Genomic DNA, 144,179 nt, shown 5'->3' with positions numbered 1-144,179 from the left:
ACTCATCAATGTCCACTGCCTGAAGGGAGGAGGCAGGGGGTGAGGATATTGAGTGAAAAGGGTGAGACTAAAGGGACCTTCTTGACCAGTATCTGACTAGGGCAACATCTAAAACTAACCCTAGCCTTAACCAAACCCTTAACCCTAACCGTAACCCCATGTTATTGTATGGAGGGCGAGTATGGGAGAGAGAGACAACGAGGGACCTAGACTAGGTCTGGGGAACTCCTCCCACTCCGCACCATGACCAGGCTAGGATGAGATAAATGTCCTGGCTGGGATAATAATCTCTCTCGACGTCAGCAAAACCAAGGAGCTGATCGTGGACTTCAGGAAGAAAGTAATTGACTGCTTATTGAATCTGAATATTCACATACCTCGAACTCTCTTCTGTCCATGTTTCATCAATGGTCCCATCAGGTTGGAAGTAAAGGTTAAATCTCTATGAAATATAGAGCTCATGTATTTCCGTCAACGACCAAAACGCAACTGAATCCAAACCTGTCTTTCTGAACATGTTTACAATGTCAACTATGATGTGATAGAAGTGCATAGACCACTACTTCACTGACCGGGCCGCGACAGCAGGTGGTGCCAGAGTCCCAGACGGGCAGTCTCCCAGTCAGTCTGATAATAAATCACCCTTGTTTTTGAACCACAGTCATCACATGCAGACTTCATCCAAATACATATGTACTCAACTCAACTGTCTCATCCATATACACAAGTGTCTAGGTGTGTTAGATTGTGCCTAACAAACTGAGGAAAGTCTACTACTGTGCCAAACAAACTGCAAAGGCAGAGTCATAGCAGCCTAAAGTAACTGGACCAGCTAGGCCCACAATAGTAACCACATTTGGTTGTTGTCTATTTCTAAAGCAACAAGAATATAAGGAGGTTTAAAGCAGCAGCCTTAATAGTACATGATATTTTTAGATTCTAACTGCCAAATAGTTTCCAATCCAAACGTAAATGGATGTTTTTATACATTTGGGATTGAGTGAGTGGAGACGCCTGTTCTCCAATCTAAGTAAATTAGTTTAATCTTGTTTAAAGTCAGTGTGCTGTTGGTAGCTTGTGCATTTTGCTGTGGCTATCCTGCCTTAAGCTCAGGAACCTAGTTTCTATTGGAAGTCATCTGTTTGAAGCCAATTGCTGTGAATTGCTGTCAATCTCCAGTGGGAAGGCCTGACACTATCCTGCAAGGCATTTAACCCCTGCTCACCTTGGACCAGGACTAATACATTTGGGATTGAGTGAGTGGTGAAACCTGTCTGGTCGTTAACTGATCATCAGGTGGGAGGGGCTGCTACCCTGCTAGTCGTCAGCAATCACAGAATCTGCATTTCTATCGTGATCATAGAGTGACAGCCTCCTGACACGAAGACGAAGGAGTCAATCTGTAGAGTCCAAGGTCGAGGAAGGCCTGAGAGGAAGATCAAACTACTAAGTATTTTTATTCTATTCATTTATTTTTTCACTCCTGAGTGTACTGAGTACTACTTACATCTTGTATTTCCCACAAACCCTCTATCTATACTGGCAAATATCACAATGTGCTTCCTACACTGCAAATTATTTGAATCTTATCAAGATAAAAAAACTTAGATTTAGAAGTGTTAGATAATTTATCTTGTTTTAAGAGTGAATTTCTTATTTTAAGTGTTCAACTTTACACTATAATCTTAAATCAAGCACAACCTTATCCTTTTTGTCTCAAATAGGCATGAAATCTTAAAATGAGGTAAATAACTGTTAAAATAAGATCTTTTACATCTCTCCCCCAAATTCTCATCAAAATAAAGCTTGTTTTAAGATTCAGTAACAAACTCAAGTTGCTTGATTCAAGAGTCACACAAAAAGCATCTGAAAGAAACAGAGTTTATTATTGCTCTACCTTCAAGTATGTTCAGACAATGTCAGGATAAATTATACAGCCTTCACCACAACTCACCATACAGTCAATGGAATTGTTTAATGATCAATGTTTGTTTAACAAAACAGGCCCAGGAAACACAAAACAGGAAACAGGCAAACTTGATCACCCAATGCATTGTTGCTCCAAATTAATGTCTGTGGGCAATAAGATCACAAAGACACAATTCTGGACTAAAATTCAGTGTTTCATAACACTGGTACTCAAAAGCAACATAAGAGGAATCGATCACAGAGAAATCTTATCTTTTTTGATGACCAATGTTTGTTAACAAAACAGGCACAGGAAACACAAAACAGGAAACAGGCAAACTTGATCACCCAATACATCAATGCATCCCTTATCATTCCTCCATTTTAATGTCTACTTCTGTGGGCAATAATATCACAAAGACTATTTTATTGGCACAAACATATGTTCCTTGAAACTAACTGAAAAATAGGAAATACAGTCAATGAGTTCATGTACAAATTCTGTAGCCTGGGCAACATTGGGAACTGCCACCTCATATGCCAGCAATTCTGGACTCAAATTCAGTGTCTCATAACGCTGGTACTCAAAAGCAACATAAGAGGAATCAATCACAAAAATATCTTTTATCAGTCCGAACACTGGGAAAGCACCATCTACATTTACAATAATCATAGATTTCCCACTAATGTACTTATTGCCATTGAGGATGTACCATTTCACTGAGACAACAGATTGCATGACCTCTACGCCTAGAAAATCTTTGACTTTTCTCTTAACATAATCAATATTTTTGACAGCTGAGACAGGCCCCGATTCTCTTTCACTAGCAAAAATTGGATGCTCAATGCCTATTTCATTTTGACAACATTCAAGGAACTGATTATGGTTTGCAAGCGATTTACAGACATTTTTGAAATTTAACTTAGAAGCCCACTGCTTAAAATAACTGTGCTTAGCTTCAAATCGCATACACATACTTCTAATTAATGGACCAAGAGATATGATTTGGCTTGGTAGATGTAACATGTAATGTTGCTTGGGTATTACATTGGCTTCAGAAAAAAGTTCTTTGAAATGATGCAGATGTTGCTCAATCATGCGTCTGAGCCGTAATACAGTTTCTAAAGAAATAACAGGAGCAAGGACAATTTGAACAATCTCAATTAACTTGAGAATAAATTTGACATACTCGTTGTCCATATCATTCAAAAGAAAAGGTAGGATTTTTAAAAGTATCAACATTTGTCCACATGACTGCTTTAATTTATTGTCATTAGCAGCTAAAGTACTGACACTAATAGGACATGGCTTATCTCGTATGTCTAGAGGTGAGTAAGGAAAATTTAGAATAGCTGAGTTAATCTCATCTAATTCTATCTGTCCTGACAGAATCAGGTTTTTTAATACAAGCTTTATTTCCATTGGTGCAACACCTTCAAAAATGACATGTATTATATCCTGTGGTGTTTGTTTGATCAGATCAAATGCTGGAACATCAACTAGTCTGCTTCTTCTGTTAATCCCATAAGTGGTTTTGAGGGATGCTTTCAATGTTTCTGTGCTTGCCTTATCTATTTCAACACACTGCCTAATGTGCTTTTCCAAAGTTCTTTCAGCAAACCTATTCTCCTCAAAAACACTTTGCATATCCTCAAAGGAGCATTCACAATGTCTACATTTGCTATAAGCAAAACCAACACCTTGTTTAAATCCAGCAATATCATGTTGGGCAAGTGTGTCTCCACATATGGCTATCACAGCACCAAACAACTCAATTTCACCATTTGGGGTGTCAATCCTAACACCATTGTACAGAAGTGTCAGATCTTTTAGGATTCTTTTTAGTATAACATCAACACCCCACTGAGAAATATCGTTTGCCTTGGCAATAGCAAGGAGTCTTATTGCAGCCAACTTCGACCTAAATTTTGGATCTATATTCCCTAAACTATAATAAAACATCAGTAATTTATTTGCAGAGGCATGGGGACCTAAAGGGTTACATATTTCAATTTCATCGGTGTACAATAGTATTTGCAATGCATTTGGCCTTTGAGAATATAATGGATGGGATGTAAAAAGGGTTCCATCAGTAAAATCATACAAGAATCCCTCACTTCTTTGTGGTACAGTGGTTAACATGGTGAAGATTCTGGGATTGGTCAGTAACTGCTTAAGACTTTGAATGAGTGGTACATAGTAAAAACTTTTGCCTCTTAAGGCCATGACCCTTGAAAGACCACGCTTTACCCAACAAATCTTCTGGGACACCACAACTTCCTCTGGGTTGACTGGATTGAATAGTTCCCGGATGGTTTTATTCTGTCCATATGCTGTGGTTGAGAAAGGATCCATGAACGCATCAAACGTAGCCAAAGCCTCACCTTGGAGCTGAGCAGTTGGGTCTGGATTCTCTTCAAACACCCTTCTGATTCTCTCCCTTAGCGTGTCAATGAGAGCAGCTTGGTACTGTTGCACCCCTGAGATGACACTGTTGACAGTTCTCTGGGAAAATATTTAAAATGTAAATTATTTTTTCACCCATATAATTATTGATCACAGGCCCATATTTTACATTAAAATATTGAAATAAATCATTATTTATATATTGTTTATAAATATTGTCTCAAGTAATTATTCACAAATATGATATTAATAGTACCATTAAAGCATTTGCCCATGAAGATAAATTTACCTGTGACAAGTGGCACTGTTCCCGGACACTGATGGCGAATGCCGCTGCAGATCTAGCAATATCAGGTCTGGTTCTGGATGTCACAGCAACAGCTTCTTCCTTTATAAAATGAGTTGTAATTTTTTATTAAAGAGTGAGTAGATGGACACAGTCAAAGTTGCAATTGATTTGAAATGGATTTTTTGAGAGGACGCACGAGAGGGGAAAAACTTAATTTTAATCCCACATTCGCTTCACTGGTCTGGGACCTGAGCAGCTCTATCATCTAAGGTAAGAGGAATACAATGTTTTTTTTTAATGTTTATTCTTGTGTGCAAAGAGCACATAATTAATTTCTCGAATTGTATTGCAAGTATTGTTGCCTGTGTTACCTTGTATAACGTCGTATTATGACGATATCTAATTTAGCATTCAATGGAGACAATAATAGGCAGGCCTATGAAAGTAAAAAGTGTGCATAGGCTACTCAAATCATGCATGATTAACGCGCACACTCGCAGTGTGGAGGCCACCATTTAAATATATCGTTATATGTAGGACAACAATATTAAATTACTTAACACAGCCAGCATCAGCACAAGTCAGCATCACACAGAGAGCAACCTAATTGGCACGATAAGCCCTCAAAGGTCAAAATAAATTGAATTGTGGAAACTTACGGACTCAAGGCGGCCGTCAGCGTCAGGCTGCAGTGACGGTTCAGGTAGAGAGGCATCAGGTGGGACAGCCACAGTGCTGGCCGCTGCAGGAGTGCTACAGCTGGCAAACACCGAAACACCAAATGTTTCCTGTCCCAAAGACCGAGAAGAAGGCGTCGTACTCCATCCGCTTGGTGGGCATCCAGTCCTCAAATACTGAAGGTGCGTCCGTTTAATGTGGCGAAAGAAAGAGTTAAAAACTCTAAAATCCTGTTCACATCCATCAATACCACAGTAAACCCAAAAATCCGGGCTGCGACTGTGACTTTTATTAATGTGGCTAAGGAGTACTTTAAGACTTAAAGCAACAAAGACGAAACATATCATACACCTCCACGCTGCCATGATGCACCGTCGTTGTCGCGGGCTAATGACCCTGAGGTGGATGGGGAGGAGGGCACTCATGAAATCATTTGTTATTATTTTAACAATACATTTCTCTAATTATAAATGTGACTTAATTAATGTTATGATGGTAAATGTTTTGTTTTACTAATATTTTGCTAACAAGTTCATGTTTACATCCGATCATTTCTGCGCATCCTCAGTTCATATCCTCCAATGGTCCCACCTCAATGACGTGGATTGAGATCAAGATCGCGGTTCTCCACTTGAGTAACTGAAAGAGTTGCGTGCGTTACATTTGAAGAAGTGCAAGAACAGCGGCTCAAGGTCAGTAAACTTTATAGAATTGGTAAATATTACTTGCCAAAATCATATTGGTTGTTGTGGTGGTATTACAAAATCTGCCAAGAAGCAGAAGAAGAACATGCTTTGTCCGTATGTCGGTATATGCTTAGCAAGCTAGTTAATTGTTAGCTAATGTGCACTTTTACACGCTACCCGCTAGCTAACGAGCTCTGTTTGCCTATGGGTTTTCCCAGGTAGTTCTACGGTACCGCCTGTTAATGCTTCAGGGAGCTGATGAATCTCGGATGGATACTTTTGACGATGCCACTCTATCGGTGTTGGAGGGTAAGTCATGAATGAAGTTTATATCTGATGTATTGATGCTATTTATAGAGTGTACTTTAGTTTATTAATAACTGAATACCTTATTTGAAATCCAAAATTGTTCTGCTTGCTGGGTTTTTCCTCAACCTTCATTTGCTTAACGAATTTAAAATATGCTTAGGATGAAACATTTTAAGTAAGAGTCAGAATTCTAAAGCAAAATATATGATTGTGAAATAGAAATCCCACATTTTAAAAACACGCGGTCTGCAGTGTCCCGCCGGCGGGAACGTTACCCTTCCCCCAACCCCCCCAACATCGTAAATCATCCGCCATTCATCAGATTGTTATGTAGCATAGTCATTATACCTCATTTGAAAGCTTGGACTCTTGGGAACCAATACATGACAATGTAAAATATGTGGAGTGTTTTTACAATTTCAGGTTAATCTAACTATGTCTCTGGTGCTTCACTACCTTCTAGCTGCAGTGTATAGCCTTACTAAATAAATTGATTGGTTCTGTAGCTTGCTACTGCTTTATCTAAAGATAGATATTTGTCATATATTTCACAGCTGCCAGTGTTGATGAGGCGGCTTTGAAAGGCCTTAGCCGGGATGACCTGAGGGATCTTTTTCCTGGCCCAGAGAATTTCCTCAAAAGAAAGAAACTTTGGAATTTCATCAGTGAAAATGTAAACACAAATTGGAATGAGTAAAAATTAGTAAAGTATGAATTTTAATGGTTCTAATGCATTTTGTTTTCATTCTACACAATCCTAATAGTGTGAAAATACCACGGACCAAGATGCCAACAATTGTGCCATGCCACCATGCCAGCCTCAAACCTCAACCCCCATATCTGCTGAGAAAAAAATGAAAATGCCAGACCCTCCAGAGTATGTGGTGTACACAGATTCAGAGATAGACATGGTGCGTAGTCAATACTTTGCACTGCTCTGCAATGGAAAGGAAAAAAATTACAAAATGTCCAAGGAGCTATGTTGCAGACTTGTAAGGAACACAATAACCAGTATGGTTGCTATCCTGCGTGCTAGTCCCATGGGGAAAGAAGTCAGATACCCGTCAAAATTGGAAATGAGAGCCATGTCACAGAAGATTATAGACTATTACCCAATGTTACGGGATGATGATCCAAACATGCCATATGTAAGTATTATTTTTTATCTAAACCAAAACTGTGGGCAGGTCAGCAACAAGACAAACAACGTATCTAACATTCTTTTACCACAGCTGACCATCTACACCAAAATGTACAAGCGACTCCAAAATATGAGATCCCCACGGAAGAGGCAAGGCTCTGTACCACAAAGAGGAGTGGCAAAGACAGCTCTCTTCAGTGCAGACAACCAAGACATGGAGACGGATTGGACAGACACAAGCAACTCGAGTGATAATACCGTACTTCTTGAGAGCAATGATGACCTCAGCGAGGACAACTCCAGTGCAGGTGTGCAAATTGTGGGCAAAAAATGAAGAGGTGCTGTCATACAACTTGTTTTTTGTCTAAAAAATGTCTAATCATGTAATGATACTAATCATGTAATGATACTAATCATGTAATGAAACTATAGTTGTCCGTATTTGTTGAGCCAGAGTTCATGGCTAGGCATGCACTGTGTTTATCTGCCTGTTTTGCTTGTTATCATGCTTTTAATTGTGTTGAGATTTTTTTCATTATTTCCCAAAAAAGCATCCCCAGCACAACGACCCCCCTCTGTGCCAAGGAAGCCAAAGACCAAAACCTCGTTGCTGCCATCCGCATCAGCCTCAGGCTCCTCACTCAGGACTGTGATCGCTTCACCAACCACGCCTGCAAAGGATGATGTTGGTAAGCCCACCTCAGCACACCTCTCAGCCTGTTATCCATGATAATGACTTTCAGAGTGGCAAATCAGAGTCTAAACTGTTGGAGATTCAATTTAAATTTCCTTAGATTGTGGATGTTAATGGAAACACTTTTTTCAGACAACTCTCATTGTTCATATAAACAACATAAAATGATTGTATTTACCTTATTTCAATTAAGTTCATTGATTTGGGTGTTACAAGGGAAGTAGACCGACCTGCATAATAATGCAATAAAGTTTTTTACATTGAAATGTCTGCTCTGTTTTTTGCCATTTCAGTCGGCCAGGACAGTCTGAAGATGCAGGCTAGGCACTACAAAACCTTGAGCAACATGTACAATAAGCCAAATGCAAAACCCAATCAAAGCGATGTTGCTCAAGTTTTAGACCTTGAGTTTAAGGCCAGACGGGCTTTCATTGATGCAGATCTTACAAGGGAAGAAGACCGACCTGCAAAAATCTTTGAGGCATATCCATGCTTTAGAGATGTTCGAAATGTATGTTTTTTGTTTTTTTCACTACTTGCACTTGAATTACTGTCTATCCATCTGTGTTCTAAATGTCCAATGGTTGAATAACTGTGCACAATGCTGTCTTAGGCAATAGATGAGCTGCGGCGCATAGTAGGTGGCACCAACAGCAGATACATCGAGGAAGTGAAAGGAAGATGGGCAGACTTTTGTGCCAAGGTGCAGTTCTATGGTGTGTGGAAGAAAGCCCTGAAACCCCCTTTTCCATTGGATGTCCGTGGAGGTAAGTTGCTGTTCCATATGCAAATGTATTGTGATTTATACCATATTCAGACCATTCAGACCAATCTTTCTATTCTTTAGTGGAGTTCACGCTTGCCCTCTTCAATGCACTCCCATCCCTTTTCCCCTCACCAACTTCACCACCAAAGAAGCTTGGGAATAGCTGTGAGGCACTTCTTCATGTCCTGAAGGTAAGAACATTTTTGTCTTGATTCCTTGCTGTCCTCTTATTTTCTCACATTGTTGTGCATGTTCACATAACAATACACCCTAAGTTCACAATCACAGATATGACCCTACTTTTTGCAAAAAGGGGAAGACATAAGTGCCTCTAGTGTCCCTCAAATGGTGTTCACATAAAGGAATACCAAGAAATGTTTCAAAACCTTTGATTAATTAATCCATTCATTCATCCGAGAAATATTAAAAATATACCACCTTGCATCAGCTTGTATCAATTTTTAATCCGTCCTAAATTCCTACACCTTGATCTGTCAAACAAATGTTTTTTTAACACATGTCCCCCCCTGTCCCATTTTGAAGTAATTCATGATTATTTCTTCCAGTGTGATAATAAATCAATATTTTTCATCAGTGTTTTTAATAATGACTATTTTAAGAGTGCTTGTCATTGGTTGCAACCTGATCATTTAATCTAAAAATGATTTTTATATTGAACATACACCTGACTTTCAATACATGTTTATGTCTTCTCACTCTACACATTGTTCTTTTTATTCTGTTCCAGTCAGGCGAAGACCCTACCCTGTACCTGGAGAAGCGTCCTCTCTCCTCCCCAGTTCTGCTTTCTGATGGATCAACCACCATCGTGGCTGTGGGTAATGCACCTGTGACCACCCTCCCTCAGGAAGATTTCTCAGACGGGATGTTGGTGTTAATGGCATACTACTACACTTTGCACTTAAGATATCCGAAATGTGTTGCAACGCTCCTGTCCGTTATTCAAACAGAGGTAATTGGTGACACAATCCACGATCAAGATGCCACTAGTGCTTACAAAAAAGCAATGGCTGATTGGAAATCTTTCATTGAGAAGTAGCTGAGTATTTTGTCATGTCAGTTCTTATTGTTAGCTGTTGCTGATGTTAAATAAATGTTGTCTTATAAGCAATTCTGGTTGTTATTTCTGCACCATTATTCTAAAAATAAGGACAGGCTTTAGATTTTAAGGTTTAAAGATGCAGTAAGCCTTGTTTCAAGATAAACCAGCTTGCATTAAGACAGCGCTTAGTCATTCTTCACTAATACCGAGTATTTTTTTCTAAATTTAATACATTTATTTTACTAACCTTAAGCTTAATTTGCTAAAAGTAAGAAACCAAAATATGTAATTGCTTATATTTAGTATATTTCACTTATTTTGAGGCTGTAAAAAGTTAAATTTTAAGTAATCTAGTCTTAAAAACAGCATTTAATGCTTATATTTAGTATATTTAACTTATTCTGAGGCTGTAAAAAGTTTAATTTTAAGTAATCTAGACTTAAAACCGGCATTCTATGCTTATATTTAGTATAATTCACTTATTTTGAGGCTTTAAAAAGTCTTAAAACCAGCATTTTCAGCGTATGTTAAGCCTTCCAAATACCTCTTTAGACATGCTTGTTTCTAGATTTAATTATCTTAATTCAAGAAATCTTGTCAAGTGAAATTATCTTGCTGCATGGACAGATAATTTCACTTGTTTTGAGTACATTTTACCTCAAATTTAGTGTTTTTATCTAGTTTTCAGACACCCCTTTTTTGCAGTGTACTCATTCCTGTTCCTCTCAGTAATTTCCTCACATGGTTTCTCCTACCACAGCTACGCAGATGACACTCAACTCTTTCTCTCTTTCCCCACTTCTGACTCACAAGTGGCAACACGTGTCTCTGTGTGTCTTGCAGACATTTCTGCTTGGATGTCAGCCCACCTCCTCAAGCTCAACCTTAACAAGACTGAGCTGCTCTTCCTTCCAGGGAAAGCCTGCCCTCTCCAAGACCTCCTCCCATACAGCCAAGAACCTTGGGGTCATCCTTGACAACCACTTAGACAACCACTTCGCCATTGTGTGTGGCGAACATCACAGCGACAGCACGCTCCTGTAGATTCTTCCTCTACAACATCAGAAGGATACGTCCATTCCTCACCAGAGAAGCAGCACAACTTTTGGTCCAAACACTTGTGATCTCTCGCCTTGACTACTGCAACGCACTCATGGCTGGTCTCCTCGCCTCCACTATCAGGCCTCTGCAGCTCATCCAGAACGCTGCCGCCCGCCTGGTGTTCAATCTCCCCAAATTCTCCCATGTCACTCCCCTCTTCCACACCCTTCACTGGCTCCCGGTAGCAGCTTGCATCAGATTCAAGACCCTGGTGGTCACCTTCCAGGCGGCAAAGGGAACAGCCCCTCTCTACTTGCAAGCAATGGTCAGCCCCCAAAACCCTGCCCGATCACTCCGCTCTTCCATCTCGGCTGGCCGTCTGGCACCGCCGCCTCTACGTGGATGCAGCAGCCACACTACTCGGTCACAGCTTTTCACTGTCCTGGCACCCCACTGGTGGAATGAGCTTCCCACTGCTGTCATGCCTGCAGTCACTACCAATCTTCCGCCGTAGATTGAAGACCCATTTCTTCAGGCTACATCTTAACTGTCCCTCCTAAAGACCTCTCCATCCCCACTACCCTGCTGTACAAGTTTCTCTCCTGTTAAAAATAAATAAATAATAATAATAATTTTTCCTTCTTCTAGCATTGTGACTACCAATGGCCCCTGGTCCGAGCATTGATTACTTTTTCTTATGATGACTGATGGATAGTGATGGTTCACTTACTTAAACAAATGTATTTGTTGTAAGTCGCTTTGGATAAAGGTGTCTGCTAAATGCCGTAAATGTTTATTGTTTTACCTTAAAGTAGTTGGGATATGAGAGAAGTATCGGAGTCTGTAGTTGTACTATACATCATAAATCATAACTGGATATAAATATTTTTTTTAAGGTAACAGACGTAAAGTATTTGGTTTTTGAGCCCAGGGTCAGGAGCATTAGATGGGTTTTTGTTCCTAAAGTAATTGGAATACAGTTACAAGGGGTTGCTAACGTTGTTGGTTTGGTTTCCTATTCCTATTGGTTTCCTATTGGGAACACTTTTGTTGTTTTGTTTTGTTTTTTTGAAAAAGGGACACAGTTTGAGTTTTTCATAGTGTTTTTCATTAGATTTGAGTGTGCCATTGGTTTCACAATGTTATTGGGGCAGTATATTGATAAGCATGGGCTACATGATATACTACAGCGGTTAGACAGCCAAGATGAGCCCTATGAGTGGGCTATGTCCGTGCTCAACAGTAGTAAGATGTTAATGAATAAGAAAGAAAAAGTGGCTACAGCATTACAAGCACTCCTTGTTTCTCACAAAAACTTCCACAGCAAGAATATCTACACTAGAAAATCAGAATAGTGTACTCCAGGATCAGGTTGAACAGCAAGCTTCTGCAATCAAAACACAATAAATCTCAGACTAACCTGAGTGCAGACGTTCAGTTACAGCTAATGAAGTACGTTTCTGGGCAAAAAGAAATCATTGCTGCCACACAAACAGCCTTAGAGGACAAATCTGCAGCTTTTGCGAAAGTGTAGACAGTTTATGATTACTTGTTGGAAACATGCAATAAGACGTCTGAAGACACTTTTTTGGATAGACCCACACAGCCAGACACACAAAGGCAGGGGATAGATTATCTGTTGATACAGTAAGGTTCCCAGTAGCCCTAGAGAAGTTAATCACTTATACAACAGCTCATGGTGATACACCAAGGCACTCAGTCGTCACTACAACAGTGAAACCAATGTCTCCCGGAGACATAGATTCAATACTTAGGAATATTGGGAAATATTGGGACCCTTTGGAATTTGTAGCTGCTCTAGAATGCCACGGTGATTTAGACGTGGGAACAGTGACACAGTAGGACATTTGGTCAAGGGGGGGTGGTCTGGAGGTATAGAGTGGGTTATTGAAAATGTAGCTCAGGGTACTCACAGGGGCTCAATAAGGTGTGATAGCAACACCTTGGGGAATAGACAGGGATAACATGATTTGATGTGGACTTCACATCAAATTGCCTACTACTGCAGTCAATGATCATTCCATAATCCAGGAAATGTTTCAAGAAAGTCATGGATTGATGGAATCACCCTAAGACTTGTCAAGACAAGTCAGACAACCAAGGAACATCTAGCCTCATCAAAATCAATGGACATATAAAGACATTGGACAATGCATGGATATACAGTGGGGGAAATAATTATTTGATCCCCTGCTGATTTTGTTAGTTTGCCCGATAACAAAGAAATGAGCGGTCTATCATTTTTATGGTACTTTTATTTTAACAAATAGAGACAGAATATCAACAAAGAAGTCCAGAAAAAACACATTATATAAAGTTATAAATTCATTTGCATTTGATCGAAGGAAATAAGTATTTGATCCCCTACAAACCAGCAAGAATTCTGGCTCATACAGACCGGTTATATGCCCATGAGGCACACAGATTAGTCCTGTCACTTTAGGAAAAGTACTCCTAATCTCTGCTTGTTATGGGTATAAAAGACACCTGTCAATAGAATCAATCTCTTCCATTCCAACCTCTCCACCACCATGGGCAAGACCAAAGAACATTCAAAGGATATCAGGGTAAGAGTTGTAGACCTGCACAAGGCTGGAATGGGCTACAAGACCATCAGCAAGAAGCTTGGTGAGAAGGAGACAACTGTTGGTGCAATTATTAAAAAATGGAAGAAATACAAAATAACCATCAATCGCCCTCGGCCTGGAGCTCCATGCAAGATCTTGCCTCGTGGGGTAAGGATGATCATGAGAAGGGTGAGGGATCAGCCCAGAACTACACGGGAGGAGCTTGGTAATGATCTCAAGGCAGCTGGGACCACAGTCACCAAGAAAACCATTGGTAACACACTACACCGTCACGGATTGAAATCCTGCAGTGCCCGCAAGGTCCCCCTGCTCAAGAAGGCACATGTACAGGCCCATCTGAAGTTTGCCAATGAACACCTAAATGATTCAGAGAAGGCTTGGGAGAAGGTGATGTGGTCAGATGAGACCAAAATTTAACTCTTTGGCATAAATTCGACTCTTCGTGTTTGGAGAGAGAGAAATGCTGAATGCTACAATCCCAAGAACACCATCCCCACCGTCAAACACGGAGGTGGAAACATTATGCTTTGGGGTTGTTTCTCTGCTAAGGGTACAGGACGACTTCACCGCATTGAGGGGCCAATGGATGGGGCCATGTACCATAAGATCTTGGACGAGAACCCTCTTCCCTCAGCCAGAGCACTGAGGATGGGTCGTGGATGGGTCTTCCAGCATGACAATGACCCAAAACATACAGCCAAGGCAACAAAGGAGTGGCTCAAGAAGAAGCACACTAAGGTCATGGAGTGGCCTAGCTAGTCTCCAGACCTTAATCCTATAGAAAATTTGTGGAGGGAGCTGAAGCTTCGAGTTGCCAAGCAAAAGCCTTGAAACCTTCAGGATTTGGAGAGGATCTGTAAAGAGGAGTGGACCAAAATCCCTCCTGAGATGTGTGCAAACCTGGTGACCAACTATAAGAAATGTCTGACTTCTGTGCTTGCCAGCAAGGTTTTCTCCACCAAGGACTAAGTCATGTTTTGCTTGGGGATCAAATACTTATTTCCTTTGATCAAATGCAAATGAATTTATAACTTTATATAATGTGTTTTTTCTGGACTTCTTTGTTGATATTCTGTCTCTATTTGTTAAAATAAAAGTACCATAAAAATGATAGACCGCTCATTTCTTTGTAATTGGGCAAACTAACAAAATCAGCAGGGGATCAAATAATTATTTCCCCCACTGTATCAGATTTAATATTTTCTCAGATGGTGTTTTGAAGCCGGATTTAACATCTAAGACGATATCGCATGAACACTGTTGCACAAATGGAACCTCTGAAGGAGAATCCACAGCCTTAAACTTTAAGGACTAGTATACATATTTTCTCAGATTGTGTTCTGAAACTAGAGGTTGAAGAACTCAGACTACTGTTTGGAGACTATAAACACTGTTCTGTTGCACAACATGGATGCTCAGGAGGGAGCAGCTGGAGCGTTACACTTGAAGGACTCCTAGATGACCAGAACAAACATGGATTACTACATGGATTAGCGGGAAGAGACAATACAAGGTTTTGGATTTGGACAGAACCAGCAAGCAAACCTTGTCGCAGTTTAAACTGAATTCATATCACATTTCCTTGTATCAAATTATTATCAGTGATCACTATCTTTGTCACTACTTTGTAAATGTTTTGTTTTTGTATTTTTGCCCAATTCTGATTTATTTACTTGTGTCTGAGGCAGACATATTTCTGTTAATTTGGTTTAAAAACAAGTGTTTGATATTTCCTGTCAAAAAAATATATAGTATAACCATATTTTAAATGTGCAGGATCTTGGAGCACTCCAGGGTAAAGAAATAATACTAATTCAGAGACAGGTAACATTTTCCTAGCAAGAGGGAGACAACCTTAAAGACTAAAACTGAAGAACTTTCAATTGTTGTGATGGTATTTCAATGAAGTGAAAACAGCATCAAAGGGTGGAATGTAAGTTGTAGACTGTTAAGAGACATGCTAATCAGGTCATTTGGAACTGGTTTTCACCACCCCATGATGAACTCTGACTCTACCCCCCTCCCAAGAGACTATTGTCCTGGCAAAGGTCCGCCAGGACTCTTGTCATTCGCCTGGGAAGGGAACGTCCACAAATATTGAAACATGTATCAATGAGGCGGCTCTGAGAATATTGAAACATTGTTTGTAGTCTGTATCAATGAGCAGCTCGCTAAAACTTTCTTGTGCAAGTGTGATATGAATGTGTTGCCGACGCAGCCTTCGTAGACTAAATGTAACACAACTGTGATTTAGGTGGGCATAAATGTGGCCCTGGCCATCATTGGTTTTGTGAGTCACAGTGGCAGTGTTATAACCATGCTAACTACTACAGTTACAGTGTTATAACCATGCTAACTCCTACAGTTGCAGTGTTATAACTATGCTAACTCCTACAGTTAGTGTTATAACTATGCTAACTCCTACAGTTACAGTGTTATAGCCATACTAACTACTGGAAAAGATAATGTGAGAGAGACGTTACACACATGAAGTAGAGATCGGACTCCAGTGTGTCATATTTGAAGGATGAATTTATCCTGAAAGAATAACGAAAATGAAAAAGGGTGAGCTGGCTGTCCTCAGTGACTACCGAGTCTCGGGGGTAACTGCCAACTTAGCTATAACAATATATACAATAATCATCAATTCACAATAAACATATTCATTCTTATTACAAAATATTCCAGAACATCTTATTCTAATGTATCCTAATCTAATTCTCCAATATACAAAGTTACTTTCCATGAGGGGTGGATTTATGGCACGTGGATCATGCCACAATAAAGAGGAGCTAGTGACTGATATGGATCACCAAGCGACCAAACGCCTGCCTAAGTATGTACCTAAGCGTCTCGGTACGTACCTAAATGTCACAGTCATGTCACGTAGGCGACGTTTACGTGTAATTACTTTAGTCACAGCCTGGTGGCGACGGTTGTCAGTTATTAATATTGGTATATCAACGCCTGACTATCGCCGTGCCTCTAGCGTCTGATAATATCGTCTGACTTACGCCATGACTTGATCACCTAATTCCAACGTCTGACCTTGCGTTGCCGTGAGTGACCACTGTGTGAAGCAACTCCTCATTCTGACACTGATCTATGAATAGTTGTAGCCAACTGGGGAATTTCATCAAGCAATTATTTACTTATGTACAAATAGCCTAGTTAATAAATATCATGGCATACCGTAGAATTTCAAATGAACACAACAGTAGGCTACCAATGGTACGAATAGTACATACCATATTGTGAATATTAAATACTTACACATTTGGCAAAAAACATATAGTTTAAAAACGATAGTAATTAAAACAGTAGCAGTAGAAGCGACTAATACATTGTAATATGTTTACAACAGCATCCATGTTAATACCATTTTAGAACTGGGGGGTGAGTTGCAATTCAACAGTTTGGCCACGAGGTGGTATCAGATGTCAGACAATATGCACACTATTTCACCAATACTACAGTACTTGTATTTATGTGTTAATGTTCGTGTCAGTTTGCTAGAGTTGCATTGTCCAGGGTCAGCATGCCGCCAATCATTATGGAGAACCGTAATAATTTTTTAAAAAGGACCAATATGACCAGGTGTTATGTATCTATTGTAGTAATTTAGCCTATAGACAACATTAACATTTAATTTTCACATTAACTTAACATAGTCACACCACACCCACACAGTGATCAAGATGACGCATCAGCGGCTGTTTTTCCTCAGGCAACTGAGGAAATTCGGCATGAACCCCCCGGATCCTCACAAACCTCTATAGGTGCCATAGAGCGTATCCTGTCCGGTTGTATAACCACCTGGTAGAGCAGCTGCACCGCCCTCAACCGTAAGGCTCTACAGAGGGTGGTGAAAGCGGCCCAGTTCATCATGGCCGTGAGCCCCCCCCCCCCCCCCAGTTCCCCATCAGCACTACCCGTGCACACCTGCAACAGTGACATTCTCCAATGACATTGCACATTTGCACTCTCTCTCTCTCACACACACACACACATACATTCACACACATACACTCACCGAGCACTTTATTAGGAGCACTTGTACACCTTCTTATGGTGGAGGTGGTGTAATGGTGTGGGGAATGTTTTCTTGGCACACTTTGCACCCGTTAATACCAATCAATCATCGCTTGAATGCCACAGCCTATTTGAGTATTGTTGCTGACCATGTGCATCCCTTTATGGCCACAATTTACCCATCTTCTAATGGCTACTTCCAGCATGATAATGCACCATGTCACAAAGCAAAAGTCATCTCAAACTGGTTTCATGAACATGACAATGAGTTCAGTGTTCTTCAGTGGCCTTCCCAGTCACCGGATCTGAATCCAATAGATGTGGTAGAACGGGAGATTCACAGCTTGAAAGTGCACCTGAAAAATCAGCAGGAATTGCGTGATGCAATCATGTCATCATGGACCAGAATCTCAAAGGAATGTTTCCAACATCTTGTGGAATCAATGCCACGAAGAATTTAGGCTGTTTTGAGAGCAAAGGGAGGCCCTACCCTGCATTAGTATAGTGTTCCTAATAAAGTGTTCGGTGAGTGTACATGCATACTATTACTTACTACTATTGCTGCTACCCACCCCACTATTGTTGTTGTGTTTCTGCGGCTACTACTATTGCTCCTTATGTTCTTGTTGTTCTTATTATTATTATTATTATCGTTGCACTGTTGTGGAGCTAGCTTGCCTTAAGCATTTCATTGCACCATCTACGGCTGTATTCTATATATATGACAAATAAACTTTGATTTGATTTGATTTTGATTTGTTTATTTGTTCTGCAGCTATTGTAGCAACTTAGGCTATAGAAAACATGAAGATGATTAAATATGTCATGAAACACTATAATGGTTTTGTTTTATATCCATCTTTTCTATTTGTTTGAATGACAAACACCACAAAACAAACATAATTTTATCAAAATTAGACTGACTGTAAGCTGTCAAAATGCTATAGCCTACATATCTGCACAGAAATACAGACTAACAATGTGTCTATCCATATTTCTTTGTCAGTTATTTTCTAAGAGCTAAAACCGATCAGAAATGTCCTCTTTCAGCTTTGTTTCTTGTATTTGGAAGGAACTGTCAGCCCATGACTACATCTCTTATCATCAGCAACCATGTTTACATTCATCATTGTGACGGAGACCCTTCCTTCAGTTCATGTGTGACCCCTGACCTTTCCTCAGTCAGTGGGAATAAGGCAACCTCACTGAGAGAGAACTTTATTGCCACACATAGAGCAACAAAGACTTCGGCCCTAGAGTCAAGCAGAATAACCAATATTCATCCTGTTGTTGCACCCTGAATGACTATTTGTGAATAGTTTGATAATTGTGGTTGTCCAGAGGGATATCCAGAGGGTTTGGTGGATATCTAGCATTATAACCCAACAAAATGTAATATAATATAACTTCATTTTTGGAGTCTATTTTTACTTTCCCCGAAGGGAAAATGTGAAGCAAACAAAAGGATACATTAACACCACAGTGTACAAAAGACAATACAAAAAGAATGACAGAGTATGGCTTATCTGTCAGACAGATATAGTCCTTTAACTGATGAAGATTTGAATGATGGTATCAGACTTACATTTTCCCAACACAGGGTACACAGCTATCAAAAGACTGCTCAATAGGTATATCAAGCATGGCACAAATGATTGTTTAGTCAATATTTAGCAGTCCACCAAATATGCCTGTTTTGGTGTCATTCGCTTATATCAAGTCTAAGAGATTCATATCTGAGAATAGTGACATTCTCCACAGTTATGGAAAGGTCTGACTCAGGAGAATGAAGCCTTGTAGTCAAAATATAGGTGCATTGCATTGGTTCAATCCATAATTTGCTGAACTTGTCGACATTAGACTCGTTCTGACACTTTCACCATGCGCTGTGTGCAGTAGCCTGGGAACGAGGTTAGGTCAACATTGATGAAAGGGACAAGACAACCCAAACTCCAGTGCTGTAGATGTACTTTTCCCATCCCATGTTAAGGCGCATCTAGTGTCTCAATTCAACACTCAGAGCAACCACTCTCACTTTTGCTAGCAGTCTGATAATTTAGCGTTTATGCCACCAGTTACTCCTTAAAATCAACCAACCAAGTCACCATATTATACACAGATTGAGCATCGCGTCTGGGATTGGTACATCGATTTTGGGACTTTTAAATTATTAATTTATAGCCATTGATTCTTGAAGAATATAACTTATAAATGCCTCACCTACAATATAAGAATTTGAGAGTGGCTATATTTCTTCAGCCCCATCTTTTAGCTGTTTTAAAAAAAATGGTTGCCCCTTTAACTTTCCTATAAACAATAGATAGGAGGATGTTAGTTCTCAAAGTTGTAGAACACCTAACCTGAACTGAACCTCTACGGTGGCCAAACTAAACCCGAGTATGTTTCCTTTTGTAAAAGTCAGAAACAAACGGCTTTTGGCTGTGGCCATGGTTGCATTTCTCTTCGTACACAATCTAATTGGGGTGAATATAGGCCTACAAGTTGTTTCCTTTCTTCATTGCCAGGGAGTATGACAGTAATATGAAGGCTAATTGTTTCCACGTGTGTGTGAGAGAGAGAGGGAGGGTTAGGTAGCGGTTGCTGAGTAAAGTGAATCAGACTCTAAAAGGAGGGTGAGAGTAGTGGGATTGTTTATTGCCATGCACAGGCATGTCAGTGGGATTATAATTTATGGTACCCTTACTAAGAAACAATGTGGTTTACCTCAAACGCATTACTTTGGCCCGGAAGCTTTTTTTCTCCTATTGTGTCTAAAGCAAAACAAATAAAGTGGTAAATTAGGGACCACTCTCATTGAAAGTAAATCTGTGGTCCAAAAGCTTGCCAACAAAATTATGACACACTTACTGGAGAATTCCAAGACAAGCAAAAAACAAATGACAATGTATATGCCAGTGACACCACTATGACATCATACCACTCTGCCACAAGATTATTTTTTCAGCAGCACCGCCAGTGCCCGTTATGGCTTTGTCTTCTCCTTCCTATTCACCTCCCCCAGCATAGCTTCCACTTTTGGTAATCCCAACAGACCCAAATCAAACTATTGGCCTTGGGACATGCTTTCCTTTTATTTACATTCTGTGGACACAACGTGGCCACTTCAGATAATTATTTACTGGGTCTGTTACTGGAGTTATTTCTGGATAGATCACAGTGTGGAGATATGAATAGCTTGGTTCAAAGAAGTTCATGAAAGCACTGACTGCTGCCACTGCTTGCTCTTTGGGAGTTTATAATCGGTTGCTGTGACGCACATTATGAGAAACGTATTTCTAAAAAGCATTACGCAAATGAAATTTGATTTGACATACAGCAAAGCAAGGCCTGTGGTTTGTTAGACTAGCCTTTGGTAGCTAGCTGCCAGTGTTGAATTTCCCTAAGAAATTGCTCAGAGGAGACTTCTGAAAGCATTTGACATTTTCCCAACATAATGGAAGAAATCTAAGCTTGGATTGTACTTTGTCCTGTGATTTAACAATACAGTAAAATTGAAACATTCAGTGTTGTAGTTACTGCAGGCTAATAATGGCACAGAAAGAAAATAGTTGCTCACTGTGAGATTGTGAAGTATTGTGAATTCATTTTAACTAGACCAAACCATGATTACACAGACCTGCAAAGCTCCTTCCCTTTGAATGAAATAAACTCTGTGTCCATGTATGCGAGTATGGGTTTGTGTGCATACTAGACACACTGTGTACACTATGTTAATGAAAACCACAACATTTCAGATGTACATCTGACATTTCGCATTAGAAGGTCATTTTATACACACAGGGAGAGTACTGTACCAGTTTACAGCGTTAACACCGGAGATAGTTTGACCCTTTCGAAAGCTGCCAAATTCACAGCATACCTACTACGCCCAGCTTTCCTTTCAATACGTGGAATTCTCTCGCTCTGTCACTGTCACTGTTGTTTCGACAAGTCCGATCCGATCTCATACATCTGCTCCACAGATGGGACTTGTGTGTAATGTAATGTATCTTTTTAAATAGACATGCTGGTGAAGACTTATCACTGTGCAGCAAGTAGCACATTTGGCCTCACAGCTGACTGCTGTACTTACAGTTAATGTGTACCAGTCATGAACAATGAGATTGATGGTGCTATAGGCTCAATGGCATGTAGAGCTTTTCCTAAACACATGACCTGACAACAATCGAAAACAGTCTTACCTAGCTAGGTCACTTGGTTAGGAAAAACTCCTAGTCCCGTTCACTACACAGGATCCACTGGATTCTGTTACACTGGAACATCTGAGGAACCAAGTGACGGCACACTGAGAGGGTAGTAGTATTTAGCCCGAAGGCGTATTTATTATTATTAATAATAATAAATAAAAATAATAATAATAATAATAGGGATAAGGGAAGGGGAAGAGTAGGGTAATCCAGAGAGAGTTGTCGGGGTCCGGTCCGGGGTCGATAGCAGGAGGTCCAGTAGCTGAGAGGGGTAGGGGTCCGAAGTTTAGTTATGGGCTGGGTCCGTGGAATGGGTTGACGAGAGGGTCCGAGGAAGACGAGGGTTCTGAAGGGGCACAGGAGAACTGGGTAGGTCACAAAGAGGAAAACAAGACACAAGGAATTCATCAGGGTTCTCTGGAAGGCTGAAGCATCTGCAGGTCACAAGTAAAGCTACCATTAGTCACAGTACGTTCTGGCACTGTAGTGATGACCGGGCAGGGTTCTTATAGGGTGCTGATTGGGGATGGGTCGCAGGTGTGCTGATTGGCGATAGGGTGCAGGTGCATTGCCAACTGGGAGCTGGACGCTCCAGCGATGATCGCCGGGGCCTCAAGGTGGTGCCAGAGGGTTGGTTAGGAGGGGGGAACCATAACAGATTCTATGTTATGATGGATGCCACAGCCATTTTCTTGCTTCATTATGTGCACTACTTGTTTGTTGTATTGAGACTGGTCTTGAGAAAGGCTCTTTCATACTACCCTTGTACAGTATTTGCCTTTTGCTTTACTGAGAGGGAGGGGGGAGAGAATGATAGAGAAAATTATCACTCAAAAACATGTTATGACTAGCTGGACAAGTGAAAGTAGGATTTACTTGCACCACAGCGGTTCAGCGAGGGTGCAAACAACGCTTAACCTACTACAAAACCATTACACTGACTGGATAGGGTATGTAAAGAATTCCTACATCTCTTTCCCCAGAGCAAAGATGTCCTTATTTGACAAGAATGCAATGAATGACATTTGATTGTAAATGTCAAATTCTTTCAGACAGAGTCGTTGTGCTGTGTTTGTCTGTGTGTGTAGACTATAGGCTGAAGCGAACTTGCTCTCGCATACATACAATCCCTTCGAGCAAGGGCCCACCATGAGCTGGTATTGTACATGACATCAGGAGGAAGTTGGTTTTGGACATCTGTTTCAACATGGCTGGAATAGCAGCTTTAGTACAAAGGAGCAGCTATTTGTGCTGACATTGTTTAGGGTCAGCCTTGTGTTAGAAGGCTTGGAAACTTGACTGTATGAATTTGATATCAACAAACTGTAGAAGTTGGACATTTGATATACTGCAATTAATCTAATTATTAGTTAGTGATGATGACTAATGAATAATATTGAGTAAAAAGGCCCAGTGCTGGAAATAGAATGAAAGAGGTACTCATTTTAATTTAGTGTATTTTGGCTTTGGTTTTCATATTTTAGAGTGAATCTGCTATAGAGGAGGTAGGCTATAGGCCTACCAGTGTGTACCAGCCCAACTCAAACTAAAAAAAAACACTCTTGCTTTTAAAAACATAACAATGGAATGATTTATACAAAGAAAGCTGGAATTCTCATTTTGAAGAAAATGGTCTGTTCATTTTCTATGGTTAAGGATTTACTAATGTTCTGCTGCAATGTGCACAATGTGATGATTCTATAATGAGCCATTCTCAATTCTTCTCAGAATTCTCAGTTCTGTTGTCTGAAATGTATCAAAGAGTGTTTTAGTATCACATTACAAACCCCTGAAGAGTATCAAACACAATAGTGGTTGTATTTCAGTCTGTCTTAGGCTGACTTTGCACAGGCTTGATGTAACTCAGTCTATCAGATCTTTCAGGTAAGTTTTCCCTATAGCTTAGCAGATCTATAACATGTGACACAACCCACAGTTCTCTCAACTAAGAAAACAACATTGTCCACCAACTTAATTCAACTTCCTTTGAAATAATAAATGACCTAAATGCATATAAACTCACCTAATCTAAGCCACATGGAATAGAATAGGGCTATGTGTCTCATCATGGCGCACACACAGAAACACAAACACACACACACACTTACACACACACACACACACACACACACACACACACACACATACACTGTGTCCCTCACTCTCTCTTACTAACATCTTAAATCTTGTGCTTTCTCTGCCAAGGAGTGCAGTCACAGTGGTAAAAGACTAAGGAAAGGCCAAACTGCAGTCCAAAGGAATTAGCACTGTCTCTGACAAGGTGGTCCTTGGGAATTGACAAGCAAATAACAAATGTGCGTCCTTGTTGTTGAACATTTGTCCTTGTTGTAAGTCATTCTGTATTAGAGTGTGTAGAAATCTGCCGAATGACACCAACTCATGGAGGATCAGCCGTCTAACATTGTGGTACATGGAATTTCTCAAGCTAAAATAATTGTGACATGAAGTGTGACATGAAAGCTGGCCATTGCTCTGCAGTTCAATTTGCTTTGCTAGTATGACATGTCACTATGCTGTTGTGCCCTATGGGTCATTGGGTTTAACAGGAGTTGACTGTCCATACAATAGCATATATTGTATTTTACATAAAGTATTTTATAAACAAGTGAAAACACCATTCAACACAGCACAGACATTACAAAAGAGAAGTGAATACCTTTTTGATTACTAATCGATTTTAGCATTCACCATATATGAGGGATTTCTCTAGGCTCATCCAATGGTTTAACACACACACACACACACACACAATGCTTTTTAAACGTATGCAATTTAAGTCATATTTCACTGTTTAACACATATTACCAATTATATCCCAAATATCTTCCTAAATGAGGACTCTACGTTGTCACAACAGATCTGACCGCTCGGGATCTCATTGGATTGTATGACCAGTGCCGTCTCATTATTTTGTCTAGGTCTACACGATTGGACAAATAACTTGTAAATCAATGGCACTGACTCCACCCCATGTTGCCTCTACTGAGAAGATCTGTGTTGTCTGAGCTCCAATAAGCTCCATATCACTCCTTTAAAACTTCCGGTTTCGCTTTTCGCCGTTTTCGCGGCTTCACAATAAAAGCGCGAGTTAAAACATGAATGGAAAGTGATGGGATTTTGTCTTATTTTTGCTGAAATAAGCACAAATTACCCAATTTGAAAAAAAGTCTTTAACATCTACATATTCGTGTAATTACATATAATTTTACCCATGCCTATTATATTTGTATAAACCGGACTGGAATTTCAATTAATATCTCGTACCACTCTACTCAGGAACACTTCTAGAATGCATATCAGGTGAGTTTGAATCTAAAGCGATGTCTTAGCAAATATTGATGGCTATTTACTAGCACCATACATCTCAAAGTGCCATATCTGGACTGTGTAGGACACACATAATGGGCTGTACAGAACTATTTTACAAAGATTCCCATTAATCTCTGGTACCATATTACTGGCACACAGTGCAGATTTTGAGCTGTATTGCGCCAGTAAATAGCCAACAAAATTTGCTAAGACATCACTTTAGATTCAAACTCACCTGATATGCATTCTAGAAGTGTTGCTGAGTAGTGTGGTACCAGAGATTAATTGAAATCTTTGAAAAATATTTCTGTACAACCCATTATTCTGGGGCAATAATATTTAATTAGGGTAATTGGGATATAATAACAATTACAAACCCTTCTGGGGCAATACTATACCAAATATGATATGGTTATGATTGATATATATTTGTTAAGATGATTAGCATATTATTTGTGGTTACTTGATCCCTATTTACCATGTTTAAATGCTAAATAAAGTTGAACTTGGGCGCTCTTATTTTGAAGAAATCCTTATTTGGATATTTACATTGACCGGAAGTAGGTGGGCGGAGTTCCACTATTGGAGCTCAGAGAACACAGATACTGAGAAGACAGATCCACAAGCGATGCTCCAAGTGATGAAACCATAACAGTTTTCTTTACCACGTGCAATGATTAGCTTTGATTCAATTAAACGGAATATGAACTCACATTTGGATACACTTTGACGGACTTGTCCCGGACATTTATTTGACGTTTTTTCATCATGATTTCACTACCGTTTGGCAGTTTTCTCGGGGGAGTTACGTTTGGATTACTGGATGTATAAAGTTCTTGTAATTCGAATTCAAGAAAACCATCTGGTTTGTTTAGACATTTTACTAAGACTAACGGAAAAACGAGATGATATCACAATCAGTGTTCAAGTTTGAGCGTTTGCATATGTATTGTATGCATAGGTTTTTCACTTAAAGGCGGTGTTTCACCTATATTAGGCCTATAGGTAAATGCATAGAACCTAAACTTCTAAAGCGATGAATGGACGACCAATCTTTCTTTTTAACTCCAAAAGTTACAACTCTTTCTGATTCAAATTTCCAATCATTGGAAGTGTAAAAGTGTAGAACTCCTTCACTCGACTGGATTGCAAAATGGTGATGGACCGAAAGGAAACTTTCTAAGAGAATGGATTTACGATGGTTGATGTTAACCCCCATCAGAACTACCGCTACATTTGCCTGGCAGAGGTAACATTTCGTTCTCAACGTCATAGATGTAACAGTCGGACAGTGGACTGTAGCCTATACAGAGGGGGAAGGTTTCATTGATTTGGGATGCACAGTTCCGTCTCTTAGACTTTACTTATATCATTCTCATGATAAGGTATCTGTGATCCCTCCTTTGTTTTTATTGTATGTTCTACTTGAGAGAGCCTGGTACATGGACGTCATGTGTAAACCCATGGCTCCAACTAAGGTTTTCATGTTCAATTGAACAAAGTTGCCCAAATCAATGGTCTGGACACACTCTGCACTTCACAAATGGAAAAATATTGAATCATAAGAGAACAAATTATATTAATTTGACTAAGGAGGCAGTTACAGATTGGAATAACCATTGGTAATTCACAAAGGTTTTTGGTACCATGTAAGGACTGCAATGCAAGATCCAAAATGTGTGAGAGAGAGAGACAGACACAGACAGACAGACAGACATGCTTCATTTTATAGAGGCTATGGACTTTGATGTCTCATCTCATGATGGCTCTTTCGAACCAGATCCACCACTTTTAGGCTTAATGTGCCATAATGTAGGTTTAATCTAATAGTGTGTGTGTGTGTGTGTGTATATATATATATATAAAATCTATGGTTTCATTTAGTGATATGGTGTGACGTACTTTTAAAAACACTCACTCAGACAATCACTAGACCCCCCCCCCCCCCCCCCAAAGTGTTTTGAGTATACACAAAACAATCCATAAACAACACTTTCCATGTCGTCATCTTTTGATTGAGTTCGTGGAACAATTTGTATTGAATACACTTCTACACATGTCTGGAAAAGATAATATGTGCTTCTAGTCAAGTGACCCAAATCAGCCCCTGTAAATTATATGCAGGCCTTCTCTCAAATCAAATCAAATTTTATTTGTCAAATACACAATATACAAGATACAGCGTAATGAAATGCTATAGGGCAAGCAACTCCTCAACAATGCAACAATTAACAGTGCAATGCAATAATAATAATAATCATAGAAAAAAACCAATAACAATAATATAAGGTGGCGTAGTACTAGCAGCAGAACCTCAACAACAATATTGGAAGTGTGAGTAGTATGTGAGTGCATGTGTATGTGCGTGTGAGAGTGCAAATGTCTTAGGAGAATGACTCTGAAAGCAGGGTGGGGGGGTATTATGAGCAGTCTTATGGCCTGCGGATAGAAACTGTTCTGGAACCTGTTGGTATGGGTCTGGATGCACCGATACCATTTGTCAGAAGGGCGTGGCTGCGGTCCCTAATGACCTTCTCTGCCTTCCTCTTGCACCTCTCGGAGTAGATGTGCTGTACGGCTAGGAGCCCACGGCCCGTGATGAACTGGGTTGTTTTCACCACTCTCTGTAGAGCCTTATGGTCAAGGGCGGTGATACAGCCAGTCAGGATACTCTCTATGGTGCACCTGTAGAAGTTTTTGAGGATCTGGGGATCCATGCCGAGGAAAAACAGGCGCTGACATGCCGTCTTGATCACTGCATCATGGTGTGTCTTGATCACTGTATGGGTGTGGTGAGACCATGTTAGGTCCTTAGTGATGTGGACACCAAGGAACTTGAAGCTGTTGATTCTCTCCACTGCAGCCCCTCCAATGTAGATAGATCTCTTAACCTTAAATGTGTAGGTGAAAGTAATCAAATTTTAACAACACTGAAAAATAGCTTTTCAAACACAAAAATGCAGAGACAACATAAGCCAAAACAAATCCAAGTACTTGTTTTGGCTTACTCAACTCAACAAAAGCTTGCTTGCTTTGACATTTACAGGTGAATAATTTAAGAACAATTGTTAACCACTTTGGAATGCCTTCCTCATAAATGTGTAATGGTAATATTTCTAAAAACATTGAGTGATAGAATTATATTTCATCCAATTTATAACAAATAAAACCTTGATGCAATGGTCAGATTCATATCCAAATAACTTTTTTGGGTTGAAGATATTTTAAAAAGCAATGTTCTTAGATTATCAGTCACGTGTTCCTTATCTTGTGCTTATTGTTTCTAAAATGTTTTCCATCAGTGATGTCATTGCTTATGTGACATTCATTGTGATGTATCACCATATTAGGTATCTCTAAAGCCTACATTTCTCTGTTCTTGTATATACTATATCGTGTTTCCCCAAAGGTGCTCTTGCTATTGGCCTACCTATAACACAATTTACACAAACATTCTGAGTTGAAATGCCCAAAAGCCAACTTCTCTGATATGTCCCGGAAAAAGTGAAATACACACGTACACCAAAACAAGCGCTAGAAAAACACATGGCAGCCGTGGGTGGAGGGAGGGATGGTGGGGTTCTCGTTCCAGTGTGGGTTTTAGCTTGGGCTGGGTTGAGAGCAGAGCAGAGCAGAACAGAGAACACTGGTTTAGCCAATGGGCTGTGCTTCAGTAGCTGTTTCGGGCCGGTGTCTTGCCTCTGGCACGTTGCCTGCTAGTGATTCTCCTCCCACAGGGTGAACCACAATCCAAAACATTCCTCCCTCCTTACTTTGCTATTGACCCTCATAAGAGCGAGTAGCCTAGAGAGACTGGTTGCTGGTTGGCATGCTGTGAACTGTTTTTAGGATACTTGCCTGGACAGTAGGGAGGCAGTCATATTGCAGATGGCCTAGGCTCTGCAAAGGTGTGAACCAGACGGCAGATTCGTTTGGTAAGTCCTAAATGAAGGGAGTTGTATGGGGAATGCAGTGGTTATTAGATGCTTCACCGCAGACCTAAATTAAATCGTTATTATTTAATGGGACTTGTCTCAGGGAAAGTTCTGTAGTACTTCGGCCATGTAGTATTTCATGTTCTGTTTTGTGTCATACAATGAGCGATCAACAGGTCAACAGGATCTGAATGTATAACATGTTTAGATGCCTGGCTTGTATGACGGATGTGGCCTAGACTCTGCAGCTTCAAATTGAGAGTGAACACAGTCCGATGTGCTCTCACCTCATTCAGTTTATTGGAATGACTGCCAGATCAAAGCTATGAAATGAATGAGGGCTGGCTCTCAATTTGAGCTGTTAAGATTCTTGTCTGCTTTAACTGTCAAGTATTTCTTTGAGAGTTCATTCCACAAAAGGGGAAATGAGCTCAGTAGAGAAGATTAAAAAAAAATCAGTAATTTGCAACTGAATAGCCTACTCATTTATATCAAATTAATGCTCAATTAGAAATTTTTCTCAGCTTCTCTGTGCACTTTTGAATTGCCCAGAAGAAGCTATGAAGGCCTCGTTAAGCAATTGTTTTTAGTAACATATTTCAGGGAAGTAGGTTCTTCACATATAAAAGTCGTGGTACAATGGCACACTCTTAGTGTCCTTTTTTCTCTCGTGGAAGCAATTGAGTCATAAGTAGATATGTCAAAACCAGATGCCAAACTTGTTTCCTCCTATCACAGCTCCCAAAGTCCCAAAAACCTCCTTATTATAAGTGCCACATTGTCTAGGCCATTTCCGATGTTTAGCCTTTAAATAAAACACAATAGATCTTGCATCCTGAGTCTTTTGTCCCCTTGTATATTATGTGGTGCGATATTTTGGTTAAATGAGGACAGTTGTGTTGTGATATGTGAGACAATGGGTGCGGGTTCACCTGTATGTCACTGATTTGGGAGATGGGAATTTTCATTCTCTTGCATGAAGTGCAGAACAAGGAACTTGTTCCTTAGTTTACCCATATGGAGGGAACAACTGATCATCCATGCTCCCTGGATAAAGTCATCCATGTCATATTTAAAGCTCTCATTAGAGATCTAATGTTATGCACATGGGATCTGGTCAGAGCAAATGGATAATTCTCCCACGTCCATACTGTCCATTGCACTCCTCACTGGCCAGTCCACAATGCATGATGCAGTGTGCTAATTGCTTCTCTCAAAGACTCCAATATGGTCATTACCCCAAAGAGCAGTGAGTGTTGAATGACCACTCAGCAGAAGTATTTTGTAAATGGATAAGGTTGCACTTTAAGTCTTCATTAGGGAATAGGGGGTCTTAAGTCTGGATTGGCTTTTGGGTGCAGAACCTAAACACAAACATGCATCCTCAGTAGTTAATCATCTAAGTGACTTGTAATTGAGAATTGTGCGGTGGGTGGGCTCCCCATGGTGCATATATATCAAGAGAAGTTTTGTCTGGGCTTTGTGCTATCCTTGGGTCACGGCATGGTACTGTCTCGTTGAAATAAAAATCACTATTAGGCTGTGATTTCCTGATAAAGTCCTTTAAATATCTATTTGATGCCAGATCATTTAAAAGGGAAATTGTTATGAAAGCTGTTCATGGAAAAGTTGTAAAGGGCAGCTCAAAGGCCAGCATTCTGACCTTCCCTTTAATTACATTTCAATGGTTTTTCATTTTTTCTCAGTGGGTGACAGGAAACCAGGAAAACAAACTCACTTGCTTCCTAGTTGGATTGTTTAGTAGAGAATAAAAGAATGATGTCGGATGTGAAAAACTTTATCTGAGTGTGGCAGTGTGAAACTTTCAACTCAAATCGAATTGACAGGAAAACAAAACATATCCAACCGAGAGAATATAGTGAAATATGATTAGAAAATGATTCTCCTGTTCTTTAATCTGAAACTGGTGTAGGGCTTGCCAAGCTTTGAAAGTTCCAGAGTGCACTTTTTAGAAGGTCTTTTACAAAATGGACTGGAATTAGCTGAAATTGGGCCCGAGTCAGATGAAGGTCAGTCCAGCCAGCCCTAGATGCATGGTGCAGAATTAAGCAGTCATACCTAACTCCCCAGATAACGCAAGAGAGCACTTTTATGCACCTACTGGTACCTGGCAGACGATGATTCAGACTTCTGGAATGTTCTGAGCTGGACCAGACCACCACTGCTAAGTGAGACGAGAGATGTTTGCAAGGATTCCTTGCATACTGTACTGTGCTTTTGTTATGTATACCTACAGACCTGCCAAATTCCAGCTAGACACGTCAGATACATGGCAATGCTCGCACACCCTTAGTTTCCACTGACGTCCAGATAAAAGTTTGCTCTCCAGTGGTGAAATGCATTTGGGAGAAAAGCTGTTAGATGGTAGATAGATTTAAGTACAAGTGAGGTGCAATCATATTTGTGCAATACAATGTATTTACCCTCTTCTGCTGAAGGCCCTACTTGACTATTTTCCGCCTAAAAACCAGACCCAAACTAAACTGCTTATAACATTAGAAATATGATGATCAGATGCAAAAGCAGGATACCATTTGCTAAGTAACACCTTGACGTTTTGCATGGATATGCTCAGATCATAGTTCAGTAACATACGACATTAATACTCAAATTAAAGCAGAATTTGCCCAGCTTAAGAGGTTAAGCAAATTCAAGAGGCTGCCAGCAATATGAGCAAAAGTCTCATAAAAAAAACAACAACAACAACAGGGTTGTATTTACCATCCCACTGTACACATAGTTACATATGTGTCCACAAGTATGTTGACATGCTATTCCAACTGGTAATGTGGTATTGGCCACAGACTTAAGACTAAATGGACATGTTGTACAAGAGCAGAACACAAAACAGGAGAATGTTCTTGTTGACAGCAAAAAAATGCCTTTTCTCTTCATTATTTGGGAGTGTCAGTGGGGTTAATGAAAGTCATGCTCTGTATGAGTGCTTTATCTCAATGACTGTGGGTCTGGGTTCTATCACTGCTCCCAACATTGAAAAGCCCAAGCTTAGACTGGGATAGTCCAGTGTTTTTATTCATGAATATTTCAATACTATACATTTCAAGTTTTGCCAACATGTACAGTGTACCTGCTCTTGTGTTGCCATACCTCAAAATCGCCTCCTTTGGAGGTCTGACTTGGATTGAACTAGACAGAGCGATGCGAGAATGTGCTCGCAGTTTCATTGGATGTTACAGGAGAATGATTGCTTGTTGTTTGTGTGTCGTCTTTTGTGACCGGGTAGGACTATTTTGCAGGAAGTTGTGAGAGCTAGCCTATGCTAGCTTGCAACAATGAAGAAAACCTGAAGGGAAATTCGTTTTTTTGGAACTCACGTATTTGATTGGTTTGACATATCGCTAGCTCTACTCATTTCAAACAGGTTTCCACCCCTTGTAGCTACTTTCTGTAAAGGATTTCCCCAGGCTTTCCAAACTAGGAACCTGGTCTCAACAAGGTAACAGTGCACCTAATCCATGGCAGAGCTTGAATTTTCTAGGCTTCTTTAAGAGATGATGCAAAGCATATGCAGCATTTTCATGGCAATGGATGTAATCTCTTGAGTTATTTATGAGGAGGGATCGAGGAAAAAGCTGGCACTGCAACAGAATTTGAACTGGGGAGTTGACCGAAGTGACTGTACATATAAGCAACAACTGCAATATTTCCGGAGAAAAGCAGAACATTTTGGGCAAAAGTACAAGGACTTGCATCAGCTTGGAAAGGTAATACCCATGATCATGATGGTTAAAATAATAATAGTCTCAAATTGGGATGCCAGTATGTTTGACAAAGATTCAAAAGATGTATTGTGTCTCTTATATTTCCTTGACAGTAGCATCTGCTGCAAATGAACGTTCTTGGAATTTATACAGTAGGCCTATCTTGGTTCACCCAACCTGCCTCAGATGAAGTATTTTTCTGCCCATTTCTCAACACACCATAGCAAATGTCTCCTGAACAGTAAAGCTCCCCATAACTAAATTATAGAGATGTAAAAATGGCAAATCATATTGGAGAGCAAACATGTTAAACTGATATGACAGTTTATTATTAATCATTATTGGAGAATATATCTGAAGTTAAAAGTGGCCATGTTTGGGCAAAATAACTCCTTATGTATCCAGTAGCGGGGACTGATACACTATAACCATGTGATATGACCACTATGACCATATGTTATCTATGACCATTATCCAAAGAAACCACTTGTCCTTCTCTGGCATGGCCAAGGATAAGAATAAAGACTGCTTTTGAATTAGGGTCCAGAGACTGTAGTAGTTCTCTATAACTAAAGACACTCCTACAGACCAAACTCTTCAAAGATGGTACAGTTGTAAAGGATTTGCCCACTCTGTTGCAACAGAACTACAAACCCCTGTTCCTTTGCGAACTGGTATATGCTACACTGCTCACTTTTTGGCACAGCTTTGAACAGTTTTATCCTTGTGAAGTAGTGTTCCCAAATGACAAGTCAGTGCTCCCAAATGACCTGGTTTGTTTTGTCGAAGACTTAAAAAGAGTATTCTGTCCAGTGGATGTGAATGAACAGCTGGCTGCTCACTTGGGCCTTCCACCTCCCAGGACCCTATGATGTCACTAGGGTGGCCCAGTGTCGGGGAAGAAGTCAGTGCGGCATTGTGCCCTGACTGAGAGCGGCATTTGCATATGAAGGCCCCTCTGTTAGTGTAACGCACCGTCCTCCGCATCGCCACAGAATCATGAATGGGAAGCTGTTTGTGGTGCTTAGCTCTGACAACAGTGTGTCCCCTCAGTGTGTCCCCCGTATCTGTCGTGCCAGATACCCCCCACAGATCTACTGCATCCAGTGGGATGTGACCCCCTTCTCAAGCCTTTGGTACCCCAGACATGAGTGAGCTAGCTGCTCCTGCAGATGCCTGCTAGCCATTGGCACATCCAGGCATATCATCATGACCATCTTAAATAATGTCTTGTGTCCTTCGGGCTATTATCTAGCTAGTATTTGGCTCCTCAGTATTGAATGGCAGAGTGGCAGGCTGTGCTGTGCTCCCATTGTCATTTTTAATGCACAACTCTTTGTTGAAGTGAAACCGATGTTGCCAATTGTTTAAAGGGGTGTTCAAATGAAAATGAGAGGAAGTGTTAAAGGAATGACCAATGTGTAGGAGATGCTGCATCTTCAATGGGAAAGTTAATGAGCAGCAATATGCCCATTATATTTCTGGAGAACTGCACAATAATGATGGCCAACAATCTAATGTGTAATCTGCAGGTGTACCACTCAAGAATTCTCTAAAATGTTGAAAACTGTTAACCACATGTCCAATCAGCTATGCAGAATCCCCCTGCTCATACTGGCGGTGCGTTGACTGAGATAGTTATTTATGGACCTGCTGGTAGTTGTTCGCCAGTCATCTGTTGGGGATCGGGCTGGTTTCCAGCCACTTTCCTGCTGGGTAGCACAGAAACAGCCTGTCTCTCCACCCTCTTCACTTGTCCATCAGCAAGACTTCATTAATGGGCAGGTGTTGAGCAGGTGTGGGCTTTGATGTCTGCCAGGTAGTAGCTCTACTAAAAGAGAATATCTCCCAACCTCATTGTTAAATGGCTGAAACAACTGCCCTACAGTAACTGTGTGTCCTCTGTAGTCCTGTGATGTATAGCTAGCTAAAGAGTTATAGGACTGCAAACCTCAGTTCAAGAGCCAAGTTAGGTATCAATGACTGGACTTGGGCTATCGTGATATTGGGCTTTGGTGATATTTTCATGGTTTAGAATTTTCTTTTAATGAAATCAATTGTTGCCCAAGCCCTCCGCGGCCCATGCACTCTCTTTGAGCGTTTGTTCTTCTTCTTCTAATCCTTTTGATCTGAAGATATTACAGAAAAAAACGAGGCTTTCTCCTCCCCCTTTAAGATTAAAGGTCCCCAAAACACATGTTGTGTTTTGACAGCCTAAGTGTTGCAGGCTATATTGAAGAGAGTGTGTCTATGTAGTGCGCCACAATGACATTTGTATCTATTTTTTTTCGAGCCATGTGGCATTTGGGACACGCTGCAATGGGGATTAACTAATCTTTAGCCATATGGCCCAAAGGAGGGGAGTAGGGTGTGGGGGGAGGGGATATGTAGGCTGTCCTGAAACGGAAAACAAAGGGTTCCCAACACATCCCCACTATCCAGACCACAAGGTTATAATAGCCTTGAACTGAATGTGAAACACCCTCCATTACCAGTCCTGGGAGCTTTTAGTGGATGATATGTTCAGAATGTTGAAGATGAAAAGGTGTAACCTAGAGAAAGATTGTTCATCAAACTATATATGGCATTTTATTATCTTACATTTCTATCAAAACTCTGTATAAGCCTCAGTGTTTCTCTGGTCAATCACTTCTATGCCAATGGCATGGTTCTGCAGCAACTTCTGGCCTGCATCAACAGAATTGAAAGCCAATTGTGCTTTGTTTGAAGTTTTCCATACCTTTGGGATTGCTGGGATGAAGTATAATTTGGGCTGAAAATAGTAGCTACCAGTATTACACAGTGAACCAGAGCTTCTATGTGATGTCAGGAAGGGTTTCTTTATTAGAATTGCATTAGTAGTAGGGAAAGGACATTGTAAGCAGAAGCAACCCAACTTAATATACTTTATGAAAGTTTTGTAGTCTAAATCCAATGCTTTGACACATCATTAAAAGGTTGGTTGAGAGACTAGTCACACATATTCGCCGAGCTCTTCGTAAGAGAGGTTTTTTCAATAGCAAGGATTTGCATCGCAGCTCTCTACAGATACAGCAAGAAAGAGTGACACTATTACTAGACACACTAGCCCACATTCCGGGAATCATCACAGATTAGAATGGCGCGATTGCACTCAGAGTCAGTATCAGTTGGACATTAGAGCTTTTAATTCCGCTCAAATTGTTGACCGGTGTTCCGGTGAGTGCAAGATTACCTGGGGAGCAGACGTTGGTTATGTCAGCAGTCAAAGCATTCAGACATTTATCAGGACACTATCACACATCGTGGTCATAAGCTTAACGCTATCTTGAGCTGTTGTTATCTAGATGTCGCTAACACGTCCCTGGCCAGCACACAACCTGTTAATGCCATCTGACCTTTTGAATATGTGTTGTTTTTGGATGCTCTGTTTTCAAAGTGCTCACATCGCATGTTTTGGATGTGGGTGATCTGTTGGGATGACTGATACTGTGTGTAAACATGCACTTATACTCCCACACACACTTAAAACATACACACACACAAACCCCTTTTGTTGTTGTTGAAGAAATTGTTACTAATTAATTTAAAAAGCTGAAATGTCGAGTCAATAAGTATTTCCCCCCTTTTCTATGACTAAAATTAGCTCAAATGCAAAAATGTGTACAAGTTGCTCAATAAGTTGAATTGAGTCCATCAGATTGCAAGGATAATATTTAATGTGTCAGAATGAATAGCTTTGTTTTTATAGGGTCTCTGGTTTGCATAAGCATCAATTATACACTGTGCTGTCACTACCAACTCTATCCTGACAAACTCCCTAGTCCCTGCCGGTGACGAACATAACCATAACATGATGCAACTACCACTATTCTTCACATGAGGGATGGTGCGGAAACTGCATTCCATGTGCAACCAAATAAACAAATTTCCAGCCACTTTCTTTGCTGTATCACTATTCATTGTTGAAAACACAATTATGGATGTGGGATAGATTTTTGTCATGAAGGGATTCTTTTTGGCCAATCTTTTAAAGACCTGTGCAGTGACTGGGATGATGTTGTCCCATCGACTGTGCTTTTTCCTTTCAGCCATTCAACTTTATAGATTTGTATAAGTCTCCCCAGGCCTCAGGGTAGCATTCCTGAGCAGTTTTTTTCCTCTCCATTTGCTCAGTTTTTAATGACAACTTGATCCACACAGTGTGTAAATGAATCCTATGCAAATCAGAGGCCTTATAAATATATATATGTATTCATTTTCTGAAATCACATAAACTATTATCCTTGCAATCAGATGGACTCAATTCAACTTATTGAGTGACTTATTGAATACATTTTTGCATTTGAATTAATTTTAAGAGTGTCATAGCAAAGGGGGTGAATACTTATTGACTCTAGACATTTCAGCTTTTCATTTTTAATTGATTTGTAAATATTTCTAAAACATACTTTTCACTTTTACATTGTTGGGTATTTTGTGTAGATCAGTGACAAAATATCAATTAAATCTATTTTAAAGTCAGATTGTAACACAACAAAATGTGGAAAAAGTCCAGGGTGGTGAATACTTACTGAAGGCACTATACATGACCTCCACAGCCTGGACTGACGGGGCGTGTACCTGACCTCTTAGGTGGCGGACCGAGTGTAGTCCTAAATTGAGAGGTGCCAGAACAGCGTTCCTGCTTCTTCCAGCACAGGTTAAATACTGATTACAGCTGTGATTGCCAGGTTTCTAGTTACTCATTATGAAACTTAAATGAATAGTTACCGTTCAACAAAAGCATATCACCTTTCACTGGTCATTAACACGGCTCACTAAAATCACCTGATATTTAGCGGTAAAAAGTGTATTAATTTAAAAAATCTGCCAACATGTCAGCAGGGAGATGTAGCTTGCTAACATCCGCTATCTGTCTGATTGTAATTTTTTAATTAGGATGACAACCTATGTGTTGTGCAGAGCTGCGTAAACGCTTTTGAATGAAAATTGCTCCTAGCTTATATAGCTGGTGTTATGGGCTCAGGATGGCTTTCAGCTGCCAAGCAAGAGTTGCACAGAGACAGACAATCTTATTTGGGAACTAGAGACTCTGAAATATTTAGACAAAAGTTAGAGTCAGACAAAACAACATTGCTGTTTAGGTGCGAGAAATCGTTATTTGGATTCATTCAGAAGGTAAAACAAATCATGTTTACCGTGGGAATCAAAAATAAACTACAACTGCACAAACACGTTCTCTCACAGACCACAAATGGTTACATTTTCTGCTCAACCAGGAATCATCTGGACGCAGGTTTTGATTGAGCAGGGTGTGCTTTCTACTTACTCTATTTGGCTGCAGACAAGTCTCTTTAGTAGAGAGTCTCACCATTTCTGCTGACCTATCAAATCTGTTGGAAGAGCAAGGGCGATAACAGTCAAATGAATGATCACAGGGAATCTCACAGCATTTTCTGCACTGGTTAGCATTTAGGCTAACTGACACTAAGTTGCTAGTAATTACATTGAGAGCATTTCAAATAACTGACCACCATGTACTACTTTTGATAGATGAGAAGAGAATAAAAATGTAGTTCACTTCACTGTGCCTTTGGAATGCCATGAAGGAAGCAACTCCTTAATTGGAAAGCTACATTGGAACATCTGGAGCACATGCATGTCTGGGAAGCATTACATGTGATAGGTTCTTTATAGATGCATGACATATTGTTATAGTTCTGGTAGCATAAAAGGTGAGTTGAGGGACAGGGGGAGGAATCGTACTGGGGTTAGCAGGCGTACCTTATGGATTTATCTCTAATTCTTAGAACAATATGTAACCAAGGTTTTCTGGTCCAGAGTGCAATGGAATAAGGCCATCCAGTCCAGCCCTATTCTGCATGTGGCATTTACATTTCTCCTGTCTCCTTAGAGTTTTTTTTGCATTTGTGGTCCTGCAGCTATGTTTAGAGCCTGTCATAAACTCGGCCAGAAAACCCTGTGATGCCCATAACCACTGTTCAGAGTCAAGATGCTGTTGGCTGGTTTTAACCCAAACCAGCAAGGCTCGAGGACGTAAAGGGCTGAGTTGGATAGTGGTTGTGCTCTCTCGCAGCAGAGGTACACCCCCCCCACCACCACCCACCCATTTAATGAGCTGGGAGGGTCTCCCTGACAGGCTGAACAGGATTAAGTCCTGTGTGCTCTGAACAGCTTGTCTTCCTCTCCCAGGCCATCTGTATTGGCTAGGCTTTAGCACCAGGCAGCGCAGGGGGGCTTTCCCCCAGCTGGGACGGGCCGCTGTCTAATATTGACTCATACAGTGTTACACAAGGGCGACAGAAAAATGTATCATATCATGTTTAGTTTACTTTATTGAATCACCTTGGGGAAACTCCTATCATACAAGCACATTTATTAGGCCCATCACCAACAACAACAGCAATTACATTTACATATTACATGGGCAAAATACCGGCTATATCTTCTTGTTCCTTGATGGATTCATGATATGAGATGTAATGTGGTCCTTTTTTCCCATGTGAGTGCTGATAATGAGAGTGGATTCAAAGGGACTTGGTGCGGTGGTCGATGTAGTCGCTGACCTCGTTCTTGGAGTGGTGCGGAAGCTCTAATTTGTTGCTCTGTTTATCAAATAATATATAATTAATCAAGAATTCAAGTTTTGTTTACCCCTTTATTGTCAGTTTAAGCATCCTCTTGTGAACCAGGTCAAATTAACTCTCTAACAATGTACTTTTTTTCGTTTCATTCATTAAAACCTAACCCCATTTCCCCCTGATTTTCACTCCCATAATAAATACATTTTTCATGTATTGAACATGAACCCATCACGTGTCATACATGTTCTTAAACAGGACACTTGAGGCTATCACAGAAAGATATCAAAGTATTATTTTATGACTGTTACATTTTTCTTTGCTATGTGTCTGTAATGTCATCAGTTTCACCATATTCCCCCTATCCTCATTGCCCAAGTTCGCTATTCTCTCACCTCCTCTTCAGCCACATGGAGTAGTGTGTTACAGTACAAGCCCTCCTCCCAGCTGCAGTGCTAAATAAGGGGCTCCAGTTTGCTCCGGTAACTTTTCAGTTGACCTCAAATCCGTGGACTGCCTTCAAATAAACACAAAGCTATAAAGAGGCAAGACTGATAATGAATAAAATAAGCACTACACCGTCCGGTAACTTTTCAGTCATATGTTTGAATAATTGTCACCAATTCACAAAAGGAGGGGCACTTCATCATTCGTGAGGGCCAACATGTTTACTGTACACTTGTTTATATTATTCTCCCTTCCTAATATTACCATGGATTGAAGAAGTGGAATTTGACAACATTCAGGATGATTCTAACAACCATATTTTTAGTTAGTGCGTAAAGGCTCTCAAAACATATTTTGGAAGAAGTGGGTATATATTATACATATTTTATGTATTCTCCTATTTCATTTTATACCCTATCAAAGACATGCACAGTTGCATGATTTCATTAGTAATTGGCACAGAGAGCGGAGGCGAACGAAGTATGCAACATTGGTCATGTTTTAGGGAATATAGTTTATAGAAGTTAGAAGGCTATATGTGAGAATTCACTAGGCCTACTTTCACAAATTTGTAGAGGATGTACTGGCATGAGGAATTATCCCGACCACTGCTGTGCCCGTTATGATCAAATAAATGTCTATTTTTGCCTGTTGTTAATAGAGCTACATGTTACATTTTCACTGTACTACAGCATATAATGACCTTGAAATGTCAGCAAGGATTGTGGAGCGATCGTGTTTAAAAGTAATACAGTACTGTAGCTCCCCACCAATGTTTCCACTAGCTGTGGTATTAGCATATTGATATTGATTTCTCCACTGTCAAATCGTAGCTTGTTACAGAAAGTAGGCAAATCAAAACTATCCGTATTAAATACAGTATGTATGTAATAGTCATGACACATGACTATTTTGCTTACTGAAAGGTAACTACCATAAACCTGTGTTCCGATGCTGATGCTAAACATTAACCGGAAAAAAGAGCCTATTACCAAGCAAATACAGTACGGAACCCGCAACCTTGAAGTTAGGCTGCGGTGAGAGGTTCAGTTGGGTGCCAACTTAACTTAATGACTCCATTCTGTTAACGTAACGTTACGTGGCATAAAAGGTTGGCGCCAACACAACAGCAACGTGTAATGCCAAATCAGACACCTGAATCAAGCTTATCCTAACTGGTCTCAAGCTGATCCTAACTGGTGCTGGTTGGGACACCGTCGCCTCCCGACTTGACTCACGGCGCATTCACTAATGAGGTGCAGGTGTCAGATCTCGCATAGCTAACAGAACGGTCAGGTCCGGGGGAAAAAAGCAACTATTTTGCAAATAAATATTTCATTATTCAACTAAATCTGTTGTTCTTTCCGTCTGTTAAGGAGTAACAACCCCAAAACACAAACTCGGCTTGACAAAGCCAATGAGGAAGAAACTCAAGCCCCAAATAGCAAAAACGGAGATGGAATATACTGTAAGATATTCTGGCCCGTGGCCAGAAAAGGCATGAAACAGACTGTGATGTGTGAAAAAAAATATTTCTTAAAAGCTTTTCTGGGCAAACGACCACCCAAACAGTCTCACTTAATGCCGTGACGTCGGGCTTTTTGGAAACATTCCATATCGGATCTATGTCGTCCTTTTTTGAAAGTGTGCAGCTTGTGGTTTCACTGTCTCTACAGGGTTTGGTGTGTGTGTGTGTGTGTGTGTGTGTGTGTGTGTGTGTGTGTGTGTGTGTGTGTGTGTATGTATGTATGTATGTATGTATATATATATATATATATATATATATATATATATATATATATATATCTTAATGGGATCCAGACTGGGATTAATATCTCAGATGCCCTGTTATCAGATATAGAGGGAATCCAGTGTTGATGATTAAAGCCCTGGCTGAGATTAATTTTGTGCCGGACCTCAGCTAAAAGACATACTGTAGCTCCCTTGAAACTATTTTCAAATTCAGTGATAAAGCTGTAAGATAACTTGGACTGTAAAATAATGCTTGGCTTTGTTCGTATAATGTATTTCCTTTAAGGGATTAGCAAATGTTAATTCTATGCCCTGAAAACATGTTTGGCTACACTTCATGTTGACAATACCTATTTATACATACTGTATTATAGGCTACATTGTTTCAAAGTTGCTACATCGGCTTCTCTAACTTCTGAACACATCATTGCCAACGAACAATGACATTTAAAAAAACAAACATCTGTGCTAGAACACAACCCCATCCATTTAACATTGCATGCTGTCATTGTTTTGACTGTTTACTTCCCAAATCCATCCCAAACAGCCATGTGCTATAAGAGCTTAGACTATTATGTCTCATTGCGAGATAATTCTCATCGGATTTGGCATTTGCAATGAATATCAATGGGTGGCACCAAGCAGGTTCAGGCTTTTAGTCCCTCCCTCTGTGGGTCAATGCAATGAAAATGCCTGCCAGCAATATTGGCACTATAAGGGAGGATGTTATCATTGGCAGCAGCTCCACACACACACACACACACACACACACACACACACACACACACACACACACACACACACACACACACACACACACACACACATACACACACACCACAGTCTCCTGGGTTGTTTGCAAACACTTTGCAAGTCAGTGCAGAGGCAGTAGGGCCAGCGTAACACATTATCATACATTTGGATGGAGGCAAAACATAGTGTTTGGAATCAAATTTAAATAGGTTTTCAGTTAAACGTTTTGTATCCGGGTGTTGGTGTCAGCTTTTGTTTGAAGGCTTGACTGTGTTCGAGGTGGAATTAGATGAGGAACTGAGAAATACGGAAAAAAGGGGATTTAATTCCAGTATGTGAGTTTCTGTGTGTTTTTTCGCTTGTGTGTGTGTGTGTGCGTGTGTGTGTGTGTGTGTGTGTGTGTGTGTGTGTGTGTGTGTGTGTGTGTGTTAATTTGCGTCTGTGCGTGTCAGTTACTGTGTGCACATCCATGAGCCTCCTTCGCCAAAGGATGAACTGCAGGGACAGTATTAAGAGGGATAGGGGAGGTCACTGCTTTGTGTTGCTCTGCAGTGACCGGAGGAAGTCAGGGGAGGGATCACTAATCCCCTTTAACGCCAGTCATCTCTGAGGCTGAGGCTGGGGTCCACAGCCCTTTAGTGTAATCTGTGTAACTGTGGGATGCTACTGTCACTGCCACTGCTTTGTCCCCAGTGAACTGATTCTGCAGCTCAAAAAGTAAGGTATTGTTGGCATTATTTTTATAAGCTTTAACTTTTTAACTTTTTTAACTGTGTAGTTTTTTATTGTGATTTGGGGGAGTGAGTGAGTTGGTGTGAAAAGGCATGTATCGAACTTGCTACTGTGACATCATTATGCTATAATGCTATGTGACATAACTTTAGCTGTAGCTAAGTGCTTGGTTTGTAATGATTGACATTTATAGGAGATTGATGCAGTTTGAGTAGAATATAGTAAGCAATTAGACATTGAAAACCCCCAAGTCCTGTTTGTTTTGTTTTGTTTCATTTCACAAACGCCTCACTAAAGGCAGGCATCACCATAATGTAGTGTATGAAAATGTCATGAAAATATTGAAACTTCAGTTATGTCAGACTTGGATCAAATAGCCATACTTAGTATTTGACCTAGGTCTGATGTGTATCGAAGCAGTGTCAGCCAGGTCCTAAACAATGCAGTGAAGGAATGAACTATAGAAGGATAGACTCATTCCTACTGTAGGCTTTATCCCTGGATTTAACATCAGTCTGTTGTTGATATGTATTTCACCGCTCCTGATGGATTAAGGTTACATGCTTAAATGACATGTCTTTATACCTCCCCCACTCTCCAGTCCAGGCCTCTGATTCAGATATAGGACAGTGTCAGAACAGGCTTGAGAGTGATTCCGCTTGCATTACTAGCTTAGCCTTTTTCTTCTGGTTTCAGTAGGTATGGAATTAATGTTTTGATGTTAGCAGTCTTGCATGTTGTCTTTCGGGCCTTTGAGCCCACCTCAAGTACAAATGGGAAACACAATCCTGTATTTGATTACCTATACTAGTCTGAAGAACAGGCCACATGCATCTCGTCATTTCCCTCATTGCTATTTTGCTATAGCATATTAAATTAATCTAGACATATTACAGAGTTACTTAATGTATACATGTTCTATGATTGAACGACATGTTTCCTGTTATCATCTCTGAAGTGCCTCATCTAACAAGACGTGAATTTTAGTGAATATTCTGGGTCAAATACTTATGTGAAGTACTTTGTGTGCTTTATATAGCTGGGAGTTTGCACTTTTGAGACTATTACTTTGAACTGTTGTACTAATTTAATTGTAGGCTAATTTATTCAAGCAAAGCTCAAGTATTTGTCATAATGTATTTTGATCCAGGTCTACTTTGTGTGCACAAATACGCACTATCATCCGTCCTCTCCAAGAGGCAAGGTTTCTCCCAATGTTGAAGTGGAGAGGAGAGAAGATAGATGGCACCACAAAGCCCTAGCTTATTTGGAGCCCAAGCCTTGGTTTGTAATTTCACTGTGGTTCCCTGCTAGCTGGCGTGTCTAAATGTGCCTGAGATGTGGTCTGAGAGGACTTCTCTGTCCCTGGTTCAGTGGAGACGTGAAGGATCTGTCCAGTTCCATCACTTCAAGTCAGCTGCAGAGGGAATCATGCTCCAAATACTTTTAATGGGGCACTGTAGCAATGTTAAAGGGATAGTTTGCCCACATTAATTAGCCTCAACTTGTGCATATGTTTTGCCTCATCTTGTGACTGGGAACTTGGAAATTAAATGTTTTAAAATGTGTGATGGTTTACGTAGCTACAGATTAGCATTAGCAACCAAACAATGGGAGTCTAGATAGGACCCCTGTTAGCATTCTAAATCCTAAGTAACTCTGAAGTCTTACTATTGATTCTGTAATCTTGGTTGGGTTGGGTATTCATTACCCACTAATCAAAATGCGTAAGTCCTCGGCAGAGCTCTATACTGTTAATAAGTATCAGAGTAACTGTACCAATTTCCATGCTTTAATCTGCCGTGTAATGTTTTTTTTTTTGTTAAGGCACTGGACTATAAGGCTGAAAGTGGATAACAGCTCCAGTGCCCTGCTTAAGTAATGGGACAGTGAAGCATTTTCTTTTCTTTTGGCTTTGTAGACTAAAAATTATTTGTCGTTAGATTGCCTGGGGCCTTAGTTGAACTGTACTGCTCCCTCGGTTCTGCTACCCAAGAAAGAGGGCAATACTAATGTGCCCTGCGTAACATTTACATTTACATTTATGGCATTTAGCAGACGCCTTTATCCAAAGCGACTTACAACAAATACATTTGTCGAAGTGAGTGAATCATCTACCCATCAGTCATCTTAAGAAAAAGCAATCTATGCTAGGACCAGGGGCTATTGGCAGTCACAATGCTAGAAGAAAGGAAGATTTTTTATTTTATTTTAATAGGACAGTGAAGCATTTTTTCTTCTTTTGGCTCTACACACCAAACGTTTGGATTTGAAATCAAACAATTACTATGAGGTTAAAGTATAGATTCTCAGCTTTTGATGGTATTTGTGTACATATTGGTTTCACTATTAAGAAGGAAGCTGTAATGAGGCTGAAAAATCTGAAAGAAAATCTGAAACATGGCCAAAACCTTAGGCTTGCCAAAATCAGCAGTTTTTATACTTTAACCTCACAGTATTTGTTTGATTTTAAATCCAAACTTTTGGATTTTAGAGCCAACAGAAGAAAAAATGCTTCACTGTCCCATTACTTACACAGGGCACTGTAGTTGGAGGTAGCTCAGCATTGCTTCCTCAGACATACCTGAAAAATCTTGCACCAGTATGACAACAGCCCAAACCTTTGTGGTACTGTGGCTATAATATATTGAATATTGTTGAGAGTAGCATATCAGATATTCAACATCTGTCTCATAGTATCTAGGGCTATTATGGACTACTAGCATGTCCATGCCATCTGTTTACAACTGTGCTTCCAGGTAGCAGTTTTCTGGAGAAACAGATATGGGATTAGTTTAACCTACCCATTGTCATAATTGTAACCATTTTTTTGGGAAAAGCAAACTTGTGTCTAGGGTCAGTCCTATATATGATTATAAAACAGCCTTCATAAGAATGTCAGTAGCTGCTTCGTATGGTTATAAACACCAGACATTAGAATGTCAGTGTTGTATGTGGTTTGTACAGTGATGATAGTTGTACATTGGAGTGCTACTGGTTAATTGTGTGCTTGTGATTGTTCAGCATGCTAGTGGTTAGTCATTTCTAATCCTTTAGAAAGTGCTCTATACAGTTATTATCCCCAGAATGTGCCTTGCAGTGCATCTGTGTTTGTATAATGGTCACCTATAAGAATTTGTGGTTTCTGGCCCTATAATCACCATAGTGTATGTTGGCACATTATCAGTTAATATGGCTATAATCCCTCTATACACTGGAAATTGGTTGGTTTGTACATTATACTGTGGTGATACCGTCCTGCCCCTCCACTTTGTAGCTTTGTAGTTAATGATCCATGATCTCTAGTATGAAACAATATGTGTGATACAGTGCAGCTAAAACTCACCAGGCCACAGATTGATTTAGTTTAATGTGTTTAATGAAGCCTTTGTTTCTAGCCTCTGATGTGGATTTCTATGTTTCTTTTCTCTTTAGGTGAACGTCTGACACTCTGCAGAAACCAGCGTGTGTGTATGTGTTAGTGAACACACACACACACACACACACACACACACAACCTCTTCCCCCATTGCAGTTATCGGATATTTTCCACGCCGATTAGCCCGGAATTCTCTCAGCCAAGCGTCTAATGGCACGTGCTCTCCAGTTACCCCACAGTGTTTAAAGAATTGAGACCAACCTCTCCAAATCTCTTACCCCCCTCCCCTGCTTTTGTTACGAGGTGACATCATGGCTCAGGGGGTGCTGAGCGGAATGGTGGGAGACGCCACTGCCGCCACAGCTCTCGCTCTGACATCCGGGGGCCTCAGAACCTTTTAAGACCCCTGCTAGAGATGGAGGCAGCCCTGTCAGCCCCAGCCCACAAAGCTTCCTGTGTCTCTGTCTGTGCTTGGATTAACTGTTGGCAGCCCCAGCCCCTCTCCCAGCCCGAGCCCTGGTGTCGGTAAAGGGGGCCCCCCAACCCATGATGCAGGGGCGCTCCAGGCAGGCCCAGCCAGGATGCCTATTACTCAAGAGAATGCCCTGAGCCACCTCCCACTGCTGGAGTACTGGCTCGGGGTCCAGACCAGATACCAGGATCAAGACCACTACCAGGACCGGGACCAAGAGCAGTGCCATTACCATGACCGGGACCAAGACTCGTACCAGGAGGGGGACGATGACGCATGCAGCACGGGAAGCGGAGACATGTCCCTGTGCCAGGCCGCCATCCAGAAACTGGTGGAGTACATCCAGCTGAACTTTATCGAGGGAGAGAATGCCCTACCCACCATCCCTTGCAGGGACGGCGTGGATGCTGAGGTGCGAGCCGTGTGCCTGACCAAAGGCCAGAACGACAGCACCGAATTTGGCCTCAGCTTTGGGAACATCCCCATCTTTGGGGACCCTGAGGGGAAGAAGAAGGGAGGGAGGAGGAGGAGGAGGAAGGGTGACCAGGGGCCCATGCTGGACGTGGGGTGTATCTGGGTAACGGAGGTGAGGAAGATGAGCCCTGCGGCGCGGTGTGGGCGGATCAAGCTTCGCGACGAGCTGCTGTCACTGAACGGGCAGCTGATGGTGGGAGTGGATGTCACTGGAGCCAGGTAGGACCCCTTTATGTCAGCTACACTGGCGCTGTTAGAATGTATGTGGCAGGGTTGGGGTCAGTTGAATTCAATGTCAGCATTTATTTTCAATGATTTTTCAATCAACTGAAAAGGAGAGGCTTTTAAAAAAAAAAAAAAAAAAAAAAGTTTACATTTTTGTCTTTTGAATTCCTGAATTTGAATTAAATTCATCCCAACCCTGGTATGTAGTATATATGTTGGCCTAGTATGGTATGTAGTACATATCTGAGAAAAAAAAAAAACTATTAAAAGGGATGGTAGGTTCACACTTAATTTGGTCTGCTTATAAACTGCTTGTTAAGAATGATGAAATACTGTCGTTTGACAACCATGAGTGAGCAATATATATTACATCATTTATATATATATTGATGCGTATAATCAATTCATTTTGAAGACGTGAGGTCTTATACATAATAATACATAATTCATTGAACAGCTTAACAACTTGATATTGTTTTATAAGCACACTTTCAAATATACATCAAATATCAAATATACAAATATACAAATGCAGCATTTGGGGCAGTGAAACATTTTCTTTTCTTTTGGCTCTATAATCCAAGTTTGGATTTTAAATCAAATACTGGGGTTAAAGTAGAGATTCTCAGCTTTTATTTGGTGGCATTTGTGTACTGTACATATTGGTTTCACCATTCAGAAATTGCAACACATTTTAACCATAGTCCCCATATATTAGTGTACCCAAAATAAATGGGACAATTGGCAAGTCAGATATGTTCCATCACATAATTTGTGCAGGCATAAGAGAGCTGTCAATGTCTAGTATTGATTCTAGGCTTTGCATTTGCCTTTGGAGTTTTCTATTGGTGTCTGTCAACATGAGGTGTCAATGAAAGTCAAGGAAGCCATTATTAGGCTGAAAAATCTGAAACCTAGTTGGAACATCATTAAAAATAAAAAAAATAACACTGGTGAGCTCAGCAATCACAAGGCCAGTAGGCCATGGCAGACTTCTACAGTGGGTGACTGAAGAATGCTCACCATAATTAAGAAAAAAACCAAAACAACTGTCCCACAGATCAGGAACACTCTCCAGGAGTTCTGGAGATCTGCAGAATACTTTCCAAGCCAAACTACATACGCTTCACTGCAAGGTACAGACCACTAGTTCACCTCAAAAAGTATGGTCAGGTTACAGTGTGCTAAAAAGTACCTAAAAAGCCTGCAGAGGTCTGGAAAAAGGTCTTGTGGATGGATAAGATGAATATGATCATGTACCAAAGTGATTGCAAGAGGAAAGTTTGGAGACAAAAGGATCTGCCCAAGATTTACAGCATACCACCTCATTTGTGAAACATGGTGCAGGACAAGTTAGGTTTGGGCATGTATAGCTGCCATTATAACTTGCTCACTGATGATTGTAACTGCTAACGGCAGCAGCAGAATGAATTCTGAAGTGTATAGAAACATCTTGTCTGCTCGAGTGCAAGCAAATTTCTCCAAATTCATTGGATGGCGCTTCATCATACAGTAAGACAATGACCCAAAACTTAGCAACTAGGGAGTTTTTCAGGGCCAAAAAGTAGAAAGGTTTTGACTGGCCAAGTCAATATTCAGATTTAAATCCAATTGAACATGCATTTCATTTCCTGATGATAATATTTTAGGCAAATCTCAAAACAAACAACAACTGAAGATGGCTGCAGTACAGGCCTGGCAGAGCATCACCAGAGAAGATACCCAGCGTCTGGTGGGGTCAATAGGTTGCAGACTTCAGGCAGTTGTTGCATGCAAACGATTGTCCACCAAATACTAAACATGAGTGCTTGATTTGGACATTTGATAAATCTGTCCCATTACTTTTGGGTACCCTGAAATAGGGGGACTATGCATACAAATTGGTGTAATTTTGAATGGTGAAACCAATATGTACACTAATATCATCAAATAAAAGCTGAGAATCTATACTTTAACCTCATAGTAATTGTTTGATGTCAAATACAAAAGTTTGGTGTGTAGAGCCGAAAGAAGCAAAAATGCTTCACTGTCCTATTACTTGTGCAGGGCACTGTAGTAGTGTCCTCTTTTTTGGGTAGCAGAGCCTAGGGAGCAGTACAGTTCATCTAACGCCCCAGGCAATCTAACAACAAATCATTTATACTGGGTTAAGCATACACATTGTAGGCTAATCAATTATCACATACACCCACACCCACACTGCTCTGAGGGATAGATACAGTCGAGTCCTTGGTGGCTTTATTGTAACACCTGCTCTGAAAGATCCAGGCCCAAGGAACAGCTGGCCTGGTAGAACAGCACAGCTGTGTGTGTGTGTGTGTGTATGTGTGTGTGTGTGTATGTGTGTGTGTGTGTGTGTGTGTGTGTGTGTGTGTGTGTGTGTGTGTGTGTGTGTGTGTGTGTGTGTGTGTGTGTGTGTTGGGGGGAGAGTGTGTGGGGGGAGAGTGTGTGGGGGAAGAGTGGTAGGATTTAGTGTGTGTGTGTGTTGCGTGTGAGCTGCACACACACAGCCACCCACCCAGGCAGAAATGAAGGGAATGTTTGGGGTTGGATCTAACCATCCATACACTCTCTCTCTCACTCATTACACACACACACCAAACAATCCAGTGGCCTGAACCTACATAGCCCACAAGTATGGAGATAGATTACTGCCAATATTATTGTTAATAAATATAGTACAATTTACTATCCACATACAAACATGTCTTGATTTTTTAATGTTGTAGTAAATTATATTTGTTTAAGGATCATGGTACAGATTTGTCAGTTGTACTCATTTATTTATTTAGAATAATATTGTCAGTAATCTATCTCCATACACAAGGCCTGAGGAATAACTGTCTGTATCAGTGCAGCTTTCTATGTGAAAATAGGACAAAAGAGTTGTTGGCGCGTCTGAGAGCCATGTTAATTAACATTGGCTTGATTCCAAAGTATAGCTTTTACATAAAACATGCTTGAAATCGAAGCAGCAAATATAAAGCACTGGATATCTTATCAACCTTATAGAGGATCATTCTATGCTAAAATTAAACTTTAAAGTATCTATCTGCTGACATTCTCTGAATTGCCTGTGTGTCTTACAGGATGTGAGACCTCAGGGCTTCAAAAGGAGATCGCTGCCAATAATTGCACCTTGTCATCCTTGTGGACAAACAATGTGTGTGGATGTGTTTGGGAGGAGGCACAGAATCCGCCTAAAAGTCTTCCTCCCAAAACACAGAAGGCAATTGGAGGGAGGGAGGGAAGGAAGGAGATTGGGAAGATGTGTTACTGTATTTCTGCAAGCACAGAAGACATTTGGTCATACCCGAACAACAACAGCACTAGCAGTAATCTAAAATAACAGGCTAGTTGGATGCTTGATGAGATGACAATTGGGCTATTGGTGGGGTTGTAAGCTGCTTTACCCCCCTTGTAGGGATGAACACAAGAGCCATACAATACCTCTCTCCAGATAAACTATGCCTCTTTAGGGCCTTGAGACAGATATTGGGTGAGAGGACTCTATTGACTTTTCAATGTATGTTGTTATTGGCAAATGCCCTGAAGGGGAAGTTGTTTCTGCTTTGAGATGGATGAGCACTGGTTGCTTTGTCTTCACCTGCCTAAAGCAGCGTGCACACATACAGCGATTTTTTCTTGAGGTGTTTCTACTCCACTACTCGTAGCGTGCAGCATTTTTGGTGGTGCATATTAGCATGTTCAAAAAGGCTTTGTTTTAACAGCCCTGTGTTCATTCCCAATCAGAATTGGTTGCATTAATGTTGTGTCCTGACTTATTAGCTAATTTACATGCCACAACCTGTGGTAGACTTTACCCAGTTAACTTCTGATTGGTTATCGCCTAGCACTGTTGCGATTAAAAAAAAAAAGGAAAAAAAAAGACCTGGATCCTATTCTGTCTGGTTGCACCGCTAGCCAGAGCGACGTCGTCAAGGGTCGTATCACACAAAGTCTCGCCAAGTCACCATCTCCCATTGACAATGAATGACCACTGGTGGTTTTGTAGTGTTGCATCGCCTTGTGTGTACATAGTTTTAGGTCTAAGCTGATGATGGATGGATTACCATGGATTGCCAGTCTTCTTTCAGCTTGTTCCTGTGGGAGAACCCTGGTGTCATGTTCTTCAATGGGTTCTTCGACAGGGACAAGCTGGAAAACCGTTTTTGGTTCTAGCTAGCACCTTTTTTTTTCGAAGAGTGCATTTGTAAAAGCACTTTTTCAGCACACAAAATGCTCTACATTAAGTTCACTGCCCTAGTTATAATTGAAGAAAAACTCCTGGCCCAACTCTTGGACTCTCTATTTTCCTCTATCTTGTGAAAGATGTCTGTTGTGCAGTCCTCACAAACCTGATGTTCTCATAGACCACAGTAGAGGCCCTGGCTCATTCAGAGTGGGCTGTGGAGAAATTGTCTCGTTGGAGGGGGTTCAAAAGTGCTGGGTTAAGGCCTTGCAAATGAAAAGAGACGCATGATGGAGCGTTTCTTTATCATCAAGTGCTTTTCATGTTAATGGTTTGGGCGAAACCCTTTGGTCCAAAACGCTCGCCACAAAAGTTCCCTCAGTTTAATATGTCTTCTTGTAATTTTTTTTCTTGCCTTCTCTGTATTTTCCCTTTGCTGCCCTGGCCCAGCTTCTGTCTCTGCTTCATGGAAAATAGCTCTGTGGACTTCCTCAAAGCAGCTCCAGCAAAGTGTTAGTCGTCGTGTGGTGTGGATGAGGATGGTTTCAAGAGCTTTACGATGGTAGAGATGGACAATAAACAACGAATTGGGTTGGATGGGTTTAGTGGTATATTTTAACTGTCACCAACAATTCTTTCACAGGTAAAACGTCAGTGGCGAAAGAGAAGATAGATATGCAAAAAATAAACTTAAACTATTCAATCACCTTGCCCACACATTTCTAAAGCAGGTACATTTTACTGCTCTACAGCAACAAGCAAGTCCTCTCAAACCTATTTCTTAGACAGAGCCACATGGTTTGAGATCTCAGGCCAGAAGTACTCTTAAATGTACTGTAAAACATTGTGCATTAGTTCTGTTCATGTGGCTCCAACAACCAACCAACCTCTCTGCTGCTCAGACAGTGTGAGAGATCAAAGGCTTCTATGTTTTAGTACTTGTATTTGGTGTTGTCTTTGAACTCGGATACGTTTTCCCCTCAGAGTCTGACGTCCCATCGGCCAGTAAGCTGCGGTTGGCTGAATATACACACACACACACATGCACACATACACATACACATACACACACACACACAGCGAGAGAGAGACTGAGCAAGACTATCCAGATAGAAAAAGAGAGGAAGAAAGACTGGGCAAGATATTGGGTAAAGGAGAGAGGGGCAAAAGTTGGTGGAAAAACAAAGCAGTCTTTTCTGACTGGGACTGACTGGGTTCTGAACTGGCACTTTTCTCATGGACCTGTGAAAAGGAACCCAGCATTCTCCCCCAACCAGAGAGGCAGCAAATGGTGCTTTCCCACAAAATGGTGACTTAGTCTTCGTCATTAAAATGAGTTAGAGCCTTGTAAAAAGATAGAAGTCCAGCCTCCGATTGAATAATTACTTTTAATCATCTGTTCAAATGCTTTTCTTTTCTTAGCCATTGTGGTCTCAGGACCGCAGATATTTAGCATCAAGTGTGTGACCCTCAGGCAAAAATGACACCTTAAGCTTTACTGGCTTCTCAAAGCCAGACAATTGATTTGTTTTGGATTAGTGGTCCAGAAACACAGTGCTGGAATGGGCTATTGGAAGAGAGGAAAGGTGTGCTTGAGTAACTAGTGTTGTTTGGTTTGACCTTCGTAGTGTCATGTTATAATAATAATAAATGCTAATGCTGACATCATGCCCCACTACTGTACATCCCCTGACTGTAAATTGTGAACCTCATGTTTCCCCACTCGCCCCAATCACGCTCCAATCTAAGCTGCACAACCACAACAACAGACCCCCCGCCCCCAGGACCCCCCAAAGCTGCCCAGTGCCCACAGATGGGACGTGGATTAAACCAGTGCAATCCGGATTGACCGGTATTACCGTCTGGGTGCTGAAGCACCCAGTTTTTTTTTTACCCCAAATTAAATTCCTTTGTATGAGAGGCTTTGGGGTGATTATAAGGACGTTTCCCTAGGCTAGGGGCAGGAAAGTGACAGCCTAAAGTACAAGTTCCTGAAGTGTGGTTTGGTAAAGTAGACTACTGGCAGTGCCTACTTTGAAGGGGTGTGGTAGTAATAGTGGTGGCACTTTGCTTTGACATGCTTATAGGGTGAGACTGGGTCACCAAGACCAAGGTCTCTGTTTCTCTGTGTGTGTGTGTGTGTGTGTGTGTGTGTGTGTGTGTGTGTGTGTGTGTGTGTGTGTGTGTCTCTCTCTCTCTCCCTCTGTTCATTCTTTAAGGAATCTGTGGAATTCGGTGCTCAAATTGGATGGAAGTGAATATATTAACAAGTCACATATTTCTTATTTAAGCGTGCACCATAGAGCTAGTCCTGTACTCCATAGACACTGTAACTCTTTTCCGTTCAGAGAGGGGATCTTTGTGGCGGTAATCGAATCATTCATTGCAGGTGATTGTGGGCCATAACTCCCATTATGAATTATGCCATCACTCCCATTTCAGATAGACATATACAATATACATTTTCTCCCCTTAGAACCTTTCTATTGTAATTCAATTTGGCTTTCATTAGGACGTTGGTATTCTAGATCCTGAACTCCCCTTAGAACTTGCTTGCTTGTGCTCCAGGCAAACATACCTGAGCATACTGGATGAGATTGTGAGGGAAATTAACACTGCTGGTTAAAAGGGATTTATTCTGAAAATGCATACAGTACATTTCTCAATCTCCAATTCATTTTCGCAATGTAAAGGTCTAGACTCTAGAGTGTCATGGTCAGTTTACTTATGTTGAATTGGTTCTCTGTACATCAATATGTGTCCACTAGATGGCCCTATAAGGTGGTACAGTAATTCAGAGATGCTGTCTCTTGTCTCTCTCAAACCTTTGTTGTGGCCTAAAAACAGCAGATTATCTGTTGGGTCACTTCTGCACGCTATTTACAAATCAAATAGTGGATTATTCATATCAAATAACATTGAACAACACACAGAGATGGAACAGTGCTCTATATCTATGGAACAACATTTAACTTAAATTTAAATTGAGATTGAACTCAATAAAGGCACTCATGCTGCAATGCAACAATGCTGTTGAATAGTTCAATCCCAATATGTTTTTGCTCTCTGGTCACTTCGATGCATTCATTTCTGCCATGTGAAATGCATTTCTCCCGGACTACTGTACAGAATCTCAGTTATGAATGATGCTACTGTCCCTGGGACATTTCCTCCCCAAACCTCACACTGGAATTCCTGGAATGTGTAGCTCGGCCGCGGTTAAAGGGCCGGATGGCTAAGGTAATGAACGATCCTGGTGAAATGGAACAGACCAGTGCAAACTATGGTATGGTACAGTAGTACGATATGGCCATTTGCAAACACTTTTATCTAAAGTGACTTATAGTTAACACAGTATATGAATGCCCATGTAAGACACAAACTCCATAACCACAGTGTTGCAGGCAATGTATCCCAAACAATTAAGCCCATGGAATGAAAGTAGTACATATTAGTGTAGATGAAAGAATGGCCATGTTGATTTGAGAAGTAATAGGTCCCAGTAAACAGGTGACACTGTTGTGTCTGATTTAAAGTAATCAATCAATCAATACAATTATCAATCAACTCATTAACTAATCAATCAGACCTTAGAAGGATGCATCTTCACCAGGAAGGATTAGACAATACTTCAAATAAATGTAATAACAATAGTCTGTATGCAACTAAGCCAAAGCTCACAACTCTTCTGTGAACACATTTTCACCCTCTTTGAAATTTCTTCCACCCTCAGTTCAGAATGTTAGTGTACATATCTGATACACAGGCACTATTTATACAGTTTTTGTTTTATATAGCCTTTCCTGTCCAACCTCTATGCTATAGTGTTGACAAAACATTTCTTCCCCACATTGCCCTCAACCTCACATACCCCTCAGCTACATGTACAGGACAAAGTGCTGTCAAGAGTCAAGATTACAAGGTGAAATGCTGAGTGTGGCATTACTCACAAAGAGGAATTATTCTTTCCTCTTGATGACAAAACAGTAGTTTGTTTCAAGTCAAGACACATCAGTGGAATTGTGCAGTACCTTCATTTAATGGATGGGGGGCAGTATAGGTGCAAATAAGGATGGAGATGGAACTCTTCTCCAGATTGTCTGCATGTACAGTTAAATTATGGAATAAGGGCACAAATCTGTCGCTGGTCCATGCTTATATGATGCTATAATACACTGAGCCCATATAGAGTTTAAATTCAGTTTGCAATTATTTGACTCAGTCTGAAAAACATTACTGATTGTAAACTATAAAAATAAAAAGGCTTATCCTTGTATGTTTTGCTATTACACATTCATTCGGTTTAGGCACGTCTACAGCGTCTTTAGACCAAGTGTTAGGCAGTAGCCTTGGCACTATTTTCTTTATATTTTGGATGACTGGAGTTGAATGGATAGAAAATGGGCACACGCGTTCAAGAGCGGCAACTGACTGAAGTCGTAGGGAGGGGCGGGACGTCGACCAGGCAGCGCACCTCCAACACTCCAGTTAGGCAAAAACACACTGGAAAACGGGAGACTGTATTCGAAAATGACAAATCACTATGCCTACATGCGTTAACATTCGATGGAGTGACTTTACACCTACAGCTTTACAACATGAAATAACTTGCTCACCACCTGAGGGACAGTTGGCTCAGAAACGGATGCTGAATGAAGAACTCGTCTCCCCTGGGACATGGAAAGCGCAAATAAACAAACTCGCATGATGATTTGTTGATAGTTTTTGAAGGATATAAACGAAGGCGATAGGTTTTTTTTTAAATTTGTTTTTTAAAAATATATTGTATCAGAGTGTTGTTACATTGTTCCAATGTTTGACTGCCAGCAGGTGATTAAACCAATTATCGAACTCATGGGACTCTGAACCCGACTCAGCTCAGATTAAGCCCTTGTGTCAGCTGGCTGTCAGGGAGAAGTGTACCGAACACCGGGGAACCGCGAGGCTAGAATGTGGTTCACGTGAGAACTTCAGGTACGGTCCGACCACCCTCTATGATGAATGCACTTTTCACAGGCTGAATTTTGTTTTATCATTAATATGTCTGCAGAAAGAGTGGGGTGTTCGCTGATGATACCTTGAGTTTGGACATCTTATTTTTGTTGTTGAGCTACAGTAAGTGAAGTGGATTTACATCCGGTAACAGAATGACGTACCAGAATGACTAAATGGGTCCCCCATAGACATACATGATTTCTGGATTTGATATATCATTTAAAATGATATATAACATAAAAACACAAGAAACATAAAAACTCTTAATTGAATGTGTTTAATGAATGACATGTGGATTTAGTGTCTTTTTCTTCATTATATCAAAATAAAATAGCCTCTGTGTGTGTCTACACATAACATAGCGACTTGTATTTTATTTTTTCCAAATCAGTTTTATGCTGCCAAAAGTGTAAGCTATTTTCTTTTCTCTTTTTCGTATAATGAAGGAAAATACACTGAACCACAAATGTCATTGGTTTAAATCATATTCAATTACGAGTTTTTAATGTTTCTTGTGTTTTGTGAGTTTTTATGAATTTCCCTTATTAATGTTGATAAAATAATTAATTATTGCCTTAATGAGAGTGTATTGTATATGTCTACCTTTGTTTCCCTATTGTAGCTACATTGTCATCTACAGAATGATATTAAAATCACTTAGTCATTCTGTTACTGTCATTTTGTTACCAGATGTAAATCTACTTCACTTACTGAAGCTCAACAACCAAAACATATATTTTCAAACTCAAGATATCATATAATAGCTAACACCCCACTCTTTCTGCAGACATATTTAAATCTTAATTTGGAGCAGATATTTAACAGAGTTTTGTGGAAATCGTTGAAATCTGTGGAGATTGTAGAGTAATTCCGGTACCAAACTTTGAAGCTGTGCAGTTCTTAAAATACATTTTTTGTTTAATTTTCAGTTGGAATTTAAGTTGGAAGTAGTCCTTGTGCATAGAGTTGTATAGTTTGTTAAACTTTGCTATCAAGGGTTTTTGTTTGATATATGTTTGAAAGTGAAATTTTGAGTCCCATCATTCGGTTACCATGGAATTGCCCATATCTTACTCTTAAGTGGGTTTCTGGTAACAGAATGACCCAAAAATATAGACTCTAGCTTTCATTTGGCACCCAATTTGATATGCGTTAATGAATTTCACATTTTAATCCTCATGGGTCCATTTACACAGAACTGCCCATAATCAGACATAGGATAGCCTTGTGGCTCCATCTTTGTTCATGTCCTCATTAATAAACCATTTAAAGGACATTATGATTGTAATAGTCGACTTGTAGGTTTTAGGCATGTCTTGCAATATCAGTACTATAGTTATTACTATACCCAGGGTGCCAAATTAGTCTATAAAAACTATCAAATAAGGAAAATGTTGCTTTAGAAAGGCCAGGTGAAATAGTACAGTATGTCCATATTTCTTATTAGATACCTCAGTTTCTTGATATTCATTTCAGGGATTCATAATTGGCTGTTAGTAAGAGGAGATTAGGTGCCCCATGAGGTAAATGTATGCTGTTTGTTGTCCTATCATATGAAGATTGCATCCTGTTGTTGCACTCCCTGTGTCTAATGGATGACAGGTGCTAATGAGAGACCAATGCATGAAAGGTGTCCTCCTATATGCGTTTGCTCTATTTCTGTCCTTGGCTCCCTCCGGTGTATGACAAAACGAAGGGTGCCAGTGGTGAGGTAATTGAGGTCAATCCGTCTTAACCTACTCTCGCAGGTACTACCTCAGTCTATATTTAACCTCACTCTCTGACTCGAGTTGTTGCACATTATTGCAAAACAAAAGCTGGATGGTGAAAGACTAGACTAACCTAAAAAACCCTGACTTTCAATGTCAGATATAGTTGTAAGTATCGGGATCTAAGAATGAACAAGAACCCTAACAACCCTAACCCTAACAAGATCGTTAACAGAATGCTTAGGGACTGATGATGAATGGTCCAAAAGGTTATGACTGCCTTAGCGTTAATAGGTTTGTCTTTATACAGTCATGAGAAAAAGTTAGGACACCCCCCAAAATATTAAGTTATTCTCTTAAAAATATGGACATATCAATATGTTATCTTCTTTCTAACAATGTCTATAGATAAAGGGGATGTAATTGAACAAAAAACTATGAAAATGTAACTTTGTAATCATTTATTTAACGACAAATTAACAATAATGCCAATTCCTACTGAGGAAAAAGTTAGGACACCCTATGCCCTAATAGCTAGTATTGCCCCCCTTGGCTGAAATAACCTCAATTAGACGTTTCTTATAACTGTCTACAGGTCTCTGACATCAATTGGGAGAAAGTTTTTCCCACTCCTCCTTGCAGAATTCTTTCAGCTGTGTGATGTTCGAGGGGTGTCTTGCATGCACAGCCAGTTTCAAATCAATCCACAGCATCTCAATAAGATTAAGATCCGGGCTTTGACTTGACCATTCCAGAACTCTCAATTTATTTTTCTTGAGTCATTCCTTGGTAGATTTACTGGAATGTTTTGGGTCATTGTCATGTTGCATGGTCCACATCTGCTTCAGCTTCAACTTTCGGACAGATGGTCTCACATTTTCCTCAAGCACCCTCTGATACAATACAAAATTCATAGTGGATTCTATGATGGTGAGCTGACCAGGCCCTGCTGCAGAAAAGCAGCCCCAAACCATGACATTTCCACCCCCATGCTTCACAGTTGGTATGAGGTTCTTGTTCTCAAATGCTGTCTTGGTTTTGCGCCAAACATGTCTACTCTTACTGTGCCCAAATAGTTCAACTTTGGATTCATCTGTCCAAAGCACATTGTTCCAGAAGTTCTGGTCTTTCTCTAGGTGTTCTCTGGCAAACTTTAGTCTTGCCCTGATGTTTTTTTTTGACAGCAGGGGTTTCCTCCTTGCACACCTCCCATGTAATGCAAACTTGTTCAGTCTCTTTCTTATGGTGGATGCATGTACTTTGACATCAATTGTGGCAAGAGATACCTGTAGGTCTCGTGATGACATTCTGGGATTGTTGGAGACTTCTTTAAGCATCTTTCGGTCAGCTCTTATGCTGAACTTGCTTGGGCGGCCTGACCTGGCCATGTTGGTGGTGGTTTTAAATGTTCTCCACTTGTAAATTATTTTCCGGACAGTGGAATGGCCAATTTCGAATAGTTTGGAGATCTTTTTATATCCCTTCCCAGACTCATATGCATCTACAATTTTTCTTCTGAAGGCCTCAGAGAGCTCTTTTGATCTCGCCATGGTGATGCAACTCACTTCAACAATCAAGAGCAAACCAAACTAAATATCTGAGGTTTAAATAGGACAGGCTCCTCCAAAATCCTCTGTAACGATGTTCTAATCATTTGCACCTGATGTGGTGCTCTTTATTATAATTTTAGGCATTTTAAGTGGAACTAAATGTAGGGGTGTCCTAACTTTTTCCTCACAAGAAGATTGCATTTCTATTAATTACATTTTACCAATAATTTTTTAAATAATTTGTTTCAGTTGTATTTGTTTAGTTATATTACCTCAATTTTTCAATATTGTTCAAATGAATATCAAATGTCCATATGTTTGAATATGTTGAAGAAGACAAAGGTTTTCATAGGGTGTCCTAATTTTTTCTCATGACTGTAGGTGGACATCCTTTATATAATTTCTGATCTGACCTGCACTCTGCATGTCTCAAAGCTGAACAGCTAAGAGAAGTGTGCTACTTCCTACAATCTGGGCAGCGTGTAAAGTGAGATTATGAATCTACTTGCATTTGAGTCACAGTAGCATGCTATGATGTAGCCTGTGAAAAATACCGTAGGATGCTCCCAGGATACTACACAAGTGACACTGGATTCTGGGAAGCCGATGTGAGCGGTCATGCTTTTGTGAATACAAACAAATTTATCGGATGCACTGGTGGTAGTTTTACCTGGAAATAGAAGATGGTTGAAGCATCTAGACACGCTTTGCCTTGTGTAGTAGGCAGCTTACCTGCTTCTTTATTCACTTCAGTCAGTGGACAGATATCATATACTGTACACCCATAAGTATAATCATGCTGACGCTAATTTGCCTAAACCAACCATCACATGGTAATTTTCTAGTATAAATTTCAACATATTGTGATTTGCTAGTAAACACTGGAGTCTTTGTAAGAACATACGTAGATTCCTGGTATGTTGTAAACCACAAACCGTTGTGGTTCACGTGCTCGTCACACTGTATAAATACTGTCACTATCACTGTCCACTGTCAGTGTTGTTTGTTTACTACAGTATCTGGTGTAGAGGTGGAGAGCCACCTGCTCTATTGGTCACGGTAATCTCAGGCAGACATATCTGGCATGAATGCCTGTTAGCTGTTATCTCGATCACTTACTTTTTGTATGGCTTTATGGCGTCTCTGCCAAATGCTCACAATGGCATGGTGTAATCCATTCTATTCTATGCTCACTAATAATTAAGTGAAGGTATTTCCTCAGTGACATCCTGATAATGTTGAGCGCTTCTATCTATGAGTCTTGTGTAATCTATGGCTGACATCATGTGCCTCACTGACAATTGTCTGAATTCAAGATTGTCTGTCATTGTTACAGCTATAGATAACTTTGTTCAGAAGAAAAACATTTATTGGTTTTACTTTGACTCGAGCTCAACCCAGTCTTTTACATTTTGGAACTGGCATACTCTCATATTAACAAATGGCCAACAATAGAAATCTTCAATCTGAGAGACACAAAAAATTGTTGGTATTTTAGTTGGGTTCATATTATGGTGATGCCTGGGGGTGCAGGACCCACCTATCACAACACAGGCCACCCCCATAAACACTGAAATGTTGACGTGGGCAGAAACCATACACTTTGAGAATAATAGTGTTAGTCCAGCCCATTGTTTTAGGGCACCCACAAATCGATGCATACAGAGCCCTACATTTTCAAGGCAACTGGCCTTTTTGGATGTGTTTTCTCCCCCTTCATCCCACTTCTCTACAAAGTGAGGATCTAAATGGCCTCTAGGAAGGAAGGACACAGGCACTGAGCAAACATGGGGATCGGTGTTGTCTGAGGGCAAGATTGTCTGCTTTCCGATCAGAGCCTTTTCCAAATGCATTCCCAGAGGGAATTGTGGTAGGCACCATTTCCCTGAGTACTGAGCGAGGTAGTTCCTTTAGTTGGTTCCCCCACCACGCTCTGGAATGCCTTTACTAGGGCTCCAATGAGGGGATGGTGGCCATACATTAAGTCTTGGGAAGAAAAGATAATTGATTGTCTCAGAGCTTCCTGCAGGGGTGCTGCAGGCCCTGTCTAGCTTTGTATTCACTATTTAATACAATTTTGCTTGTGTTTGTTTGTGTGTTGAAGTTCTCATCTTTAACTAATTTGTACCAGTTTTATCCTCAGGAGAGTCATTCTGAAGTGGTATTCTGAATTGTTCTGTGAAAGACTAGAGACAAATAATTGTCAGTAAACAGACATTTGCCTTTTTTTGTAAAGTTATAAGTTTGCTCAGGATTGTTTAGGATAGTTTCATGAGAGAGAGAGATCAGTAACAAAGGCATTCAGCATATAAAACTGTAATCTGTCACATTAATTTGTGCAATTTTAGTTTGCATCCCTCAACAGTAATGAAGTTTCGCAAGGGTAGTTATCTCAATTGTACTTTCCTTGAACTCTTTCTATGTTGTTCTCATTTCGTATTCCCTGTCTGATCCTTGCCTTCTGCGAATCAACTCATTTGTTGCATTTCTTCTCTTCTTCACTTCTTGCCAGTAGTGTTTTTCAGATTTAAGCTGAAGCTTTTCTCCAACAGCTACAGCCCTTTCCCCAAGGTACAAGTTTGGTTTTAGGAAAAGCTTCCAAAGCCCCCAGAAAGGCCAACTGAGACTTGGGCTCACAGAATTGTCCTAGGAATGAGAGGGAGCCTTCATTAGTATTTGCAATGGTAATTAAGGTCAGTGTGACAGGTATATGGCTCCATGTAATGTCATTTAGCTGCAGTTTTGAAAAGTTGTCCATTTCCCCTGACCATTTGACATGGACCACAGTAGCTGTGGTCTCTTACTTGAGTTTAGTTTCAAACATTAATGCCCTGTTCACGTCCTATTTCAGTTTTCATAAATATGCCTTATAAAGTTGGAGCAACGAGTTATGTCCTTCAAAAACCTGACAAAAACATTACATATTCTCTGCCTCTGTTCATACCCCTGCATTTTGTCTCCTTTCTACCCTTCTTTGAGTAATTTGGGCAGCATTTTACCCTGTGAACTTACACTATGGAAAGCTTGCACAGTGTGGGAAATGTCTAATTAAGTGCTTGTTTGGATGGATTAGTTGAAAAGATAAACATGTTTTCCCACTAATGTTTATCCCATGCTGTAAACTCTAAGGCACTTAACCAAATTTTCAGTTTTTCTAGGAAATCTTATGAAATGTAAACCAACCATGGACAATATGGTGTGGTAGCGGTACAAAATGGAAGCAAGGAATGTCACGTTTTTCACTAAGAACGAATTTTAGAAGGTAGCTAAAGTGAACACAGAGCAAACCTGCTACTTTGTTCAGCATGCCCACACAATATACCATTGCCGGTAACTTAATGATCAGATTTGTCACTACAAATCATCATAAAAAGCACAGTACGTGATCCCGGTGTGGTTGTGGGGATTCTGGGCCAAGAAAGCAAAAGTTCCTCCTCATCTCCAACAGATGAACAGATGCAACACTTCCCTCCTTTGGCAGGATCACTGGGGTAATGTCTGTTTCCAGACTGAAATATCTTAAAGGCAGAGTGCTTTCTGCCCCCCTCAATCTATTGAGTAGTGCTTCTGAGAAATCAAAGAAGTGCATGAATAATATCACTCTGTTATGATACTACTACCTAAACCAACATCCAAGTACAGCATGGATCAACTGATATGCTGTGGCTAAACGTGACAAAGCAGTTTCACAGTTTTGGGATTTTGTTGTATTTTTATCTAGTTGAGAAAGGATTTGCAACTTCATGATCTCTGGGAAGTGCACAGATGTTTTACACATGTGCTCTGTTTATTTCGACCCAGCCAGGAGCCGTGGGAAAGCTATCTGATTGACAGGTATGAGTATCCCACTACCAAGCCCAAGCTTGTGCTCCTCCATTGACTCGTCTTGAAACTCTGCTTTGAGGATCAAGCTTGCCTTGCCTTCAAGCATGGTGCCCTGTAAACAGAGGTTGAGGTAATCAACAGAGACTGAGCTAAATCTGATCTCTGTATGTTGGACTACAAATCATCCTTGCAAAGATCTCCACTTTTCCAAGTGTCCAGGAACACATTTTTCCTAGGTTTACCTACCAATGTGTGGGCTGTGAGGACTAAACTATTCATTGGCTTGTGAGCTATGTGCTAAAAACCTGACCATGAAGCCAATTTGGTGTATTTGGATCCCTCTTATCCCCTTCTGTCTGTTAGTAGGGAATAGTTGAACCAGGCCCCTTAGTCTGTTGTTTGCTTTTTACTGTGGCCCATTAGCTTTTACAACAGCTGAATTCCTTGTCTGCCTGCCAGCGCTGAGATCACATTTGTTTTTCTTCTTGTTTGGTCTTTATCAGATGCTGATTTGTGTTGCGAATGCTCAGAGAGCAGAAGTTCGAGACATTATCCTACTTAGCATGCAACCCCCCTGACCTCCCTCTCCAGTCTTCTTTGTGGTAATAGAGAACATGTGGAGGTTTTGGGAGATGGTGTCAGCAGTTGGATTAAGGACCTCCCTCATAGCAGCCAAGCACCCATACATACACCTGCTCTTTGTAGACCATGGAGCTTTATCCTTTTGTGGAATAAATGTCTGCACAGCAACTAAGTATCATGTTAGCTTGTTATGCATCACAGTCACTAAGCACAATATTAGCTATGCTTCCCAATCCTGGTGTAGTATTATGCACTCACTTTACTCTGATGATTCAAAAAGGCTTCAGAGAACCAGGGTTACAAACCATAACCTAAAGGTTTTTTTCTGATTGGGCACAAAATGTGTGTTTTTTAAAATGTTATTTGTCTATTGACAGGAGGGTCATACCTATATTCCCATAGACTTCTCATATCTCCTTATGTTTCAAGTCTGCCTCTCCTCGGGTGTAGTGGGAATAACAGGCTCAGATAGAGTAAGTCCTCTATGAGTTATGAAATACTTTTGAGATTTGTTTGATGAAAGTTTATTTTGGTCTGTGTGACCAAAAACTTTAGTTCCCAGTAGGCAGAGCAGAAAACACAGTAATGTAGAGAAAGAGGTATGTGTTTGAGAGGATTCTTGCCTAATCTCTAAATACCACAGGGATATAACCACCTTAAACAACACAACAGCTTACAGAAGTGGGATGGAGTGGGACGATGGAACAAAATAAGTTCTTTACGTAACAGTTTCAGACGAAACATCTGTTATCTAGCATCAGTACTGATTCCTGACTTTTGTACACATTAAAGCTGTTTGATGAAGACCCTCGATTGTATCAAATAGGAACCCAACCCTTTACAAAAACAAATCAAGGTGGTAACATTTATTTTTTACTGCAACTAAAAGTTGAATGGTATTCATTTGGGTCCCTCGAAATTCCTTCAGTAATGATATGAGGTTGTAAGAAGAATTAGTGTTTTAGAGCATACCATCGTTTAATATGAAGGTGTGTCCACTGTTTAAACAAACAAACACACCACACTATTGTATAGTCATGCACAAATTGCTCAGTTGCTGAATGATATCATAGGTGCGTGCCACAACTAGCAAAGGCCCATTAGGTTTGTAGACGGGCACATACAGTACCAGTCAAAGGTTTGGACACACCTTCTCATTCAATGGTTTTTCTTTATTTTTTATTATTTTCTACATTGTAGATTAATATTGAAGACATCAAAACTATGAAGGAACACATATGGAATTATGTAGTCAACAAAAAAGTGTTAAACAAACCAGAATATGTTTTATATTTTAGATTCTTCAAAGTAGCCACCTTTTGCTTTGATGACAGCTTTGCACACTCTTGGCAAGGTGTGTCCAAACTTTTGACTGGTACTGTACATCGACACCTAACAGCTATTTTCTCTGGAGGAAAGAGTCATCAATCTAACAATCAAAAGTAATCAATCAAAAGTCTATCAATCTTATAATTCAGGATGATTCACAGCTCATCATTTCATTATTTCATGAGATTTGTATGTCACTTGGATTTGTCCTAATTTTTAGTTTCATGCAGATGGTGTGTAATGTAGGATAACTTATTAGTCCTTTTGTCTTTTTTTTTGTTTTTTGAAGCTCAATATTTTGCTACTGTTTCACTTAAAATGGCACATACTGATTGGGTCAAACATGCCATCTTTTCTTACATTTTCAAAGATAACCAAAAGCATACAGCCTGGAGCAGTGCCTATTATTTTTTTCAAAACATGAAGAGAAACAGAAAAGAAGTGGCAGAAATGGGTCAGGGAGTTGGCATGTTCAATAGGACAAGATAAAGCAAGGAACAGCTACAGTACTTTAAAGTCCAGAAACCCTCTGGTGGCATGCACAGTATTAAAGGAGGTAAACCAGGAAGTTAACAGCAGGGAAGGTGACACTCAACTTCTCTGATCAAATCACTGTGGAGAGTTGGTCCAAAATAACGAGTACGAGTGTCTGCACTACATCCAAAGTGAAATTAAAGTGTGTGACATGTTGTAGTAACTTATAATGAACTTCAAAATAATATTTTGATTGGAATTATTCCATTTTTGAACAATGCATAGAGAACAATGTGGGATGTGGATGTGGGCTCAATTGCATGAAGTGAGGAATGAAGTCTAAGTCATGCATAGACCTGGAATGATAACACAATTGTGATAATAGCAGAATGAAGTGAACTGCTGGACCAACATTACATGGCTTTGATATTCAGCATGTCATACTGTACATAATTTTAATGTATCTTTTAGTTAAGAACATACAGTGCCCTGCGCAAGTAATGGGACAATGAAGCATTTTTTTCTTCTTTTGGCTCTACACTCCAAACGTTTGGATTTGAAATCAAACAATTACAATGAGGTGAAAGTAGAGATTCTCAGCTTTTATTGAAGGAGTTTTCTGTACATGTTGCTATCACCATAAATACATTATAATACTTTTTTGACAGTCCCCCTATTTTAGGCCACTAAAAGTGATGGGACAGATTTATCAAATGTCCAAATTATTTAATGTTTAGTATTTGCTCGACAATACTTTGCATGCAATAACTGCCTGAAGTCAGCGACCCATTGACCCTAACAGACACTGGGTATATTTTCTGGCTAGGCCTGTACTGAAGCCATTTTCAGTTGTTGTTTGTTTTGAGGACATTTTGCCTTAATTCTCCTCTTCAGCAATTTAAATGCATGTTCAATAGGATTTACATCTGGAGATTGACTTGGCCAGTCAACAACTTTCCACTTGTTGCCCCTAATAAACACCCACTATGGCAGTATGTTTTGGGTCATTGTCCTGCTGTATGATGAAGCGCCCTTCAATGAGTTTGGTGGCATTTGCTTGGGCTGACAAGATGTTTCTGTACACTTCAGAATTCATCCTGCTGCTGCCGTCAGCAGTTACATCATCAATTGTCTCATCTGTCCACAAGACCTTTTTCCAGAACTCTGCAGGCACTTTAAGGTATTTTTTAGCAATCTGTAACCTGGTCATCCTGTTTTTGTGGCTAACTAGTGATTTGCACCTTGTAGTGAAGCCTCTGTAGTTCTGCTGGTGAAGTCTTCTGCGCATAGTAGTGTCTGATACATTCACGCCTACCTCCTGGAGAGTGTTCCTGATCTGTTGTACAGTTGTTTTGAGTTTTCTTAATCATGCTGAGCATTCTTCGGTCATCCACTGTAGAAGTCTTCCTTAGCCTACCTGGCCATTTATGATTTTTGAGCTCACTAGTGCTTTAAAAAAAAAAAAAAAGTATGATGTTCCAAATTGTTGATTTTGATAAGTGGCCATGCTTCTGATAGATTTTTTTCTGATATTTCAGCCCCATAATGGCCTCCTTGACTTTCATTGACATCTCTTTGGTCCTCATGTTGACAGACACTAATAGCAGACTCCAAAGGCAAACGCAAAGCCTAGAATCAATACTAGACATTGAGAGATCTCTTATGACTGCACAAATGATGAGACGGAACACACCTGACCAGAAACACCTGTCAAGCCAATTGTCCCATCACTTTTGGTATGCTGAAATAGGGGGACTGCCTAAAAAATGTTGTAAATTGGTGAAACCAATATCTACGGAAATACCATCAAATAAAATCTCTACTTGCTAAACTCATAGTAATTCTTTGATTTCAAATCCAAACATTTGGAGTGTAGAGCCAAAAGAGGAACAAATACTTCACTGTCCCATTACTTACCCAGGGCACTGTATTCCTTTTCGGGAGATAACTGTTTATTGCTAGGGATGGATCTTGAGTTCAGAAACAGCAGTCACCTTTTCACACTACTGTAATGACCATAGCTATTCAGTACTGGCCACAATTCAGGTGTTTTCACATTGTCCTTTTCAGTGCCAAAAACGCAGTTGAATGTTTATATTGTCTGTGCCCAAGGCTATTGCCTCCTGCATGGATACCCACTCTGGTGCTTGTATGAGTTTGTGAGTTTCCCTTTTGTACAGTATTTGAATTACCTACATGTCAACTCTTGTGCCTTCAAGCACATTTATCAAAAATCTCTTGGTAGCCTACACCTTTGGCCTGTCATGAACTGAAAAATGCATTTGCCTCCTACTGCTTGGCATCTTCCTGGTTTCAAGTGTCTCAGTTCTGTCCCTCTATTGACAGTTAAGAAAGTACAGTTGCAAAGAACCTCTTCGAAACCCTTTCATGCTATCCCTTTGGCTATTTATGTACAGTGGTTGATTGTATTATCAGTTTTTAACCAAATGAAAACATAAAAACAACAGAGGTGTATTAAACAGGTTTGATATATTTTTTGATGAACTGCATCCTGTTTTTTCATTCAGTGTCAAGTGATAATGTTACTTGTGTGCCCTGTGTGCTCAGTCATTTTAACAAAATAACAATTTCTGAACATGGTCTACAAAATAGAGGAACATCCTTTTGAAGGCAGATGTTTCTCAGAGACCATCCCTATGATTATGAACTCAAGTATCTTGTAAGTTGAGCTGTCTGTCCATTCATTTCCAATGATGTCATCACAAAGGCTACCCACACCATATAGTTAACTATAGTGTGCCCCATGCATCATCAACAAAGCCTTTTTTTTGGTAAAAGATGGTTGGAATGTTGCTGATAGGATGCACTACGTCAAAGCCCATAATTTCATCTGGTTGATGCAGAATATGTACATAATGTTTTCTCAGTCAGCTGTCCTATAAGTAATGTAACTGTATGTTCATTAGGTATCACATTGCACGTTTACCGAGCCTGCCCTGCCTCCCTTTTGGGCTTGATCATTATTGCTACTAATAGGAGATCTGACTTGAAGGATGCCTGCTAATATTCGTTTTTTTGTATTGTACCTTAAAGTGATGCAACAGAATGAATATATATTTCAGAGACTAGTTCTAAAATGAGCTCTTACAATCAAAAATGGTCCCTGTGATCTGTCAAGAAATTACCTGATTGGACAGAGAGGGGCAAACGGTTTGTTGGCCTTAAACTGTGTGGTCTAAATTGATTAACATTATATCATGAACCTTATAATCAACACTTAAGCAAAAATTTGATAGAAAGAATTAGCGACACAAATCCTGTAGCACCTCTTTAAGACTGTCCATGGAATTTCATTATATATGTGCATTAATCTACCTTTGTAAAACACTACTGAGGGTCTTTGTTTAAACACAATATTGGTTAGTAAATATAACTAACCTTATTCTGGTTGTCATGGTACAGTACAGTATGGTGAATAGATTAATGCTATTTACAAAAGGTTGTAGGTCTGTTTTTCCAATTGCAAAGTATTTGAAAGAAAAGCACCATACCTTTTTTTAACGGCCCCTCAGCACCAGTAGTGTGCCAGGATTCTAATATTAATAATATATTAATATATTCTAATATAACAAATTTGTTGGCGGACCATGAATAGCCTAAATATGATTTTGCTATGGTTGATGTTTTTTTGTGGTTTGTGATAGTTAAAAACAAAGATATTAATTCCAAAATTACATCAACTATTATCCTTGCGTTAAGATGGACTCACTTCAACTTATTGAGTGATTTGTTGATGACATTTTTGCATTTTAGCTCATTTTAAGAGTGACATAGCAAAGGGTCTGAATACTTATGTACATGAGGTATTTCTGTATTTCAATTTTAATAAATTTACTGAAATTAAAAAGAAAATATTAAAACAAATATTTTCACTTTGTCATTCTGGGGTATTGTATGGATTGATGACAAATTATTTTAATTTAATACATTTTAAATTGAGTCTATAACACAACAAAATGTGGAAAAAGTGAAGGGGGTCTGAATACTTTCCGAAGGCACTGTATGTATGCATAGTCACCCTATTTCAGGGTATCCAAAATGTATGGGGTTTATGAAATGTCAAAATTAAGCACTCATGTTTAGTATTTGGTTGACAATCCTTTGCATGCAATAACTGCCTGCGGCCCATTGACCCCACCAGACCCTAGGTATGTTCTCTGATGATGCTCTGCCAGGCCTGTTCTGCAGCCATCTTCAGTTGTTGTTTGCTTTGAGTACGTATCTTAAGTCTCCTCTTCAGCAAATCATATGCAGGTTCAATAGGATTTGAATCTGGAGATTGACTTGTTCAGTCAACAACCTTCCACTTTTTGGCCCTGAAAAACTTCCTAGTTGCTATTTTTTGAGTCATTGTCCTGCTGTGTGATGAAGCACCGTACAATTTTGTATCATTATTTGCCTTAAATTGCAGCAAATGTGACTGTGTGTGTATATGTATGTATGTGTGTGTAAATATATATAACATGTTATGGTGCAATGCATCTAGTTTGTTGAAATTTCAATATGTCAATGTTATTGCATCTGTCTCTACTCAAATAAACACATAAATAAAAAATAAAATAAATAAAGGCAGGTAAAACAAACATGTCAACTACAGGAAGCCACACACAAATAACTATGAATACAGTTGTTTCTCTTGAAACCACATTTTCTGTCCATTTTTACTGTGTTACTGTGTTGTTGTTTTTTTTAAGCTGTCTTTTAAGGATGTCTTCCAGCCAACGTCCCTGAGGTCTGGTGAAAACTGTTTATTTTTACATTTCTCCCTCTCTTTTTTGTTTTGATTACCTTGGCTCCCTTTACTATTGTCTGGCATCCCATTTGGGGATGTAAGCAAATGCTTTGTCGGCGGGTTGCATCAGCACTGTCAAAGTCGAGAGTCAGGACATTGTCGTACTGTGGAGAATAGCTGCCGTGGGCCTTTGTTCTAGCGGTAAGCCTCACAATCTATGGCAAACAACAGAGTATGCACTGCCACTATGGAATATCTGTCAGGGATATGTTTGGTGTGGAAAGGGTATAGGTCTATTGGGCAAATGTCACTTTGAAAAGGATGAAACTTATGTTTGGGGACATCTGACTTTGACAGCGCTCAGGAGTTCTCTCTTGTCCTGAGCTCAAGGTGTGTACTGCTTTTTTCTGGCCGCCTCTTTGGGATTATTGTGAAGAGCACCTGTGGTATGAATCATGGTTTTTATTCCACTTTATTGTTAGTTTATGATTACATATTGAAGCCAGAGCAATATGATGCTTCCAATATAACTTTATTGTGAGTTTCAACTACAGTGTTTTAATCTGAGTGGAGTTTAATCAGGTCATGTTGTTTGGAATGCATTTTAATGATCATTTAATGTTGTTTTGTAATACTAGTATTTGCTTAACTGTTACCTCATTGTAGGTATTGTAGGTGTGCCTGTGATCAATGGAGCAATCATCATTTCCCTCAAGTAAATTGTCATGTCGTATTGAAATTGGCTATGGTTGCATGCCATGCTCAGCAAGAATATGTTTAACATTCATCAGCTCAGTGCAAGCTATGCAGTGCAACAAACAAACTAACAAACTCTTTGCAGACCCGTTGTAAATCCAACTTGATTTCACTCCTTGTTTGTAAGGTTTGTTTTGTTGCAAACATATCTTATATTTTCATCAGGACAATTTGCTTGAATTTTGCTAAATGAGTTACAATGATGATTAAGAGTCATCATGTCTGGTCATAAAAAAGCCCCTTATAAGGCTAATGAATTAAATTAAATCTTGAATAAAAATGTGCATGCAAATTCCTTTCAAAGTCAGCCAGAAAGATTTGCAGTCATGCTGGTTGTTATGAAACCATGCCGGACTCAGCAGGCCCTGGTTAACCAGATAATCTGAACAGTAATTAGTGGGTGTATGATGGAATGGGGGCAAAAGGCAAAAACATAATAATTGGATGGAAAACAAGTTTTAAGGGCAACACTTCTGGTGTCTTATACAGTTGTATTTGTATACAACAATAGCATCTGTGTACTATTTCAGTTGTTAACACAGTTTGGTCATAGGCCTATGTATTGCATAGCATATCTTATATGAGAGAAGTGAGAAGCACATTTTCAAATGCATATATCTGAAATATATGTCAACAATATATATCACTAAACAGATACCCTGAACCCTCTCCAGCTTGTGTGCCTAAGTCGTTTCCCTTTCTTGTCTAGACATGGTGTTTGGCATAGTGCTGCTTCCTGATTGCCTCTGCTCCTCCGGTTTGTAAAGACTGCTTATTCTTCATCAGCAGTCTCCGATTAGATTTAGGTTTATGTTTAGGATTGTGTCTATTGTTGTATATCCCACTACAGGAGAGGATATTGTGACCATTTCACAGATAGATTTTCGCCTCCAAACTGGCCTAGGTGTAAGTAAAAGAGGGAACTAAATGTGTCCCTCTACTTAGCAGTGAGCTGTAGAGATATCAGACACACATCAACACAGGAATGATTTACACCGTTCATATGCCCGTGGGAAATTATTACAGCTCAAGAGATGAGTAGCGTTTTTTTTTTTATGATTGCTCTCTGGTACATGTCTTTTCCAATGGTCTTTTCCATGCCTTTCCAAATTATTCATCAGGAGACGCCTTCAAATGTTTAAGAAAACAGTTCACTGGATCACTCTCCATTTCAGATTAACTGCACTACAATGAGGTTCCAGCAAGTAATAAAGACGATGGTGTGAGCGTAATTTAATTTAGCCGATGGTATACACTTTAATCTGCTTTTCAAATCAGTCTTGAGATTGTATTGCAAAATGTTGAAAACAGTTACTGATCAGCCTTGGGGAGGAGGAGAGAGAAGTGGTTGTTTTCTTTTTTCATTTCTCGTCCTTTTCTCGTCTGCTCTCTCTACAGTTACCTGGCTGACCAGTGCTGGAATGGCGGCTGCATCTACCTGATCATGCTGCGGAGGATCAAGCGCAAAGCCCCTCTCCCTCCGTGCAATGGCAACGCCACTGTTAGTGGTAGCGGTGGGACCGGCAGCCATGCCGCAGAGCACCGGATCTCTTCGGAGCCCCCTGGTAGCCCGGCACAAAATGGCAAGCGGACACGCAAGTTTGGCGTCATCACTCGCTCATCCTTCACCCGAGACAGCAAGGACAGCCAGGACTTGGAGCTGGAGAATGGTTACCATGGCTCCTTGTCCTCTGTGTTCATAGACACGGAGGTCATGCCCCCAGACGCCAGTAGCAGCACCCCTTCTGTGGACATGCCCACAGAGGAGGTGCCATTGCCTGTGACTACTTTGCCAACAATGGTGATACCCTATCACCTGCAGAACGGAGGGACTGCCACCCTACCTACAAGGTCCCATAGTCGTCTATCAGAATCCTGCAAGACTGAATCACTCAGCAGTGAGTCTTCTAGTCAGGTAAGACACAGTATGGTGTCCTGGAGCAGGGATGGGGAAACACTGGCACTTGCCAGTTTTTGTTCAGCCCTGCAAATGAGTGACGGAGTTCCCTATTGATGCTGTTGAGAGATTAAACCACATAAAGCAAAGTGGAAAGAGAATGACCCACTTTCACACTGTCATCATGTGATATGGCCATGGTAATTTGTGGCTTCAACACGTTAACATTGAGAGTTTATAATAATAATAATAATAATAATAATAATAATAATAATGTATTTATTTTGTACAGCGTTTTTCTCAGTGCTCAAAGACACTACATTCCATGGGGAGAACAAAAATGGATAAGTAAATAAAAAGTAAAAACAACAATAAAAAATAGTTAAAGATTAAAAGCAAGTTTAAAAAGATTGGTTTTATGGAATAGTAAGAGTTAATCATTTACTTTGAACAAGTGATTAGACTGTTTTGACAGTTTAACCAACTTTTCTTGAGGACTATCTTTGTGCATTTGTAACTTGATATGTTCAAACACACAAAATACCCTTCATCAATGCCTTATATCAGATTCAAAGGAAAGCTCTCAATTCTCTTTAAAGGAGTGTTATATTCCATTTTGTGGGACTCGAGTGATACTTCACCACTTCCGCGTTTCCTCTTCACTTCTCTCTCTGTCGCTCAAGTCTAACAAAATGGAATATAACATTGTGGAAAAAGTTACATCTAAAGACCTGTGTCACTATACTAGGAGCTTTGCAGTTTTAAAAAAAGTAAAAAAAGTATTTGAGCACTTTTGGAGCCTTTCTTCGTGGATACACGTGTGCCCCCATTTCTTCCACCAGACTGGTGAGGGTATCGCTGGTGCCCGTAAGTTTCTCAAAATCAAGGAAATCACAAGAAAGTGTAAATAGAGATTTGGTTAGAACTAACTTATCATTTAAGAGAGCTGGACGTATAGCTCCATTAGATGGGTGGTGGTTTACATATGGGCAATTCCACAGTAACAGAATGATGCTGGGACTCGATTTTTCACTTTCAAACGTATGCCAAACAAAAACCCTTGATAGCAAAGTTCAACAAAACATACAGATATGTACTAGGACTACTTCTAACAATTCCAACTGAACATTTAAAAACAACCACATTTACTTTAAGAACTGTGCAGCTTCAAAGTTCGATAAAGGAATTACCTTAAAATATCCCTGGGTTTTTTATGTAAACATGTTTCCCTAAAACTCTGTTAAATATCTGCTACAAATTAAGATTCAAATATGTCTACAGGGTGTTAGCTATCATATAATACCTTGAGTTTGAATAGGTCTCTTTTGGTTGTTGAGCTACAGTAAGTGAAGTGGATTTACATCCGGTAACAGAATTACTAAATCGGTCCCCAACAGAAATGCATAATTTAGGGAGCTAAAAATAGGGAAAGCTAAAATAGGGAAACAAAAGTAGAAATATACAATAGACTCTCTAGGTAAGGTAATAATGTATTATTTTATTAACTTATATATAACATTAAAAAGGTTTTCATAAAACACAAGACACATAAATCTGCCTTTGAAACTCTTACTTTAATGTGATTTAATTCAATGGCATTAGTGGTTTTCAGTGGGGGGTTTTTTCATTTCACCAAAAAAAAAATTACTTTGTCATGTCAAGACACACACAGAGATACCCAACATTGCCTCAGAGATGGCTTCTGCAAGATGAAAACGTTCTTTATTGTCTGCAACAGGTGTGGGAAGGATTTTAAGAATCTGTCTTAGGGACAGCACACCATATAGTATATGTCAGTGCACTCTTTAATGTTGAAGATACATCCCTTGAGGTCCTTTTTGTAGAAGTGTGCAACATGCATGTCATGAAATTACTTGCAGTGGTTTGTAACGACTACTGTATGATTTCCCACAGTTTTTTTTGGCTGTCACTGCGGAAGAACCCTTTTGGAGCGCTTTTAAGTTCCTTGTAGAACCATTTTGGGTTCCATGTTGAACCCTCTGCGAACAGGGTTTTATATGGAACTCAAATGGGTTCTACATGGAACCCAAAACCATTCTATATGGAACCCACAGGGACATCAGAAGGACCCTTTAGGTTCTGTACAACCTGTACAATAAGTGAATGTCGCCAATTCAATTTCAGTAATTCGATTTGGTAACAAAATGAAGAGTTTGAATCACTTAATAATTCATAAACTAAATCAATGTCAGTAAAAACACTACAAGTATTTGGTAGATCTGCCTATTATTCGTACTTGTGTTAACTTTCATTATCCTTGCTCCTCATGAGACAGATCATTTTTCATCTCCTTGATTTTAATTGTACTTTTATTGCACGTTTAATGTATTTGTCGTCTACTGTAAGGTGACCTTGGGTGTCCAGAAAGACGCCAATCAAATAAAATGTATTATTATTTATTATTATTACTTATGTGGGTTTTTGGTAACAGAATGACCCAGTGACTGGGCAATGATTTTTAAACTTACAGAAGCCAAACCATTTCCTAAAAACTAAAGTGTTGATATTAGTTGACCAGGGTCTATACTTGAACATAATGAGGTGTGATGTTTTTCTAAACACCTTTAAAGACTTTTTTGTGGTAGATGTTTTCTTTTGTTCAACGAGAAGCTTTTCCATATGTTCAACCAGAAGTCAAAGTCTTTGCTTATCCCTGTTCTTATGATGGAAGATGGTTAAGAAATGTATTGGTCCTCTGACTGGTCCTCATAGATCCTTTTACACAGAACTGCCCATATGTTTATGATATAAACATATGGGCACCCTGAGAGAACCTCCCATCTCTGCTCTTGCTTTAATCATCCCTACCATACTATAGACCAGAGTTCAGAATAGCCTATACGGTTCCAGGGGCAGATGTCCCCATGTGTCAGTGGTAAAGCAAATCAGCGGTGGGCTAGATGTTTTGTGCCATGGCCTAGCAGATTGAACCTCAGATTGCCCACTTTTAAGGCAAATTATATGATTTGTAACTTGTAACTTTATATGCTCAAACACACAAAACAATAGTTGAGGCCAAGGAGGGGTGGTTTCAGGCAGGGCTGTCCCCAACTCTGAAAATAAAGAGCTCACTTTTGTTGGACTTAGGCAGGGCTGACCCCAACTCTGAAAATAAAGAGCTCACTTTGAGTCGTCAGTTGATTTGTTAAATTCAATAAAAATACAATATATACTTTGACTAAGAAAAATTAAAGTGGCATCCGCCTTCCTTCATTTGCGATAGCCATTGTTACTAGCCAACGTATCGGTGCAAATGCTATCGCCTACAACATCTTGCCTGCAGAACCAAATTGAGGAGCAGAATAGTCACTACTGACAAATGGTACGAGTCACTCTACTTGTGGACCTATTCCAGAATACAATATCTGTATGTTTTGTTAGCTTTGGACCTTAACCAGGGACGAGATTAAATCTTCTGAAAAACCTGAATTCTTCCCTCTCTTTCTCCCGAACTATGAGTCATCCGCAGTGACTAACACCACAACAAGATAAATACATTTCAGTTCAGTCCAGTGTTTATGCATGTGTGAATACACCTAAACATTTGTTACAGAAGATTATAGTCTTTGGGATGCTTCTAAACATTTTGCTCCCATTTGAGACAGCATTAGCTGAAGAAGCAGACAACCAACCCTAACCAGTTGAAGGAGTGTCGTGTGGGAACCGTGGAGACATACACAGAGATCACCCCTGTTCTGGATATAGGTTGCCCCTAGGCACAGATCTGGGATCAGTTTACCCTCCTCAAATTCTAACCTTAAGACCAGTGTCCAGGGGCACTTCCATCCTACTGGGAACAGAGCGCTACATGCCAGAGGCCCGTGTTGAATGTCACTGAATGTTTGGCTCTACCCAAAGACACTTGTTTTGTTTTTGCCTTCTCCGTCTTCCACCGTTGGTATAGCAGCTGTCAGGAGAGGGCTAGCTCAGACAAGCATAACTGTCCTCGGGCGACCGCCTACCTGTCATCACTGCCAACACTTTCTGCCAGGAGCTTACTCACACTATCAGACTCCTCTTACTACTGTACTTCAAATACTTGAGAATATAGAGTAAAACGCTTTGAGTCCCAGTTATCCACTTAAATGGATGGCTGTTCAACAAAGCTAAGCTGGCAATCTACGCATGTATGGTGGTAACAAAGTTGATATAATGGCCGTTTTTGTTTGAATAACTGAAAAGCAGGCATGCTCTCCTCCCATCTGTTTGACACCTGCATTATTTAATTGACATTAAGATTGAAAGTCATTGTTGATGTTCACTAACTGTTATATTCTGGTGTTTTAACCAATGGCTTGGCTTGCTTTATTGTGTCTCTACAGTATTCTCATCCCTTATTTACTCCTTTTAATGTAAGCCTACCATATGCAGATAGCTGACAATACCGCTCAAGAAGGAAGGTGAAGGTGGAGGAGAAAGGGGAGGGACACAATTAGAAGCAGGTTGAAGCCCCCTAGCCTGTAGTGTGATTGGACACTTTTGATCTGTGCTCATTAGCATCAGAGAGGAGTCTGTTGCCCTCCATATTCTTTTCATGAGCCCACAGCACGATTGTTGTGAACGGAGGGGGCGGTAATCAACAGAATTATAAATATAGTGCTTGCCATAATTTAGCGGGGAGAGTAAACTCTAGGCCTACGACCTAATCAAGACAAAAGACTACTTATTTTATTCCATACATGAATTCATATATGTCACTTTACTCTGCTCTCTCTCTCTCTCTCTCTCTATGCATTTATTCTAGACATGATATTTGGCATGGGGGGTCACGGCTCGCTCTACAAGAGGAGTAACACAGTATGGTGGGCCCAAAGGGCTTTGTGCTTTCCGATGAGTGAATGTCAGTTTGGAATGCTGCCACTTCACTCCTTGTCACTTTGAGTGTGACATTACAGCTGATCCGAGTACAGCTGCCCATGGACACATGAACCGGGTGACTCATTACGCCTACTTCTATGAGGATGTGTTGCCCCTAACTAGTAGTCTCCTGGGCCAGGCATGTTGCCTCCCACAAATTGCATCGGCTCCAGCATACTGTCTGGAGGCTGGAGTCCAAAGAGCTAATTACGTTGCTAAATTCAGCCACTTCAGTAGGCACTCCAGTAACAGTAAACACCAATAATCAAGTTTATTCATTTATAAAAATCCATATATGTATATATTTTGCTTCTGAAAAACCCAATTACACTGATTGTCTATCATTTCTAAATGTGTCTATCATTTCTCTTTGGTGCTGTAACATTGCATTATCGGAGGAATATGTGCTGATACAGATATATCTGTAAAAGGCCAATATAATTTAGATGAAAGAGCCATACTGTAGCTGGCTACAGTAGCTAGCTAATGTTTTCATCTGTAGATGATATTTTTCACCAAATTTGTTTTTTATTATTAACTGGCAAATCGATTGGTATCAATAATGACTAGACTGCCAGAGTTGTATTGCTGTCCCATTGATAGCCATACAATCTGATTGTGTGGTTAGGATTTATGACAAATTGTGAAGCGGATTCTAATATTAAAATTAAGTTTAGCCTCTCTTCCTTAAAAATAGATGAACTTGTAAAAACCTAGTAAACTGCAGGTATGTTCTAGAATTCTTTTGGGATCTGAAGGGTTAAATATTACCTGTAAAGAAAAACATGTTATCTGTTAGCTTGTTGAACAGCCATCCATTTAAGTGACTAACTGGGAATATCAAATATAAATTTAGGGCACACAACATTGTAGACATTGCATATTCTTGGATTAATCAGGGAATCAATGATAGTCAGTGTAATGAAGCTCCATCTGATTCCAATGAATAAAAGATGATAGATTGGCGTCCTACTTGCGTAACTAGCTGAATATAATGAGCCTGCGGTTTTTAAGTAGGATCACTCTTACATCCTATGGCCATAAGCGAAAGTGCCACTCTAGATGTCGGGAATCAAAAGGCTACGAACAGCAACCTGTGTTTAAACCGTGTTGTCTGCTGAATTTTTAGTTTACAACGCAACTACAGGATCATAAAGTAATTTCTAGACTTTAGGAACCACTGGAACAGGGATGTAACAATTCAAACTTAATTGCTGCATCAAGACAACACTAGTCCACTGACTGCTACCCTGAGAAACTGAAGTGTGAAACTCAGTACATGTTTTTTTCTTTGCCTCATGGTGCACTCACAGGACAGTGTAAAACTTTCTTAAAAAGCTCTAACCCTTTCCACCTTTTTAATTTTTAAAATTAATTTAAAGTACAAATAAATAAAATAAAACAAATATACAGTACAAATATACCAATTATAAAACAGTGCAATACATCAATTTACATGAATACACTAACCACACATACAAAGCTCCCTAAACAGATCCTTCACTAAAAACTTGAAATGACCTCCAGGTACCGAGTGTCAAGTTTTAAGGCATCCTGTAGGTCATTCCAAGTTCTAGGAGCACAGTGATTAAAAGGAGTTTTCCCCAATTCTGTAGCAACCTGTGGAACCTCAAGAGTTAACCAACCCAGACTTTGGTAACTTATGTAATTATAGTTCAAAATTGGTTAGGTAAGCCAGAAGCTTATGCAGTAGGGCTTTGTACACAAAAAGGGTGTAATGAAGCGATCTACAGGACTTGAGCAAGGTATATTTTTGCTAAAGGATGCAATTATGAGTATTAAAACCCATCTCTGCTAGAATCCAAAGGTTTAAGAGTAGTGGCTACTGCATTCTGGTAAATCACCATAATCAAGCACTGGCACGAAGGTTGATTGCAAGACCCTCCCTGGAAGATTTGTTTCTCCCTTTTTGAAGTTCTCCTTCTCAAAAACTGGATCCATTATTTCTAGACCTACCGCATCAGCCGGTACGGATGGCTGGAGACTAGACCCTAACCACTGATTCAGGGTATATTGTTAGGGATAGAAACATATTGTTTCAATCCCTTAATGGTTCTGGTTCAGGCCATCCAGCTAATGTGGTACGTCTGGAATCAATGAATCAAGCTTTTGAGAAGCTTAAGAAAAAAATCTTCCTGGGAGACAGACACTCTCCTGACAAAAAGTTTGGGTAGGTGGGGCACAGAATGAAATGGAGGAATCAGAGGAGGAGGCTCAGAGGAATAAAGATAGCCAATAGTGCCTGCATATCCCTCCCATTCCATCTAGAGAACACAAAAGACAAAAGGGGAAAAGAATGTACCTGAGAGCATATGTAGTTCGTGGGAGGAAACGCGTCTTGACAGCTTATGATGGTTATGATTGAGGGAGTAATCTGATCCTAGATCTGCAGAATAGGGCAACGTCTGCCACAACTGGCTGATGGGTGAACAGGAAATTATGTCACAGCCTGCTAGTTGCTTTTGTTGTTGAACCTTGCCTGTAGCACAGTACTTGGATCAAGGCCTGATTCCAGTCCGATAAATCGCCTCTAGCCGATCCCTTTGTCCTTATGTAATAAGCGTCACGCTCCAAAAACAGTGTCAGTTCCTCACTCACAAGCTCACACTGAGACTCGGATCTTGCGTCCTCTGTATTGCAAACACACGTGACTGCCCTCCGAATCACCCAAAGTAACCCAGCTATGCCACCGAAACGCTAGCAGTTTGATGGCGCGGATGAGGGTATGTCAACTTTACCAAGTTTACCAATTCAACTCGGATACACTCACTCTTCTAAACTAACTCCACACACAGCGACCCATGCCGTTGGGCTGAGCGCAACTGCGGATCTGAGCCAACTGGCACCACTGAAACAGGCGTCACGCTGCTGCTAAACAGTATTGCTTCCTTGCTCACAAGCTTGCACTGTCTGAGACTCAAACTTGCGTCATCTGTATTGCCCACGTGACCTCCCTCTGAAACAGCCAAGGTTATCCAGCTATGCCACCAGAAGGCTGTTTACATGAAGAGAGTGAAATGTACCACTTTGATAAAGTTTGTTATGGTGAGGGGGAGGGCTGGAATAAACAATTAGTGGAAATAACAGTGGTTGGCAACAATAAAGTTCAGGAAGTATTCCAATAGTTTGTTTTAAGACTGCATTTCATGTCTGTTTTTCATTTCACCACTGAAAAATTAAATATCGGCAGATATATTGGTTATCAGTGAGATTTGCTCCACATAAATCTTCATTCGTTGGGCTCTAGACACAACCTCTTACTTCTTAAAAAGGGAGTGAGTTGTTTTGGAATTGAATCCAGCCCAGATTTGGTGGCACACAGACCGTCACAAAACATCAGGTCTGTGTTTCAGACCGAACATACGGTCGTGTTTTTTAATGTAATCACTTCAAACCCCTTATCAGAGTGTTGGCAATTGTTTTTTCTTCTGTGGCCACTACTGTGGTGTACTTTTGTTGTTTACTTACAGCTGGAAATGATGTTGACACGACCATCCCTGCTACTAGTTTTATTTTGGCTCAAAGTACACTGTGTAGCCTGCCTGCCTGCCATATTTTTAAGGCAACGTCATTCTGTACAAACGTTTTTTCTTCTTCTTTGAGCATGATATACTTTATAGTCTTTTGGTTATGCTGTATGGTATAACCAAATGATTTGGCTAGATTTGTAAGCAAAATTCAGGACGACTTAGCATCTGTTCATTCTCGTCACTGGGACCTTTACTTAATACCCTCAGGTCTTCTGTTGAGCATTTTTGACTATAACTTTTATTTGCTAATTTTATCACTTCAGAAAATATGCAGCAAAACGATGCAGCAAATGTCTGCAAAAGTATGTGCATCGTGAATTCCAGTCAACACATTGATATTAATGACTGTACTCACTGCCTAGACACTGGCGCATTTGTGTGCGCGTGCGTGTCTGTGCGAGAGTGGGACTTGCCGTCTTGGACTCCAGCGCCTCAGACAGACCTTGGACCCTCAGAGTCTCAGACAGACCTAAGGATCACTCTAGAGTTATTTAACACCTATAACACCCACAGAATACAATGTGGATCAATACCTATTAATCTCAGGGAGATACAAACCCATCCTTTTTTATTTCAGTTATTTTCCACTTTGAAATACTGTAACTTAGTTGAAAATGCTTCTTTGGACAGGAAGACACAAGTTTGCTGTTAAGGTGTGATTTGAATTCAGCTGTCATACAGCTGTCATACAGCTGTCATACATACAAGAGGGGCTGCACTGGCTGATTTCACCTTGATTTTCCTCCTCCTCCTTTTCAAAAAATGCAACTGAGAACGAGATTTGTTTCTTGGAGGTGTGGTTTAATGGTTTCATGATTGAGGACACGTTATGCCTGCCAAATTGAAAAAGAAGAAGAAAAGTCTGTTTGACTTTTCATAGTACTGTCCGGTACAACACTGAACACAGATCAATTCTCATGTTTGTAATTACATTTTCTTAAATTTGCATAATTTGTGACAAAAACTAAATGAATACTCAATATACAATTGGCAACAGTTTTCCAGCACCAATATGGAGTTATGGATTGTGCATACGAGTCACACACACCCTCTTCTGTTTGTCCTGTCTGTCTTTGTGTGTGTGTGTGTGTCTGTTTGTCTCTGTCTGTCTTTGTCTGTCTGTCTGTTCAGCCCAGAGAGGGGAGCCACATCTGGAAGATGCACATGGTGAAGGGCCAGGAGGGCCTGGGCGTCCAGATCACAGGGGGCCGCGGCTCCAAACGCTCCCCCCACGGCATCATCGTAGCCCACGTGGAGGAGGGGGGTGCCACCCAGAGGTGAGTACTGCGGTACACACACACACACACACACACACACAGGCACGCACACACACACACACAGGCATGTGACACATATACATGTACACACGTATACATACACTCATACACATTCATAAGAACACACACAAACCAACATTGAGAAAGTGGGGGGGGCTCCATTCAAGCACTATCACAGTACATGCACACGCACACAGGCATGTATTGCACAGGCAGGTACACATTATTTTCCTATTGTGCAAGGATACATGCACACTGCACAGATATACACTTGTAAGGACATACATATGCAAATCTTTAGAGGCAAGGACACAAATACACAGACAAACAACACATCAACAATATCCATAAGACTGAGTGATCACTTTTACACACACACACACACACACACACACACACACACACACACACATACACTCAAGGCGTTGCCATGAAGAGGCAAACGTGGCAACGTGAGAGAGGAGATCTGTGCGTGTGTGTGGGTGTGTGCATGCTATTAGTCCAGTGTGTTTTTTTGTGTATGCAGCAGGGTTGTGGTTTCTGAGGACTCTCAGTGATCCTCATTCAGCATCAAAGCCACACTCGTATCTGTGCCCTGTCCCGTAGTCATGTGACCACATCTACTCCGGGGACATCCAGCTTGTATCACTGTCATGTTACCTTTGAATATGATTTTTCAAGGCAAGAACACTCAAAGCTCTTGTGTTCCAAAGGTTGATGTAAGATTTCATTAAAGACTCAGTTGCATCACAGTATTGCATTATCACTTTTATGACATGAGGTATATGATCTACAGTGCTCTGCGTAACGGGACAGTGAAGCATTTTTTCTTCTTTTTTTTCTTCTTTTTTTTCTTTTTCTACACTCACAAAAGTTTGGATTAGAAATCAAACAATTACTGTAAGGCTAGATTCTCAGCTTTTATGTGATGTATTGGTGTACACATTGGTTTCACCATTCAGAAATTACACCACTTTTTATGCATAGTCGCCCTATTTCAGGGTACCCAAAAGTAATGGGACAGATTTATCAAATGTCCAAATTAAGCACTCATGTTTAGTATTTGGTCAACAATCCTATGCATGCAATAACTGCCTGAAGTCTGCGACCCATTGACCCCATCAGACACTGGATATCTTCTCTGCCAATATATGTTCAATTGGATTTAAATCTGAAGATTGACTTGGCCAGGCAAGACCTTTCCACTTTTTGGCCCTGAAAAACTCCCTAGTTGCTATGGCAGCATGTTATGTCTTACTGTATGATCAAGTCAATTGTCCCATTACATTTGGATACCCTAAAATATATAGGGGAGGGGGACTATGCATAAAATGTTGTAATTTTATAATGGTTGAACCAATATGTACACAAATACCATAAAATAAAAGCTGAGAATCTCTACTTTAACCTCATAGTAATTGTTTGATTTTAACTTTTGGACTGTCCCATTACTTACACAGGGCACTGTATATGATCTACCATGTACACAATCGTAGATAATATAGACAAATTTTACAACTAATTCATGTATTATAGTAATTCAAGGATAGTAAGTGAGGATAGTTTTGTGGCTGACTATTTGAGTGTTATAATCCACACAGTCACTGCATTCACACAGTATATATAGATAAATGTTTTTCTTGCAACTGCAATGCTGCTATAACCAACAAGCAGCCTAAATCAATCAGAAACCCATTTTTCCATTTCAGATCGCACACTCCTAATTCCTCTCATCTCAGGCCCTTGTATGCTTTAGACGAGACGTGTCTGAGAATTTGCTGACATGCTTCCCTCCACGCTTCATTAAAAGCCAAACACAGACAGAGAGGGGTCTTGAAAGCAAAGCAAAAGCATTGACTATAGCAGACTATAGACTCGTAATGCACCATATTTCTGGGCCCCGGCCAAGATTTGAGTTGGACGAACTTCACTTCTTTCCCAAACATTCTCGATTACCCCCCTGGTGGTGTTTAACGCCGAAATGGGAACCATTTAGAAAGTGTATAAGGAGTCCGCCAGGGCCTCTTTTAGAAAAACAGAAGAGATAAATGATTGGTGGACATATGAACACAAAGTTCTGCTTCTCTGTTAATGAGCTACAAACCCCCCTGATGTCAAGGCTTTTGAATGTGTGTGTGGGCTCTCTGGCTGAACAGAGGCCAACTTTCTTAGTTGCTTATGCGTTTAGAACTTCTACTGTCATTTCAACACTGGATGGAAACCGAACCCACGTGGCAAACAATAAAAGTTCCCCTCTCCCAGATTACCAGAGAACAGGGTCATTCTATATGGCCCCTGTGGATGAGGACACGAATGTCACCATGTCACCATGTCACCCTGAGCCCACTAAAACGCTGCCACTCCCTACATCTTAAGCAGTGACTGCAAGAGGTCCACTTTTCAGTGTGCAAGTGTCCATCAAACAATACAATGAAGATAACATGGTCATTTAGTAGACACTTTTATATAGTGACTCACAGTTAACACATTATAAATAACAGTATAAATTGCCCATGGTGGAATTAACTGCCTCATACTTCAACAGTGCCATTCACAATCAATTATCTGCAGAGTTTCCGTTTTTGGTGTCGTCTTTCCCAGAGTCCGTATTTCATGACATAAGCCCTACGGCATACCCAAGAGAATGTTCACTCTTTGATGGCGCCTAGAGTCCATGGTTTGTCAGTTCCAAAAGGTTTAACAGCAGCAATCAACATACAAATTCAATGTTTGCAGTGGGTGGTTTGGAGACAGCTATTTTTTACTTCTTGAAATAAATGTTTGTCAGGGTTTCCAAACTGCGGAGTCATGACCCGAGTGTGTGCGTCTGGTATGTCTCAAGACTGTGTGCAATCTCCCTTCCCACTGGGAGTGACTCTTCTTCTCTTTCCTTTTATTGAGAGAGGGATCATATAAACAAATATGTATGTAATCACTGCATACGCTGCATTAGGTAAAAGCGTCTGCTTAAATGGTAAGACATACAGACCAAAGTTGGTGGGATGGTGTAAGTTGGTGAGATGGTTTAAGTTGGTGGGATGGTGTAAGTTGATGAGATGGTGTAAGTTGGTGGGATGGTGTAACTTGGTGGCCGAATACATCTGGTAGAACCTGGTGCCACTCGGCCAAATGGTGGCACTATAAACAATTTGGTACAGAGGTACACAAAACTTTTATAACAATTACATAGTAGGCCAGGAGTTCACAAATGTATGTGTGTGTGTGTGTGTGTGTGTGTGTGTCACAGGGATGGGCGTCTGAAGGCTGGTGATGAGCTGCTGATGATCAACGGCCAGTCTCTGGTTGGCCTCTCACACCAGGAGGCTGTAGCCATCCTCCGCTCCACCGCAGGACTGGTGCAGCTGGTGGTGGCTAGTAGGGTGAGTATGCACACATGCACACACATACACATACACACACACACACACACACACACACACACAAGTGAACAGGGACTGAAAGCAGAACAAAAACCACTGTCTCTCTCCAATATAGGCAAGCTCTAACTGTGTACATATGGATACCTACCCAGATCCAAAGATAGAAAAAATACCAGCTTTTCACTGTTCCACAATATTCACTACTATCATACCACTCTTCCGCTCTCAATACATCCCTCTACCTGTTCACTGGCCTTCAGTTGCCCACTCCTCTGCTCCTACCTATGCCCGCACTCCAGTGGAGGCTTGTGGAGGTAGAAATCGGAGTCCGGGCTCTTTGTAATGCATGGAATGGAATGAGGAATGGTATCAAGCATTACAATGAGCCTGATTTCTACCTCCACCAGCCTCCCCTGACCCATATCCACACTCCATGTTCTTTCCCTCCCCATGTGCCCCTCAGCTTTCTTTCATTCATGTTTCCTCCTCCCCCTCCTCTCCTCCCCTCTCTATCTCCACACAACAGCCTTTTCTAGTCTTGTATTCCGCTACTGTGCTTTTGAAGCAAAAAATCAACCTCTGCCTATCACTTACAGGTTCTACTGTATTTTTAGACTTTGGCAAGACAAGACAGCAAAGTGAAAGGAAACAAATACAGGCATACTGTATCAGTATTGATAGAGAAAGCTACTCTTCATGTTCTAAAAATGGAAACCAACAAAACACCCGATACGCCACTAAACAGTCCACTGAAATAAAATATCCCTCTGCACTGAAAATGAGAGATTATTATTCTGTACAAAAGGAGAAATATAAATAATCCCACACAAAGAACTACTTATTAATAGCCCTTATTCCATGGCTAGACCTTAGGTATTTTGCCCAACACAGTACATTGTTCAATGTTGTTTCCCCAGTGGTGGTTTAACGCTTCCAAGGGGAAAGGCAGCGACCGAGCCCCCAACCGCCTTAGAGGATCTGAAAAATTGAAGAGCAGAGATCTTAATGGGCTTGTAGGGAAATGCGCCCGGCTTTCGGAGATAAAGTTAAAAATACACACACACACACACACACACTCGCACACACTACATCCCTTCCTCTCCCCTCTCTCTCCCTCACACACTCAAGCATCCATGTACTGTACTTGCACTTTCTCTTCTTCCAGAGAAGGAGTCAGAGGTAGACTTCTACACCCACCCACCCACCCACACCCACAGACACCCACACACACACACACACACACACACACACACACCTCATACTTAATGCACACTCCATTTCACTTGTGGTCTTCCAGGAGGAGTCAGAGGTGGACTTCCACAAATACCCGTCCACCAGTTTGCCGGACCTGGTGAGTAATTGTGCATCGTCGTCCCAGGGCATCTCCCACTCCTCCCCCGGTGACAACAACAAGGAGAACATGCAGCCGGATGGGGAGGACGTGACTGCCAGCAGCCTCTCTCTGCCCACCCATGACTCGGTACGGATGTGTGTGTGTTTGTGTGTGTGTTTGTGTGTGTGTGTGTGTGTGTGTGTGTGCGTGTTGTGTTTTAGGGTGGAGGGTGTTCTGTCTATACAGTTTGTGTATGTGGAGGGGAAAATAATGTGTGCGCGTGCGCGTGTGTGTGTGTGCGTGTGTGTGTGTATGTTAGGTTCGCTGCCCAAACATTTATCTGTAGGCTCCATCTCACGCCAACTGAAGCCAACAGACACACAGGACGTGTGCAAGTGCACTGTTTGGGTTGGAGAGTGGTTTGTGTGTGCGTGAGAGGGAGAGTATTTCTCCTAGCGCCTTTTGTTTAGTTTTGGAGTTTCCACGGTGTGTGTTTATCTACACTGTTTGTGTACCTGCGTAGAGCTTCCTCTGATACCCACCCTCTGGAACATCCTGCATCTGTCGTTCCACATCAGGATCTCCTTCTGCTGATGTTCCTTTTCTCCAACATGTGCAATCCTTTAACTAGGCCAACGCACAACCTATCCTTCCCTTCAACTCTCCCGATTTCTCTTGTCATCTTTTTCAGGCTCACAGACAAGCCCCCCCAAAAAAAAAAAAAAAAACATGTTTGCGAGCGTAGTCATTTTCAACTAGTTCCACACAGCTCGCGTTGCCCTTACTTCAGGAGGAGGTGAGAAATTATTTATCCGCTGTTACCAGCTACACATCGACGCATCCCCTAAGCGATGTCACACTCTGTTAGTGTATGAAATGAGACCATGGGTAATTCACCTCTATTATTTGAGATGGGCTGGTCATTTACTAGTGGCTTAGTGATGACCTGCTTGCTTGATGACATGAACAGTTTAGGAAGGCAGTGAAGGGAATTGAGCTTGCCCTGACTGCTTCTGGGCTATTGAGTATTATAATGTATGTATTATGTATTAGAAGTAAAAGGGTTGGTGTGTGTGTGTGTGTGTGTGTGTGTGTGTGTGTGTGTGTGTGTGTGTGTGTGTGTGTGTGTGTGTGTGTGTTTGCTCGTTAGCACTGAGCAAAATGGGTCACTCCCCCCTCTGTGAGCTCCACGCTGCGGCCCCCCTTCTCTCTCACATTCTCACTCACAAACACACACACACACACACATACACACACACTCACTCACTTTCTTTCTCCCAGCTTCTCACTCTCTCTCCTCTGTCTGTCTCTCTCTTTTCTCTCCCCACCTTTTCTCTCTTCCTCGTTCCTTCCATTCTCTCTCTCTCTCTCCCTCCCTTCTTCTCTCATTCTCTCTCTCTCCTTCCCTGTAGATTAATGACTGATATTGCTGCTGCTGAACTGAGCTAGTGGAGCACATCTCAAGTTGTTAGTTTGTGTGTGTGTGTGTGTGTGTGTGTGTGTGTGTGTGTGTGTGTGTGTGTGTGTGTGTGTGTGTGTGTGTGTGTGTGTGTGTGTGCATGCGCGTGCTGATGTGACAGACAGTGTAGATCAGTGATTGTACACTCTAGCCCTTTCTGTCAATGATGCTTGTGAAGGAAGTGGCTTTATTCACTCTTTATTCAATCACTCTTTATTCAATCTGAAACAAAGAGGGTCAACATGATGAAAAATGCAGATAACACAGGAAAGATGACCTGTTGTTAAATGCCCAAACTGCCAAAAGCCAATGTGCAAAGTGCCGCAATGAATATACCCAAATTCTATAGAGAGAAACTATGAAATATTCCCTATTATGGTGCTTGCAGTTACATTAGTACTATGGTGGTTACGTTGGTGCCATGACCTGGATAATCACATGAATTTCTGGACATTGACATGTAAATGAGCAGGGAAGGAAGCTACCAGCTACTTCAATAAAAAAATACAGGCAGCCAATGCTTACTCCCGATACTAAATTGGTCTTGCTCTGACCAATAAAGTCCTCTGCTACATTCTCAGCCCACAAAATACTCACAACAGACACCTCTCAGCTAGCACCAGAGACTCATCCATGATGTCACTGATTGAAGTGCACTTCAAAGTCTCTCCACTGGCCACTAATGGAGGGTCCAGATATTTTATTTGTCCTTTATTTTAGCAGGGAGTCCCATTGAGACCAACCTCTCTTTTACAAGGGAGCCCTGCATACACACAGATTACAATAATACACATACAAAATTACAAACACATTTTTCAACAAAGAGGTCCTCGATCAAAAGTTTAAACTGTCCTAGTGGCACCAGAGCAACCAATTGAAACATTCTCTGCAGATTGTTCCAGCAGTGAAGTAAAAGCGGATTTACCCAATTCGGTGGAGACCCGAGGAACCTCAAGAGTTGACCAACTCTGAGAATGAGTTTGGTAGTTGATGTTCTTAAATTTCAATAATGAGGTCAGGTAAACAGGGAGTTTATGCATTAGGGCTTTATACACAAAAAAGGAGCATTAAAGAGATCTATGGGACTTTAACAAGGTCCAGCCAACTTTTTGATAAAGGATGCAATGATTAGTATTAAAACGATCACCTGTGATGAAGCGAAGGGCACTATGGTAGATAGCATCAAAAGGTTTAAGGGTTGTGGCTGCTGCACTTCGGTAGATGACATCACCATAATCAAGCACAGACATGAAGGTTGATTGCACAATCCGCTGTCTCCTGTTCAGGGAAAGGCACGATCTATTCCTATTCCTAGATGTGAGTTTGAAAAGTAGCCTGTGATTAGTGTGCAGTTCAGGGGAGGCTGGTGGAGGCGGAAATCGGAGGACAGGGTCATTCTAATGCATGGAATGAGGAATGATCAGTCCAACCCCAGGGAATGATGCAGCACCATCCGTGGGCACAAGTACTGTACGTCTTTGATTCGCTCCGGTGAGCCACTCAAGCGATAGCCTTCATTACAAGACTCGAAAAGGAAGTATCACCATTGTGCATTTCTCTTGCTCATTCTCAGAGGATGGAGCTGTTGGAGTTTGTATGTATGTGTGTATTGTATCCGGCCAGCCAAAAGGCAAGGCTGTGCTGTAATTCTTTGCCTTGAGTGTCTCTTGTTCAGAGTGAGTTAAACAGTTCAAACAGTGACTGCTTAAACTGTGATCATGAAAGTATTTTTAAAAAGTATGGAAATAGTTGAAGGTGAGTGACCTCAGTCAGAAAAGAATTCCCTGACAGCACCGTGTTGCTTCTCCGCCCTTTTCCCTTGCAGAAGACACTGCGGTTACAGGCAATGTGAGCAACATGAGAAACAATGCAGTGTGATTACCAGTGTGATTATTTCATCCACTTATATTTTGGTGTAAGAACAATCTACTAATAATGCATTTTACTGACAAAATACACAACATCCGCATTGAGATACTGTAGACCTGGCGTGTGTGTTTTTCAGGCTGGACATATTATTATGTGGGTAGCTAGTGCTGGCAAGACCTGGGTGTATTCTCTCTCTCTCTTATTCTCTGTCTCTCTCTCTCTAGAATAGACCTGTCTGTCAGTTCCTTTTTAAGTGGCAGGCTTAGTGGCATTTGAAGAGAGGCAGTGAGAGGAAGAGAAGATAGGAGAGGGAGGAGGGGGAATTAGCTGGGGCCTGGTAGATCGAGCACGTAAACACACAGTGCACAGCTGTGACTGTCACATCGGGAGACAGAAAGGGGGAGAGACAGGGAGAATGGGCGAGAGAGAAAAAGAGGGAGGAGATAACAAGAGAGAGAGAGAGCAGGGCCAAGAGGGATGAAAGAAGAAGCAAAAGGAATGGTGAGAGAGAGAGAGAGAGAGAGAGAGAGAGAAAGAGAACAGTAAGATTGTGTGTGTGTGTGTGTGGGGGAGTGGGAATTGTCAGAGCCCCACAAGTCTGCCTCAGCCCTGAGTTGTCATTGAAGCCAGTCAGGCAGTAGACAGCCTTTCACAAGTGACAGCTCCCACATCATCTGCTAGCTAATCAAATTAGTCCAAAATTAAAAAAAACTGAGCTGAGCGCCTCCGCACGGAATTGTGTAAACTTTTTAGAGGACACACACTGTTGGTCAGGATGGGAGAGAACCTGTTTTTACAAAAGTCAGGCTTCTTGTTTTTGAATGATAGTCAATTGATAGACATTGCACGTGATTATGTTAATTTGTATCATTTGACTTTATTGTTAAAAGTGAACTCTCTGCTATTGAGTTGCTATTCCAGAAGAAAAATATGAAAGATACAGTAGTCCCTTTTAAACTAAGCTGAACTAAGACCTGGGTTAATGCTTAGTTGAACTCGTGACAGTAGAATAGTGTGGTGAATGTGGATTGAGTCCACCCATCACATTAAGATATCCACATCATTAGTCTTTGGTTCAGAGGCGTACAAATCATGCCTGTCTTTCAAGGAAGTGACTTTTCACAAAAATGCAGTTATCCAGGAGATACACCATTATGACCTGAGTACAAGGAGTGTATTATAGCTAATTCTTTCAGTATCATCTCGATACGCTAGGAGAGAGAGAGAGACAGTGAATCTCATGAAACAGTGATGGCCTTAGTGACAGTCTAAATCAATGTTTAGATGACTAAGGAGAGTGTGACACTCTAGTTGGGCAGCTTCCAATGGAAAGAGGAAGTGGAAGAGGAGAAGGAGAGTAAAAAGAGAGGGCGAGAGGAAAAATATAGGAGAGGGTAAGAGAGAGAAAGGAGGCAAGGTAAAACAGGAGGTTGGAATAAAGCGGGAGAGATCGATGGAGGGAGGGAGGTACAGAGAAAGTTTGCTTTTGGCTGGTCACTCACCTGTCTCCTGTGTGACCCCAAGACATTGTGTGGCTCTCACTCATACAGTACATGTGCTCGTATCCAGCAGAGAACTTTCCCCACGCCTCATCTTCTCAGACACACACACACACACACACACACAAACACACATACCAGTAACATATAGCCTGCACACACAGTCACATGATTATATCACATGTGCACTGCACTTTCTTGCTTACCACACACACATGCACATTTCCCTGCCTGCTCTCCATCACCTCCATTAGTGCTGCCCCCTTAAGCTTACTTCCAGTTAAACTTTTGTTTAGCTGCTTAGGAATGTCACAAGGAATAAACTATTAGCCTGAATTGAAAAGCAATTTCGTTTTTTTTTTTTTTTTTTTTTTTTACTCACTTCTACCTTTTCACTGTTTTTTTATTTGGAAAAACACACCAGCAGAGCCTTTAATGGTTAGGTTTTTTCATTTGTTCATTTGTCATTGATTCCTCAGAAATACTTGTGGTAATGCCTCATAGGAAAAACGATCTGATAGGATTTCTTGCTGTGTCTGCTTCCGAGCTTGCCTCCCTGCCGGTATGTGGCCTGTCCTGTCTGTCGAGGCTCTTGCCAAAGTCTGCTGGATTCTTTTTATGGACATACCAGCCATACTGGGTCTTGAACGTTTTTTGGAATATTCACATTGATTCTCAAGTTGGTCTAAGCAATATTATGCAAGAACTCACTTCACTAGCCTTTCGGTCTGTACAGTAAATACACAGCTGCTTACATCCAGTGACCTCAATCCAATTTCCTGAAGGACTGTACAGTATTTATTAGAAACTTCCCACAATGGTTATCATACAATATGATCTTATTCATGATTATAAGGGATCTGTGCCTTGTCCGTGGCTGTTCTCTAATGAGAGATTCCAAGCTGGCTATGGTCCTGGTCCTGGAGTACTCAACATATAGTTTTACAAAAGCGTCAATGTATGCACTGTACTGTACTGTAGAAAATGGTTGCATTAATACTACCTTTTGTACAGTACAATACACAGATGACTATTTATGTTCAGCCTAGATGAATAGTGGAATATCCTTAGTTAAGTTAAATTGTTTTTTTGTCTCAGTGCAGCCCACAATTTTGGACATATTGTGGTGGTGTGGAAGACATTTGCTGGACTGTCCCTGTCCAGAGAATCAAAAATAAACCTTGTGCTGGTAAGGGAAATATGTGTTTGGTCAGACAATTGTCTTTTAATCAAACAAGTAAAACAGAAGCAGATGTATATGTTTGTATGCATTTTTACTTTGGTGTTGTAATAAAATATATTGACACGCAGAGCTTCTAAGCACTAAGTTAGATTTGGAGAATAGCCTTATCAATGCACTGGAGTGATTAAAGAAGCACCAGTGTCACTTGTCCTGATCCAATCCAATGTTCAGTCCCTGGACAACAAAATTCCTTCTACACTTGGTTTGAAGATAGTGACATGGAGCTCCCCATTAAAGCCCGTTACTCCCGTTACTTGCAAGGACTGTGTTCTGTCGTTTACCGAGGCTGACGTGCGTAAGTGTTTAAGCGTGTCAACATTAGTAAAGCGGCAGGCCCAGATGGCATCCCGGGTCCTCAGAGCATGCACTGACCAACTGGCAGGTGTTTTCACGGACGTATTCAACATGTCCTTGTCCCAGTTTGTAATACCCTCCTGCTTCAAGGTGACCACTATCTTTCTGGTCCCTAAGAAGACCAAGGCTACCTTGGCTAGTCTTAATAACTATCGCCCTGTGGCTCTCACGTCAGTCATAATGAAGTACTTTGAGAGGTTGGTTAAATCCTATATAAATTCCTCGCTACCTGCAACACTAGACCCCCTCCAAATTGCATATCGTCCCAACAGATCCACTGATGACGCCATTGCCCTCACCCTACACACTGCTTTATCTTACCTGGACAAGAAGGGCACCTATGTGAGAATGCTGTATATTGACTACATCTCAGCATTCAACACCATAGTTCCCTACAAGGTCATCACCAATCTCAAGGACCTGGGTCTCAACACCTCCCTATGTAACTACATCCTGGACTTTTTGACGGGAAGACCCCAGGTGGTGTGGATTGGGTGTACTCTCAATTCGGGGGCCCCCCAGGGCTGTGTGCTCAGTCCCCAGCTGTACTCCCTGTTCACCCACGACTGTGTGGCCATGCACAGCTCCAATACCATCATCAAGTTTGCTGATGACACCGAGATCAATGTCCTGGTAGACTGGTGCTGAGATAATAATCTCTCTCTTAATGTCACACAGTGACACAGACCCACACAGTGATCAAGTCGGCGTGTCAGTGTCTGTTTTTCCTCAGGCAGATGAGGAAATTTGGCTTGTCCCGCCAGATCCTCACAAACGTTTACAGGAGCACCATTCCATCTACTTCCATCTGGCAAACCGAAGCATCCAGTCCCGGACCAACAGGTTTCGGAATAGCTTCTACCCTCAGGCCATTAGACTGATTAAATGCGAGCAGATGAGTTTACCCAGTAATAAGCCAATGGATCATATAGATCATCAATACAATGTAGGACTGAAATGAAAAATAACTGTTGGGACTCTTATTGAGTCTTCATGAGACTGTATGTCTTGTATAAGAAGGTCGTCTTAAAGATATAGGGACTTTTTGCATTGACTTTTATCATGAGGGTTTTAATGTACTGTTGTGTATGTTACTGTTTTTGAGTTCTGATTGCATCATCTGTAAAACTATTTTTGATACTCATTGACTTGATGCTGTATGTTACTTCATTCGGTTACAATTACTGAGATGCAAACAAGCTGCTGAGAATTCAAGACACAATTTTCTCTGTGTCTGTTGAGATAAACAAAGCTTGTGATCAAAGCAGCTGTTCTCTCATGGACCCTCCTCAGCCTTTGGGGTGATTTGAATAAATTGGATTCTCCTCAATTCCCAGTGAACCTCAAACGAGAGCGGAGTGGCTTCCGATATCAGAGTTTCAGTCTCCTTCATGCTAGTTATGCATGTTTATGTTTGGCAGGAAAGAAGGAAGCCACTCTGTTTTGCCTCCTACTTAATTGTGATTGCTTTGCAGCAGCCACGGCACTCCAAACAATTTACACGTTTTTTATTTTCACTGGCCAAGCTGAGTGGCGTTTCACCATTAAATGTGAATGGAGCCCCTAGCTCCAAAGTTAGAAAAGTCAAAATGAGATTGAGAGAATTAGATTACTGCCCAACAAGTTGTCTGTGTATTTGTGGAACCCCGACTGCTATGTGTACCTCTGTTCTTCAAAGTCTGTAAGGGCTTTACACATAAGCCTCTATGGCGGCCAAGGTCTAAAAGCTAAGACCTACAGTACATCATCAGAAGAGCCCTAGAAATACTAGAAAGTTTGAGAAATTAGACGGGTCAGAAATATTGTTCTGGAAACTGTCAACAGGATGATATATCAATAAAAAACCTACTGTGAGCTACTTCCACCTCTCTACTGTCCCTCAAACTCACCCTAAGTGCTTGAAATTCTTTCATCGGGGCTTTGTAGGGAAAGTTTGAAGTGTAAGCCTAAAGGACCTGTCAGCTGTCATGCGTTTCCAGCTTTCTTTTGTCCTTTCTCTCTCCTTCTCCCTCTCTCTCTCTGTGTGAGGCCATGAAGTGTGATTCACTGGCAGAAGTGTGTTATATTCCTCTGGCTCTCAATGGAAGGTCAACATAGCCTACCCGTTCTCATGCCTCTGGGAAACTTCTCAGTGTAGATAAATGTGGAGCGCGGTTCGGTCCATATGCCTGTACATCTGTGCTCCTTCTGCATTACCTGTCTTTGCTGTCCAGACCACAGTTTGATAGATGGATTCAGATGGATTCCTTGGAATAGCAGCAAGTCCAGTCATTGTTTGTGTGTCTGTATATAAGACATTTGTTTTCAACTGACAGAAAATGACTCATAGTAGCTCAGGTTAATTATGAGATGAATTAAGACATTATAATGCAGTCATAAGTGCTTATGACTAGTCTTATTATGAGTTTGAGCACATTATAACCGTATGCTTTAGGTAAAGTGTTACCAAACGATTTCATTAGGCCTATGCTAGTAACAATGCTTTGACCATGGTCTTTGTCAGCAAAGAGTCAGCGAACACTTCTTTCTTTCTCTCCCTGGATATATTTTCTGGTTTTTGAATGTGTGTCATCTCTCTCATGTAATTTTACAACAGTATTAATCCTAGCATTCTCCCTTGCAGTTCACCGACCAGGAGAAGCTGGAGGAGCGCGGTCGGGTAGAGGGACCCAAAGGATGCTGCCGCAGCCCAACACCCATGAAATTCCGTAGCCGATCCCAAGGTCAGGGGAGAGCTCTACACACACACACACACACATGCACCAACACACACACACACACACACACACACACACACTCTCTAAGAGACTGAGGGGATTATTCTCTAATGGTCCTTAATTGGCCCTTGTAATGCTTGAACAGAAGGGTGTACACCACACATGGAAGGCAGGTTTGCCCTTTCAAGCTCGTCAAGGATGATGATGTTTGCCCTTTCAAGCTTGTCAAGAATGAGATCTGTACTTCATTAGCAGATGTGTATGTATGCATTTTTACTTTGGTGTGTTAATAAAATATATTGACGCGTGGAGCTTCTTAGATTTGGAGAATAGCCTTATCAATGCAGTGATAAAACAAGCACCAGTATCACTTGTCCTGATTAAAGGCATGAATGATTTGCTGCCTCAATAAGTAGAGGAAGCCACACATCTTTTTAAGGCGGAATCGTTTTCACACTGAACCTCTTGGTAAATGTGATAACTAGTGTTATTCTGCTAACACCAAAACATTTTCACGAGCAGTTCCACAGAATTCATGACAAATAGCAGGTGAACAGAATATTTATGAGATCATAACCTCACTTGCCTGACAAGCTAGTTTTACACATTCTTTACCTGCCTGCTTTGGAAAATACTAGCTTGATTTCCATCCCTGACAGTGTATACTGTATAACGGACCCACTGTACTTGGGAGTCTATGTAGTTGGGAGTATTTTTTCATTTGACAGACATCAAATCTGTAGTAAAGATGGAGGGAGAAATCTGAAAGTAGGAGTACCTGTATCCCTGTCTCCAGGGGGCGCCAGTCGATTGGAGAGTGTCGGAGAGGATGACGAGCTGATAGTGGAGAATGGGGAGTCGGGTTGTGACATGGCAGAAAAACCGGCACGGGGCGGACGAAAACATTCACTCCCCCAACAGCTGGACACCGTGGGCATCCGACAGGTCAGTCTGATAGCCAGCCGTCAACATACAGATGCCAAGTTCATCTCTACAGCTCTATAGTGCTCCAGAGAGACTGGCTGACAGGTCTCAATTTTGTGATTGATGCACTTCTTGAACTTAAGTGGTTGTCGACTTGATTGTCCCCAAGAGACCAAATGACTTGCGCCATTCTGGTCATCGTGTCTGCTGTGTCATCCTAGCCTTAAATTCTATTTGGCACAGCAACTGAAAAGATCGGTCAGCTAACTACCTTAGTTATTGAGTTATTCAAATGTGATCTTATAGCCTGGAGCTCTCTACCTTTGAGCTAGGCTAACTTCCTCTGACCCTTTACACTGAGTTCTTGGAACAACCTCCAGTATTGTTCATCATTCTCAAATCTGTTTCCAGCAGTACAGCTAGCTGCTGAAACATTACATGTGGATGCCTCCCCCTCTGTAGAGGGAGCTAAAATTATCCCAATGAATGAATAATGCAAGAACCCTCCAAACTGACTAAAAGAGTAGTGATGAAAATACACCCACAACAACCTAACCAACCCCTGTTGTCCCCCCACAGACCTCTGCCTTTCTGTCCATCCCAGCTGTCTATGACCTCTCAGGAGTGAGGCCAGGGACGCCTACCCTGGATGGGTTTTTAAATAAGAGAGAGACGGTGCTGTTCTCTACTCTAGCTGAATAGGAGTCTTCAGATTGTCCCCTCAGTCTGATTTGTGTGATAATAACCTAGCTCTAGGTACATCAAAGCCCCAGCCCGGCCCTCCCTTCTGCTCCCATCACAATACTCTGGGTGCCTGTGCTAATTGCTGTGTTAATCAGGGGCTAATTGAGAGACAGAGACCTAATGAAAAGAGTAGGAGGGCAGAAACGTTTTCTCTTCCTATATTGACTGTATGTATGGTATTCACTTTTGTACTGTGCTATATTTGAGTTATCATCCCTGATGGGACTTGTTGAGTCACTCTGGTCAAAATATGCCTGTTCGTTAGGTGCCACCTTCCGAAATGAAATGACAGTAAATCCACATGTTTCTTGTAATTGTGCACAGTCAACAAAGTGAACACTGAACCATGATAAAGGAAGACCATTTCTGATATGATTTTCTTCCATCAATCGGTAACATCTTGTTTTTGCCCATCAGGAATATCAAATAGTTAAGAAATCAGCCCGGTCCCTGAGCACCGTTCAAGTGGAGTCACCATGGCGACTGGCTCAACCATCCATTATCTCCAACATTGTCCTGATGAAAGGACAGGGCAAGGTGAGTGCACACCGCGGAGAGCCCACTTCTGACACCACGTGTATCACCTCTCGGCTTAAGAGTGAATGATGCTTTGTTGTCCTACAAGAGGCATTTGCACAGCTCACCACAGCTACACATAGTATAACAATACACCCCTCATGCCCCAGAGATATGTGATAGTGAAGAGTTTCAACAGGGAAACAGAAAAGCATGACACTGGAATATGGTCGTTTGTTGCCCATGGAATGAACATTGCTGCCACCATGGCCATTCACTCTGTATGCAATAAATAGCAATTTCCGTGTTTACATACTATTTACAATTGTAATTTACAAACGATATTGAAATTCACAACTTTTTTTTTGCAACCATTTTCCAAATATTATTATATATTATGCCATGTTAACATACACTCACTGGACACTTTATTAGGAACACCATACTAATACTGGGTAGGGCCTCCCTTTGCTCTCAAAACAGTTCTCAGTTCTTTGTGGCATTGATTCCACAAGATGTTGGAAACATTCCTTTGAGATTCTGACCCATGATGACATGATTGCGTCACGCAATTCCGACAGATTTTTCAGGTGCACTTTCAAGCTGTGAATCTCCCATTCTACCACTTCCCAAAGTTGTTCTATTGGATTCAGATCCGGTGACTGGGAAAGCCACTGAAGAACACTGAACTCATTGTCATGTTCATGAAACCAGTTTGAGACGACTTTTGCTTTGTGACATGGTGCATTATCATGCTGGAAGTAGCCATTAGAAGATGGGTCAATTGTGGCCATGAAGGGAAGCACATGGTCAGCAACAATACTCAAATAGGCTGTGGCATTCAAGCAATGATTGATTGGTATTAACAGGCCCAAAGTGTGCCAAGAAAACATTCCCCACACCATTACACCACCTCCACCATGAGAAGATGTACAGGTGTTCCTAATAAAGTGTTTAGTGAGTGTATGTTAGAGGATGTTTTAGGCATTGTGTTCTTCAAAGAGAGATACAATCTAACCGGTTCTTGATGCATGCTGGTATTGAAACACACTGCTGGGTCTTACTAAAGCCAAGTTCTTTGATATTGTGGGGGAGGCACATACAGTATCATGAGTGTTAGTCATGCTGTAGTTACTTCTGTGTGCTTCTGAATTAGATTTAATTCCTTTCTGTTTTTGGTGGCGGCTAGGGCCTGGGCTTCAGCATCGTTGGCGGACAGGACTCTGCACGTGGACGGATGGGGATTTTCGTGAAGACTATTTTCCCTAACGGAGCAGCCGTTGCCGATGGAAGACTGAAAGAGGGTTAGCTCTAAAGAAAAGTCACAAACTACAAAACCTGAACGATTTTGATGAGATGACCTCGATTGAAACAGACTGACCATAGACTTACAAATATGTTGGTGGCCCTCTCTGAATCTCTCCCTCTCCCTCCCCCTCACTTTCTTTTTCTTCCTCTCTCATTCTCTCTCTTGTAGGAGATGAGATCCTAGAAGTGAACGGAGAGTCCCTCCAGGGCCTGACTCACCAGCAGGCCATCCAGACTTTCAAGGTGAGTAAGAGAGCACGTTAGCGGAATGGCGCACCAGCAAAGTGGGGGTATTATGTTTTGAGAGTGAGGCACATTTTGAAATGGATAGAGCGAGTCTTGAGCACCACTATGTTCCCTGTGAGCGGTGGGCGCGGGCGCAGAGCGAGAGAGCAGAGTGTAAACAAATCCTTGTGAGCGAGGAGCGTGTTTTCTGACTGCTCAACTCTGCTCATATGCTTTGGTATGTATGCAGCCTGATTAAGGGATAAACACCGGGAATCAGGATCCCAAGATTTCCCACCAAAATTCTGTCTAATTTCACAGGAAACTAAATGACTGGAATGCGGGAAATAGCCTGTTCTAAATACGCAACATGCATAGCGTTAAACGGGCACTTCGCCGCGTATTAACCTCATATTCATAATCTCCAGCACCATACACGTGTCTACATATGTGAAAATCACATTATGCTAAGATAGTGTTTGATGCACAGATGACCTGGGTTCAAACATCAACACCAAGGCTGTGTTTGGGTTGTAGAGATATTGCGGGCCTTGTTTAATGAAAGCCTATAACCGGGTGTTTGTGGGGTTTGTAGATAAAGATTGTTAATTTGCAAAATGTACATGTGGTTGGTTCTTATTATATCACACTAATCACATTGATCATTCTTGCAGTGTAGGAGGAAACCTGCTACCAGTTTTGATTGAAATGGGACTCTAGATATCATGGGTATAACTTGGTCTAAAGTTGGTCTGCATTTCGACAAAGTCTTGACTTTTAGTTTAAACCAAACTAAACCAACTTGAGTCTGACTTTCTAACATGAGTGTGTCTGTCCTGGTCCCCCTGCAGCAGTTGAAGAAGGGAGTGGTGACCCTGACTGTACGCACGCGCCTCCGCAGCCCCAGCCTGACCCCGTGCCCCACACCGACCCTCCTCAGTCGCTCCAGCTCACCCAACTCCAACGCCAGCGGGGGCACGCCTGTCCCGCCGGCCTTCGACGAGGCCGACACCCGCAAGGGGCCCGGCCCCGGCCCCAAGGACCGCATCATCATGGAGGTGACGCTCAATAAAGGTAGTTGGCAGAAGCAGTTTAATTTCAATACAACTGTATTAATACACTCCAGGGCAATGTAGAAGGCATCATCAGAGCTCTAGAGAACAGTTGCAAATCTGTTCACGTACAAGAAAAACCTGTTTTTAGTATAGTTTAGTTTTGCATTCATGTAGAGAGAGTCGAGTAGTACTGTATTAATACCCAAGAAATTAATTTTCAGCAGGTATACAAAGGAGCACGTATAAAAACAGACAGTAAAATATAATTAAATATGTGAAGACCCATTCGGACTTGTCTCTCTGGTTTCTGACATCTCATTACAGTCTTGTCAAAGTGCCAGCTTTGTCACCTCGCTTTCAAGGCTTGAGGTTAAGACTGTTGCTGGGAGAGCTGATCTGAAATCAGCTTAATTGAAAATACTTAAGGTACACTGGCACCAAAAGACCATTAAACTATGTCTGAGTGGAAACCTTTAAAAAGCCAATCTGACACCTGCGCTACGAAAAAATCTAAACAAGAGTGCACACACGATGCCCTGTCAAGTACAAACCTGTTAGTCTTGGAAAAGAGCGGGTATTTCTGGGGAAATGAAGGTCAGTGGGTGTCAGGATGGAAAGCAGGATTGCTTAAATACCTACAAGAGCTCTATCTCTCTCCCCAGCGTTGATTTATGTTTAAGAGAGTTCTTCTTCCTCTAAAGCGGGGGAAAGAAGGTGCTGTGTTGTACCAAGAAATTCATTACTGAATTGCTGCCTTTGCATTCATTTTTAAATAGACTGTCTTTGTTGCATACGTGCCTTTATGGCAGCGAATGTAACATGCTTTTACTCCTCCTGTGTACTTGAATCTAAAGTAAAGGCGTTTGTGTGTGTGTGTGTGTGTGTGTGTGTGTGTGTGTGTGTGTGTGTGTGTGTGTGTGTGTGTGTGTGTGTGTGTGTGTGTGTGCATTTGTGTGTGTGTGTGTGTGTGTGTGTGTGTGTGTGTGTGCATTTGTGTGTGTGTGTGTGTGTGTGTGTGTGTGTGTGTGTGTGTCTCTCTCTCTCTCTCAGAGCCAGGCGTTGGGCTTGGCATCGGTGCGTGCTGTCTGACTCTGGACAACAGCGCCCCAGGCATTTACATCCACAGCCTGGCCCCCGGCTCTGTGGCCAAGATGGACAGTAGACTCAGGTGGGTTTGGGGGCTCTCATGTGGATTTGGGGGCTCAGGTGGGTTTGGGCTCTCTCTGGTGGGTTTGAGCTCTCTCAGGTGGGTTTGGGGTTTCTCAGGTGGGTTTGGGCTCTCTCAGGTGGGTTTGGGGTCTCTCAGTTGGATTTGGGCTCTCTCAGGTGGGTCTGGGCTCTCTCAGGTGGGTTTGGGCTCTCTCAGTTGGATTTGGGCTCTCTCAGGTGGGTTTGGGGGCTCTCGCATGAACAAGTGTGCTCTATAGGTAGTAAATACTTTTCGTGGTCTCTTTATGTGCTGTAGATATTTGCAGACAGAAATAAAAACATATACTGTAAGTCTAATGCAATAGTAAGATTTTTTGTGAGGAGAGGCAAAGCAAATGTTCACTGATGCTGCCTTGCATTTTGAATACTTACTTACAAGTGAGCTTTCAAGTAAGCTTGAGCTAAAGATATTTAAAAACTGTCCCTACAGTATTTGCACGCACACACTCATTCACACACACACACACACACACGCACACACACACACACACACACACACACACACACACACACACACACACACACACACACACACACACACACACACACACACACACACACACACACACACAGAGTTATTATTTGTCAGTTGAACCTCTTCAGTTCTAAATTGAGGAAGGGTGAGGCAGGAACTTGAGCCCCCAGGGAAAACATAGCAGTGGTGGAAATGTAGGAACTCCCTGCAGATCACTGCACGTCTCAGCATGTCTGTGGTGGTGAGGCTGTTTGTCTCCTCGTCTCTTTCTGCGTACTCCTGTATTATTGTTAGAAATGTGTTACAGTACAACAGAAAGCCCTGGCTGACGATTCCCTGCCAGGGGCAATCTGGGATTCAAACAACAACAAAGTGGTGTCCCTGCTCCTTTTTTTGGTAAACAGCAGAGGTATGGGGCAGGAGAAATGTAACCACTCTCAAATCATGGGCAGAGCTATAGATGCAAGGACTATAGATGACCATCCATTAGATCAAAATGATAGTATTAACCATGTTTTGAAGCTATAGAGTATTTGTTTACAATTATGTTATTTACAAACAATGGAGTAAAACAATCTTGCACTAAGCTCATGAGGCAGTTAGTTATATCCTTCAAGAGTCAATGGCTATATACAGTATAATTAATTGAAAAAAATAAAAAAAATCTTTTCTTAAAGGGACAAAGGTGCATGGATGTGTGCTTTATGGCAAAAGAGTGTAGGTGTTGCAAACACGATGGACTTTTGATGGCAGGTGTTGCTTTCACAGATTTGAGCATGGTTTGATATTGCTCATCAGCTGCATTCTTCGCCAGTTCGGAGCATTGTAGACAGTGGGCATAATAGAGCTGACAGATTTTTGTGTGTGTGTGTGTACGTGTGTGTACGTGTGTGCGTGCACGTGTGCCCCTTTTTGTGTGAATGTGTGTGTCCACCCTCTCTCCTCATCCTAGCCGTGGGGACCAGGTGCTGGAGGTGGACTCTGTGAGCCTGCGTCACGCTGCTCTGAGTGAGGCCTACGCCATCCTAAGCGAGTGTGGGCCAGGACCTGTCAGTCTCATCATCAGTCGACACCCCAACGCCAAAGTAAGACACACACTCCAACAGCACCTAATCACTTGGGCTCCTCCTCCTCAGACCTATCCACCCCCTAACACCCTATTGCACATTACATGAACAAAAACTATTTTTTAAATCCTTTCTCTAGCACTGTGACTGCCGATGGCACTTGTTCTTATCAAAGGTTTTATTTACCATGACTGATGTATAGTCGATTCACTTACTTAGACAAATATATTTGCATAAAAGAGTTAGCTTAATGACTTAAATATTACTCAAATCAATGCATTTTTTTCTAGTGAGAAATCTAAATCAAGCAATAGCTATGTAACTTGTAAGTTGTAGTTTTCAACAGGCAAATATTCAACACTGTTTAGCGCAGAAAACATGGTTCACTACAATGACCACCATCCAATCCTCTCCTTTGTACTCGCTCGTGTCCTTCTCAAAAAGCATTGGTAAAGAATATCTAAGGGGAAGAACTTAGAGGAGAGGATGTGAGGAATCGAGTTTCTAAGTTAGAAAGGGCCAGAGAACACGAACGAGAAAGAGGGACTCAAGTGTTACTGTAAGAGGAGGTATGATCTCTATCCGACAATACATGAAATTGATTGATAGTTGGTAGCAGTATGTCTTATCTGCTTCGAAACAATGTTTAGGTATTTTATCAGTTAATGTGGATAGCTAATGCATCAGTCTCACTGGGAAGCACAGAGATAGGTGGCTGTCGAACTGGCTGGCTGCTACCAGAGATGATCTCTGCTGTACTCTGAGGGCACCCAGACTCTGAGGGCACCATGTGACAGCAGAAGTTTTCCTCTGGTATTTTACTGCATGTTCACAAGCTAAAAATAGTGGCTTCTTCAATTAACAAAAGTGATCTAAGTATTAATCTGTCATGTGCTTGGCAGTTAATGTTAATTATGTGAATGTTAATTATGTTTTGCCTACATAAGAGTAGTCTATACATTGCTAAAGTTTGCTAACTGGCTACACACACAAAGCCAGCTCTCTCTGCAGTTGGTGCACAACCAATGACTGTAAATACGAATGGACACATTGAAGTCACCCGATTCATGTCAATAGTAGTAGGTCGTGTTGCTAATCCGCCAACGAAATGTGTACATTCTCTTTGTTTCTATAACAATGCAATGCCCTGAACAACCCTGTGCAGTCCTCTGCCCATCGAGCATGTGCACTGGGTTACCAATACAAGGAACATGCCTCAGCCCTCAGGCAGCAAGCAGTTTTGGCAGGCAGCAAGCATTTCATGATGTTCGCTCATGGCACTGTCCCTCAGTTCTATCAAGCCTTGATTAGCATTTCACTGTAATTGTGTCAACAGGTATGTAAATGCTATGGACTTATTTGAAGACATCACGTACTGCATAACTAAAAGTGTATTTCCACCAAATGGATGGAGAAAAAATATGAACCTGTCATAGAATATAACACACATCTGGACACTGGCAAACATACAAGCACAAACACAAGTCATTCGAGAGAAACTATGCTGCTAACTTCAGTGTAGTCAACGATGTGTAGGCTAATGTACAGTAAATATGCCTATACCTACAATTTGAGATGCAAGACTACAAATACTCACGTTGCCAATAATGCTAGCACAGCTCAACATGAAGGTGAAAATGACACTGACAATGATCATTTATTAATTTGAAATCTTTAGTAGGCCAAATCGTAATAATAATTTCAATGTTATCAGTCCTTTAACTTCGCCATCATCTTAGGCATCCAAGTAATGGATTGCCATCAAATGATGCCGTTTGTAAATGTATGGCCTATCACATATCATAACAGTCTAAATATTTTCAACATTAGTGTCTTTATTGTCATAATGCATATTATGCATCATAGTCATCAGTAAAATCATGTTAGAACTATTATTGAGAAGATACAAAAGAGTAATGCATGTACTGGCCTATACTGCTCACAGAATGTGATTTTATGTACTGTAGTGTTAGTGTTCAATTGTTGTGGCACTTCTGGAAGCAACGCGCCAAAGTCTAGCATGGTTCATAAGGTTTTCATGCGCTTTATAGAAGTAACAGAAATGCTTCTATCGTCCGATCTGGGCTATAAAATAAATTACTAGGGCCAAGGCATGAATTTGGATATTGCAGAACATCAAAGTTACGCTGGAATCGACCTAAATACAATCTCCGTAATTATCTTTTTGGGCAGAACTAAAAGTGTGAACGACGACGTTACCATGAGTGGCCACTAGCTTTTGCGGTCTGCCTGCCAGATGGCCTATTGATCCCCTGTGCACAACATACGCACACTTGTATCGCAGAAATGATAGGGCCCTACCTTTGTCGCCTGGTTTGAATCCAAACCGTTGCCATTCTGGGACTGTTTTTTTTTAATTATTATTTTTATCCTCTGATCCAAATCAACTGGCTGCTAGCTTCAGAACGTTTTCTCTCTCTCTCTCTCTCTCTCTCTCTCTCTCTCTCTCTCTCTCTCTCTCTCTCTCTCTCTCTCTCTCTCTCTCTCTCTCTCTCTCTCTCTCTCTGGCTATCGTAGCAGTCTAAACATCTTCCACAGTGTCACTTTCATTTCATTCATTTAATAAATCTCAGCTCTTGCGCTTGGCGGGTGTAATGGCAAAATAATGTAATGTGGCGGGAATTTTACCGGTGTTTGTACACTGTATGCTACCGGTAAAACCTTCCACCGGCCCAAGCAAATACACAACTGAAATAAGTCATGTAAATAGAGGATTGTTAATAAGTAAGTGATTAGCTATAATGGGCAGTCACTTACATCATTGTGATTTTATGAATGAAATAATAGTAGTCATACAAATCAAATATGTAATTTACACAACAAACATATTTTATTAAAGTAATGTGAATATATAATGCTTAATAAGTGATAAGCGGTAATGGGCAGTCACTACAATCATAGGGCTTTTATTAATTTTCCAAAAACTGAACCAAACTCAAAAATCAGCACCATTTTCCACATAAACACAAAGTGTACTCATACACACACACACACACACACACACACACACACACACACACACACACACACACACACGCACACACGCACACACTACTGTACCTCAAAAAGGCCCACACCTCCAACAACTTTTTAGGTTCTTAAGACACACAACAAACAAATTCACACAACAAACATAGCATTAAATAATCTGCACTAATCCTTTCTTCGACTTCCATCCCCACCACCACCATCTGGAACTCAGTCCCAATCCATAACCGACCTCCACCTGCTAACGTGCTAATTATCCCACGGCATCAATCATTCAAGCCCACCAGAAAGACAGTCAACAGCATTCCTGCTAGCCTAGCGCTAAGGCTTATGGTTTTCCTCCACTCAATTAATCAAGATATTAAGAAGCTGGGGCAGGAACTGGGTGGTGGGGTTAGAGAGAGAGAGGGGGGGTTATGGTTAGAAAGTGCTGACTTGTCATATTGTTGCCATAAATGATCTCTGTTGTTAATGAAGCAGGAGGAGGGTTGGTGGGAGGCCTTGTGGCTTCAAGGGGCGTACTACTTTATTGTGTGACAGGGGGGTTGGAAAGGTTAGGTACCCCGCTCGGGGGTAAATAAATCACTCGGAGAGGGGGGGAAGGAGGGAGAGAGAAAGGGGGGTGAAGGAAAAGGAGAGAGGAGGAATGAGGAAGAGGGAGAGAGAGAGTCAAGGAGGAAGAGAGAAAGAGTGCCTAATATATACTACCTCTCATCATGTCAATAAACTATCAGACACTTACAAAATGTCATTGTGACAGCCCAAGTCTGATTTTGATTATTTTCAACATTTTTGATTGGTGTCCTTAGTTTTTTACCCCCACAAAGTCTAGAAATTCCATGGAATTCCATGCACTTTTTGTGCGTGCTGCAACCAAACTCTCCGGAGCAGCCCCTCTTTGAAATCCAAGTCCTCAAGTGCGGCCCAGACAGGAAATGTAATATTAGCTTTACTTTGCAATGAAAAATATGTCTTTCCCTGTAGGCAGACAAAGAATCCTCTACCTTAATGCGCTCAATTGAAAATTAATTTGTTTTTGATTTTTATTGTCATAGCGATGCTAATCAATCTTCCAGACCAGTGAACTACTGCACGTATTCAGACTCATGCTACTCCTCTATTCTCTGACATGTTCCATTAGGAAAGTATCACTATGATGTCAGAGAATCAACTTGAGATGTAGAAGTTCCCCACTGGTCTGGTGTCAAATATTTATTTACCCTCAAATGGTTATAGGGATGTTCCTCTCAAAATACTGTACAACATGTATGATGTTTCTTCTGACTTGACTGGAGTGGATTCATCCAGACAGTCAGGTGCACATTTGGCTTAATTAGGTACTTAGTGGCCTTTCTTTCTTTTTTTTTAAGGTTAGGATCGGGGGCACATAGGTCTGGTCCTAGAGATCAACTTCTAACTTAAAGAAACAGAGGCAGAACAAGGCAAAAGGCTGGGTACGCTTCAACTTGATTGGCTGCTGTAGTCATCTGACAAGAGTGAAGCGGGAATCATTTTATGTGATGATAGAGGAAGTGGGCTCTGCCAAGAGACCGAGTCACGAGTCACCCCCAAGGCTTTGCAAATGCTTCAAGCTGCAGCATCAAAGCAGGCAAATGTTTCTCAGGCAGATGCTGTAAACATGTCCAAACGCTGGGAATGCAAGGTGGCTTTGAACGCTACAATTGAGAGAAGGCAACATAGTTTTCAACAGCTTGCTAACTACAGTGTCAGTACACTGCAATTACTGCAGTAATGTAGTTTGTTTTTGTAAATGTAATTGGTATATTTCATGGTAAGATGAAGTGATTATGTATGTAATTAGTTTTGAAACTCCTGTGGGGTGCTTGCGGGCAAATATAAAAAGTAGAGTTAAAAGTAGTTTACTGTTTTCCATACAGTATGCTACTACTATACTGTAGCTAGTTACACTGATACTATGCTAAACCAAAATACCCTCTTCTACCCATGGGTTACTGGTAAACTTCATGTATCAAAACACTGGAAGGCCTAGCTATTTAAACAGCTTGAAAGTTAACAGTATAACAAGTTGTTTTATCTAGTTGACTCTTGTTCTGTGGTGAGGCCAAAGACGTTGTGTTCCTCTTCCTGTTTATAGTTTGTGGCACTTGATACTGAGTGCCATGAGTTCATTGCCACCTGGTGGTCACATTGCACTAGTAAATACTTGTTGCAAAAGCACAAGTGAGCTAGAGCTACAGATTTTTGAAGGAAGTGAATTTTGGTTACTTTTTTACCTTTATTAAGATTATTGTTTTGCCCTCTTGTTTTCCTCCCCAGGTTTCAGAGCAGGAGATGGACGATGTGATCGCCCGCTCCACACACAGAGACAGCCTGTGCAAGGACGCCCACTCCACTCACACTCTAGGTTTGCTACTGTACTTCATTCATCTACCTTCATATGGAGAACATTGGATGGGGCTTAGGGGGGGGGGGGTCAAGTTGTGAACATCCCTATTCCCTGAGATACTGTGACCGAGACATCGTAACCTCCATGACTTCTGACTTTTTCCAGGTCTGCCCTCCAAGAGCCCTTCTCCAACAGTGAAGGCCAAGCTGGCCGATGGCTCCAACGCCCTCAGCTGGACTATGAAGAGGTTCCTGGAGCCTGCAAGCAGAGTAAGCACATCACAAGCCCAGTAAAACACACTATCTATTAAAAGTAATCAAAAGATAAACTAGGGTACGATCAAACTCACAAACCCTTGCAGCCCTCCTTCTCATGAGAAGTGAAACCATCCTGTCGATAATACTTCTCTACTTTTGTGTTGATTTAAATGACAGACATTTGCTGGAAATCAGTTTATCTGGCAAAATGTACAGAGGGTGGCTTATTTCTCTCTCTCTCTCTTCCTCCTCCTCTTCTTCTCTCTCTCTATTCCCCTCCTTCCTGCTCTGCAGCAAGGGTCCCTGAGTTCGGAGGCAGAGCTATCACAGTACTTCTCTCAAGATGTTCCTAGTCATTCATCCCTGTCTGAAACCACAGCGATGGGCTCCAGCGATGACGACATGCTGCACCACAGGAGCTGCAACACGTCGATGGACGACTCCACTGCACAACAACATGGTACAGTCCACGGCCTGTTCACCCATAATATTACTGCCAATGGCACCACTATATGGAGTGTAATTCATTAAAAGGTGCCGAATGTACGATTTTAGCTTTTAAAAGCTCTACATGTCCATGAAAATCGGTAGGATTTAGAGAAAGATTCGGTGGGAGGAACATTGGACAATGCAGTTTTGGTCTGAGCACTGGCTTTGAAGTACCGTTTTAATGTTTCGGTCGTTTAGAAGAATATACATTTGAGGCTATGATCTTGAATTTTTTTTCTCGCATATTTACGTTTTAAATGTTCAGTGTGGCCAGAGATTGCAGTACACCGCAATTTTTAATCCTTTCCCTTAAACAATAGTTAATGTGAGGAATTGCATCAACAGTATCAAGCACTCTACATCACTTCCTCACATCTATGGTCTCCACCTTACAAACTTAACCACCGAATGTCACCTCATTTTTGGTTTGGTCTCTGTCTCTCTCTTGTGGCAGGATTCAAAGAAGGCACCTGTGCCGGAATGAACATTGGCCCTGTATATAACGGAGTGGTCAGTCAGTCCCCCGGGCCGGTGAACCGTCATGTCGAGGCAGCGCGCCAACCCAGCCTGGGCAGCAGCCCCAGCTCGGTCCGCAGCCCGTTGCTCCGCCAGCGCCGGGTCCTCTGCTACGAGGACGATCCCAGCGACGACGACGATGATGACCCCGAGGACGCGGGGGCCACAGCACCCTTCCGCAGGGCTACCAACCGGGGAACTGATGCCCGGGCATCCCATTTATCTGAGAATGACTCGGAAATTGTCATCTCCACCTCCTCCGTGGAGGTGGATGAGGACAGCCAAGATGGGGGCGATCTCCGCCGGCTCGGGAGTAGCGAGGGGCCCACTGCTCACTATGGAAGCTCCCTGGAGTCCGAGGCAGGGAGCACCCTCCCGAGCTCGGGCGCAGAGTCGCCCTTCATGCCCATCCACTGCTTCGACCACAATAATGGGGGAGTGGGTGGGGCGATTGGGGATGGTTCCGGGACCAGTAACCTGGGTGTGAAGAAGGACCCACACCACCGCGAAGGGGGTCAGCTAGAATCCAAACGTTCCCCCAAGCTTGAGCACAAGGCAGTGACGCGCGTGAAGAGTATGATGAGTATTGAGGCGCCCAACGTACCCCAGCAGAAGCCCAAAGGGGAGGAGCCTTCCCCAGGCTCAGCCCAATCCCAGGCCCCCCAGTCTGGGGGAACCCTCCCCAGGACCCTCGGCCGACCAGCCCCCCATCAACACTGCAGGAAGGGGGAGACTAGCGAGCTGGCCGGAGTCTGCACCATCGACACAGTGGTCCTGAGGAGGAGCGAGGTGGAGTCCTTCGGCCTGGACCTGGAGATCAAGTCGTCCCCTCTGAAGGTGGTGATAACGGGGCTGCGGCCCGGAGGGGCAGCAGAGAGGGTATGTTACCCAGCTCTCATACAACAAACATTTTATGACCGTTTTTATTTTACCCAGATTAAGCCTAATTTTGAAATTAAAATTGTATTACTCCAGGAGTAGGCTTAGGCTTGGTCTGACAGACCTGCCCAAAATCATGAAACTGTTTTTAAATTGATGATTAAAGTGAATCACAAACATATATTAAAATGATTAGAAATATTTGACGGGAAAATGTACCTAATATACAGTATGCAGCAACATGCATTATCATGCAGCACTATGCTTTTACAACCCTCTATTCATAAAACTCACTTGACTGGCTGGCTCCATTTCTTTGGTCTCTCATCATTCAAGGAATCCATGGGCAAGATGTGCGTGGGAGACGAGATTGTGGCAATAGGTGACACACCTGTGTGCTCCTCCACCTATCAGGAGATCTGTGACCTCATGCACAACCTTCCCATGAAACTCACGCTGGAAATCAAGAGGCCCGTTTCAGGTGAGTCCTTTTTATGGCACTTGCTCTCTGGATATTGCTGCATTCATGACATGTCAGAACTAGGAAACACTGAAATTTCTAACTTGGAAACTCCTTGTAGGAAGATAATACTTGAGTTTCCCACTTGGACAGTATCAGAATCAACCAATAGGAAGCTCTACGTAAATAATTGACATTAATTTTAACTTTGAGGTTCAGAGTTTCCGACTTTTCATGAATGCAGCATATGTCCTGTGGTTTGAGGTTGGACGGTGCTACTGCTTCATAGCTTTATTGGTGGGCTTTTCCCCTATTTTATTCCCTGTTAGAGTTGAGTAATATTACAGTATGTATTCAGTAGCAACTAGTGAAAATAGCACTTTACTTTCACTTAATTTACTACTAGTACCTTACTACTTACTTAACTTACTACTTACTATTTGGTATTGACATCCCTCAATTCTCCACACTCTTTTTAGTTCAAATCAATTCAACACCTGTTCCAGTTGCATACTTTCAAACCTGCAAGTATAAATGACATGGTTATTAACAAGAATGACAGACAACTGCAAATGCTCTCCCATATTTAGTTCTCGTGGGGTTTATCACTATGATGATAATAGAAATATATTTATTTATAAAATGCTTTTTATACATCACCCTCACAGTGTTGGTGTGAGATATCGCTGCAGTGCCAACCCACTAATGAGACTGGTGTTTTAGCAGGCTTGGTCCAAACTTTAAACGTCAACCATAAAGACATATGCTGTTTATAGCTCTTCATCTTTCTTTCTCAGCATGAAGCAACCAGACATGATGCTTTTATAACACTGTTATAGAATGACATGATACATACATACATACCATAACAGCTTATGACAGCCACCTTGTCCACTTAACTGATATTACTCTAATGCATGAAACATTAAATGTTGTTAAAACCCTCATTCAGCATAACATAGGAGGTGACAGGAGAAGACAGTCAGCATAATCTGTAATAGCATGTGGTGTCATTCTGTGTTTTAACAGTGACAGTGTTATAATAGCATAACCAAGCTCGCCCACTGCGATTGTTACTGCCTAATACTAACCAGCCTCTCAGAACAACTCGTATGACTCCATGTATGATGTGAGCTCACTGGGAATGAGAGAGAGAGTCCATTCCAGCCCTAAATCTCGACTGCACAGTCATTCAATAGACCAGTCTGTCTTTCCCTCATTGCTGCCATAAGACGTAGGAGCACAGCTGACTTTCCCTTGCTGGCAGTACCCTTCTCCTCCTCAAAGGGAACTGCAAGCAGCTGGCTTTGTATCCATGGTGACTATCGATTCATTTACCTCAGTAGCTAACCTAGATTCCATAGGAGCACTTGTTCCCTGCGCGCACTAGCAGTTTCTTACAGTAGCTTGCTTAACAGTAGATTTGTATAGCTTTTCCTTTTGGCGTAGCTTTCTTTTCGGGTGTTACTGCTGTGAGTTACCTGTTGTTTGTCACTAAGGATGAAGTTCTGACAATCTGCATTCATTCACTAATTCCATGCTGTTGTTTAATGTTGAGAAGTCATGCATGTATTCAAAAGTCCTTAGGCAGACCTAAAAAGCCTGGTTCAGATATTAAAGCAGAGCCCAGAAACTGGCCAGGTTTAGAATGTTTTGTTAAAACAAAAAACGAGACTTCAGATAACAGTTGTAAGGAAATAATGAAGCTGAAATTATCTTGCTAGCTAGCGATATATCATACATAAAAAAAACAATTAACATTTGTTTGCATTAGCTAAGTGATCAACCTATGGTAAATAGGAAAAGTGGTTCTAACAAGCTAACTGTTGGCAACTGTTGACAATTGCAATAACAATTGCTAATTTTTGTCTTTTAGTCCAATAATCTAATCTAATCTAAGATAAAATTTGACATGTTGAATCTTGGAGACGGCAACAGGAGACATTATTAAACGATATAGTTCAGATCAAAAAAATTATGTTCTAAAACTGCGGCTTGTCTTTTGGCTTTATCTGAACTGGGCTTAAGGTTTGCATATGCTCTTGATTTTGCTTGTGGGCCACTAGTTCTGAAGGCTTCTCCTCCAGACCCCTCCCCCTTGTTTAATTAAGTAATTGGTCTGATTGAGGGTCATTGCCCTTATAATACCAGGAAGAAGTCTGCTGCCGGACCACAGCCAAACACTACAGTCTTTTCCCAGACCATGATCTCAATTGCCACCATTTACAGAAGTCTTACACAATCTAATGATTTTTGATTACGTCTAGTAGTTGCCCCAATTTAATCATAATTTATAAGATTTAGAGGCAATCATTAACTTGATTAGATATTACGTAGGTGACAACAAGAGCACTCACTGCAAGAACACCAATCAAAGTAATCTAAAGAACATCTGATATTCTGTCTGCTTGTCTGTCTATCTGTATGCCTTTCTGTTCTCTGTCGGTCTGTCTGTCTGTCTGTCTGTCTGTCTGTGTGTATGTATTACTGATACATACATAATGTGTTTGATTCATAAATGTGGATCTTTATACACTGTCCAGCATCTCCTCTAAGCCTCTTAACTGCTCCCACAAACGGAGGTGTGCATATCTAGTTCCCATAGGACACTGAATGCTATCAGATTTCATTGAAAGCATGCCACACTGTGGCTTACTCGTACACATCCATTGCATCCATCATTTCACCTAATGCACAACAGACCTGCTTCTGCTGGGAAGAAGTTATAACGGGGCTTGTGGTTTGATCTGTAGAAGCTTTCATTTAACATCAGATTTGGGGAATTTGTAATTTGATCTTAGAGTTGTTTAAAGGTATTTCTGGATGCTCTGGCATAGGAATGTTAATTTCTAAACCAGAACCAATAAGTCAGCAAACGTCCTTGTCTGCCTGATGTTATTGATGCATTAGGTCATCTTATTGATATATAAATAAATATCTAGTTATTGAGAGTTACTCCTCTCATGTCTTATTTGTGCCATGACATTAGGACTGTATCTTAAACAGCCTGCTAAGATGAATGATTACATTTATTATTATTTAAAAATGAATATGAATATTAGAGAGAGGAGGTGGGTTAGGGTTAGGATCTGGGGCAACAAAATGTTAACATTCTGCAGGGGGTTAAATACTTTTGCAAGGCACTGTATTTGAGGAATAAATTCCTGTTTTCTTGCAATCTTGTCCTTCAGCTGTAGATCGACTGTCCAGTCTAATGATGTCATCGGGGGGATGTGATGGACCCTCCAGAATGGATCAGTCCAGACCTCCCCAGGAGGTGAATGATGACAGTCTGAGAAGGAAAGGGGCCCCAAACCCCGGAAGTGCCTCCTCAGAGACAAATTCCAAACCCATAGCCCAAACAAACCACAGCAGTGAAATACCTGTCACCAATATCGATGATTTCATCACTGAACTAAGCTTCTCTGATGATAAAAGCACACTCTCCAAAGCACAAAAAAAGACTTCAGCCTGCAGCATCCCGGACACTGTGGGCCTGCCAGAAAATGCGAAAAGCACTGCACAGGCTCTGGCGCGACCCAATCTTTTGGATTTCTCTGTCTTGGATCCAGGAAATAAAGGTTGCCTCTTGCCTGTAGGGAAAACATTCTTGAACAATTACTCTAGAAACTTTAGTCATCTCACCGATGAGGGGACTGCTCTCTCAAATGGAGTGGGTTCAGTGAGGCCCGGTGCTGGCTCTAAATGCATGTATGACATTGTCGATGAGAGTGATTCAGAGAGTGACTCTGCCACAGATAACAGTCGTGCAGCAGATAAGGCGCCGAGCTGTGCCACTGATCCCCAGGAATCCGACTCCGATGAGGAGGAAGTGGAGATTTGTTACAGTGCAGTCCAGCTCCCCAGTACTCTTAGCCAAGCTGAGCTGAGCAAGTTAACAGATGGGCCATTGTGTCCTCCACACCCTATCTCCAGTGGCAGCCAGAACACAAAGGATACTCAGTCCTTTGATGTGGTACACGACTCTGCTGGTGTCTCCCCGCAGAACAAAGACTGCTCTGTGGTAACAACCCAATCCCTGCCTTCCTCTGTGTCCCAGGGTCTGCAGGCCTCTCCATCCTCAGGTGCCTGTTTGACTGGGGAGCTGAATGCTCCCCCCTGCCAAGAGGCATGCCATTCTTCCAAGGACACAGATTCTGTGCCCACCGTAGGGCCTACAGTGTGCCATGTCAATGGTGCCAATGTGGTGTGTGACAATGTTGAGGCACATGTAACTTCCAATCAGGCACGTTTAAGCGTCTGTAGTCCCTCCCCAACACTAGTTACCCGTAATGTCACACCACGGAGTCAGGAAAGGACAGCAAGGCTGCATACAAGTGCTTCACCAGTTTCAGGGAAATCTAATACACAATCGCCATCCCACTCGACTTCAGTGGAATCAAAGCCTTCTAACTTGAGCAATGGTAGATCAGTAGTGAGAGCGTCAACATCACTAACAACAAGAGACAGGGAGAGAGAGAATGTTTTGACTTTCCTGGAACCCAGGACAGTCCAGAGTAACCCCACTAGTCCGTCTCTCAGGACGTTAGGGCCGAAATCACTAAGCAGTACTTCTGACTCGCCTCTATCCAGCAGCAGGCTCAAACTCCAGGACAAAACACAAAGGATGAGCACTGCCCCCAAACTTAAGGGCCTCAGTATTAAGAGTAAAGGCAAAGCACAGGAGCAGCTTTCTCCAAAACCAGCCAGAGCCGAAAGTCCTGTTCTGAGAAAAGCAAATGCGTCCCCCATCCAGTCCCCCAAACTACAACCCAAGAAAATGGCCAGCAACTTAAAGACCAACAAACCACTGGAGAGGAGTATCAGTCCTGTCTCACCCAAACCAGGCGACCGAGCACAAGACAAGGCCAAGTTCATCCCCACATCCTCCACAACAGAGGTGGAACAGTTGGTCAACAAAACAAAAGACGAGGTCCGCTCAGACCAAGAGGAGCAAAAGGCTGCCAAGCCAAAGGAGAGACCCGAGACACCCACCACCCAGAGGACTTTCATTGAAGTTAGACTCTCATCTTCATCCGCAACCTCCTCTTCGTCGTCCACACCAGTTCTGGCACGAAAGGAAACTGTGAATACAAAGGACTCTACAGAAACCCTAAATATTTCCTTACAAAAGGATATCAATGGAAGTGCAGATTGTAGTTTAAGGACAGATCCTGGGCCCTCTGGTTCCATTTGTAACCCAGACAGGGTAAACGGCATTACAAGTGATGCAGCAGTTAATCCAACAGAATCTGCAGAGGAGGCCCATTTGCTTACGAACAATGGTCCCATAGAAAATGCTCACAAAAACTCAAGTATAACAGAAACAGGTGAGAACCTAAAATCCAGCCGGTCCAAACTGTACTTAAAGGCAATGGAACGGCGGAGCTTCTCCACAGATTCCAGCTTGCCAGGGGACCCAAATCCCTTTTCTGTCAGGCAGAGGATAAAATCCTTTGAAAACCTGGCAAGCTTTGACAAACCAGTGGTCAGGTGTATCGACATTCAGTCATATGCTCTCACATCCAAGCCACCTTTCAGCCGGAGACTATCTGGTTACATGAGCTCAGTGAGCTCCATGGACTCTCGTTCTCTACGAAGGAGTTTCAGCTCCTGTGTTGACAATTTCAACGTTGCCACACCCTCATCGCCTGAGCTTCGCAAGTCTCCGTCTAGCCTGACTCTAATTAACTTTGACCTGCCTCCTCAAAGCTACAGTGAAGCCCCCATCACTGAGGACAAGGTTTTGGATGAAATTCCCAAAATGTTGCCAGCGGGGATAACCCCCCAGACCCCCCCGGTGTTACGGAGCAGGCACACTAACTTGTCCCGTACTAGACTGAGGGAGCTCAGGGCTCTCAGTATGCCTGACCTGGACAAGCTGTGCACGGAGGACTTCACCAGCGACAGAGACACAGTAACATTCAAAACAGAGCTGGAGGTCCACCCCACCAGGCCCACAGAAGCCACCCAGACAGAGTGCTACTCTCAACCTGCAACCTCCATGGGGGGTAGCCTGACCAGGATGAGCCGAGGCGACACTGGGGCCAATGAGGACACCCTCCCAGGAAAGACCAATGGGCAGCAGCCAGATCTCTGTAGCTGGTCCATCGGGTGAGTAAAAACCTTCTCTACAGAGGATAGAGATCTATAGTATTTATGCTTTATAATACTCTACCTTCTGCCCCTGATTTGAAGTGAAAACACCCATGCACCATTATTCACTGCAATAAAACATTAGACATTTTTCATGCTAATTATGTCTTAAAGATTAAAGATTATATCTTTATCACAATTATGTCATTTTTTATATTGAATAAGCTTACTCATGTATCTGAAAGGTTTAAGACATGCTAAATCAGGATTAAGCAACCAGTAAGTCATGGATTGACCATATTTCTTTGTTTCCATTTTGCAGTTTGACTGAGCTTGCTGCCTCTCCTGTGAACCAAAGTAAGCTGCAGACTGTTCTGGCCTCCCTGACGACCAAATCAGATGTGTTGGCCCTGCTTCAGGAGGCCAAGGCTCTCTCTGAGGTAATAAGAGAATTTCTTTTACATCTGCATGACCTGTAATATTGAAGTGTTCATGATTGAATGCCTGATTGTGTTTTAGGTATTTTCTCTCTGTGTGACTTCTGTGTAAAATCTCCCTAACTTGTGTCTGATTCCCCCTTTAGATTAAAGATGATACTCACTTTGTGGTCTTTACCAAAGAGGAGGGCTCGGGACTTGGTTTCAGCATCGCTGGAGGGGTAGATCTTGAGCAGAAGGCCATAACTGTAAGTACAGTGGTGTCTTTATGTATTTGTCACTTTGAAGAGAGAGAGATACAACTAATATGTTATTCAGTACTATATATTGTAGGTATGTGCAATATGTAGTTGTATATTTTGTAAACAGTAAACTTGATTTTGTCTCCCTCCAGTGTTTCACATGTTAACTGCTCTTAACTTGCATCACTCTCTTTTGGTCAGGTCCATCGTGTTTTCTCAAAAGGGGTAGCCGGCTTGGAAGGTACCATTCAGCGGGGAGACAGTGTTTTGTCCATTAATGGCACAAGCTTGGAGGGCACCACACACGGAGAGGCTCTGTCATGTCTCCACCAAGCCCGGCTGTCCACACAAGCCCTGGTTGTCATGCGGAGAGGGAAGGATAACGAACCAAATATGTCTCCTCGGCATGACCTCCCAAACCGTGCACGACAAACCTCCCTGCCTTCCAGGGACAATATGGTTGCAATTGGAGCAGGTATGGAGGCAAAAAGGGCTATCCTCAGAGAATGTAGATGACATGTCTGCCAATCAAAAAATAATTAACTTTGAGTTTACAAATGTAAACACTTTTTAAATTAATTAGATATTAGTCTATGACCTCATCAAAATGTGTGAAGTTTCATAATAGCCTAGCTTCAGTTGTTGAAACTGAAGCATCATTTTTATTCCCGCCCAAATTAACACACAATTCACAGGTATCCTTGAGTCTTTGATGATTGCAGTGTGAAGCTTCATTACCCCATTCATTTCATGGCAGACTTGGGGTGGATTCCATTTCAAGTCAGCCAATTTAGGAAATATACTGAAATCCCCAACTGAAGTATATTCAATGAGTTGTCGCTTCCCTGTGTGTTCCAGCTGTGGAGGTGGGGCCTGATGGGGCTCTGAAGGTGGAACTCCATAAGACATCAGCGGGCCTTGGCTTTAGCCTGGATGGGGGGAAAGCCTCTGCCCACGGAGACCGCCCGCTCAATGTCAAACGCATCTTTAAAGGTGAGCCCCTTATGCATCACTACAATCCCCACTACCTTCACAATGAAGCCTTTAGTGTGGGAGAACAGAAATGTGTGTTTCATAGAAACTGACATGATTCTCCATTCCCTGTGGTTACTTGCTGTCAGATCTGTGAAACACTTTTCTTTACAAGGTTCTACAATGTTCTTAATGTTGTGCTGTGCTGAGTAGGCCACTGGGCTCTGAGTCACTGTTAGGTATAAGCTTCTAGAGGGTACCAATTTACCAGTTTCTCAGTGGTCCTCCTAGGATCATTGAGTTTGTTTTCAGCCAACATTGACATCACAACAAGAAAAGGAGTAGAATGAGATTGAGACAATAGCTGGATGGCATTGTTATGAGATGATATAACAATAATACATAACAATACATTGGATTTAATGTGCCTTTAAAAACCCAAGGACACTATACAGCAAAAAAGAGAAAAAAAAGCAGCACCTTTTTTTTTTTACAATTATGTGAAGAGGGTTTCAGAATCCTATCTGATCTATAACACAGGGTTTAAGTGTACTTTAGCAATAACAAGTCCTTGTTGGTACGAAATGGTAATAATTATCAGTGACTTGCATTTATGCAGAACATATTTAACAATTTACAATGTTTGTCATCATCACCAAGAAAATGATTTGCAACTCAATGGTCTTGAGATCGAGAACTCAACGGTCTCTGTATCTGAACTTAACTCCATGCTCTCCCTTCCCCTGTAGGGGGTGCCGCCGAGCTGTCCAGGGTCATTGATGTGGGTGATGAAGTTCTGTCCATCAACGGCAGGTCTCTGCAGGGCCTCATGCACTACGACGCCTGGAACATTATCAAAGCCGCCAGCGAAGGCCCGGTCCAGTTAGTCATTCGTAAACCCAGGACTTCTGTATGACAGCACAGTTATTTGGCCCGGAAATTGAACTATATCAAATAGCGTGCCAAAGCCAGGTCAAGGAAGAGTGTTTGTATGAGGACCAGAGAGGCTAGGGTTTTCACTTTTATACTTTTTTTAAGCCGTCATCTTCGGACGATTAGTGTTTTTATTAATGAATTGCTCAGAGGGTTTTTGAGGTACTGGTGCTGTGGTGTGCAATGTAGGGTTACATCTTGGTAGTAACTGCTGATTGTAATAGTTTTACTCTTGATCTCAGAAGATAATCATGTCATCACCATGTTTTCGTTATAGTCTAATCAAACATGCAAAAAAAAAAAAAGGACTGTTGTTGTGTTGTTAGCATTGATGCTTACTGGGTAGGTACTGAATCTCAATTGCCATTGGTGGAAGATAAGCTTGATAAGAGAGAAGACAAAAGATCATGCCTGTTACTTGGCCATCTACAATAATGGCATCTTTGCTCTGAAATATGTGATTAATTTATGAATAATAGGAAATCCTGACTTGCCTTTCAAATCCTTTACCACTTATCTCAACACCCTGATCTGTCAATACATACCGATCACCTACCTGCATCAACGGAAATTACTGTGATATCTGTGTCAAAAAGACTTGTGATTCCATGTCCTTCAAAAAGTGCTGTATTTTGGAAATGTAAAATTGCTTGATGAATACTACAATAATACTGTAGTTACTTTGTACTATTTTGGAAATGTAAAATTGCTTGATGAATACTACAATAATACTGTAGTTACTTTGTACTTGAAATGTGCATGTATGGATACTGCTGTCGAAAACGAAGGTTCTGAAGCTCCACTGCTCCAAATTTGGTATATCAAAATTAAGCAATTTTCAGTGAGCAGTATAAGGATGTGCAGTGATTTTTAATGCAGTTTCAGTTTGACTCATATTTATTCTAACATCCAAATTGACTGCGTTATTTCATACCATTCATACCTTCATATCATCATACCACCTCTTGACCACTCATTCAGACAGTAAGTGTGAATTTTCATGGTTGCAGTCTCTAGCACAAGTGTCTGATCTTCTCCTACTTATTGTGAGGAGCAACACTGTATTGACAAGCGTCAGACAATCAACATGTAAGGCAACGTTGTAGTGTCACTTAATTTCATAATAATTGTAAGAAATCAATCAGCTATTTTGACTGTCAAAGCATTCATTACAAGTTGTGAGTCATTTGCCTGTGACGATCACTCCCCCCCCACCCCTTTTTAGAATGGTACGGCCCTGTACATGTCTCTGCTGCTGGATATTCTGATTAACCCCCTGTTGTAAACACATTCTCCTTTAAGAAGTGTATTGCAATAATCATCATATCAATACTGTAGGTATTGTTACATTGGTCAATCAACTTCAAAAAACAACCAAAAAGTCAGTCTAAGTATTGTCAGCACACCCAATGCATGTATCTCAGTGAACACTTTTATTTTGCAGTTTGTTTAGATTGAACTTTGAGAGGATTAACTCTTTGTTAGGTCTGTCTTAATATTGGTATGCTATGTTGTATGGTAGGGTCCCATTTAAAATACACCCAGCCTGTACAGTATGAAGCACAAATGTATTTCAAATGCTTATTGTAAATAATGTAGATTGTAATACAGTATGTACATTTGATTAATTTAGTTGTACCATACATTTCTTAAGCACTAAGATGTGCATTTGATGTAGGGTGACTGAATGTCTTTCTGTTTGTGTCTTTTTAATTTGAATATACTGTCATGATGAATAGTATGGCTGAGACTTATTAAATGTATTGTGTACTTGAGCTCTTGAAATCAAACAATTACTATGAGGTTAAAGTAGAGATTCTCAGCTTTTATTTGATGGTATTTATGTACATATTGGTTTCACCATTCTGAAATTACAACACTTTTTATGCATAGTCCCCCGATTTCAAGGTACCCAAAAGTGGGGCAGATTTATCAAATGTCCAAACTAAGCACTCATGACAATTCTTTGCATGCAATAACTGCCTGAAGTCTGTGAACCATTGACCCCACCATACACTAGGTATTTTCTGGTGATGCTCTGCCAGGCCTGTACTGCAGCCATCTTCAGTTGTTGTTTGTTTTGAGGACGTTTTGCCTTAAGTCTCCTCTTCAGCAAGTGAAATGCATGTTTAATAGAATTTAAATCTGGAGATTGACTTGGCCAGTCAAGACATTTCCAATTTTCAAACACACAAACCATAACCTGGCCATCCTGTTTTTGTGGTTAACTAGTGGTTTGCACCTTACAGTGTAGCCTCTGTAGTTCTCCTGGTGAAGTCTTCTGCAGAGGGAAGTTTCTGAAACATTCACGCCTACCTCCTGGAGATTGTTCCTGATCTGTGGGACAGTTGTTTTGGGGTACTTCTTAATCATGGTGAGCATTCTTCAGTCGTCCACTGTGGAAGTATTCCTTGGCCTACCAGGCCGTTTGCGATTTCTGAGCTCACCAGTGGTTTCTTTCCTTTAATCATGTTCCAAAATGTTGCTTTTGGTAGGTTTAAGGTTTTGGCCTGTTTCTGATAGATTTTTTTCTGATATTTTAGCCTCATAATGGCTTCCTTGACTGGACTGGAACCAGAAACACCTGTCAGGCCAATTGTTTCCTCACTTTTGGGTACACTGAAATTAGGGGGATTATGCATAAAAAGTGTTGTAAAGTGTGTCATATAGCACAATATTTATCTTGAGACTTTAGCTCAAAATAAGATTTTAGCTGCAATGAAAATATGAAGTTGCACAGCAAGATTATTAGTAAATTCAAATATAAATCGACGATTTGAATAAAGTTGGAAAGGAACAAATGCTGTTGCTATCTTCTGATGATCAGACAGCTATTGTGTCAATCCAGGTTTTTCTGCTTGTACATTTTATTTTCTGGTGTTCATTTTAGCATTTGGTTTTAATATTATATATTTGATATTACACAACTGACTTAATCATGCAGCTGTTTGTTTCATTCTTTGAGGTTGCTCTCTAAAACAGGAGTGTCATATACAGTGCCCTCCATAAGTATTGGAAAGAGAAAGCATGTTTTCTTCTTTTAGCTCTATACTTCAACAGTTTGGATTTGAAATCAGAAATTACAATGGGGTCATAGTATGCAGGGCACTGTAGTGTATAATTCTTTATGTGCTAGGGAGCACAATCCCTGTAGTAATATGATCTGAGCTGGGTCCATTACTTATGTTGGACTCTGAGCTGAATTGATCCTGGATGTGGTATCTCTGTAAAAAGCTGTATGTTGTACTTCGAATATTTTTACAAATCTGAATCAACTATGTACACTTTTTGTGCCATTAAAGCATGTTAATTGTCTATTTTAACGGTGCACTAGAGGTATGTGTTTAATTGAATGTGAACGTGTTCAAAGTTCAGGGCTTACAGATCTTTGCTTTTCTCTTAGTCACCTTTTCTAGTCTTAATTTTTTTTATTTAAATCACATTTAATTTGTTCCCTACGGTAGATTTCCAAGTAAATATATTGAAGGGTCAGTGTAAGCAAATGTGCATTCCTTTTACACTTGTGTGTCAGGTTTCCAATAAATGGCAAATAATTTCCACAATTAGTCAGGAGTTGATTGTTAACCTCATCACATACTGTAGGTGCAGAAAGCTACTCCTAATCTCATTTTGAGAGTCTGACTGTGTTGTCCGCCTGTTAGTTTACTTTGGGGTGTCAGATTAAGAATTGAAGGCAGTTCCTCTAATTACAAGTAAAAGTACTCGTGCTTCTTCTTACCTCTCAAGGTGTATACAGTATGTGTAAAAATAATCCATGAATAGGTTTTTGCCAAGATGCTCACTGATGCTGAATCATGTGGACAGGTGTGTGAAACTATGCACTTCAACACTTCAATAAGTTGAATTGAGCCATCTGAGTGCAAGGATAATGATTCATGTGATTTTGGAATGAATATCTTTATAGGGTTTTATTTTTTCACTGCTGCTCCTGCTACAACTTACCTAACTAACTAACCCTTTAAGACAGACAGACATACAAATCCAACTTTAATTTGAATGTTGATTTAGGCCAACATTCGGAGAGCCCCACTGCAACTGCCATGGAACTTTCAGGACTAAAAACAGCATGTGACCTGCAGAACACATTCTTAGAATATTTACATAATAATGCACTCTCTTGGCGACCAGTTCTACCCCACGGAAACCACTCTCAACCACTAAAGCGACAAACTCTCTAGCCACGCCACTAAACTACCCCAGGCTCATCTATCTATCTACCTATCAAACCTTCTCTCATCTATCTGGCTATCTTACCTTACCGACCCACCCATCCATCCATCCAAGAATCCAAACCATTTTTTAACTTTATCAACTACCAAAATCAGATTTTGCAAGCCGACAAAGTTTCTTCAGAAACGTATCAGGTGGGCTTACTTCAACTATTGTTCTTCGACATACTTATAACTAACTCACATTGCTATGACTTTTGGTTTTGTTACCTATTCAACTTTTTAAATGCTACAGACTTGAAAGTTCACATTTTAACAAGGTCTATGGAAACCAAAAGATGCAAATTTTGAACCACTTACACTCAACTTACACTCACAACTTTGATACCGAAACCAACCAACTCACTCCACTGAACTCCCCAGGCTTATCCTATCTATCTATCTATCTATCTATCTATCTATCTATCTATCTATCTATCTTTTCTATCTATGACCTTCTATCTTTCCAACCTTCAATCTATCTAACCTTTCAACTACCTAACATCATCCTTTCTACCGTTCACCAGTCACTACTGCTTCATTCAGTATAATCCATACATCTTAATTGTTTTGATCTTTCTATACCTCCCGTGAAGAATTGGAAATAAAACACTGAAGAACAGAGGACAGGTCAAAAATAGGACATACATTTATTCCCAATAATTACTTCAAACAGTTATGGGCATGATGAAGTGAACTCAATACTAATGTGGTCACATGACCAACTAACACAAGTTAACATTACATTATATTTTGATTGACTCCAAAAGATAATTTCATGGTTAATAATAACTGATAATGATTTGCTCATGCCTGTGTGACAGACAATCGATCATATCGGATCAGAGCGCTCAGGACCTCAGACTGGGGCGAAGGTTTACCTTCCAACAGGACAACGACCCTAAACACACAGCCAAGACAATGGAGGAGTGGCTTCGGGACAAGTGAATGTCCTTGAGTGGCCCAGCCAGAGCCCGGACTTGAACCCGATCGAACATGTCTGGAGAGACCTGAAAATAGCTGTGCACCGACGCTCCCCATCCAACCTGACAGAGCTTGAGAGGATCTGCAGAGAAGAATGGGAGAAACTCCCCAAATACAGGTGTGCCAAGCTTGTAGCGTCATACCCAAGAAGACTTGAGGCTGTAATCGCTGCCAAAGGTGCTTCAACAAAGTACTGAATGTGATATTTTAATTTAATAAATTAGTAACAAGTTCTAAAAACCTGTTTTCGCTTTGTCATTATTGGGTATTATGTGAAGATTGATGAGGAAAAAAATGTTTTTAATCCATTTTAGAATAAGGCTGTAACATAACATAATGCGGAAAAAGTGAAGGGGTCTGAATACTTTCCGAATGCACTGTATGACTGTAAGTTTTAACCATACGTTAACGTGTGTCAAGGACAACACAGGAGACCAGTGGCCATGGGCCTAACCCAGGTAACTCCAAGGACATCTTTCTGTCCTTCTCCTGTCTCCCGGGAATTTAGGCTCTGTACAGAACCCCCGACCAACCCTCAGATAACAGGTTATGGATCCTCAGCCTGAGGGGTCTTACCCTGTCAGATGCTGACTGGTCCTATGTAGGCTGGTGTCGATTAGATTCACTCCGCTGTTAACGGTCTACATCCCATAGTTCCTCCCATATCTTCCTCTACCAACCTCAGCTGCACTGAAAAATCACCCCAAACCTAAAAACTGTACACAGAAGTGGGTAGTCTCTATGGTTAACGACCGCTCTAATCTGATATGAGTGCCAGTTGGTGTGGTTGCGGATAAAGGGTTTATCGGTAAGGATAATTTACCCAAAGGAGGTAATAAGGGGCCAGATATAACCCTTCAGATCCTAAGATGTATTATGCACAGTAGTCTATAATATTTTATGTTACCAGGAGGAGGTAAAAAGGCTTATGAGGGATGGAATGACTAAAAATATAAAAATAAAAATAAAAAAAAATAATAAAAAAATAAAAAATAAAATTAAGAATTAAAATTGAGAAAACTGTTCCTTTAAATGCAGGTTAAATTCTTTAATGATGGCTTAAAACATTACAGCATTACAGGCAGAGTGATTAAATGGTAAAATGCTAGTATTCAAAAATGATAAAAATTAGAAAATAATAAAACCTATCAGTCTGTCCCTACTCTGCCTGTGAAATTTAGAGAAGTCCCAGTTTCACCCCGTCGAGCATAGCCGGTTCCTCTATCCGCCAGAGCTGTTGTTATCCAAACAAAGGTCCGCCAAGGTCCTCCGTTGTGCTAGTGTGGCGAGGCCGACAGTCAGAATTCAATCAGAGTGTGAGCTCCGGACAAGGAGAATCTGCTAGAGTATGGAGGCTCCAGTTTCCACTTCGGGGTGGTTTTCAACACACTCAGTCCTGCTCCAGCCTTCAGGTGTTACGCTCCACAGCGGGGAAAAGTCTGTTGTACTGCTCCAGGGAGCTCTTTTTATAATTTGCAATGGGGCTTTCCTCTACCCCCACCCTTTCTTATCTAGTTCATTTCGTCAGGCATTGAATTCGATCTAGTTCTCAGTCAAGCATAGAATTCGATCTAATTCATTACATCACCCTGGGTTCGCACCCATGCTTAGTCATGGGCATAAGGGCACCTGTTGTTATGTCTACTAGACATACTTATCACTCTCCTGCTCAAACTGGACTCAAGGCCACTTCTTATTGTGGACTTCTGCAATCCTACTCTATTTTTGTGCCATACTAATCTAGGCCTTTCTCAAAGTTAACATTTAGTACATATGGTATACAATTAACATTAGCACACATGATTAGCCTACTTCAGTAATCATCCCTGAGTAAGAATTATACAGTCAAACATTAGTATGGTGGCCTCCTTCAGCAATCATTTCTGAGTAAGAATTATACAGTCAAACATTAATGCATTTGGTTGCCTACTTCAGTATCAGTTAAACCGTTATCACTACAAGGTCCAACCAGATATGTTGACCCGGAGTCATACACTACCTTTATAATTTATTTTATTCAGTTTTGCCTTTTGCACATATTTGAACTCATTTATCATTAACCAATTATATATATTTGACTCAACTTGTCATTAATCAGTTACACACATTTGAATCAACTTATCAGTTACACACTTTTGAATCAACTTATCATTAATCAGTTACACACATTTGAATCAACTTGTCATCAATTAGTGGTTATACACTTTTGAATCAACTTGTCATCAATCAGTTACACATCAAACAGGGTCATTCCATAGATGAAATCAAGGAAGGACACTTCTCCTCCATAGGCCATTCCTGGTGGGGAATCTAACTGAAAATCCTCTGTGTCTAGAGTAAGAATCGGCAACGGGTCATACCTCTGTATCTCTATGTCATGGGTTAAATCGAAGCTGAAGACTGTTTCAGGAGCCTCCTCTGGGGTCCACAGTCCCATCAGGTTTGGCAGGACAGGATCTTCAGGAACCTCAGCCATTGGCTCCAGTATGATCAATTCTGTTTTGGTGAGCGGCGAATATGGGAACTGAGGTGAGCAGGGAGAGCTGAGGGCCTCGTCCAATACCACCCAGTCGGGCGGTATCTCTATCTCTGATAACTCCGGTGAGGAGATATCCCCTGGCTCCGATGGGCCCTGTGATACTTTTGGTGGTGGTGGCATGACCTCCTTCCTCTCATGCACCCTTCTGCCCCCTGTGGGCCTCTGCACACTGTACTTTGCCATTTTGCTAGGGGTTTGTATAGTGTCAGGCCTAGGTCTGTTGGCCTCAGTCTTGGTGTCTTCTTCCTCCTTTATTAATGCTCTCTTGGTCTTTGAAGTCCCCTTTGTTACTTTTTTGATTGTCATTTTTGTAGTTGATGCTCTGTCAGAAGTGGTCCTGGTAGCTGAAGCTTTCTCCTTTGTGGTTTTCTTAGCTGACGCTCTGTCAGAAGTGGTCCTGTTAGTTGATGGTTTGTCAGTTGTGACTTGGTAACCTTGGGTGTGGTGTTTAGGCCGGGAAAAGGCCATACTAACCTCGCCCTCGGCGACACTCCTTAAATATCATTGCCAACAAAGGACGAGGTGTGGGACACATTATAATCGCAAAGGAATTGACAAATGGCGAGGGTGTAATTTCTTCAGGGTGTCCACCAGGCAACTACCCAGAAAATCATCAACCCTGATAAAAGCTTTCTGATAACCATTAAACCTTTAAAACTATGAAGCTTTTTGTAACTCCAAAAACTGTCATCCGGTTAACCAACCAACTTTCTACCCACTCCACTGAACTATCCCTGGCTCATTCTTTCTATCTATCTATCTATCTATCTAGCTATCTAACATTCTATCTATGACCTTCTAACATTCTATCTATGACCTTCTAACATTCTATCTATCTAACCTTTTAACTATCTGGCCATCATCCTTTCACCAGTCACTACTGTTTCACTCAGTATAACCCATACTGATTAACCTCTTAATTGTTTTGATATTTCTATTCTTCCCCTTTCTCATCTATCTATTCATCCATCCAATCAACCTTCCTTTCTTTCAACATCCCAGAAAATCATCATCAACCCTGACATAAGCTTTCTGATAACCATTAAACCTTTAAAACTATTAAGCTTTGTAACTCCAAAAGCTCTCATCTCATTAACCAACCAACTCTACCACTCTCAACCACTCAACCAACCAACTGTCTACCCACTCCACTGAAGTTCCCCAGGCTCATCCTATCTATGTATTTATCTATCTAACATTCTATCCATCCATCCAACCAACCAACCAACCAAACCATCTCGAACTTTATCCACGACCATCATGTAACCCTAACCATGATGACCATTTCTCATAGATTAGATGTAGTGGCGACCTATACAATATACATACCAAGTAATTACCTAATTACTAAGTATCAACATGTTAATACATTGCTGCTATAGTATTACTACACTGGTATAGGATACACAGTACACAATGTATCTTTATTCTTGATGTAAAGTTGGAGGATATTACATTTGAATTAGTTCAGTTCTGTTTACTTAATGTGGGGATAAAATATGTTCCTCTGACACTAGACACCAAAATCACTACTGTATATGGTGAAACGTTTGATTCTGTCTTTGAGATTCTTATAGCCCAATTTTGTACAATAATATCTATTTACTAAAATCTGATCTTAAAGAAAGATGTTTTTCTGGAACTTGTTTTTCAAGTTTAATTGTGAATATGATGAAATACTTAAGGATTTCTGAGTAGTTTCTTGACTATTAAAGTGATGCTACAAGATAATTTCTATAATCTCAGCCTACAATTCTAAACGTAGCGCTAATCAGCAGAAACAGGTCCTTGTTACATGCCCTCAGTGTGGTGCGTATGTGTGTGGAATCCATGCAGACCAATGCCACGGGCACACGAAAGAAAATGAAAGTGACACTTAACAGTAATGCTGCTTCTAAAGTTGGTGATGATAAACTAGGGAGTCTGTGGCTGAATGAGATAAAACAGTGATTCAATTCATTATATTTGTACGAACTATGCATTGATAATTCAGACACAAAACAAGAGGTTAAATAATACAGAAATAGTTGCAATATCCCGTAGCTTCTCTTTAATGATTCATTTATAGATAGTGACAATTCAAATAGTTTGAAAATATGTGGCTGCACTGTTACTAATGCTATAAATGCAACACATGCTTATAATGTGCAAACTGAATTATTAACCCATTATAAAAGGAAACCTTAGTGTGAAGTGTCACCAAAAGAAAAGAAAACACAGAGACATTAAATCAATTTGAGCTACTCTATCACTCATTTATTTGCAAATATATATAATAAGTGTCTGTAGGATCAAAGTAAAGACAGTGAGACTCCTGTAACCTTGCATATCAGAGAGAGAGAGAGGAGAGAGGGGGGGGGGGCATAACAAGAAGGCATGTGAGGTTATTGTTTAAACTTTAACTAGAATACTTGAATTTCAATTAACTACTTATCATCCTTTGCGGTTACCGATGGAGTCTGACCCTGTGGAATTCCTAAAAAAGAAAGAGAAGAAAAGAGAAATAGAGAGAGGGGGGAGGGGGAAGTGCAACATTAGTGGTAAGAATAAAATTACTTCCAATCATTTAAAATGACTTATTCTGATTACTTAATAGCAAGTGTGTGTGTGTGTGTGTGTGTGTGTGTGTGTGTGTGTGGCCCCTCAGAAGGACGCCATGAGGAGCTGGAGGTGGTGCTCCAGGAGGCTCGAGACTCCAACGACCAGAGACTCTGTGTTGATGCTAAATACTAAAGAGAAGGAACAGTAACAACATCAGAACTTGTCTGTACCTTCAGCTGCAGCAGGCATCTCTCAGCCTCTGGTTCCATGTTGCTGGCAGGCAGGCAGGAGTGCAGGAGAGAGTACAGACGCTCCACAAACCCACCAGGTTGCTAACAGCAAACATAGGAGGAGAGAGCAGAGAGTCATATGGACTTGTCAACAAAGTCACCCTGTAACAGTGTTCAGTATAAGAACAGTACTCACCACCACCAGGGGCCTCCCCACCATCACCCCAAACAGAACCAGCTCATAGAGGATATCTATGAGGTTGACATGGCTAATCTAACAAAAGACAAAAACATAATACAACAAATTAGCAATGATATTAAAAAGAAGGACCCGATACAGGCACAGGTAATCAATGTGAGACTATTGAAGTGAATGAACTAACCTGATGTTCTGCCAGCTCCATCTCAATGTCAACCTGTTTGGAGGGATCACTCAGGTACCCAACAAGGTCGTCATAGGCACGGATGAACTGTGCCTCGTCCTATACAGAACAAGAGAGACAATGTCAGTAAACGGTTGTTACATTTTCTCTTGATAATTCACTCTGTTGAAGGGAGCCAAAGTCTTACCTTGTGGTTGGCCTGAACCAGTGCTCCCAGCAGGACATTCCCAGCCACGTACAGCTGGTTCTTGCTCTGGGTGGAACTGAGCAGGGTCTGGTAAAGGGGGGGGAAAAATGGTGAGACACCATCTGACAGAAGACAGAAGAGAGAGAGGACAGAGGAAGTGTGGTTGACTCACTGTGAAGGCCTGGCGCAGGGTGGTGACCCTCAGGGCAATGTCCTCAGTCCTCTTGGTGGTCAGGTAGAGGCTGTGGGAGAGAATGGTGCATGTAAACCAGTGGAGTTACTAAGTGATAATATGGTAAAGGCTTACCAACAGACAGAGTATGAAAACATCCCACACTGAAATAGGTAAACAGGAAATAGATACTCAAAGAGGAACTCACTGTAGCAAAGGAACCTCTCTCTCCTCAGGAAGCAGGTCCTCCTCCCAGCCCTGCAACAACAACAACCAACATCCAACATCAAGCATATAGAGCAATAACCAGTGCTGAGACATGCAATATGACATCTAATGTTTAAAAAAACAAAAGGTTTGTGTGTGTGTTAAGTTTGACCTCATAGCAGTTCTGGCCCTGTGCGTCAGGCTCAGTGTACTGCTGCTGAGCGGGTGTGGAGAAAGAGCCAGCCTCCGACCACGCAGTGGAGGACAGCTGCCCATCCGGTCCCATACGCAGGATGGTATTCACCACAGAGATGTCTGTCTGCTATTCACAACACACACACATACACACATAAGTCTTTAGCATTATCAACCAACATGGTCTGTAAAACAAATGCCAGGAAATGCTTTTTCTACCTGGTAGGCGTTGAATGTCACAGACACAGACGTCTCGTGACGAAGGTGGGACACAATCTGGGTCACCTTGCCAGCCACGCGCTGTACGAGAGAGACAAAAAGAAAAACGGTCCAATAAAGCAACTATGTCACAAACAAAGACAACTACGGAATGTGTCACTTAATTATTACAAGCTGCATGTCTATCAACATCTGAACCACCAATAAGTAAAAAAAAAGAAATTATAATAATCCAATGCTGTTTCAGGAAAAGAGAAATGTGTTCAGATCGTACCTGGATCACAGTGAGAGACTGCACCTTTGTTGCCCAGTAGGGGATCCCCTTCAAAACAGACAGCAGCGAAGATCATTTGTTAAAGTGACAGTCCCATGACACGAGATATGACAGTAGAGTATCTATAGTAGGTTAGTAAAGCGCCTTCCCTACCTCTGGACTCAGCCTTGCCGTCTCTCTAGAAATGGCCCACAACAGCTGAGTCACAGGGCCCCGGACCATGCAAACATGGTGCATCTTCACATCCACCTGATTTGGAAAGAAACTATAAGACATCAGCCACCACAGTAATAGAATACCATCAATATTACTGATTAGGAAGACAGTACAACCTCAGAAACATGTGCAAACACGGCAGACATACCTGGGATGGCCCATGCAGGTAGGAGTCAGAGGTGGTGAAGTGGAACGTGCTCCACGCTTCGACCACTGGACCAGTGTAATTCTGCAAAACGCAATTTTCATTGAAATTCATTACAGTAATGTAAGAAAGACAGTGAACCATGTAACAGTGATGAATGGACCTGGGTGTTTGTATCTTTCTTACCCTAATCATGACAGGCCCACAGTACAGGGGGCTGTATATGAAAGGAATCAACTGCCAGCAACCTGTGGTCTCCTAAAAAATAAAGCAGACCAAGATTTCAAAATCTCACAGAAACATAATGAATTTCAAATGTACAATTATTTTCTTTTCAAAGTTCTACCTCAAGGATGCTCTGCACATCGTGGACATCCTCCAGGATGCTCTGCACATCATGGACATCCTCAAGGACGCTGTGCACATCGTGGACATCCTCAAGGATGAGTGGCACATCCTCCACGACCACACCCTGTTCAACGTCCACCAACAGCACAGCCAAGGCCTCCACCTGGACCCGGTCAGTCCTCTCTACATAAGGACAATAATGACATAGAACCACCCATGTGTTGCTAGAATACAAAACAACATAGCACAAGTCCAAAATGCACATGCCTTCCCAAAATGCATGGTGCTGGCTAGCAAGCTAGCTAGTTCAAGCTAAAGTTAACTCTTAGCAACCCTTCCACACTGTCAACGGGTTACTTAGCCACCTAGCAGCTAACAATGCTATCATTGCTTCTAACTGGCAATATAGTCGTTGAACACAACATTTGTGAGATATGTGTCTACTGTAAAATGCCATTAAATGTCACCTACCCTCTTCGAAGTCGCTGTCGCTTTCCTCTTCACGATCGCGAACCCTGCAAAAAAGAAAACACGAACAACCTGTCGTAGAGACGGCAGACCGCAGTCCACGCACTCGCTCAGCCAATCCTGAAAAACACCGAGGCATTTTTCAGTCCGTTTTGCTCAGAAAATCAGCAGGTTTGTGTCGATGTAAACATCAACTGAAGTCTGTTGTTATCTGAACTGAACATTCCATAGAATGTTGTTAATGTTCTATATTGAAAGGTTGCACAGCAACACAGTTTTGAAAATAATTCGTAATAATGATACATGACGTGTATTTTCAACAAAATACGTCACCTCTAGAAATAGAACATGAGCAGCATTCTATGGAATGTTTCATCCAGCGCTACACAGCAACACACTTGATGTTGATGTTTACATTGAGACCCAGCTGGTTTTCTGAGAGTTAGCATTGCTAAGCCATTAGCATTAGCAAAGAAAGGGACTGAAAAGTGTGTTCGTGTTTTTCAGAATTGCTTGCGCGAGTGCGTGGACTGGGAGCAGCCTTTCTACCACAGGTTGTTGTTCTTGTTTTCTTTTTTGCCGGGCTCCCGTTGAGAGGACAGCGACTTCCACGTTTAATTATGTGACATTTAATTACATTTTACAGTAGTAGACGCATAGTCAACAAATGTATCTGGGTAAAGGCATAACTATTTGTCAGTTAGTAGCAATGGTAGCATTGTTAGCTTTAGCTTGAACTAGTCACCTACATGCATTTTGGACTTGTGCTGTGTTTCACAACAAATGTTGAGTGGTTCTCTAACTGTCGTTCAGAGAGTCTAACTATTGTTATTGCTCATACTTAGTCTTATTAGTGGGCTTGCCTTTACCCAGATACATTTGTTGACTATGTGTCTACTACTGTAAAATGTAATTAAACAACGGGAGCCCGGCAAAAAAGAAAACAAGAACAACCTGTCGTAGAAACGGCTGCCCCCAGTCCACGCACTCGCGCAGGCAATTCTGAAAAACAAGACATTTTTCAGTCCCTTTCTTTACTAATGGCTTAGCAATGCTAGCTCTCAGAAAACCAGCTGGGTCTCAATGTAAACATCAACATCAAGTGTGTTGCTGTGTAGCGCTGGATGAAACATTCCATAGAATGCTGCTCATGTTCTATTTCTAGAGGTGACGTATTTTGCAAAAGTGTTGAAAATACACGTCATGTATCATTATTACGAATTATTTTCAAAACTATGTGTTGCTGTGCAACCTTTCAATATAGAACATTAACAACATTCTATGGAATGTTCAGTTCAGATAACAACAGACTTCAGTTGATGTTTACATCGACACAAACCGGCTGATTTTCTGAGCAAAACGGACTGAAAAATGCCTCGGTGTTTTTCAGGATTGGCTGAGCGAGTGCGTGGACTGCGGTCTGCCGTCTCTACGACAGGTTGTTCGTGTTTTCTTTTTTGCAGGGTTCGCGATCGTGAAGAGGAAAGCGACAGCGACTTCGAAGAGGGTAGGTGACATTTAATGGCATTTTACAGTAGACACATATCTCACAAATTTTGTGTTCAACGACTATATTGCCAGTTAGAAGCAATGATAGCATTGTTAGCTGCTAGGTGGCTAAGTAACCCGTTGACAGTGTGGTAGGGTTGCTAAGAGTTAACTTTAGCTTGAACTAGCTAGCTTGCTAGCCAGCACCATGCATTTTGGGAAGGCATGTGCATTTTGGACTTGTGCTATGTTGTTTTGTATTCTAGCAACACATGGGTGGTTCTATGTCATTATTGTCCTTATGTAGAGAGGACTGACCGGGTCCAGGTGGAGGCCTTGGCTGTGCTGTTGGTGGACGTTGAACAGGGTGTGGTCGTGGAGGATGTGCCACTCATCCTTGAGGATGTCCACGATGTGCACAGCGTCCTTGAGGATGTCCATGATGTGCAGAGCATCCTTGAGGATGTCAACGATGTGCAGAGCATCCTTGAGGTAGAACTTTGAAAAGAAAATAATTGTACGTTTGAAATTCATTATGTTTCTGTGAGATTTTGAAATCTTGGTCTGCTTTATTTTTTAGGAGACCACAGGTTGCTGGCAGTTGATTCCTTTCATATACAGCCCCCTGTACTGTGGGCCTGTCATGGTTAGGGTAAGAAAGACACAAACACCCAGGTCCATTCATCACTGTTACAATGTTCACTGTCTTTCTTACATTACTGTAATGTATTTCAATGAAAATTGCCTTTTGCAGAATTACACTGGTCCAGTGGTCGAAGCGTGGAGCACGTTCCACTTCACCACCTCTGACTCCTACCTGCGTGAGCCATCCCAGGTATGTCTGCCGTGTTTGCACATGTTTCTGAGGTTGTACTGCCTTCCTAATCAGTAATATTGATGGTATTCTATTACTGTGGTGGCTGATGTCTTATAGTTTCTTTCCAAAGCAGGTGGATGTGAAGATGCACCATGTTTGCATGGTCCGGGGCCCTGTGACTCAGCTGTTGTGGGCCATTTCTAGAGAGACGGCAAGGCTGAGTCCAGAGGTAGGGAAGGCGCTTTACTAACCTACTATAGATACTCTACTGTCATATCTCGTGTCATGGGACTGTCACTTTAACGAATGATTTTCGCTGCTTTCTGTTTTGAAGGGGATCCCCTACTGGGCAACAAAGGTGCAGTCTCTCACTGTGATCCAGGTACGATCTGAACACATTTCTCTTTTCCTGAAACAGCATTGGATTATTATCATTTCTTTTTTTCTTTTTTTTTTCTTTTTTTTTTTTGCTTATTGGTGGTTCAGATGTTGATAGACATGCAGCTTGTAATAATGAAGTGGCACATTCCATAGTTGTCTTTGTTTGTGACATAGTTGCTTTATTGAACCGTTTTTCTTTTTGTCTCTCTCGTACAGCGCGTGGCTGGCAAGGTGACCCAGATTGTGTCCCACCTTCGTCACGAGACGTCTGTGTCTGTGACATTCAACGCCTACCAGGTAGAAAAAGTGTTTCCTGACATTTGTTTTACAGACCATGTTGGTTGATAATGCTAATGACTTATGTGCTAAAGAGATGTGTGTATGTGTGTGTGTTGTGAATAGCAGACAGATATCTCTGTGGTGAATACCATCCTGCGTATGGGACCGGATGGGCAGCTGTCCTCCACTGCGTGGTCGGAGGCTGGCTCTTTCTCCACACCAGCTCGGCAGCAGTACACTGAGCCTGAGCCACAAGGCCAGAACTGCTATGAGGTCAAACTTAACACACACACAAACCTTTTCTTTTTTTAAACATTAGATGTCATATTGCATGTCTCAGCACTGGTTATTGCTCTATATGCTTGATGTTGGATGTTTGTTGTTGTTGTTTCAGGGCTGGGAGGAGGACCTGCTTCCTGAGGAGAGAGAGGTTCCTCTGCTACAGTGAGTTCCTCTTTGAGTATCTATTTCCTGTTTACCTGTTTACCCATTTCAGTGTGGGATGTTTTCATACTCTGTCTGTTGGTAAGCCTTTACCATATTATCACTTAGTAACTCCACTGGTTTACATGCACCATTCTCTCCCACAGCCTCTACCTGACCACCAAGAGGACTGAGGACATTGCCCTGAGGGTCACCACCCTACGCCAGGCCTTCACAGTGAGTCAACCACCCTTCTTCTGTGCTCTCTCTCTTCTGTCTTCGGTCAGATGGTGTCTCACCATTTTTTCCCCCCCTTTACCAGACCCTGCTCAGTTCCACCCAGAGCAAGAACCAGCTGTACGTGGCTGGAAAGGTCCTGCTGGGAGCACTGGTTCAGGCCAACCACAAGGTAAGACTTTGGCTTCCTCCAACAGAGTGAATTATCAAGAGAAAATGTAACAACCGTTTACTGACATTGTCTCTCTTGTTCTGTATAGGACGAGGCACAGTTCATCCGTGCCTATGACGACCTTGTTGGGTACCTGAGTGATCCCTCCAAACAGGTTGACATTGAGATGGAGCTGGCAAAACATCAGGTTAGTCTATCACTTCAATAGTCTCACATTGATTACCTGTGCCTGTATTGGGTCCTTCTTTTTAATATCATTGCTAATTTGTTGTATTATGTTTTTGTCTTTTGTTAGATTAGCCATGTCAACCTCATAGACATCCTCTATGAGCTGGTTCTGTTTGGGGTGATGGTGGGGAGGCCCCTGGTGGTGGTGAGTACAGTTCTTATACTGAACACTGTTACAGGGTGACTTTGTTGACAAGTCCATATGACTCTCTGCTCTCTCCTCCTATGTTTGCTGTTAGCAACCTGGTGGGTTTGTGGAGCGTCTGTACTCTCTCCTGCACTCCTGCCTGCCTGCCAGCAACATGGAACCAGAGGCTGAGAGATGCCTGCTGCAGCTGAAGGTACAGACAAGTTTTGATGTTGTTACTGTTCCTTCTCTCTAGTATTTAGCATCCAATCTATAGTTCAGTTTAAATGAGTACTGTGAACTAGCAGTAACTCAGAGCCTTACCTCAGGGCGGGCTGATGACGCTTCTGGATGACATGTTTGGTCAGGAGGTTCCCTGGTACTTCAACACAGAGTCTCTGGTCGTTGGAGTCTCGAGCCTCCTGGAGCACCACCTCCAGCTCCTCATGGCGTCCTTCTGAGGGGCCACACACACACACACACACACACACTTGCTATTAAGTAATCGGAATAAGTCATTTTAAATGATTGGAAGTAATTTTATTCTTACCACTAATGTTGCACTTCCCCCTCCCCCCTCTCTCTATTTCTCTTTTCTTCTCTTTCTTTTTTAGGAATTCCACAGGGTCAGATTCCATCGGTAACCGCAAAGGATGATAAGTAGTTAATTGAAATCCAATAAGTATTCTAGTTAAAGTTTAAACAATAACCTCACATGCCTTCTTGTTATGCCCCCCCCCTCTCTCCTCTCTCTCTCTCTGATATGCAGGGTTACAGTCTCACTGTCTTTACTTTGATCCTACAGACACTTATTATATATATTTGCAAATAAATGAGTGATAGAGTAGCTCAAATTGATTTAATGTCTCTGTGTTTTCTTTTCTTTTGGTGACACTTCACACTAAGGTTTCCTTTTATAATGGGTTAATAATTCAGTTTAGCGCTACGTTTAGAATTGTAGGCTGAGATTATAGAAATGATCTTGTAGCATCACTTTAATAGTCAAGAAACTACTCAGAAATCCTTAAATATTTCATCATATTCACAATTAAACTTGAAAAAGAAGTTCCAGAAAAACATCTTTCTTTAAGATCAGATTTTAGTAAATAGATATTATTGTACAAAATTTTCTTTTTCTCAAAGGGCATCCGTCTGTAATACATCAGGAAAGTCTCGAAATGCACTTTTCTCCAGCTGCAGCTTTGCCGATCATCAGTTAAACATCGGCACTACTGTTAGATAGTTGTGTAATTTCTTCCGCAGCAACAATAGTTTTCAGGTTTGCAATGAGATTAAGTAAACAGATCTGAAGGTCAACATCTTTTGGAGTGGGTACTTGTTACGGTCTAGGGGATGAGGGGCGTAACAATAAAGTGGACCGGGGGACCAAAAAGCGGAGGCAGACGGGAGAATACAGATAAACCAATAATTTATTGATCATACGAAATAATAGCAAAGTTCCGAGAACTTGCAAAATGCAAACTGAAAACTACCTTCTCAAAAAGGGGAGAAAGCGAAGACTGGTTTAACAAAGGATAGCAGTTAAGCAAAATAAGGTTAACACCGTAATTAAACACACTCAAAGAGAGTCAAATTTCCCGACACCGGCACAAACTACCACCCTAGTGCTGTAGCACAACACACACAACACGACAGGTTGCTGAATGGCCCCCTGGGGACATCTGTGAGTTCCTCCCAGCCTTTTATAGTCCACCCTGGATAACCACGTGGGAACAGGTGGGCACACCTATGCCGTCACCATGGCAACAGGAAGGGAAAGGGCGGTAACCTGGGAAGAGGCACAGGGAACAACAAAAACAAAAACACACACACAACACACTACTGCCGTAACAGTACTTTATTCAATTTTACAAAGAAATGTTTCAGGCTAACATGTTATCTCTCTCTGGGAGTCTCATCTCCCAGAGAATATATAGACTTGCAATGGAATTTGGCCTTAGAGGGCTACAGGTTCTAGGCCCCCCTTTCCCTAGCATCTGATTTCATGTCTCTGCATTGTGTACTGGTTACGGTCACTAGGTGAAAGGTCGAGAGGCACATAGAATATTGTACAATTCCAACAGTCCCCTCTTTGATTATTTTAAACAAAGTATAATAATCAAGAATTATCAACATAGATAATAAAAACATGAAAAAATATAAAAGTAACAACAGGAAATATAAAAACAACAAGAATAAGAACATTACATTCTTTCATTTACTTCACACACCCCTTTTGTCTCTAGGACATCATCCTCATACAGAATCGCCGTTAGATTCTCTTAATACCATTAAACCCAGGGAGGAGAAGAGGCTACTTCAGCTAGTTATAACAGTTGATTATTCTTCTGTGGGAAACAAGGTATAATCATAAAAAATAAGAAAATACAGAAATGAACAGTAAAAAAATATAAAAACAGCAAGCAATGTCATATCAAAATTAATCACTGATACTTCTGACAAATACCAGGGTCCTCAAACTTAAGGCATACCAAGGTCTTACCAAGCATGCGTCAGTTTTGATGACTCACAGTTTACTGTGCTGAATCATTGAGGCAGACATTTTGAGCACCACACATTTCAGGAACATGAATATGACATTTACCAACAGACCAACCGAAATGAGTGCGAGCAGTTTCAGAAGGCCCCGTAGCAAAGGAGAGACCCAAGAACAGGGGTCCCACTCAGAGGTCGGTGGAATATGCAGGGCAGACACAACATCTTTTATTTGTTCTATTTGCACTGCCAAGCCTTGAGAATGGTCGGCAATATAGAAACAACAAGTAGAAGGGCTGCTCACAATCCTCCTTGTTGAGCATAAAGCATATCTTGGCCCATACGATTTTTGAAGTACCACTTTCCTCATCTTACTAGTCTCATTTCCCAACATTTCTAGTGATAGCGCAGTACCATTAGCCAATTTATCAATTTCCTCTGCCAAAATCCTGATATCAGTCAGGGCATAGTAAACACCTACAGAAGCTACAACAGAGAGAAGAAAATGTTCAATACCTGTAGTGAGAGACAGTTTGGATATTACATCAGTCTTAAGTGAACGTCTAGTGTACTGTCCTCCTTAAGGTGTATCTAACCAAAATTAGACAGCCACAAACACAAAATAAATTAGACAGCCAAAAAATTAGACAGCCACGCAAACACAAAATAAATATAACATTGGCCAGAGGAGCGCTAAAAACAACGCATTAAATGCAGAGCAGAATAATTTGTGTTACTGACCACTTACTGGCCATTTCCCTAGCAACGTGTGTGTAAGACTAGAGCGGTAGGCTAGAACAGAGCCAAATAAGGTGTCTTTTTAAGCCATTACAACAACGATCAAATGACCACACAACACTTTCATCACTGTCCTGCCATCCCATAGGGCAGAATACTCCCCGCCTGCCGTCTGTGGGATGCCACTACTAACTGATGAAAAACTCTAAAGTTAACTTATCAGTCCTCTTTAGGCAGAAGAAGAATGACTTCTGTGATGGGTCTCAAGAATATCTTGGTATGACCTTGAGATGTCTTACGTTCCACCTTCTGTACCTTGCCATCTCTTCCGGGTGTGGCGGACCAGCCCCATGGGCCACTCGTTGCAAGGAACTTGACTGTCCTTTAACAGCACCAGGTCCCCTTTCTGAAGGTTGTGGCATGTTTCATTCCACTTCCGTCGACTCGTAGCAAAATTGGTAGCTACTCAGTCTTCCAACGAGACCAGAACTTGCTGGCAAGGCTCTGCACTTGTCTCCATTGGCTCCTGAAGAGGTCCTTGTCGGTGAAGTCTCCTGGAGGAGTAGGAGGTGCACCAACCTTCTGGGTAAGTAGCATTGCAGGGGTTAGGATGAGCAGCACCCCACCGATTGCAAAGAACCTTCTGAGAGCATTGATGCAGCTTGACGTGTCCATAGATTCTATCACTTCGATATGAACTGCTCTAGTGCTTATACAAGTGAACATCACTGCCCAGCGTTTACTATGGACATGGCCTCCTCTTGTTCTGTGTGCAGCGACATTCCACGGGCCGAAGACTTCCAATCCGACGCAAGGGAGGAGATGTGCTAAGGTTCTGGCGGAAGACCTGCCATCTTTTGTTCTTCCATTTTGCCGCAGAACTTTCGACAGGTGACGCAACTCTCTAGAATTGAGCTGACTAGCCTTTTGCCACTGACGATCCACAGACATGCTGCTCTGATGGTGCCTTCAATGAAATGACGGCCTTGATGTTTTACCTGGTTGTGGTAGTGCCGGACCAGAAGCATGGAGAAGTGACTCTGTCTGGATAAGATGATGGGGTTCTTCTCACCACTGTCTAACTCAGCATGCTTTATTCTGCCACCGATTCTGATGATGTCTTCATCCACAACTGGACTAAGGTTGATGAGTGAACTGCTCTTGGGAATGTCTCTGTTGCCAGTGAGCGCAGCAAGCTCCACTGGGAAGGCTTCTCCGTGTGCCAACCTGATGATGCAGTTCTTGGCTTGAGATAGCTCTGGGGTGCGGGGTTTTTTGCAGTGGTGCCAAGCTTTACATTCAGTCAGCTTGTCTGTAGGCTTGTGAGAGCGAGCAATATGGATGAGAAGTGAAACGGGCCTCAGTAGTGACTCCCAGCTGGAGAACTGTTTGAAATGCTCAGCTACTCCGGCAGCCCTCTCTGATGCCTTTAACATGATTATTGTTACATAACATTATTGTTATCTATCGTCCACCAGGTCAGCTTGGCCACTTCTTAGACGAGATGGATGTCCTTCTCAGCTTGTTCCCTGAGGACGGCACAGCGCTCACACAATGAGTCATCGCAACACAAGTTAGACCTCTTTTCACATTTTAAAGTTGGATTGGTGTGAATCGCTTAATAGTTGTAGCACTGGGTAGAATATGAATAATAATAACTAGAAAGTTCCAGAAGAAACTTTGTGGGCTTGCAAAGTCTCATTTTGGTAGTGGAAAAGGTTTAAACATGTGTCGATAGATAGATAGATTTGCTGGGTAGTTGAAAATTAGTCTTATTATGGTAGAGGATGAAGTTAGAGATGGTTTGGTTGGTTGGTTGTATGGATAGAATGTTAGATAGATAGATAGATAGATAGATAGATAGATAGATAGATAGATAGATAGATAGATAGATAGATAGATAGAATGAGCCAGGGGTAGCTCAGTGGGGTGGTTAGAGAGTTGGTTGGTTGAGTGGTTGAGAGAGGTAAGTTGGTTGGTTAACCAGATAAGGGTT

At 41.3% G+C, this 144,179-nt stretch overlaps 2 protein-coding genes across 3 annotated transcripts; both read left to right on the top strand.

Moving 5' to 3' along the window:
* The first annotated feature begins 46,996 nt into the window (after nt 1–46,996).
* Nucleotides 46,997–124,775, top strand: pdzd2 (PDZ domain containing 2). Of its 2 annotated transcripts, none has more exons than XM_083673728.1 (24): nt 46,997–47,651; nt 73,221–73,737; nt 83,280–83,425; nt 86,673–86,805; nt 88,103–88,285; nt 97,186–97,285; nt 98,076–98,224; nt 99,365–99,484; nt 100,653–100,767; nt 100,941–101,014; nt 101,848–102,070; nt 103,102–103,219; nt 104,688–104,820; nt 110,110–110,197; nt 110,345–110,448; nt 110,731–110,896; nt 111,380–112,320; nt 112,657–112,801; nt 115,972–118,894; nt 119,199–119,316; nt 119,460–119,561; nt 119,757–120,030; nt 120,414–120,548; nt 121,277–124,775. In XM_083673728.1, exons 1-24 carry the CDS (start codon nt 47,068–47,070, stop codon nt 121,441–121,443), a joined length of 7,758 nt encoding a protein of 2,585 aa, XP_083529854.1. In that variant the 5' UTR covers nt 46,997–47,067; the 3' UTR covers nt 121,444–124,775. The 2 variants fall into 2 exon arrangements, with proteins under 2 accessions (XP_083529854.1, XP_083529855.1); XM_083673729.1 differs by lacking the exon at nt 46,997–47,651 and adding an exon at nt 56,719–56,823.
* Nucleotides 124,776–137,009: 12,234 nt separating this feature from the next.
* On the top strand, nt 137,010–143,014 carry LOC310806944 (uncharacterized protein; the record flags this gene model as incomplete). Its single annotated transcript, XM_083673224.1, has 7 exons — nt 137,010–137,120; nt 137,236–137,331; nt 137,437–137,484; nt 137,700–137,780; nt 137,886–138,035; nt 138,157–138,206; nt 142,960–143,014. 7 exons carry the CDS (start codon nt 137,010–137,012, stop codon nt 143,012–143,014), a joined length of 591 nt encoding a protein of 196 aa, XP_083529350.1.
* Nucleotides 143,015–144,179: the final 1,165 nt, after the last annotated feature.

The sequence above is a fragment of the Argentina silus genome, assembly GCF_951799395.1.
Source record: "Argentina silus genome assembly, chromosome: 7".
NCBI lineage: Eukaryota > Metazoa > Chordata > Actinopteri > Argentiniformes > Argentinidae > Argentina > Argentina silus.
Note: the sequence above shows the minus strand (reverse complement) of the source record. Positions and strands in the feature narration are given on the sequence as shown.

Bases quoted from the DNA above. Each gene is read 5' to 3' on its own strand.
- pdzd2 (XM_083673728.1), top strand. From the start codon at position 47,068: ATGCCTATTACTCAAGAGAATGCCCTGAGCCACCTCCCACTGCTGGAG. The intron at 97,286-98,075 runs GTCAGGGGAGAG...CCCTGTCTCCAG, and splicing joins ATTCCGTAGCCGATCCCAAG to GGGGCGCCAGTCGATTGGAG. The intron at 103,220-104,687 runs GTGGGTTTGGGG...TCCTCATCCTAG, and splicing joins AAGATGGACAGTAGACTCAG to CCGTGGGGACCAGGTGCTGG.